A 123,071-nucleotide genomic window follows, 5' to 3' on the forward strand; every position below is an offset into this window, starting at 1 on the left:
AGCAGGAGACATGGGTTCAGACCCTGGGTCGCGAAGGTCCCCTGGAGAAGGAGATGGCAACGCACTCCAGTATTCTCGCCTGGAAACCCCGTGGACAGAGAAGCCTGGCCGGCTGCTGTCCGTGGGGTCACAAAGAGTCAGACAGGACTGAGCACTCTCAGACAGCGCTTAGTCTGTTTTAGCAGGGAACATCTGTGATGGGTCAATTAGTCCTGGATTTGCCCAGAAGAACTAACTGTATTTTGAAGGAAATTTTAAAACATAACTTGCGTGTAGCTTAGAGAAAATGAGCCCATCCTGCAGAGGGAGCCAGAAAAACAGACTTTTCATGAAAAAGAACCTGCAAGATTCTCCAGGTACTGGGGGACAAAGAGAGAAGATTGACGGTGAGCCAGGAAAGAATCTGTGGTTTTGCGTTTCAGGCTTTTGAATGAATTGGCAGAATAGGCAAAAGACCGAAAGACGCGGAATGAGAAAGAGAAGAAAGGGGCGCTGACGGAGAGAAATAAAACGTTTAGAGGCTGCTCAAGGAGCCAGCTCGCTGCTCTGGGGAGCCCAGAGCTGTGAGCTGAGGATGCGGTCGGAGGCCCAGTGCACAGGAAGCGCCCTCCTAAATCCGGGCCCTGGGCCTCGAGGACAGCCTCCCGCAGCAGCTCCCCGAGGAGGTCCATCCATGGAGCTGGCACCCTGCAGTGAGAGCTTCATCAAGAGCCTACTGCTCAGCCCGAACTTTCCTTGAAAATTGGCTAATACAATCTCTGGCTTTTAAGCCCTTTAAAAATGAAAATAGTAAACTAGAAACAAAGTTCTCTTTTGAAAAGCACCAACTATTGTTAATAACTGCAAGTGTTGTTGAAAATATAAATTTCGTGCCAGGAGACAAAATTTAATGACATACCTAGTCAAAACTTTTATGGGTTTTCACCAAGCTTTGAAATGTCAAAATGTTAAGCACACACCATCAGCTTGTTCCTGTAGCCTATCTAATCCCTCGGAAAGAACTGGTGGCGGCGTCCCCTGTGTCTATTTCTCTTTGTTCTCATAATTGCTTCATTGGTTTTGAAATCATGCAAGCGTTGTTTGGGATTGCATGCTATTTATACATTAATTGACTATTTGTAGCCATTTAAATTATATATTTTCTCCTAATTGAAGTAATACAACTGTTGAAGTAAGTTTTAGACGTAAGGCTCATTTAAAATGAATTTTATTTTCATGTTCATGTGTTTAGTGCTTATGAAAGCTTCCTGTGAGACTCACAGCAGTTGAAGAAGGACGATGGTGCTTAACTAACATCTGGTTCTGGTGCTAAAGTTTACTCCAGTGGTGTTTTCTGAAGAGGATGAAATAAATTGAACCTCCAGTTTCTAAAGAAAAAAATCCGACCTCATCCTCAACTCCCACTCATTACCCGCAAGTCACAAGTTCTCATTAAATGGTTGGTGATAACATTCAAAGCAATATGTAATACGTTGCACCAATCAGTCAGTGCCGGGCTCTCTCCTATACCCAGCTTTCAAAAAGTAGAGTCGGAAGGGCACAGGGAATCCTAGGCAACAGAGACTCTCAACTAAGCGACTTGATGTGTGAAAGATATACTCAACAAATTATAATCCAATCCTAAGGAATATTGCACCGAAAGGATTTAAGAGCACGTGCTTGTCTGACACTGCAATCCAGTGGACTGTAGCCCATCAGGCTCCTCTGTCCCTGTGAGGAAGTTATGATGCCCTTGCCTTCCACACAGAGCCTTTGCTATCGCTGCTGCTGTGCTGTGCTCAGTCACATCCGACTCTGAGACCCCAGGGACTGCAGCCCGCCAGGCTCCGCTGCCCACGAGATTCTCCAGGCAAGAGTACTGGAGTGGGTTGCCATTTCCTTCTCCAGGGGATCTTCCCTACCCAGGGGTCGAATTTGTGTCTCCCAAATCTTCTGCATTGGCAGGCAGATTCTTTGCCACTGAGTCACCTGGGAAGCCGTTGAAACAATATAAGGAATTAAGCCAAATCAAAAGCTCAATAAAATTATCATTTAGGGAAAATTCATTTCCCTCTTACATGAATGATACTGGTGAACAACACAGAAAAATAATACAAATTTTTCTATTCTCTTCTATTGTCAGTCTTTAGTATACGTCACTAAAGGAAAGAGAGTAACACAAAAAATTAGGGGTGTCGCCAAAAGTGATGCCCTGGTGAGCCCTACAATTCTATGACCTCCTCTTTAGATTAAGAATAAGAAGATATAACCAAAAGACATATTTAACAGATAAAAATGAGGAATTTGCTGCATTTGGGATGGGTTTTTTTAAATAGCTGCAATTTTGTTGTTTTTCAACTTTTCCTTCTTTTTAAAGCCCCCCCCCCCCCATTGGGGTTAATTTTCTCTAGAATGAACTCATGCCTGAAACATCAGTTTGAAGGTGTTCATCTTCTTGACTTCCAGTTTCCCAAGGTGCAGGGTCTGTGTTTCTAAGGAGGACTAGAATGGGGCTCTTTTGAGTCAATTTCACATACACAGTGGAGTGTGGCGCCAACAGTGCAAAACTGCTCTCTGAGCTTTCTTTCCATAAAACCAATAATTAAGAACCGTCAAGTAGGATGCCTCTGTGTGAAATTTAGAGATGAGAAGATCGTTCCTGCCACCCCTGGCAGACTATGTTTCACTATCACAACACACACACACACACACACACACACACACTCACACATTTAAAAAAAATTATAATTCAGACAAGTCAGCAAGAAATTCTTAATTACTTTAAATATTTTACCTCCACTATAGTAGTGAGTCATTCCTGTTAATCTGCACAGCTCTACATTTAGCACTGAAAAAGAGTATTTCATTTTTGTAGAATTTCGATAATTACAAAAAGAAGATAAATGTTAAAATACAGCAATAAATTGCCAGTAAGAGCTCTGCTGTCAAATAAAAGCACAAATCTTTCTTTTTTTTTTTTAATAGTAATGAGTCAAAGAAGCCAACAGCCAACTGTGAGTGAAGTTTTAGTGCATAAATCAAAGAAGATAAAGTGAGTTTTTCCATAATATTTTAAATGTTTTGCCCAAAAGGATTCTGCATTTTTAAGTTGACAAATTGTATCCAAAGCCTTTAGAAAAAAATGATGATTAGAAATAGGTTTAGTTACATGGGAAAAAAATTTACAATATATTAATATTTCTGGGTGGGAAAAAAGATAAAAATGAAACCCTATATTGTGTGATCTCATTTGTAAAACTCACTAATGAGATAAATTCCTGTGGTGTGGAATGAAGCCTCCAGCCAAAAATCAAACAGCAAGGAACCAAGGCCCGCTGACAGCTATGTGATGGAGCTGGGAACAGATTCTGCACCCCCAGCTGAGCCTCGAGATGACTGCAGCCCCACATGACAGCTTGATGCCACCTTGGGAAAGCTTGGCTCTGAAAGTGGACTTCCAAGTTCAAGTCCTCTTAACACCACTCCCCAGCACTGTGACCTTAGGAAAGTTACCTAGCCTGTCTGTGCTCCCAGCTTTATCCATGAATTTGAAATGACAGCATCACAAATGTCATAAGGTTGCTGTGAATAACTTCATTCATGTAAAGCACTTAGAACGATTACCTAGAACTTTATAATTGCTCATAAGTAAGTGAAGTCGCTCAGTCGTGTCCGACTCTTTGCAATCCCATGGACTGTAGCCTACCAGGCTCCTCTGTCCATGGGATTTTCCAGGCAAGAGTACTGGACTGGGTTGCCATTTCCTTCTCCAGGGGATCTTCTTGACCCAGGGATCAAAACAGGTTTCATCAAAGGCAGACTCTTCACCTCTGAGCCACAAGGGGAGCCCCATAGTAATTACATAGTTCACTAAAAACTAGCCTAAATAAGTGGCTTTAAGGGACTTCGTTTATCTCTTGTTTCATGAGACATCTGCAAATTTTTCTGCCTTCAAACAACAAAGTCAAGAGGAGAAGCATCCGCTGACTCTCAGGACCAAGGCTCTCCCAGCATGCCTACCACGCCGGGCCATTAGAGAATGCCTGTCCGACCACGCACGGTTGGTCGGCTCCTCCGGCAGTCAACTCCCTCCAGTAGGAAGTTCTCAAGGTGCAGTTCTCACGGCTGCCACAGGTAGTCAAGTATCAAGACAGTTATTATGAAAAGAAAGCCATATTTCAAAAGCTAAACTACTCTGAAATGAGCTTTTTAACAAAACTCAAAACTTGTTTGTTTTTTTTTTAATGTGCATTTATTTAGCTTTAGCTGTGCTGAGGGGGCTTTTCTCTAGCTGCGGCGAGCGGAGGCTCCTCTCCAGCTGTGGGGCACGAGCTTGTCTTTGCAGTGTCTTCATCTTCGGGGCGCGCGGGCTCAGTCACGCGGCTCCTGGGTTCTTAGAGCTCAGGCTCAGTAGTGGAAGCCCTCGGGCTTGACTGCCCGCAGCATGTGGGATCTTCCCGCGTTAGGGACAGAACCCGTGTCTCCCGCACTGGTGGGCAGATTCCCCACCACTGAAGCCCCAAATCAAAATGTTTATTCCAAGAAAGTTTGCACAGTTTTCATAAACATTTCAAAAGCCAGTGACCTAGACGCTGATTCGTAACTTGAATAAATCCAAATTTCTTATCTATTTACTGAAACATGCTCTGGATTTCCCCGCTGCAATATTTAATTCAAACCAGACTCTACAAAAAAGTCAACAGGGACAAGAACCTTGGTATTTTATTGGCCTGTGCTTTTAAGGCATTTCCACAACGTGATACTTCTCTAATATCTGTTATTCCCACATAAGCCTCTCTCACCAGGGAAATAGCTTTCTCATCTTTGGAAACTGACAACTGTATCCTTGGCAATGCATTTCTCTCCAACTGTTATTCTGTGACTAATTTTCTCTCTCCAACATTTTGTGGAAACCTGCTGCGGATTGAAATCGGAGGTCACCGATTCCTTGCAAACGTCAGTCTCAGAACCAGGACACAACCTTACCTCCGAGAGGAGCCCATGGTCATGCTGAAGCCACCTGTGAAAGCTTTCAAGACCTGAGCTCTTCACGCTGTCATCCACGCCTCTGGCATCCAAATTTGTCAGGTGCCAATTGCCTTCAGGAATAGCAGAGAATGTCTAAATCCAGACTCATTCCTCCACTATGTGAAGTTTATTTCTGAAATGTTATTTTGTTTCATTTTGTCCTTTTTAAGACACTACTTCTTGGTTTATTTTCTGCAGTTTCCATATATATCCTGGGTGCTTTTATGAAGTAGCAAATTTTTGATGACTGAAGGGAAAGTGCTTAGGTTATTAAAGTTATCATTAGTTGGTCACTATATGTTTGTGCCCTTAAAAATACTGAATATATAAGCATCTGTTGGAAAAATAGCTGAGATGAGAAGTCTGATAAATATTCAGACGTTGAAAGTGTTCCCTGGTTTGATGTTTTCACCCTGGTTCTTCTCACACTTGATCCTAACCATTACCAACAGCTCTCAAATTTCAATATGCATAAAAATAACTCAAGGAGCTAGTTAAAAATGAAAATTCAGAACACTTTTTCCAAAATTTCAGATTCACTGAGCCTGGGGAAAAGCCCCCAAATCTGCATTTTGAACAAATCAGTGCAAGGTGGTCTATAAACCCCAGTTTGAAAATATTGTTTTAGACATTGAAAACTAAAAGTCATTAAAATTTAAACCAAAGAATCATAACTATATTCAGTACTATTATCATGAATGGCAAAACTGACCACCTGAACAGCGAGCTCATGGACACCACCCTAGTGCCATCACCTCCAGGGAAACCGGATGTTAGGCAGCCTCCACCACGGCCAGGAGAAGGAGAGAGAAAGGAAGAGAGGGGCCAGGGCAAGCGCTCGGTGGCTTGGACAGCAGGAGCGCGATCGGTAAAGAGTTGCTTTACCAACCTTCCTGTTAAAAGTTTAGTGTTGTTCTCTTCCAACTTCAGAGATAATACATGCTGAGTGTAACACTTTTGAAACCACGAAAAGAAAGCTGACCTTTAAAAAGAACTTTGGTTTATGGATGTCAATAAATGTCATTATTTTTCATTTTTATTTATCATTATTCCCTAAACATATTATGGTATATATTGATATAATGTAACATTTTTTTCCATCTATCAGTATCTTTATTTCCTATGTAGAAAATTATCTAAATGATTATTTTAAATGACTAACCAGCATTCCCTCATATAGCTATCCCACAATTAAATATTCCTTTGTCATTGAATATTTAGTCCCACGGAGTGGTGGATGTGGGATGTCTTTCAACATAGATGTTTCACTTTATTTATTTTTGATATTGACTGATTAATTTGACTGCATCGTCTCAGTTGCAGGATGCAAGGTCTTCGCTACATCATGTGGAACTTTTGTTTGGATGCATGAACTCTCTAGTTGTGGTGTGTGAGCTTAGCTGCTGCTGGATCTTAGTTCCCCGACCAGGGATCGAACCTGCATCCCCTGCATGGCAAAGCAAATTCTTAACCACTGTACCACCAGCGAAATCCCAACACGTAGATATTTTAAATATTCGTGTTGAAGTCTTTTAAGCTTTTCCCTGTATTGTTTCTGCTTTTTGCATTGTACTCAGAAAGGACTCCCAAATTGGATACACTCTGATGTAGAAAAGCACTGTGAAATCAGCCTTTGAACTTTTAATCAGTTTCTCCTTTTCTACCCATCACATAGATTGGAGATCACCAAAGCAAACTGTATGTCAGGGTTCAGGAGTTGTTAGACCTGGCTCTCACTGCTTTAGAAGTGAAGTAGGGGGAAGTTGTGGCCTCATTCTCCTCGGGGAAATCCCAATTCACCAGACTGTTTATAACTTCCTATCTCTTGTGACTTTGCAACTTGCCATTCTCCTCATTGACCCTATTTACCACTCTGCTGCTGCTGCTGCTGCTGCTGCTGCTGCTGCTGCTGCTGCTGCTAAGTCGCTTCAGTCGTGTCCGACTCTGTTCAACCCCATAGACGGCAGTCCACCAGGCTCCCCCTTCCCTGGGATTCTCCAGGCAAGAACACTGGAGTGGGTTGCCATTTCCTTCTTCAATGCATGAAAGTGAAAAGTGAAAGTCAAGTTGCTCAGTCATGTCCGGCTCTTCATGACCCCATGGGCTGCAGCCTACCAGGCTCCCCCGCCCATGGGATTTTCCAGGCAAGAGTACTGGAGTGGGGTGCCATTGCCTTCTCCAATTTACCACTCTAGACCTGTGAAATCCTGTATTGTGTGTTATTCAGTAGCCTGCCATCTAGTGGTGGAAATCGGGAAGTGAAGGTTTTTCCCCCTTAGAGAATAATCCTATTTCACAATACAGCTCTAAGGTCACTCACTCTGGTAATAACTTACTATTTGTATAAAACTGTGAATAGTTTTGGAGAAGGCAATGGCACCCCACTCCAGTACTCCTGCCTGGAAAATCCCATGGACGGAGGAGCCTGGTGGGCTGCAGTCCATGGGGTCCTGAAGAGTCGGACACGACTGAGCGACTTCCCTTTCACTTTTCACTTTCATGCATTGGAGAAGGAAATGGCAACCCACTCCAGTGTTCTTGCCTGGAGAATCCCGGGGATGGAGGAGTCTGGCTACAATCCATGGGGTCGCAAAGACTCAGACATGACAGCGACTAAACAAGAAACAACAATGTGAATAGTTTATGAATCACTTTTTAAATAGTAGAATGAATCATAAACCTAGAGTCAGAATATCTTTATCTCCAGATTTGCAATTATTGATTTGTAATATCTGCTTTTTTTTAATCCTTAACTTTTCTGAAGCTGGGCCTCCCTTTCTTTGAGGTAAGAAGGTCGGGTTTGTGTGTGTGTGTGTTTTAATATTTATTTCTTTGTTTTTTGGCTACGCTGGGTCTTGGTGGTTGTGCACAGGCTTTCTCTAGTTCTCCAGCTGTAGAGGGCTTCCCTGGCGGCTCAGATGGTAAAGCGTCTGCCCGCAATGCGGGAGACCTGGGTTCGATCCCTAGGTCGGGAAGATCCCCTGGAGAAAGAAATGGCAACCCACTCCAGTATTCTTGTCTGAGAAATTCCATGGACTGAAGAGCGGGCTACAGTCCATGGGGTCGCAAAGAGCTGGACATGACTGAGCAACTTCACTCTCCCTTTCACGAGCTGCAGAGGGTGGGACAGCGGCGGCTCAGGGCCTCCACGGTGCAGCCTCAGTAGTTGTGGTCCTTGGGCTAAGTTGTCCCTTGACATGTGGGAGCTTCCTGGACGGGAGATCCAACCAGTGTCCCCTGCGTCACAGGGCAGATTCTTAACCACTGGACCAGCAGGGAAGGCCAAGAAGACTGTTTTTGATGTTCCTAAGTTCCTTATAATTTCCAGTACATTTTACAATCTTATGAAATGTGGCACTGGAATAACTCAAATCAATAAATTTCTTTTCCAGATTCTTTAAAGAATTAACCACAAAAAAGCCATGAGTGTCTCCATGTTTCTTCAGTTGGTATGACATCCTATCAAATTTTCTATGATAACATCCTTTCCTATGCTAAGATTATAAGCTTTGTATGTATAAAACTATTTCTGATTACAAATCTTTCTTCTGCAACATTTTAAAAAATGTAAATATAATGTGTAAGAATGACCTCTATAATAATAATGTAAAATAATGACCTTTCTACCTAATAATTCATTTTTTCTTAGTTCATATTTTTTCATAGAAATAATGTTCTCAGCATAACAATGCCATTTATTCTTCCCACTGGTGAATTTTCCATCATTAGTTCCTATAATTACCATAAAAGCTTACTGTTGTAGCAAGACAGGTCCTGGGATCTCTGCCATCAAGATAGAAAAAAATGAAAAATCAGAAATATTTGGAGTGGAGAAGATAAACACTGTAAGGCTATTACATTTTAAAATGTGCATGAATTCAAAAGTAGATAATTTCTTCAAGTAAAAACATGAATATTTATACAATTGTGTGATATATGAGTTTTATAAATTTTTAAAATAATTAATGTTATAATCAGAATTTCTCAAATACTATTCAAAAGAATACTACTTCTTTAAGTCACTAAAGACACTAGTTGCCCAAACAAAGGGAGCCATTGTCCAATCTATTGTTTGGAAAATGCTATCTTAAAGTTCAAAGGTTCTAATCACCAAAGGACTTCCCAGAGACTTCAGTATGTTAGCATGCATTTTGATTGTCCAAGTTCGGGGGTACTATCTAACCTGTTTGTTCACAGAGCTTCTCCTTCCACCATAGAACATCTCTCAAGGAAATAGCAACTGAAAATAAAAAGTAGAAAACCAAAATCACAATTTAAAAGCAGTGAGATTCAGTTTTATCTAGGATCACTACTGAGGACGGTAGCCCAGGAGAGTCTCTCAGATAGCTCTGAAGAATGGCTCTGAAGAGGCAGAAGAGCCGCCAATATGTATGTGAATTTGGGGCTGGAAAATACGTGTAGTCAAGCATACATCTTGATAAAAGATTATTGCTAATCACACACACGCACAAAAACCAGATATGTGAAGTCAATGAGTTTAGAGCTTTTCTATTTATGGGAAGGTGCAAGAATCTGGAGTCATCAAAATTCTTCCTTAGACATGCATCTTAACTATCTTGGGACCAAAATCCAAAGCACAGAACGCTCATCCTGTTTTTTCCATCCTGAGTTCCCTGAATTCAGGACTTACTGTTGGAGGCTGACTGCAGTCCGTTGCGACTTAACCCTTTGTGTAACTGGATGGTGAGCAACATTCTGGTTTTTTCTGTTTAAGGATCCTTAAAACAAGGTAAGTTGCAGTGAATATGTAAGGTAAATGCAACCAGATTGTGGAATAACAGAGGAAAACGTTTTTAAAAAATGCTATTTAGGATGAAGAGAAGAGCTTGCATTATGGGGGAAGCCAGTGATGGCTTTGTTGCAGGAAGGGGGATGCCTACCGGGGCCCCAGAGTGGGCTCTTGTGTAACACTGGGAAACAGGTCCTCTGAGGAGACACACGTGCTGACAGAACCAGAGGCTTCTCTGGGAAGGAGCACCTGGATGGAGAGCAGGAGGGTAAGAGGACCCAGCCCTGCCACAGGGCTCTCAGTCTCCAGCGTCATGGCGAGGGGATTCGCTTCCAGGTTGTCTCCGGCCAGTCATTCTGGCTCAGGGTCTTTCTTGGTGGCACACACATCGCTCAGCCAAGATGGATTCCAGTGAAGAGGATTCTGGGAGGTTGGTAGGTCACACAGACTGGTGTTTCCTTTCGACCTTTCCCGAATTCTTCTGGTTGGTGGTGGCTTGTCAGCTCCTTGCTCCTTATCAGGCCTCCTGTCATAAAATAACCGTAAAATGACTCATGCAAATGGCTACTGTGGTGCCTGGCCAGGGTGGACGGTTTCAGGCAGCGTTTCCCCTAACAGTTTGGTCAGCAGAGGGAGACAGGAAGTGGGAGAACGCCTTGATGTTTGTTGATGTACATTAAAGAGAAGAACCACAGGCCACATGTATTGCCACTTGCACCAAAGCCCCTGATTCCACCTGGATTTAATCTAATTGTACTTTCAACCTTCCTCAGAAATGCAACTTTATTTTTATCAAGCAGCTGGAATTTTCTGGGCATAAGTCCTCTTGGAGGAGGTCGCCGTTAACCCCACCATAGAGCTGCCAGAACTTACACAGGACTGGGAAACAGACTCTGGGACGGCACCAGCAGAACCTTGTGCACCAGGACCCCGATTCAGACTTGCCCAGGAGGGTCCAGGAGTTTCTGGAGGAGGCGTGGGTCAGCAGAGGCCTGCGGCAGGGTAGGGAGCACTGGGTGCCTGCATGGACCTTTTGAAGGAGGTCACCATTATCTTTGTTATATATAGTATACAATGAAGTCACTTAGGCGTGTCCCACGCTTTGCAACCCCATGGACTGTAGCCTACCAGGTTCCTCCATTGGTGGGATTTTCCAGGCAAGAGCACTGGAATGGGTTGCCATTGCCTTCTCCAGGATCCCGACCCAGGGATCAAACCCAGGTCTCCAGCACTGCAGGCAGAGGCTTTACCTCTGAGCCACCAGGGAAGCCCCTTTTCCCTTCATTATCTCCACCATAGTTTGGCCCCAGGCAAATAGCAGGGAGGGAACACAGCATGGCCCATCAATAGAAAATTGGATTAAAGATTTACTGAGTATGGCGCTGCCCATCAGAACAAGACCCAGTTTCCCCCTCAGTCAGTCTCTCCCATCAGGAAGCTTTCATAGGCCTCTTATCCTTCTCCATCAGAGGGCAGAGTGACTAAAAACCACAATCACAGAAAACTAACAATCTGATCACATGGACCACAGCTTTGTCTAACTCAATGAAACTATGAGCCATGCCCTGTAGGGCCACCCAAGACAGATGGGTCAAGGTGGAGTGTGGTCCACTGGAGAAGGGAATGGCAAACCACTGCAGTATTCTTGCCTTGAGAACCCCATGAATAGCATGAAAAGGCAAAAGGATAAGACACTGAAAGAGGAACTCCCCAGGTGGGTGGGTGCCCAATATGCTACTGGAGATCAGTGGAGAAATAACTCCAGAAAGAATGAAGGGGTGGAGCCAAAGCAAAAACAATACCCAGTTGTGGATGTGACTGGTGATGGAAGCAAGGTCCGATGCTGTAAAGAGCAATATTGCATAGGAACCTGGAATGTCAGGTCCATGAATCAAAGGAAATTGGAAGTGGTCAAACAGGAGATAGCAAGACTGAACATCGACATTTTAGGAATCACTGAACTAAACGGGACTGGAATAGGTGAATTTAACTCAGGTGACCATTATATCTACTACTGTGGACAAGAATCCCTTAGAAGAAATGGAGTGGCCATCATAGTCAACAAAAGAGTCCAAATTGCAGTACTTGGGTGCAATCTCAAAAACGACAGAATGATCTCTGTTCATTTCCAAGGCAAACCATTCAATATCACAGTAATCCAAGTCTATGCCCCGACCAATAACGCTGAAGAAGCTGAAGTTGAACGGTTTTATGAAGACCTACAAGACCTCGTAGAACTAACACCCAAAAAAGATGTCTTTTTCATTCTAGGGGACTGGAATGCAAAAGTAGGAAATCAAGAGATATCTGGAGTAACAGGCAAGTTTGGCCTTGGAATACAGAATGAAGCAGGGCAAAGGCTAAAAGAGTTTTGCCAAGAGAACACACTGGTCATAGCAAACACCCTTTTCCAACAACACAAGAGAAGACTCTACACATGGACATCACCAGATTGTCAATACCGAAAGAAGACTGATTATATTCTTTGCAGCCAAAGATGGAGAAGCTCTATACAGTCAGCAAAAACAAGATTGGGAGCTGACTGTGGCTCAGACCATGAACTCCTTATTGCCAAATTCAGACTGAAATTGAAGAAAGTAGGGAAAACCACTAGACCATTCAGGTATGACCTAAATCAAATCCCATACGATTATACAGTGGAAGTGAGAAATAGATTCAAGGGATTAGATCTGATAGAGTGCCTGAAGAGCTATGGATGGAGGTTTGTGACATTGTACAGGAGGAAGTGATCAAGAACGTCCCCAAGGAAAAAAAAAAATGCAAAAAAGTTGTCTGAGGAGGCCTTACAAATAGCTGAGTAAAGAAGACAAGCCAAAGGCAAAGGAGAAAAGGAAAGATATACCCATTTGAATGCAGAGTTCCAAAGAACTGCAAGAAGAGATAAGAAAGCCTTTCTCAGCGATCAATGCAAAGAAATAGAGGAAAACAACAGATTGGGAAAGACTAGAGATCTCTTCAAGAAAATTAGAGATACCAAGGGAACATTTCATGCAAAGATGGGCTTGATAAAGGGCAGAAATGGTATGGACTGAACAGAATAAGAAGATATTAAGAAGAGGTGGTAAGAATACACAAAAGAACTATACGAAAAAGATCTTAATGACCCAGATAATCATGATGGTGTGATCACTCACTTAGAGCCAGACATCCTGGAATGTGAAGTCAAGTCGGCCATCACTACGAACAAAGCTAGTGGAGGTGATGGAATCCCATTTGATCTATTTCAAATCCTAAAAGATGATGCTATGAAAGTGCTACACTTAATATGCCAGCAAATTTGGAAAACTCAGCAGTGGCCACAGGACTGGAAAAGGTCAGTTTTCATTCCAATCCCAAAGAAAGGCAATGCCAAAGAATGCTCAAACTACCACACAATTGCACTCATCTCACACGCTAGCAAAGTAGTGCTAAAAATTCTCCAAGCCAGGCTTCAATAGTATGTGAATTGTGAACTTCCAGATGTTAAAGCTGGTTTTAGAAAAGGCAGAGGAACCAGAGATCAAATTGCCAATATCCCTTGTATCATCAAAAAAGCCAAGTTCCAAAAAAAAAAAAAAAAAAACCTACTTCTGCTTTATTGACTATGCCAAAGCCTTTGACTGTATGGGATCACAACAAACTGGAGAATTCTAAAAGAGATGGAAATATCAGACCACCTTACCTTCTGCTTGAGAAATCTGTATGTAGGTCAAGAAGCAACAGTTAGAACTGGACATGGAACAACAGACTGCTTCCAAATCAGGAAAAGAGTACACCAAGGCTGTGTATTGTCACCCTGCTTATTTAACTTCTATGCAACTTATATGCATATATGTTATGCATCATGAGAAATACCGGGCTGGGTGAAGCACAAGCTGGAATCAAGATTGCAGGGAGAAATACCAATAACCTCAGACATGCAGATGATATCACTTTTAAAAAAGAAAGTGAAGACGAACTAAAGAGCCTCTTGATGAAAGTGAAAGTGAAAGAGGAGAGAGAAAAAGCTGGCTTAAACTCAACATTAAAAAAACTAAGATTATGGCGTCCAGTTCCATCACCTCATGGCAAATAGATGGGGAAACAATGGAAACAGTGAGAGACTTTATCTTTTGGGGTTCCAAAAACACTGCAGATGGTGACTGCAGTTATGCAATTAAAAGACACTTGCTCCTTGGAAGTAAAGCTATGACCGACCTAGACAGCATGCTAAAAAGCAGAGACATTACTTTGCCAACAAAGTCTAGTGAAAGCTATGGTTTTCCCAGTAGTCATGTATGGATGTGAGAGCTGGACTATCAAGAAAGCTGAGCACTGAAGAATTGATACTTTTGAACTTGGTGTTGGAGAAGACTCTTAAGAGTCCCTTGGACTGCAAGGAGATCCAACCAGTCCATCCTAAAGGAAATCAGTCCTGAATATTCATTGGAAGAACTGATGTTGAAGTTGAAACTCCAATACTTTGGCCACCTGATGCCAATAGCTGACTCATTTGAAAAGACCCTGATGCTGGGGAAGACTGAAGTCGGGAGGAGAAGGGGGCGACAGAGGATGAGACGGTTGGATGGCATTACTGACTCAATGGACATGAGTTTGAGCTCCGGGAATTGGTGATGGACCGGGAGGCCTGGCGTGCTGGAGTCCATGGGGTCGCAAAGAGTCAGACACGACTGAGCGACTGAACCGACGGCACTGAGGCAGCTCATGGGCCTTCTTCCTGTTACCACACCAGAGGAAGAAGAGGGAATCACATGATAAAACCCTTGGGTCTCTTCTTCCCAAAAAAAAGTTATCCTGGCCCCAAATAATCCTTTCTTTTCTTCTACTAATGACTTCCTCACCCCACCCTGCTTTCTATAAAAGCCTTCTGCTTTGCACTGCTCCTGGCCTCTGGTGTGCCCTTCTAGTACCAGATGGAATGCTTCCCGGTTCATGACTTGTTGAATAAAGCTAATTACACCTTCAGAGATACTCAGTTGACTTGGTTTTTGACGGGTAAATAAAATGAAAAGATGCTTGCTATAATGTTATGATGACCCCTTGTAGTTCAAAGTGAAAATGGTCCTTTGAAAAGTTAATCCTGGCACCATGAGCAGCAAGTGTCTTAGAGTTTAGGTAACTCCTTTCACTGTTTCCCCACACTATTGTCAGTGATTATCTCTTCAGAGTGGTATTAGAGGGACTTTCATCTCATATATTTCTGTAACAGTCAAAAGTTTTGCAAAAAGTATGCATTGCTCTGGTGATCAGAGAAAAACACAATGAAGACTAAACAAAATACAAAGGAAACAATCACCCTTCTTAGGAAGGTATTCATTTATCTGCAAAGAAAGAATCCAGATTAAAGTACATTAATGCTCTTAATCTTTCTAAATAAACAGGATTTGGGGCCTTTCACCTTTGCTTTAAAGTAATATAAGTATTTTATCTAAATATTATGAGTGATGATTTGTTTTTTGTACTTTTCTAATCAGATTAAAAATTTTTCCCTAGAACAGATTTAGTACTAAAACATTAAATAGGGTCACTGAAGAACAATAAGATATTATGAAGGAAGACGCATATTATATCAGGTCCAGCCTTAATTAAGGTTTAAAGAACATCATTTTGATAAAGTATGAAAGATAAATATTAGGGCAAATAGCACCTTACAAACCCCTGACAAAACAGATTTTATCACCAGCCAACACATGAAGTCCTTTTAGTCTTCTCTTCAGCAAGAAGAAAAATATTAAAACATCCTTAAAACTTTAAATTAGCCAAAGCCAACAAAGCAAAAACAGGCCCATTTTTAACCTTAAACAAGCGATTCTCCTGACTGGCGTGGCCCAGAAAGGCAATGATGCTGATGGCAAACCCTCCTGCTCTTAAGAGAGCAAAACCAGGAGCACAGCCGGATTGAGCACCGTGATAGCTGTTCTGTATCAGTGTCAAGGGAGCATCCTGCTTTGCCTGCGGAGTTCTTGTACTGAATTCAGTCACATGCTCTCTGGGGTTTCTCACTGTAACCCCCTTTAACCCAGCTGGGATTCTTGAAGAACATACACGGATGTTCATGTGGCTTCAAAACTCAATTTTTCATCATGATGGGGATTTTTGGACTGATACGGGAAGTCTGCGTTTGTGTTCACATGTTCTAACTGGAGAGCTTGAGCACTGGAGAAAGCAGTTAAGCAGAGGTCACCGCAAACTCATCGATGCAAGCACTGACTCTACTGGGTCCACGTGCTCTTAGAAATCCCCCGCCTGCATGGACTAACCTTAGCTTTCAGTGGGCAGTGCGGGGCTCTCACACCGCTGAGCACACTGTCCACCCCACCTCAGAGAATGTGCTTTTTTCCTGAACAGTCTTTTCTGAACTGCAGTGTTAAACCAGACCTCCTTGGAGAAATAGCTGATTCTAAGTCTGGGTGAAAATGGAACAAAATAATCATGAACCAGCCTGTCATTACAGAAAGCAAGGAAGTTGTCAAAGACGACTAGGGTTAAATCAAAAGAGCATGATGGGGACTTCCCTGGTAACCCAGTGGCAAAGACTCTGGGCTGTCAATGCAGAGAGCCAAGGTTCGATCCCTGGTCAGGGAACTAGATCCCACGTGCTGCAACCAGGCACTGGTACAGCCAAATGAATCAATAAATATTTAAAAAGGAGAAGATGACTATGTTTAAGTCTATGTGTTAATAATATTTTTATCAAAAAGAAAATTCCCAGAGATAAATCCACGCACCGATAGACACCTTATCTTTAACAAAGGAGTCAAGAATATACAAAGGAGAAAAGACAATCTCTTTGACAAGTGGTGCTGGGAAAACTGGTCAACCACTTGTGAAAGAATGAAACTGGAACACTTTGTAACACCATGCACAAAAATAAACTCAAAATAGATTAAAGATCTAAATGTAAAACCAGACACTATAACACTCCTAGAGATTTGAAAACATAGGCAAAACACTCTCTGACATAAATCACAGCAGGATCCTCTATGACCCACTTCCCAAAGTAATGGAAATAAAAGCAAAAATAAACAAGTGGGACCTGATTAAACTTAAAAGCTTTTGCACAACGAAGGAAACTATAAGCAAGGTGAAGAGACAGCCTTTGGAATGGGAGAAAATAACAACTGATGAAGAATTAATCTCAAAAATATACAAGCAACTTATGCAGCTCAATTCCAGAAAAATAAACGACCCAATCAAAAAATGGGCCAAAGAACTAAATAGACATTTATCCAAAGAAGACAAACAGATGGCTAACAAACACATGAAAAGATGCTCAACAACACTCATTATCAGAGACATGCAAATCAAAGCCACAATGAGGTACCATTTCACGCCAGTCAGAATGGCTGTGATCCGAAAGTCTACAAGCAGTAAATGCTGGAGAGAGTGTGGAGAAAAGGGAACCCTCTTACACCTGTTGGTGGGAATGCATACTAGTACAGCCACTATGGAGAACAGCATGAAGATTCCTTAAAAAAACTGGAAATAGAACTGCCTTATGATCCAGCAATCCCACTGCTGGGCATACACACTGAGGAAGCCAGAACTGAAAGAGACACATGTACCCCAATGTTCATCGCAGCACTGTTTATAATAGCCAGGACATGGAAGCAACCTAGATGTCCATCAGCAGACAATGGATAAGAAAGCTGTGGTACATATACACAATGGAGTATTACTCAGCCATTAAAAAGAATACATTTGAATCAGCTCTAATGAGGTGGATGAAACTGGAGCCAATTATACAGAGTGAAGTAAGTCAGAAAGAAAAACACCAATACAGTATACTGACACATATATATGGAATTTAGAAAGATGGTAACGATAACCCTGTATGTGAGACAGCAAAAGAGACACAGATGTGAAGAGCAGACTTTTGGACTCTGGGAGAAGGCTCTGAAGGGAGGGTGGGATGATTTGAGAGAATGGCATTGAAACATGTATATTTCCATGTGTAAAATAGATGACCAGTCCAGGTGTGATGCATGAGACAGGGTGCTTGGGGCTGGTGCACTGGGATGACCCAGAGGGATGGGATGGGGAGGGAGGTGAGAGGGAGGTTCAGGAAGGGGAACTATACACCCGTGGTGGATTCATGTCAATGTATGGCAAAAACCACTATAATATTGTAGAGTAATTAGCCTCCAATTAAAATAATTAAATAAAAAGAAAAACCTTTATTGGTCACTTTTGGAGGATTCTAGGGAACCAACACATTGTTTGGAAAGCTGGCAAATGGAATGAGCTAAGCGTTTATCCAGCCTTTTTTTTTTTTTTGGCGGTGCTGGATCTTCGCCGCGGCACACTGGCTTTCCCTAGCTGCGGCGCACAGGCTTATCCGAGCACGGGCTCTCGAGTGTGCAGGCTCGGTAGCTGCTGCAGGCAGGCTTCTCTCATTGGAGCACACAGGCTTAGCTCTCTTGCACACGTGCGGCTGAGTTCTCCAACCAGGGATCGAACCCACGTCCCCCCCACTGGAAGGCAGATTCTTGACCCACCAGCAAAGTCCTCTATCCTATCTTTCTTGAATGAAATGTAAGCTAAGGTAACCAACAGTTGATGCTGAAAAGTCTCTTTCTATATAAGTTCTCCAGCTAATAAATGAAGAAGGAATGATAGTCTAAAATATAATCATTTTGTGACAATGAAACAGTGGATCTAAGTAGTAATCATAAATGGCCGGTGAAATTAAATTAAAAAAAAAAGACATGTTACATGCATCCTGATAGAAGTAGGCAATACCACTATGAAGTGTTCTTACAAAAACTTTAACATGGAAGTGATCAAGCCGCCAGATTGAACTACCAGTTTATAGGAATAACAGGAGATAGAGCAAGTTCAATGACACATCAGGATGTAATCAACAAATTCCAAACTGTGCAAAACTCTCTAGAGTCTGTGACCAGGTTTTTTAAACAAAACGCAAAGCTAATGGAGAGAAGGTGTACCTACAAGGAAATCAAGATACATAAAATCCAATTGTAATGTCTCCTCATTAAAGCAAACCAAGTGTAAAAAATCATTACCTTGAGAAAATCTGGACATTGACTGGATATTTAATACTAAAGAATAACTTCAAGTATAATACAATTATGATTATATTATAATATATAGTATTTGTTGTTCAATCACTAAGCCATGTCCAACTCTTTGCAACCCCATGGATTGTAGCGCTCCGGGCTTCCCTGTCCTTTACCATCTCCCAGAGTTTGCTTAAACTGAGGTACAGTGATGCCATCCAACCATCTCATCCTCTGTTGACCCCTTCTCCTCTTTCCCTCAATCTTTCCCACTATCAGGGTCTTTTCAAATGAGTCAGTTCTTCACATCAGGTGGCCAAAGTACTGGGGCTTCAGCTTCACCATTAATCCTTCCAATGAATATTCAGGACTGATTTCCTTTAGGATTGACTGGTTGGATCTCCTTGCTGTCCAAAGGACTCTCAAGCGTCTTCTCCAACACCACAGTTCAAAAGCATCAATTCATTGGCACTCAGCCTTCTTTATGGTCCAACTCTCACATGCATACATGACTACTGGAAAAATCATGGCTTCGATTATACAAAATTTTGTCAGCTGAGAGTTGTATCTGCTTCTTAGTATGCTGTCTAGGTTGGTCATAGTTTTCTTTCAAGAGCAAGCATTTTTTAATTTCATGGCTGCAGTCCACCTTCCGCAGTGACTGTGGAGCCCAGGAAAATAAAGATTGTCTCTGTTTCCATTGTTGCTCCGTCTATTTGCCATGAAGTGATGGGACCAGATGCCATGAGCTTAGCTTTTTGAATGTTGAGTTTTAAGCCAGCTTTTTCACTCTCCTCTTTCACCTTCATTTAGAGGCTCTTTAGTTCCTCTTCACTTTCTGCAGTTAGAGTGGTATCATCTGTATATCTGAGGTTATTGATATTTCTCCCAGCAATCTTGATTTCAGCTTGTGCTTCATCCAGCCTTGCATTTCTCATGATGTAGTCTGTATAGAAATTAAATAAGCAGGGTGACAATATATGGTCTTGATGTACTTCTTTCCCAATTTGGAACCAGTCCATGGTTCCATGTCCAGTTCTAACTGTTGCTTCTTGACCTGCATTCAAGTTTCTCAAGAGACAGGTAAGGTGGTCTGGTATTCCCATCTCTTTAAGAATTGTGAACAGTTTGTTGTGATCCGCACAGTTCAGAGGCTTTAGCATAGTCAATGAAGCAAAAGGAGATGTTTCTCTGGAATTCCCTTGCTTTTTATGATCCAACTGATTTTGGCCATTTGATCTCTGATTCCTCTGCCTTTTCTACAACCAAGTTGTACATCTGGAAGTTCTTGGTTCACATACTATTGAAGTCTAGCTTAAAGGATTTTGAGCATTACCTTGCTAGCATGTGAAATGAGTGCTGTTATGCAATAGTTTAAACATTCTTTGGAAGTACCTTTCTTTGGGGCTGGAATGAAAACTGACATTTTCCAGTCCTGTGGCCACTGCTGAGTGTTCCAAATTTTCTGGCATATTGAGTGCAGCACTTTAACAGCATCATCTTCTAGGATTTGAAACAGCTCAACTGAAATTCCATCACCTCCACTAGCTTTTTTTGTAGTAATTCTTCCTAAGCCCCACTTGACTTCACACTCCAGGATGTTAAGTTCTAGGTGAGCAACCACACCATCGTGGTTATCCAGGTCATTAAGATATAATATAGTATATAAATCAGTGGACTTCCTTGGTGGCTTAGATGGTAAAGAATCTGACTGCAATGCAGGAGACCCAGGTTTGATCCCTTGTTTGGGAAGATCCCAAGGAGAAGCAAACATTAACCCACTCCAGTCTTCTTGTCTGAAAAATTCCATGGACAGAGGAGCCTGATGGGCTATATACAGTTCATGGTATCACAAAAAGTTGGACACAACTGAGTGACTAACACACACACTCACATAACAATAGTATATTATTACTAAAGGATTTTTGTCTTTTAGAGATACTGACATATTTATGGACAAGACATAGGATATCTTGGGTTTCCTTGACAGTCAAGTCAGGGAAGGGAGGAGATGGGTGATGCTATAGAGCAGACCCAGCAACTGTGATCCAGAGGCCAAATCTGGCTCACCACATGTTTTTGGTGAAGTTTTAATGGGAAACAGTCAAGTTCATTTGTTTATCTGATCTAGGACTGCTTGCTGCAAAGGCAGAGGTGAATAGTTGCAACAGAGACTGTTTGTTTAAAGTGCTGAGAGCTTTAAGAACGGAGAAGGCAATGGCAACTCACTCCAGTGTCCTTGCCTGGAGAATCCCAGGGACGGGGGAGCCTGGTGGGCTGCCGTCTAAGGGGTCGCACAGAGTCAGACACGACGGAAGCGACTTAGCAGCAGCAGCAACAGCAGCAGCTTTAAGAAAGGCCTTTGACTTGGCCTTTGACTTTGTCATTGAGGATGGCACCCTGGGCCCACCCCAGGATGAACTCTACACAGCACGGCCTTTGAAGACACTCTGAGGGACTGTCTGAGGGTGGGTGTGGCTGTCCACAGCCACCTCAGAGTTTAGCCCTGGCTTGCTTTAGTCAACTGAATGGCAACATCCAGGCCCGTGGGAAGGAGTCTAGATCTTCTTTGCTTCCTCCCTGTCCTCTCGAGAGCCTGCTACATCTAAAAAAAAAGACAACCATTTTCTGCTTAGGAGAATAGGCATTGTATCTCTCTAAAAAATGGCTCCATTCTTTATAGAATAAGTTGACCTTCTAATGGCTGCAAAACTAATGACTCTTGGGAGCTCCTAAAATTATCAGAGAGTTGTAAGAAGTCCTATATATCCTATATAGATAGGCATACCTACACATATACACAGATGTATAGCATGCTAGAAAACCACAAAATACCTTCATTCTTCAAATACAATTGCCAAACATAAGGTTTCCTGGAGACACCTGGAGCTAAAGATTCTGTTAAGCCTAATTTTATCCAGCGGACAGCTATCGAGTATCTGCTTTCCTCAAAGTAGGCGCTTGAGAGACAGAAAGATGAGTAAGATACTGATCCTAGCTTTCAGGAATGCAGGCTAGTTGAGGAACTGAAATCGCAGTGTTTCACAGTAACGAGAGGAAGAGGAGACGCCGTTGCAGTTGCTTCTTAGCACATATACCCACACTTGCTAAGTATATTTAGGGTTGTATCTCATTTAATATTTGCAACAAACCGAGGTGTTGTTATCCTCATTTTACACATGAAAACACTGGCACTTAGAGAAAAGAAGTCACTGAAGCTCATGCTCTGTCGCACGCTGAAGCCCACTCTCCTAAACATCGCTGGTAGTTTAAACACTGAAGTGAACCTTTTTATTATGCATGTTTCCACCAGAAGGAGCCATGTAAGAAGCAGCTCTTGATTACTGTCACTGTTCTGGGTTTCCTCTCATATTCTGTGAGTTTGATCTCATTTTTCACAAGCATCTTTAGCAAGAATAAGACATGTTTGCTCATTCAAGAAAAAGGGAAATACTTTGCTTACCTCATCCACCAGTTTCATAAAAGTAGCAAAAGCAGATGTATATACGTTTTAAAGAATCATTGGAACTCATCTGCTTATGAATATAAAATATGAGAAACAAGTTTTTGCACACACCCAAAATCCATTCTTTTTTGAGCGTGTTGACATTAAGGGCTAGTTCACAGCAAAACTATGAAGATTTTGTGTTGCGCTGTAAATGCTTAAAAACTGGCTCTCCCTCCAAAACAGGTACATTTGTTTATCATAAATTTTATGATATAATGGATGTGTATCCCCCAAATTACAAATAGCAATAAAATAATATTTTTTCATATAAATTCCATTTACCCTATTTATTTTCACAGTATGCTTTCACTGATTTTTGTTCAGCTCTAGTTTCTGTTGCAAACATTTGGTTGCAACTGAGAAAGGAGTGTAGTTCCAATGGTGGTTGGCTGGTATTTTTATTTACATTAATGAGTAGGACAAAAATGAAACAATGAAGACATATGCAACATGACTGGCTTCTTTGTTGAAAAAAAAGAAGTAGTCAGTGGTTTTTGAATACTGAAAGACTATTTCTTCAAATTTTTTGCAATTCATAATGTAACTGTTACCGGAAGGGGGACCCCTCTCAGAGCCCAAGAGTGGGCTCTTGTGTGACACTGGGGAATACACTGTCCTAGGAGACGCATGTACTGACAAAGCAAAAGACTGGGAAGAGGCCGGAGGGCATCAGGGTAAGGGAACCCGAGAGCTGCCCTGCTCCACAGCGCGCAGTCTTAGAAATACTGAAAAAGACTTAGAAATACTGGAGAATCTCTGACACTTTAACTTCAGTTAAGAATTTGACATAATGTACATGACAGTGAAATACAACACGTGTAAAAGCATGTTCAGGATGCCTGGCACAATGTTCGAGCTAGGTATAATGGAGAACCAGCGTTCCTCTGGGGGGCAGGAAACAACAGTTACATCCTGGCTCAATTTTGCTGTGCATTCTGAGCTGCCTCCCAACTTCTGAGAGTCAGTCCCTTATTTGTGATTTGGTAATAATACTATGGCTTCTGTGCATTCGATCCCTGGGGTCACAAAGAGTCCAGGAGGACTTAGCCACTAAACCAGCACCCCCACACCAACACTGGGTCCCAGGTGGCGCAGTGGTAAGGAACCCGCCTGCCAACGCGGGAGGCACCAGAGACTAGGTTGGAGGCCTGGGTGGGTAAGGTCCCCTGGAGAGGTGGTGGTGGTGGAGCTGCTAATTCGGGTCCAATTCTTGTGACCGCATGGACTGTACCCCACCAGGCTCCTCTGTCCATGGGCTTCTCCAGGCAAGAATCCTGGAGTGGGTAGCCATTCCCTTCTCCAGGGGATCTTCCCCACCCAGGGATTGAACCCGGGTCTCCTGCATTGCAGGCGGATTCTTTACTGAGGTGCCAGGGAAGCCCCAGGAGTAGGGCTACATCGCCTGGAGTGGAAAATGGCAACCCAGCCCAGCGTTCTTGCCTGGAAAATTCCCTAGACGGAGGAGCCTGGAGGGGCTAAAGAGCAGGACAGGCCTGACCTCAGGAATAGAATATGTCCAGACACTCCTCTGAGTAAATCCTGAGATTTAAAAGGGAAAAAGAGAATGAAGAGGACCTCCTAAAGACTCAGAGTTTGCAAAGACAGCGGCTTATTATCACAGAATCACAGCCAGCGCTGTGTGCCTGCTCCTGGACTCCCTTCTGGTCTCTGCCCCAGGACGGGGGCGAGAGGGAAGCAGCTAGGAGACTTGGAGCAGGGTAAGCCATTACTGCGGCTTCCCTGTGGCCGGCTCAGACGGTAAAGAATCAGCCCGCAATGCGGGAGACCTGGGTTCGAATCTTGGGTCGGGAAAGTCCCCTGGAGCAGGGCATGGCAACCCACTCCAGTATTCTTGCCTGGAGAATCCCATGGACAGAGGAGCCTGGCGGGCTGCAGTCCATGGGGTCGCAAAGAGTCGCAGACGACTTGAGCGGCTAAGCCCAAGGCATTACTAGAGTTTTGTTTTACAAACACCGTGCTTCCAAATGAGCTTCTCGGGGTTCTCCAAACCGTCTGCTCACATTCGATCTATTCACATAAGGTGTGTGGTGTGTGTGTGTGTGTGTGTGTGTGTGTTAAACCCCTCTCTTCTTAGTAGCCCTCAATACGTTTAAGAGGAATGTAATTTACAATTGAAAGCACAGAAGCTCGGACGGGGGAGGACTGTTTGCACAACATCCAGGTGTAGCAAGGTTGCAATAGCAGAGCGGGGCGGGGACCGGGCGTCTGACCCTCCGTCCCTCCCACGACCCCCCTCCCTCGGCAGGGCTTTGCTCCCGGGTCCCCCTCGGGTTATCTGGCTGATCCACTGTGGATGGAAAAACAGGGCTGGGCCGGCTGTGTGGAAAGCCTTTGAAAGCGGAGGAAACCGGTCACCACAGCGTGACTATCAGCTGAGAGATCGCCGCCTGGCCACTCGGGAGAACCGCGCGCACCTGCAGACCCGCGCGCCCCTCCAGACCCGAGGGCCCCTGCAGACCCGCGCGCCCCTCCGGACCCGAGGGCCCCTGCAGACCCGCGCGCCCCTCCAGCCCCGCGCGCCCCTCCGGACCCGCGCGCCCCTCCGGACCCGAGGGCCCCTGCAGACCCCCGCGCCCTTCCAGACCGGAGCGCCCCTCCAGGCCACCGCGCCCGTCCGGACCCGAGCGCCCCTGCAGCCACGGGCGGTCTTTCCCGCGATGCTCGAGAGCGCAGAGCTGAACTTCAACGCCGACCATGGCTACCTGGAGGGCCTGGTGCGCGGCTGCAAGGCCGGCCTCCTGACCCGGCGGGACTACGTCAACCTGGTCCAGTGTGAGAACCTGGAAGGTAAGCGCCGCTCTTCGAAAAGGGAAAAAGGGGGCTGACGCGCCGGCTGGAAGGAAGCGCGGGCCAGGGGCTGTGTCCCCGTTGCCTAGTCCAGGGCGGTGTCTTCAGCCCAAGATCCAGACATCAGGGGTCCTGAATTTTGACTAGGGGGAAAAAATTGCATCTCTATTTTCGATAGTCTGCCTTTCATTATGAATATAGGCAACAAATCCCAGCTGGTTAGCACTTTGAACGGAAATCCAGTGTTTTCATATCCTCTTGCTGTTCTTGCAGATGCCTTGAAATACCGTTTCTGCTTTCACTGTTTCAGTGCGCCTGATACTGGATTCATGCTTGACGTTTACTGTCTTAATAAAGAAGCACGCTGTCACTCATTTTACAATCTTTTAGTAACGATATTTTGATATATTTTGTTTCCTCTGTGATTCTATATATTTTTATTCTACATGTTTATAAATATTTGGAGAAGGGTGTTTGGAGAAGGGTGTCACTAAACTGTCCAGGGATCTACAGCCTTAATTCTCCCTCCTCCCCCGCCCCTCAAACTTTGGTATAGGGAATTTTATTCTATCTGCTTTCTCGGTGTCTATTAATATGAGCGCATGTGTATTTGAGATTTGTCTTCATTGGAGCTTAAGAAAAAAAATCAAGAGACAGGCATGTGGTGAGGCCACCCTGGATTCAAAAGCCCTGAGTTTGACCTCTACTGGAGAAGGAAATGGCAACCCACTCCAGTATTCCTGCCTGGAGAATCCCAGGGACGGAGGAGCCTGGTAGGCTACAGTCCATGGGGTCACAAAGAGTCGGGCACAACTGAGCGACTTCACTTCACTTCACTTCATTTGACCTCTACAGAGGGTCGGACCTGAAGGTCAAAACCTCCCAGGCTGATTCCTTCTTTGTAAAACTGGGTGGTAATGCTGCCTGCTCTGCCGAGTGGTTTGGAGAAATAAATAAGGCAATACACAAGAGAATGTGTGAAGAGCTCTGAAGCACTCTTGTTCTTTAGTCGCCAAGATGTGTCCGACTCTTTGCGACCCCATGGACTGCAGCACGCCAGGCTTCCCTGTTCTTCACCACTTCCCAGAGTTTGCTCGAACTCATGTCCATTGAGTCAGTGATGCCATCCAACCATCTGTCATCCCCTTCTCCTCCTGCCTTCAATCTTTCCCAGCATCAGCGTCTTTTTCTTCCAATTAACCAGCTCTTCGCATCAGGTGGCCAAAGTATTGGAGCTTCAGCTTCAGCATCAGTCCTTCCAGTGAATGTTCAAGGTTGATTTTCTTTAGGACTCTACAAAGCCAATTATCTTCTTTTTTTAACCATTTTACTGAGATATGATTGACATACAAAAGCTGTACATATTTAATGTATACAACTTGATGAGCTTAGGGATGAGTATACACCTGGGAAATCACCACAGTGTGCCATGATCCCATCTGACCCCTCTAAAGGTTTTCTCCTGCCCTCTATTGTTTGTGTGTGTGCATGTGTGTGTGAGGACTACAGCTCCAGGCTCTACAGCAGATCTCTAGGACCCCTTTGTCTTGTGTAACCAACACTGCATACCCTTTGACCAGTGCCTCCTGGTTTCCCCTTCCTCTCTGGAAATTAAACTACGATGTTTTCAAAGCCTTACCAAAGATTTCACATCTATAATATAGTATTTTTATTATTAAAGGGGCTTCCCTGGTGGCTCAGACAGTAAAGTGTCTGCCTGCAATGTGGGAAACCCGGGTTCAATCCCTGGGTCAGGAAGATCCCCTGGAGAAGTAAATGGCAACCCACTCCAGTGCTCTTGCCTGGAAAATTCCATGGATGGAGGAGCCTGATGGGCAGTAGTCCATGGATGGGGTCGCAAAGAGTCGGACACGACTGAGCGACTTCACTCTCGTTTTATTATTAAATACGGCTACATTTAAAACTTTGAAACTTGCTTATAAAAGCATTATAATGTCAATAATAGGGTGCTTTAAAATGTCCAGATCATTCTAGAAAAAACAAGAAAGTAATAAACTGCCAGGAAGAGTATTAGAAAGCGAAAACAAGACAGAAACACAAGGTGACTTTGTAGGCTTCCCAGGCAGGGCTGAGGGTAAAGCCAAACAGAATTAAGGCAGAACTGCCTAAGTAAAGGGAGCTCCTCTCTTTTCATTAGCGATGGAAATGGCTAGACAAATCTTGTAGATGATAACTAATTCTGTTGGCTACAAATAGTTGCAATTTAATTCCAAATCCTAGGTCATTTCAGCATATTTAATTTGGAATTTGGTGCCTGGAGAATACATATAGAAAATAAGCATAAATTGAGGAGAAAGAAATTAATGAGCACAAGGCAGAATGAATGCTTCCGAGAGAAACCATTTGAACGAATTCAGTAGTTCTCGGCAGGCTTTTAAATGAGTTGAGGAATGCAAATTTAAACACAAACCATACATAAATGTCTTCGTGATACAAAGCAAGGTTTAAGCCTGCTCACTAAAGAATTCAGAGAGAAACCACCCTCAGCTTCAATTTGGGGGAGAAGGAAAGGTTTCAGACTCTTGAAGGCCTGAAGAGTGAATTTCTTAGAAAAATACACACAGGTGCACACATACAGAATTTTCCATGTAATATCAAGGAGTCACCGACCAGCTGAAGTCATCCTGAGCCCCGAATAAGAAACCGTCCTACGTACACCGTTCGTTATTTTCCTGATATCTCATGGTTTCTACCTTTCTTTTCTCCCAGTACTGTTTCTTTGTCAACCATTCATTTCACAACTGTGTTTGAATCTGTTCCCAATCTTTTTGGAGACTCTTGTGAATATCAAAGATGCCCTCAAACTGCAGGTTATAATGACTGCTGAGAAAATCAATCTAAATAAAGGTTTCATGTCTTCAGTTGAGGACTCTGAGGCTTGGCGTGGCTATGACCAATCTAACCACCTCACCAAGGGTGAGGTATGCAGACATCTGCATCTATTATACTTTTTCCACTAAAAGTCTGCCTCCTGAGCATGAATGGAAGATCCATGAATAGGTTGATGTTGCTCTCAGCTCCATTTTGATATAGAAAATAATAAGGTCTGCCTTGCCTGTTTATCTTATAGGATGTTGGGAAATAAGGCACTTGTGAAAATCAGCTCAGCTATTGCATCTGTGAATTCACTGAGAGAAACCCAGCCACCTGCAGCTGGCTTAAAACACACGGGGAGCAATCATGGATATTCCTTGGGACAGAAGTTATGGACTTTAGGATTTCTGTTTATTTTTGCACGTAATATACACCATACACATGACGGGGAAAGAAGGGCAGGGGAAGCACTGTCGGGATAGTACTGTGTGTTGAAGCAGGCACTTACAGTAAAGGAAAGCTAATTTGGCAAAGATTAAACTTGCCTTTAGTCTTTTAAATTTCTCTAGTCTTTAAAAGAAAAGTATCCTGGCACCAACGAATTGTTTTAGAACCACTTACCAGGAACACAGGTTTCAGGTCATTTTGGAAGAAAGAAATATGAAGACTGTCCACAAAGGCTTTGAAAAATCCTGACATTTATGATTGCGCAAGTTAGCGTGGTCAGAAATACTCACTTGCTCCAGGATCTGACCCTGACTAACAGCCGCCTGAACCAGTCACTAGGACCCTCTATTTCAGGCCCTCCATGGCTCAGTCCTTCCCAGGAATAGGGAGGAAGCCAGTTCACATAGCCAGTTCACTGGTACTGCACACAGAAAATTCCTAACAAGTGACTTCTAAAAAAAGTTATTTACAATTAACTTGAACCAAAATAATAATGTGAAAGGGCCATAAAATTGTCTTTTTTAATTAATTTTTTTTAGAGCAGCTATAGGTTCACAGCAAAATTTAGGAGAAAGTACAGAGAATTTTTATATAACCCCTGCTCCCACACATGCACAGCCTCCCCGTTATCAGCGTCCTCCACTAGAGAGGTGCATTTTTTATAATCCGTGAACCTACGCTAGATACGTCATAATCACGCGGAGTCCAGAGTTTACATTGCAACTACTCATACATTCTATGTTGTTCATTGACTCAGTCGTGTCCGACTCTTTGAGACCCCTTGGACTGCAGCACACCAGGCTTCCCTGTCCTTCACCATCTCCCAGAACTTACTCAAACTCATGTCCATTGAGTCAGTGAGGCCATCCAACCATCTTGCCCTCTGTCGTCCCCTTCTCCTCCCGCCTTCAATCTTTCCAAGCACCAGGGTCTTTTCTAATGAGTCTGCGCTGCCAAGCAGGTGGCCAAAATATTGGAGCTTCAGCTTCAGCATCAGTCCTTCCAATGAATATTCAGGACTGATCTTTAGGATTGACTGGTTTGATCTCCTTATAGTCCCAGGGACTCTCAAGAGTCTTCTCCAACACCACAGTTCAGAAGCATCAATTCTTCAGTGTTCAGCCTTCTTTATGGTCCAATTCTCACATCCATACATGACTATCGGTAAAACCGTAGCTTTGATTATATGGACATTTGTTGACAAAGTAATGTCTCTGCTTTTTATATACTGCATAGCTTTTCTCCCAAGGAGCAAGTGTCTTCTAATTTCAGGGTTGCAGTCACTATCTGCAGTGATTTTGGCGCCCAAGAAATTAAAGTTTGTCACTGTTTCCCCATCTATTTGCCATGAAGTGATGGGACAGACGCCATGATCTTAGTTTTTTGACTATTGAGTATTAAGCCAGATTTTTCACTCTCCTCTTTCATATTCTATGGGAATGGACAAATGTACAACATGTGTCCACGACTGTTACATTATGCAGAGTATTTTCACAGCCCTGAAATTATTCTGTGCTCTAACTACTCTCCGTATCCGTGACCCCCTGCAGGAACCACTGGTCATTGTGCTGTTTCCCTAGTCTGGCCTTTTCCAGAATGTCACACAGTTGGGATCATTAAGTATGTAACCTTTCCAGACTGGTTTCTTTCACTTAGTAACATACATTTGACGCTCATGTCTTTTCATGGCAACAATGCTATTTTCATTAGATTTTTAAATTACAAATCAGACCGTTTGTAAGTATTCTTTCCTCTTCAAAAAAAAAAAAAAAAAAGACAAAGTGGTAAGATGAACACTTCAGAGCTCAAAAATTGAGTAAGAAATAGCCTTCCCTGGTGGCTCAGAGGTAAAGAATCCACCTGCAATGCTGGAGACGCAGGTTGGATCCCTGGGTGGTGAAGGTCCCCTGGAGAAGGAAGTGGCCACCCACTGCAGTATTCCTGCCTGGAGAATTCCATGGACAGAGGAGCGGGGTGGGGGGTGGTGGTGGGGGTGGGGGTGGCAGCCGGGGCTGCAGTCCATGGGACTGCAACTCAACAACAAGCAGCAGCAAGCTTTCTCTAAAGTCCGTGGTGAACGTGACCCCTGGCTCTCAGGTATGGTGAGAGGTCTGGACCCAGCCTTTCCCTTGTCTCTGCCGTCATTTTTGGGAAGCGAATGAGAGGAGCTGATTACAGCTTATGCACAATCATTAATGCTTCCTTTTCAAGGGACATGACCTCCATTCCTTTCCAACCGTGGCTTCATGTGGGAATTAATGCGTGTACTCAGCACTTTCTAGTTAGAGCCAGGGAAGGAAAGATGAAAAAGATAATACCCAGCCCTAAAAGGGCTCCCACTCTAAAGAATAAAAACACTGAAAGAGTAAGAACCCCTTAATGAGAGCGGTTGGGCCTCAAAATTCTAAATGCATGTACACTTGGCCTGGGACTTCGTGTAGCGTTGTTGGGACTGGCAGAAAATGGAAAACAAATGTCCACTGTAATGGAGATGGTTAAATAAATTATGAAACAGTTATATAATGTAATATCCTATAACTACAAAAAAAAGAAAAGGCTTAATAAACTGTGAAAGGATTCATGTGGAATTAAAAATAGTAGTTATTGGGACTAGTAATGAGTGGCAGGCGTGTGGATACGTAGTAGTACTTTGACAAGTAGGAGACCTTATCTATCCTATGCTATGCTAAGTCGCTTCAGTCGTGTCCGACTCTATGTAACCCCATAGATGGCAGCCCACCAGGCTCCCCCATCCCTGGGATTCTCCAGGCAAGAACACTGGAGTGGGTTGCCATTTCCTTCTCCAATGCATGAAAGTGAAAATACCTACTATCTATTAAAAGGTAGTCTAACTTTTAAAAAAACTCTTATATAAGGAACACTCTTATTTCAAAGGGATTTCACCAATTTCCTTTACATATTATTTGTACCTCTAATTATGTGAAAGTGAAAGTATTAGTCACTCAGGCGTGTCCAACTCTTTGGGACCCCATGGACTGGGGCCCACCAGGCTCCTCTGTCCACGGTTTCTCCAGACAAGGATACTGGAGTGGGTTGCCATGCCCTCCTCCAGGGGATCGTCCCGACCCAGGGATGGAACCCAGGTCTCCCGCATTGCAGGCAGATTCTTCACTATCTGAGCTACCCAGGAAGCCCTAATTATAGTATTTATTTTCTCTGCCTTGTATAAAAAATGCGTATACAATATTATCAGTGTTCAAAAATACTTTTATCAGGCAGGATAAATTTAACTCAGTTTAAAAGCTAGACAGCTTGGCCTATGAGGATTAAACCAGTGACCTTGGCATTGTTAGCACCACACTCTAACCAATGGGGCTTCCCTGGTGGCTCAGACGGTAAAGAATCTTCCTGAAAGGCAGGAGACCTCAGTCTGATCCCTGGGTTGGGAAGATCCCCTGGAGGACAGCATGACAACCCACTCCAGTATTCTGGCCTGGAAAATCCCTTGGACAAAGGAGTCTGGCGGGCTATAGTCCACAGGGTCACACAGAGTCGGACACGACTGAAGCTGCTGAGCAGCAGCAGTTAAGCAGTTGAGCTAACTGGCCAATTTCCATCCCATCTCTACCTGGTAAGAGTTTCCTCAGAGCTCTTCTGACTTTCTCTACAGTTATTCCTTCAGCCACAAATTCCATTCTGCATCTTGCTTGCCTGGAGAATGCGCATTCCTCTTTAAAGTCTCCATTCGAGGTCACTTTCTCTATAAACCCCTTTCTACTCACTCCTGTTGAGACAGAATAGACAGGCCTCAACTTTGTGCTTTACTGTGCTGTGTAATGTACCTGATTCTGTACAGCATCTGTGATATTTGCGTAAGAATGTCACTCTGGGGCAGGACGTTTGTCTCGTTTATCTATCTAGTCCCCTGAGTCATCACAGTTCAGTTCAGTTCAGAGGTCTTGTCCAACTCTTTGTGACCCCGTGAATCGCAGCACGTCAGGCCTCCCTGTCCATCACCAACTCCCGGAGTTCACTCAGACTCACGTCCATTGAGTCCGTGATGCCATCCAGCCATCTCATCCTCGGTGGTCCCCTCCTCCTCCTGCCCCCAATCCCTCCCAGCATCAGAGTCTTTTCCAGTGAGTCAACTCTTCGCATGAGGTGGCCAAAGTATTGGAGTTTCAGCTTCAGCATCAGTCCTTCCAAAGAACACTCAGGGCTGATCTCCTTTAGAATGGACTGGTTGGATCTCCTTGCAGTCCAAGGGACTCTCAAGAGTCTTCCCCAACACCACAGTTCAAAAGCATCAATTCTTCGGCGCTCAGCTTTGTTCACAGTCCAACTCTCACATCCATACATGACTACTGGAAAAACCATAGCCTTGACTAGATGGACCTTTGTAGGCAAAGTGATGTCTCTGCTTTTGAATATGCTATCTAGGTTGGTCATAACTTTTCTTCCAAGGAGTAAGCGTCTTTTAATTTCATGGCTGCAGTCACCCTCTGCAGTGATTTTGGAGCCCCCCAAAAATAAAGACTGACACTGTTTCCACTGTTTCCCCATCTATTTCCCATGAAGTGATGAAACCGGATGCCATGATCTTCGTTTTCTGAATGTTGAGCTTTAAGCCAACTTTTTCACTCTCCTCTTTCACTTTCATCAAGAGGCTTTTTAGCTCCTCTTCACTTTCTGCTATAAGGGTGGTGTCATCTGCATATCTGAGATTATTGATATTTCTCCCAGCAATCTTGATTCCAGCTTGTGCTTCTTCCAACCCAGCGTTTCTCATGATGTACTCTGTATAGAAGTTAAATAAGCAGGGTGACAATATACAGCCTTGACGTACTCCTTTTCCTATTTGGAACCAGTCTTCTGTTCCATGTCCAGTTCTAACTGTTGCTTCCTGACCTGCATACAGGTTTCTCAAGAGGCAGGTCAGGTGCTCTGGTATTCCCATCTCTTTCAGAATTTTCCACAGTTTCTTGTGATCCAGTCGGAGGCTTTGGAATAGTCAATAAAGCAGAAATAAATGTTTTTCTGAAACTTTCTTGCTTTTTCCATGATCCAGCAGATGTTGGCAATTTGATCTCTGGTTCCTCTGCCTTTTCTAAAACCAGCTTGAACATCAGGAAGTTCATGGTTCACGTATTGCTGAAGCCTGGCTTGGAGAATTTTGAGCATTACTTTACTAGCATGTGAGATGAGTACAATTGTGCGGTAGTTTGAGCATTCTTTGGCATTGCCTTTCTTTGGGACTGGAGTTAAAACTGACCTTTTCCAGTCCTGTGGCCACTGCTGAGTTTTCCAGATTTGCTGGCATATTGAGTGCAGCACTTTGACAGCATCATCTTTCAGGATTTGAAATAGCTCAACTGGAATGCCATCACCTCCACTAGCTTTGTTTGTAGTGATGCTTTCAAAGGCCCACTTGACTTCACATTCCAGGAAGTCTGGCTCTAGGTAAGTGATCACACCATCGTGATTATCTGGGTCATGAAGGTCTTTTTTGTACAGTTCTTCTGTGTATTCTTGCCACCTCTTTTTAATATCTTCTGCATCTGTTAGGTCCATACCATTTCTGTCCTTTATCGAGCCCATCTTTGCATGAAATGTTCCCTTGATATCTTTAATTTTCTTGAAGAGATCTCTAGTCTTTCCCATTCTGTTGTTTTCCTCTATTTCTTTGCATTGATCGCTGAGGAAGGCTTTTTTATCTCTTCTTGCTATTCTTTGGAACTCTGCATTCAGATGCTTATATCTTTCCTTTTCTCCTTTGCGTTTCATTTCTCTTCTTTTCAGAGCTATTTGTAAAGATATACTTAACTCCTGAATGAATAAATGAATCTATCCCCTCCTAAATTATAAGCTTCTCAAGGGCAGAAACTGTAAATAGGTCTGCTTATAGAGGTGTTAGTTAAGGAGGTGGGAGAATCCTTTCACAGTGCATCAGAGTGTATCAGATCACCACCATCTATACTTTAAATGCCTTAGAACTTGATTTGTTGGTTATAGGTCAGTAAAACTGAACTTTAAAAAAAAAAAAACAGACTTTTTTTAAAGGATAGAAACCACACCATATCCTTTTTTGTCTCCTAGCTTCCCTAGCCTAAGGCTGTGTTTTGCACGTGGTAAGAATTTGAAAATATGCAACAGACATGTCTGCCTGTTTAAGTCCTGACTTTGCTTTCTGGGCCTGGGGTATAAGCCAGCTGCTTAACTTTTAGCCATGGTGCTTTCCTTTCTGATTGATGGTATCTCCTTGGCCTAACTCCCAGTTTCTAAGTAATCAGACATTTCTGAAAATGTTTTGTAAACTGTAAATCATGAGAATTCCCAGGAAGTCATAAGAACACCGCCTGAATTACCATGTATGTACAACAAGAATTAATTTACCCTCTTCTTCTAGACTTTTAAATCCCTAAAAACTCCTTCCCATTTCCTGGTTGTGGTTAATAGTGTTTGGTGTATGACTCTTATGTTGTCGATTCTGCTTTCCTTCAAAGAGCACTGGTTTGTTTTGGAAACAATCATTCTACGAATAAATAAAAACTATTAAAATTTAAGAAGAGTTTATAGCTATAGGATATATTCAAAAGTAAAGTGAATCTTGAAGGACAGTGGGTTGGGAAAATGCCAATGAAATGGGGAACTGGAGGTGGGGTCAGGGGAGTTGAGCTGACAAGCCATTCTCGGCTCTTGGGGAGAATTAATGGACTATTAGTAGAAAAACATAAAAGCATACTGGTGAGGGGTAAAGCGGTTGCCTGCAATACTAGAGTATTACAATAATGCAGGAGTTTGTGCTGGGAAAATTTTCGAGGGGCCACTGAAGGTCTGATTATGGAACTTCAGAATATTGAGTGAGGAGAGTCATGTCAGAATCTTCAGTCAAATACCTGTATACATGGAAAGATGTACAAGTTATTTCTCTGAGTCTCAGCTTCTTCATCTATGGAATGGGAATTATTGTTAAGGCTTATATTGTATGTTAAAATCATCTGTCAGTGGTAAAATACAAATAATTTGCAAGTTGCTTTTAATCGGCCTAAAATTCAGTAGCTCCACGCTACTTAGAGGGTCATTCTAAGATCCGAGTGTTTCTTAGGAAAGATGAAAGTTTGAGGCATGGAGTACAGAAAGGAAACAAACCTGGGAGAATCTGTGAAGAGATTGCCATGGGATCTAGGTTTACGACATCGTCGTCACTCTAAACTGGGGTATAAGCAGAGGAACTCTGGGAAGATATCCAGAAACGATGCAGGGGATTTGGAGTTAATAAATCTTCAAAGAGGACTTGAAGAAAACTCTTCAAAGTTTCATCACCATGAAAATGGCAGTACCGTAGCAAAAATGGAGGAAGAAGCATCTGGCTTTAAAAATACTGACAGATTTATTCAAATTTAAGTAACTGTAAAGTATGATGGTAATATATTATTTAAGAAAATTCTGATTTAGGGAATAAAAATCGAAGTCTTAGCCAATCGAATCAAATTATTTTGGGAGGATATAGGTGCAAGTAAGGGGGCAAAAAAGGTCTTCATCTACGTTATCTTTTTTAAAGCCGCACAGTAACCCAAAAAGCATACATTCTAACCCATTTTGAAGGTGAGAAAACTGAGTTTGGAAAGGTCAGGTAATTTCCATAAGTTCAGCATCAAGCAGAGTGTGGGGAAGAGGTAGGGGGCTGCTCAAAGATAGCATCTTTCGCAAGTACAGGTGCTGCCTTGGCATAAACCTACCTGGAGTGTGACAGTCTGGACATTCATTTTTAAAGAGTTCCAACAGGAAGCTGCACAGGAAAAGAAATGAACCACCGAACAAAACAACAGAGAAAAGATAGCAACCAGCGAGTTTTCCTGCCTCACTAGTCAAGAGATCTCAGCTAATTCCCTGAGCCCAATGACTGCAACCCACAGAAGAAGCATTTTTACATTATGACTCTTTGTACGCGCATGCAGGCACATACGCATATATGCTATTATACTCTGTGTGATATACTCAGACATTTGTTTTAATGGCTGAAACTGTTCCCATTGTGCTACCGTGTTTGGGACCTATAAAATGGATTTAGTTGGCAGTGATCTCATCTGAATAAAAAAGAGAGAGTGCCACTTGCCACACGACTCTGGATGAAAAAAGTAATTTTCCAAAGTGTGCTCTGTGGGAGGCTGCATTGTTTTCCAGTGGCTTGGGAAGTTCTGTACCAAATTCTTTCCAAATAAATCATTCAAATTAATGTATTAAAGGCTTTCAGTTCCTGCAGTTAAGACGCTTATTTACTCCGAATGTATCCGACCACAAAGCTCTGTTTATCACATACCTATTAAGATAGGCATGGCTTCCCAGTGACTCAGCAAGAATCGCCCTGCCCGTGTAGGAGATGGAGGAGACTCAAGCTCTACCCCCCGGGTCGGCAAGATCCCCTGGAGCAGGAGATGGCAGCCCACTCCAGAATTCTTGCCTGGGAAAGTCCCATGGACGGAGGAGCCTGATGGACTGCAGTCCATGGGATCGCAAAGAGTTGGACGTGACTGAGCGCGTAGGCACGCACGTTTACATAAGCACTTGGGGAAATGCGAGGAAAAACATCTGACCCCAAAAGTATCAGCATGATCGTTATCATCGAAAGATAACGATATTCACTCAGAGCCGATATTTCAAGCTAAGATTTTCTTCAGATCTGATTTCAAGGGTCCCTTGGATCACCTTGGGGTGGGGAGGCAAGGCTCCTTCTAACTTAACTGTCCACCAACCACAGGTTTACAAGATTGCTTAAGCAGGGTCTGAAACACTTGAGACATTTAATTTCAGCATCTCACTGGCAGCTGAAAGAGAAACATATGTCACATGAGCCATATATCATGGTTTTGGAAGCAATACCATTGGTGTCACTCCTGTTGGCAAACATTTCTCCGTGCTGAGACTGCACACTGTCAAACTGTATAAAAGTCTCAGCTGTCAAAATAGCAGCCAAACAAGGCATGGCGCAAGAGTATGCTTTTTTTTAAGGTAAGCTAATTAAATAGGTAATTGAGCAAATAAATGCTGCGGTCAGTCAGATGAAGAGCACTTCTGATGCATGATCTACTCCAGACCCTGAAGAATGCCTGTCTGCTGAGACTCGAGAACCACTTGAGTGCACGTGCCCCCTCGCGCATCAGCTCCCGGAGCGATTAGCTCATCTCCCACGGGGGCTCCCTGCTATCCTCAGGATCAAGAATGTCACACCAAGGCTTCCTGGGGACAGCCCCTGCGTATTTCTCTGGCTTCATTTCTTACGCCTCCTTCTCTCCCACTCAGCTCTTCAACAGCACTGAACTGCTTTGAATCTCTCGCCCCTCCCCACCGGTACGAATTCATGGCGTGCCTTCCTCGCACTCTTGCACAGAACTTGAAGGCTTAACCTTCTTCTGGAAACTCTCCTAGGTTTGTTTTGCTTTCATCCCTCCGAGTCTTGCTCTCATCTTCTCAGTTCAGTTCAGTGGCTCCGTCGTGGCTGACTCTTTGCGGCCCCATGGATTGCCGCACGCCACGCCTCCCTATCCATCATCAACTCCCGGAGTTTACCCAAACTCATATCCGTCGAGTCATTGTCTATGTTCCCATGAATCAAGGTTCTTATCTTTATCCCTGAACTCAGCTGGGTGCATCATCTGTTTTTTCCTGCCTCTACCTCCACCAGATTATGAGTTTCCTTGAAGATGAGGAATATGTCTTGTCTCCTGTGGTAACAGCACATAATAGATAATAAATGTTTCAGTGAAAATTACAATAAAGTCTAGGATGCTCTACTGACTTCAGTCATGTGTGACATGGTGCCAAAGACATTTCTGATGTTCAGATATTTGAGACACTTATGTGTTGGGTACCACCCAAGGAACCAAAAGATGAAAGATACTACTAAGAAACTGGAACTGCCTCTTTGGAGTTAACATATTAAGACTTTGTAATAGTTCAGAACAGGAGGTGTGCCAGAAGTATTATCCAGGTATTTTTGAAATTCAGATGAATGAGGTTAAATAATTACCGATCAATTAAATCATTTTATCAATTATTCTGTTACTTAATTCTGTAACAGAATAATTTATAATCTGATTTAATTGATTGGTAATAAAATACAGATATTTTTAAAAGTATGATACTGGCTTTCAATCAATTTCACAACATGATCTTGATTAAGTGATGGTACCGGATGTCATGATCTTCGTTTTTTGAATGTTAAAACCCATTTAGATCCACTGAGACTCAATTTCTTCATCTGTAGGGTAAATATTAGTAATAAACTTTTCTTTGCCATCAAGCAGGGATGGAGGCTTATTATCCTCAAACAGTTTTCCTAGCACCATTTCCAAATAGTGGCTCAGTTAAAACCAGTTTGCAATCTCCGGACGAGGTGGTTTCTAATGTTCTTTTCAACTGTGCTCAATGATTCTAAGTTCTTATGTAATTAAAAGTCGTTTTTTATTATCTGCTTTAACATTGAATCTTTTATTGCTTTAGAGATTAACATTCAAGTCTAAATCATATGTAGACCTTATATTAAGGGAACTGTGGTGTTGGAGAAGACTCTTGAGAGTCCCTTGGACTGCAAGGAGATCCAGCCAGTCCATTCTAAAGGAGATCAGTCCTGGGTGTTCTTTGGAAGGAATGACGCTAAAGCTGAAATTCCAGTGCTTTGGCCATCTCATGCGAAGAGTTGACTCATTGGAAAAGACTCTGATGCTGGCAGGGATTGGGGGCAGGAGGAGAAGGGGACAACAGAGGATGAGATGGCTGGATGGCATCACCGACTCAATGGATGTGAGTTTGAGTGAACTCTGGGAGTTTGTGATGGACAGGGAGGCCTGGCGTGCTGCGATTCATGGAGTCGCAGAGTAAGACATGACTGAGCGACTGAACTGAACTGAATAAGGTAGTAATAATTAAATATGCATTTATCGGACTTCCCTGGTGGAAGAGTGGATAAGAATTTACCTGCCAGCGCAGGAAACCAGAGTTCCGTCCCTGATCTGGGAAGATTCCACATGCTGCGGAGCAGCTGAGCCCCTGAGTCGCAGCTGCTGAAGGCTGGGCGCCGCGGGCCCTGTGAGCCACAGCTGAGCCCAGGGGCTGGAGCTGCTGAAGGCTGGGTACCGCGGGCCCTGTGAGCCACAGCTGAGCCCAGGGGCTGGAGCTACTGAAGCCCGTGCACAGGAGCCTGTGCTCGGCAGCAGGAAACGTCACCGCAACTAGAGAGTCCACAGGCAGCAGCAAAGGCCCAGTGCAATCAAATAAATAACAAACAGTAAATAAATATGCATTTATCATAAAGTTACTGCAAGTTCAGTCAGTGTTGTAAAGCTTTTTCATGCATGTTCCAAATTTAACCTGATCTGGTGCTTTGTTTAATTTCAGATCTGAAAATTCATCTCCAGACCACGGATTATGGCAACTTCTTGGCCAATCAAGCCACTCCTCTTACTGTTTCCGTTATTGACACCGAGATGAGGAAAAAGCTCTGCAGAGAGTTTGAGTATTTCCGGAATCACTCCCTGGAGCCGCTAAGCACCTTTTTCACATACATGACGTAAGTGACAGCAGGGGCCCCTGCTCCCCCCCAGGGTGACTGCAAACGACCCCTAAGAGTTCCAGGTGGGGTTAGGCTGGCCCACAGTTCAAGACCACTTCTGTTGTTTGTAAGTTTGAATGGATTCAAATCTGAGAACTGATAAGAGCCTGTCTTATCTTAGCATTAGTCACTCCATCCCCAGACTCTTTGTGACCCCATGGACTGTAGCCCACCAGGCTCCTCCAACCGTGGGATTCTCCAGGCAAGAACACTGGAGTGGGTGGCCATTCCCTTCTCCAGGGGATCCTCCCGACCCAGGGATCAAACCCAGATCTCCCATATTGCTGGCAGATTCTTTACCGTCTGAGCGACCAGGGAAGAGCATAGAGCCACATTTTCACTGTTAGAAAATAGATTTCATTTACTTATAAACATGATTAGGTCATTCATTCTAAGCAGTGATAAGTGCTGCTGATATTTGAAACATTCCAGCTGTTGGAACTGAAGGTAGGTACTACGCCGCATTTTCAGATCGATTGTCAAGGTGGGGTTGAAATATCACAGATCTTTCTTAAAGTCACACCTACCCCTTCAACAGAGTAAGGAGTTCCCATCATAGTTGCTGCTGCTGCTGCTGCTGCTAAGTCACTTCAGTCATGTCCGACTCTGTGAGACCCCAAAGACGGCAGCCCACTAGGCTCCCCCATTCCTGGGATTCTCCAGGCAAGAATACTGGAGTGAGTTGCCATTTCCTTCTCCAACGCATGAAAGTGAAAAGTGAAAGGGAAGTCGCTCAGTCGTGCCCGACTCTTAGCGACCCCATGGACTGCAGCCTACCAGGCTCCTCCGTCCATGGAATTTTCCAGGCAAGAGTACTGGAGTAGGGTGCCATTGCCTTCTCCGCCCATCATAGTTAGACGTGTCTTATTTTTATCCCTCTCCGTCACCAGTGGTTCCAGTCTTTTGGTGTGAAGGCCCTTCTTTCTAAAAAGTGTTTGAATTTCTACACAATAATAAATTGTATTTCTTAATCTAGTTAATAAACTATATCCAGTGCTCAAAACTTTGGGCCCCTTTAGTTTTCTTAGCTGATAAGCTGAGAACAAACGCCCACAAAGGATGAGCTAACTATCATGTGTGTATAATTTAGATTAATATACAGCTATGGTTACTACATCCAGGCCATAGACGGGTGCAGAAAGGCTTATAATAAAAATATCCCTCTATTCCACCTATCCCCTTCCTCCCCACACAGTTCTTCCTAAAAGTAAGCACTTCTCAGTTACTTCTTATTTTTCTAAAAAAAATTGCACTCTGTATGTATATTGATACATACTCAACCCACCCTACTCCCACCTTTCAATCCACACAGATGACATCAGTTTTTCCCCACTTAATATCTGTTAGAAATATCCTCATCCATGTCATGCATTTTTAATAACTGTGTAGAAGTCCATGTTTGGCATACATTATAACTCAATTTATCAGGCATTATTATGAGTTTGAGTAAACTCCGGGAGTCGGTGATGGACAGGGAGGCCTGGCGTGCTGTAGTCCACGGGGTCGCAGAGAGTCGGACACGACTGAGCGGCTGAACCGAAGAAGCGAAGTGAAGTGAAGTGAAGTTGCTCAGCGGCGTCCTGCTCTTTTTTTTTTCTATTACAAAAAGTTTTGCAACTAGCTCTAACTCATTATAGTGTAGGTCTTCAATTTATTTCTAAGCTAAATTTCTAGCAGTGCAAGGACTGAGTCAAAGGAATGTCCCTTTGTTTATTTTAGAAAATTTGCTAGGTTGAACGCAACAGAAGTAGCACCAATTTGTACCCCAAAACTGCGTGAGAAGGCCTGTGCCCCTACACCACTACCAACATCAGATATTATCTTTTTAATTTTTACCCTAACAATAGGTTAAAAACTATCTCTTTGCTTTAATTTATATTTCTTTATGGGCTTCCCTGGTAACTCAGCTGGTAAAAAAAAAATCTGCCTATAAAGCAGGAGACCCTGGTTCAATTCCTGGGTCAGGAAGATCCCCTGGAGAAGGGATAGGCTACCCCCTCCCGTATTCTTGGGTTTCCCTGGTAGCTCAGGTGCTAAAGACTCGACCTGCAATGTGGGAGACCTGGGTTTGGGAAGATCCACTGGAGAGGGGAATGAAGGGAACAGCTACCCGCTCCAGTATTCTTGCCTGGAGAATTCTTTGGACAGAGGAGCCTGGCAGGTTACAGTCCATGGGGTGGCAAAGAGTTGGACATGACTGACTTTCACTTTTCATATTTCTTTATTAGCAAAAAGGAACACTTACTAGTCATGTATATTTGCTACCTGACCAAATTCTTTGTCTATTTTTCCTATTATCATATGCAGCATTTTTTGTTGCTATACAAGGACTCTTTATAAATTAAGCAAGTTAGCCCTTCATCCATTTGATAAAACTTAACTTTTAATTTTTTTTGCTGTAAGAATATTGAAATTTTTAATTTAGTTATCACCAGTCTTTTTATTGTACAATCTTTTGATTATTGTGTCCTGCTTAGAAAAGCCTTCACTCCAAAGCATCAGTAAATTCACCTGTCTTTTCTTCCTTTCTTTTGTTGTTGTTTACATTTAAAATTTTGATTCATGTAAAATGTATTTTGGTGTAAAGAATGAGAGTAGGAATCCAGCTCAAATTGTCTTTCCCAAATAACGATCCAGTAAGTAGTTAGAAGGAATGATCATAGTTCAAAGCAGGAAGTAATCATTGATGTACTTGAGACATGTTGTTAGCACCTGTGTTCCTTGTTTATGCAATCTAGCCTTCTAACAGCGCTGTAGTCTGGGGTTTTGTTTATAGACAAGATATAGATGCTGACGTTTTAAAAGAATCCACCAAGAAACAACTAGTGAGAATGAAGATCAGATATGAACCCGGGTCTGACTCAGTCCAAAGCCCGAGCATTTTCTTTGAGGAAGATTCTGGAAAGGCTTCCTAGAAGGGCCGACATTGTTGCCAAGGTTGGAAATGGAGTCGAAATTGGAGATTCTGGAGAAGGCTGGGGTTGAAGCATGCCGATGGGAAGGACGCTGAGTGAATGATAATTGGTCAGTTTTGGCTGGAGCAGGCTGTGCAGAAAGAGGAGAGAAATGGGGAAGGGAGGCTAGGGAAGAAAATTCCAGATTATGGAGTCTTCAGAGACAAGTCTTACTCAGTTCTGGTCATCACCATTTTAAGGAAGAGGAAATGAAAACTTAAGAGCAGGAACTTGCCCAAACCACTAAAAAGTGATTTGAAATAAATGTTAGCAGTAGGCTTTGCACAAATATTTTGCTCAGACTTTAGATGAGTATGGAAATGCTGACCTGTGATGAAGACAGAGAGCAAGTCCAGTTTTAATTAAATCTGAAAGCTGCCAGCTTTTGTACTTTTTAAGTTGAGAGACGATCTCACATGATGGAAATTTTCCCCAAATATGTTAAGAAATGCTCTAAGAATGACTCTGAGTCATTTGGTCAGTGGTTCCTCTTATGTGATGATTCTGTGATTGATTGTTTTCTAACTATAGAATCTTAAACCTGGAAGGAACCTTAGATTAATTAAGCAAGCCTTCTTATTTCACAACAAACTATCATATCGATCTAGTTAAAATATACTGTTTCTAAAAATAATTACTTAAAATTCCAAATATTTCAGTCATTACTGATATTTAAAAACTGTGTATAAGTATGTATAGATAGTCACAGATACCTGGGTAGAATGTTAATGCAAAAATGGACACAGGAGCCTAGTTTTGGTAGTATTAGTATTGTTAGTAATGGACGTGTTTTAATTCATCTTCTTCCTCTCTCTCTTGATGGTAAACCCTTTGAACTAGTCCTTTTAAGCATCTCTATCTGGACTCATTAGTAAATAATGAACACTGAATATTTGTTGAATCAATATATAATCCTGTATTTAGCAGCACCCTACACCTGCATATAGAAACATCCTTTCAGACAATTCAGGATTTTGTATCTTGTATTTAATTTATATATGGTACTTGAGGATTGCTTATTTATTGAACGGTATGTTAGGGCTAAAAACCAGATGTCATTCCTATAGATCTGTTTTATGTGACCAGGGTAGTCTTTACAGTAGTCTTAAAAAATGTGTTTCATTAAGGCTTGCATTCCCCAATTGGCCACAGTCTCCAACGCTCCCTTCTGCCTTATGATCTGCAGGTATTTAAGTTACTTATCAGACCCCAGATGTTGAGGTTTCTTATCAGGCATCAGACCTAGATGTTTTACCTACATCTTTGCATCAGAACCATGCAAAGAAGGGTTTATATCTCCAGTTTTCAAATTAGAGAAGCAGAGGCTCAATGAATCAATGTGTATTTCAAAGTCAGAGCATTATTAAGAGATTTGGAAAGCATCTGGTGTGGGTCCATCATTCTAGAAAGCTGATGGTCTTGCACTCACTCCAAAGTTTGTCAAAAGGCAAGTACATCAGCCTTTAGAATGTAAGTATATTCCTGATCCCTATCCCAGGAGACTCTGACCTAGCTGACCTGGGAGTGGGGCCCACCTGTATTTTGGAAGGCACCCGGGTTATTCAGATGGGCACCCCTAATTGAAAATGTCCCATTATGGTGCCCCAACCTTATGACTTGGAAGTCACTTTCACAATTATTCCTGTGAGTCTTTGGCCAGAGTTAATTACAATGAATAGTGTTATCTCCTTGTCGGAGACCAAAGGAATCACACTGAAGCCTAGGTCTTCTGAATCACAGTCTGTGGTTTGTCCCACCATTCATGTGACGGGCCAGCATCCAGCAGTGCCTGGAGTTCAGCTCAGTGTCTCAGTCATGTCCGACTCTTTGCGATCCCATGAACTGCAGCATACCAGGCCTCCCTGTCCATCAACTCCGAGTCCACCCAAACCCATGTCCATTGAGTCTGTGATGCCATCGAGCCATCTCATCCTCTGTCATCCCCTTCTCCTCCCACCTTCAATCTTTCCCAGCATCAGGGTCTTTTCCAATGAGTCAACTCTTCGCATCAGGTGGCCAAAGGACTGGAGTTTCAGCTTCAACATCAGTCCTTCCAATGAACACCCAGGACTGATTTCCTTTAGTGCCTGGAGATACATTACCAAAATGAAAGGTGTATGTGTGCAGGACAGGTGTCCAGTAGTTCTGAAACTGTTTTTCTTACTTCTCTTTTAGAACATATTGCAAAGTCAAGTGTCTGTCCAGCTCCTTGAACTGCCATCAAATAGGCTTACTTCCTGCCCTACTAGGAAATTCCCAGGGTATCATTTTGAAAATGATTAAGCCAACCCTATTAGAAACGGTCTATATTTAAAGTGGTATGATAAATACAATATGAATGTACAAGAACTGTACATTCGTGTGATATAATTACCATATATGTGAAACTCGCTTTGAAAATCTGGAATGGATATTTTTGAGTGCCTAATCACTGGAAGATCTGGAGGTTTTGTGTACTATAATTATACACAGTGCTGGGAAACAAAGGAGTGAATCCTATAGCATTTTAATGAAGAGACTGTGTAATGTAGGCTTGGATTCTTTTGTTTTTCTTCCCTCCTACTTAACACTTCCCCGCAGCATTTCAACTTCTATCTTTTGAAATTAGCTGTCTGATTAAAATATTTTAATATTCAAAATATTAATTTAATTTTTTAAGCTTTAAGTTTCATTAATCTTTTAAAATAAATTTTCTCAACGTAGGATAATCAAGGATATATGATCTTCAATACTTCACAGTAACATCAACCAAGAATCATAGGTTAAGATCCACACAGTGAAGAAAGCTTTAGAGATTCATTTATAAAAGCTAATCAAAAGTTCTTGACTATCTCAGGGACACTGTATAACCCTCTACAGGTTTTGCATTGTGTTGTACTTTAGGGGGCTGAACAGCTTAGTTTGCCCTACAAGTTTTCTCAGAATCAGGTCTTTTGGTGCTAAAATGAAGAAGTGAAAGTTGCTCAGTAGCATCTGACTCTTTGCGACCCCATGCACCATACAGTCCATGGAATACTTCAGGCAATAATACTAGGTAGCCTATCCCTTCTCCAGCAGATCTTCCCGACCCAGAAATTGAACTGGGGTCTCCTGCATTGCAGGAAAATTCTTTACCAGAGTCCTCCACAAACTGGATCAGAAACTTGGTCACCCCATCACTTGTTAGTCAAAATGTAAATAACATGATTCTGAGTCAGTGAGAACTCACATTCTAATGGAGCAGGTAGACGTGTCCACGAAGGGTGAAAAGCTGACAGAATTACACAACAGCTGTAATAGAGACTTGAGCATTCAACTGGAGGACGCTGGAGGGTGAAATGACTAATCCTGATTTTGAAAGATCTTGCAGAGAAGGTAGAATTTGAACCAGTATTTCAAGTGGGCACCAGATTGAAAGAATACACTGCATAAGTGAGACATGAAAAGACTGTGTACCTGGGGGTGATGGGTCATCTCAGGCGTGGCTGGAGCCCAATAAGAGCAGGCACGTGACTGGGGATGAGACGAGAGGCTGGCCTGACGCAGGGCTTCACCTATCTCCATCAGCAATAGCCCGTGGAGGGACGCTTTTCAGGAAGGGTGCTGCTGCTCCATGCTTCAAACACCCACGTCCTTTTTGTTAGTAAGAAATAGAGACCCTAAGATGTGACATTGTGTATGTGTGTGTGTTAGCTGCTTAGTCGTGTCCGTCTCTTTGCAACCCCACAGACTGCAGCCCTCCAGGCCCCTGCATCCATGGGATTCTCCAGGCAAGAACATTGGAGTGGGTTGCCATTTCCCTCTCCAAAAGGATCTGTAGAAAGAAAGAAAGTGAAGTCGCTCAGCCATGTCCGACTCTTTGCGACCCCATGGATTGTAGCCTACCAGGCTCCTCCGTCCATGGAATTTTCCAGGCAAGAGTTGCCATTTCCTTCTCCGATGTGACACTGGGTTTTCCAAACAGCGTTTCAAAGATGCTACTTTTTCTTGTTTGTTTCTACTTTTCAGCTGAGGGGGAATGATCTGCTACATATTTTAGGAAGAGGATTCTGCTGGTATTATGAAAGACGCATTGAAGAAATGGGACGTGAAGCGGAGAAACTATAGAGGAAGCTACTTTAAACGTTCACACTGAAAATGTTGATAGTAGAGATAGGAAGGAGAAGACAGTGGTTAGATGCATTTGCTAGGTAGACCTGACAGAATTTAGCATCTTGACCCATGATGCAACGAGTGAGAGAAAGCAATCAGTGATTCCTGGGATCCTAAGCTAAGGGAGAAAAGCATTTGCAGATAAGATAAAGAGTTTTGTTTTATTTCTAATCAAAAAGAATAAGAAGCCTATTTAAGTTACATTAAATTAATAAATTATCCTTAGTCTCACCATGATTTGACATATTTTTATACTCATACATTTACAAGAATTAAGATTACTCTGTAAAATAATTTAATCATTGATATCTATTACCAGAATTTTTTCATGCCAAAGGCTTCTTTCTAGCATTTTTAAATGACTGTTTAGGCTTCCATCTGGTCATGAGCATTCTAGGTGTGTTTTGTTTCTTCCTGACCTCCAAGTCTGCAAAGTATTTAATTTGTTAAATTCTGATTTTAAGAATCAAATTCCCAGGAAAAAGTATCAGGTTGAATAATATCCAGTTGACAACACTGTGTATTTGTGATTTTGACTCTTTGGCCAGAAAAGGTCTTCTGAAACCTTACAGATTGCACCATCTTAAAGGTTTTATATCCAGAGATTCTATGTGAATGATCAATGGGAAGCAAAAAGGTCCATAGTCCAGCTGCTGACGAGACCTTCTTTGTGTAAAATTCTCCAAGTGCTGGAATTGAAAACACTGGTGCTCTTCTACAAAAGCAATACTTGGTCTTTCTGTAACTGAATGATACTTAATCAGCATGAGTGAGTGAATAAAAGTCACTCCATGGTGTCCAACTCTTTGAGAATCCTCCAGGCCAGAATCCTGGAGTGGGTAGCCTTTCCCTTCTCCAGGGGATCTTCCCAACCCAGGGACAGAACCCGGGTCTCCCGAGTTGCAGGTGGATTCTTTACCAGCTGTGTCACAATGGAAGCCTAATTAATCAGCATGACCTTTATTAAGTGACTGCTATGAGTGAAGCCCTATGCTAGGTTCTAAGACAGGAGATGAATTGAATACGGACTTGCCTCTCTAAGCCAGTGGAAGAGTTACTTAAGGTGCAGATTCCAAGACCATGCCTCTAAAAATCAGGTTTTAGTAAGTCCTGGACTGCAGTTTAGGAATCTACACTTTTAGAAGGCCCTCTAGTGACCCTGATGCACGAGAAATTCTTACAGCCAGTAGGCAGGCTCTGAGTCTACAATACAACAGCTGCGGGGCCCTGAAAAAGTTCCTTAGTAAATCAAAGCCTTTTCCTCATCTAGAATAATAATTATATACAATAGAGTTGCAAGTTTAACTGAAAACACATATACAATATAGAGTCATAAGTGTTAACTGAAAGTTATGTGTTGCATGAGGCCCAGTGAAATGAAAATACATGGCCTCGTTAAAAAACAGTAATTTCAAGAGACCAACAGCAGAGAATTAAACCAAGCATGGTGATGGTTTAGTAGCTAAGTTGTGCCCAGCTCTTGCGACCCCATGGATTGCAGCCTGCCAGGCTCCTCTGTCCATGGGATTTTCCAGGCAAGAATGCTGGAGGGGGTTGCTGTGGCCTCCTCCAGGGGATCTCCCCAACCCAAGGATGGAACCCGTGTCTCTTGCGTCTCCTGCATTGACAGGTGGATTCTTTACCACTAGCACCATCGGGGAAGCTCACTGAAAAATATACTCATATATAAAATATAAAAAAACCCACACACACAGTATATCCACATACATTTGCTCAATACAGCTAACTTTACTCATTAGGGTCTTATCACCTGTGAAAGTGAGAAAAGGTTGCATAAAGGAGGTAATGCCGAGACTGAGGTTGGAAGGATGGGACCCTGTTTGTACGCGGCCAGGAGGGAAAAACCTAGCGGAGAGAGCAGAAACATAGGCTTAACCAGTCCTGCTGCTGGATTGTCCCTGCCACTTAACTGGTAACAGCAAAAGTAGCGTCTGCGGATTAAGGATGCTAAGGTCATGGGCGTAAAAGACCTTAGGATGCTACAACAGTTCTCCCCAGAGTGAGAAAGCAAGGTAGAAACATTGCTCCCTTTGTTTTAGCCACATTCTGGCTAGGCGGCAGTCAACCACCAGGGGGCGCGATTGATCCCCGTAACCCCCGAATCTCTGCTCCTTCCCCAGCAATTGTTGAGTAAGACTTGAGACTGTCCCATAACCCTGGTATTAATTCATATAACCACTGCCCTAGTTGTATTTTATCTTGTTTTATTTTTTAAATTTAAAATGAAATTTAAATTTTTAAAATTTTTAAAAATAGTTTTTACTTAAAAATGTATTTAGCGCTTTCTGCAAACCAGCAATTTTACAGTCCCTTTGTTGTTGTCCAGTTGCTAAGTCACATCTGACTCTGAGAGCCCATGGAATAGCCTGCCAGGCTCCTGTCCGTGCGATTTTCCGGCACGAAGACTGGAACGTGTTGCCATTTCCTTCTCCAGGGCATCTTCCCCACCCAGGAGTCGAACCCAAGTTTCCTGCATTGGCAGGCGGATTCTTTACCACTGAACCCCTGGGAAGCCCACAGTCACTATTCATGCATGAAATTTAATCCTCACAACAATCCTACGAGGTGGCTTTTTAGAAACACAGAACAGAGGTTTCATAAGTTAAGTCTGTACTTCAGTACCTACTTCCCAAAGCCCAGAAGGAACATTCGTAAATTTCATGCATGCCTTTTCAAATTTCTTTCAACGTGAAAAAAGTTTATATGTATGCATATATTTATATCTAAACCAACATGTAAAATATACATAGCTGGTTTTAATTATTTTAGAACAGTTAGATTATATGATGCATTGTTTACAATTTTTTTTTTTAGTGTAATGTACTGATATTAAGAATTTTCTACAGAAGTGCATAATGTTGTTGTTTAGGGGCTAAGTCATATCTGACTCTTTTGTGACCCCACGGACTGTAGCCCCCCAGGCTCCTCTGTCCATGGGACTTTCCAGTCAAGAATACTTTGGTGGGTTGCCATTTCCTTCTCCAGGGGATCTTCTTGACCCAGAAATTGAACCTGTGTCTCCAGCACTGGCAGGCAAATTCCTTACCACTGAGCCACCTGGAAAGCCCATAAATGCACAAAGATCTACCTTATTTTAAAGCATACATTGTACTCCGTTCCCTTTTTTGTCCATATAGTTTATTTCTTTGCTATTTCAAGTAATGCTACAATAGAAATCATTGTACCAATTATGTTTGCTTTCTCTTGCTGGCATTTCTTTACGAGGGATTTCCAGAAGTGAAACTGCTCTGTCCGTAACTGCAGGTTCTAGATTTTGACAGTTATCGGCAAACTGCTCTCTCATACTCCAACTATTTTGAAATGTTTTGTTCCTCTCCTTATCTTCTCAGCTGTTTCTTTTTTTTTTTTTCTTTCCTTATTGGAAGAAATGAGATTCTCCAAAACCTGTTGTGACTGGTGTTTTGAATATAATAAACATGAGATTCACCAGTCACTACTCTTGTCCAGATGGAGAACAGCCTATAATATACAGTCACAGCACGTTTACCTGTCTAATGGACAAGAAGAATCGCCACCCCATTGGAGTTTTCCTGTCAATTTCTGTAATATTTACATACACTGCTACAGAAGAGGCAGCATTGAAGCCATCTTGCTAATGTTATTCTTCTCAATAGAAAAGTATAGGAAACGCAAGGAATAAGCAGCTATGATCCCTAGAAAAAGTACCAGGTATCTCCTTCATCCTTTTCACCCAGGGACTATCAGAGTTAACATACTTGTCTGAACATAGGAAGAAACGTACTCATCCATTGAGAGAAATCATCACTGTGCTATTGTCCTGGGAAAGTATGGTTCAGGCCTCTTGGAGGCCGCAAAAAAACAAACAGTCTGCAAGGATATTGTAAGGAATAAAGACAAGGAGGAATGATCTGTAAATAATTACACTTGAAATGAACATGTGAAATCACTTGTCCAAGATTACACAGTTGAATGGCGACAGAATTAATGCTGAATCCGGGTCTCAGCTCCTCAGATATATAATAAATATTTGTGAATGAATGAGCTGACTCCTCCCCATGTTCACCATGGCTGCTGCCAATGTATACTGAAAATTAACTTTACACCAAGATAAATATAAATACAGAGTTTTAGAGACAGAAGAAAGATATCACTTCTAGCTAGAGATATTTTAAAAGCTTAAAATAAATATTTGAATATTGGCCTTAAAAGATGGGAAGGATTTCAGCATTTAGCAATTGGTGGGCCATGGATACTTTTTCCATCTAAAGAGGAGTAGGAACAAAGACACTGAGATAGAAAAGGACGAATGAGTTTGAAGAATTTTTAATCCAAACAAATGGGTTAGACCACGATTGTTGAGAATCTTAAGTACTAGGGAAGAGTACTAAAGATTCCAGAGCTACCACGGGTTTGAGAAATGCATAGTGACCAGCATTCTTGTTCGAAATGTGCTGTTCCAGCAATGCTGACTTCAGAATAGTTTTCCAATATTTTATTTTCCTGGAAGGAAAAAAAAAATGCACGTGACAGCAAAATGAATTGCTTTAAAAAATTGCTTTAATTTTCACTTCCTCTATTTAAAAAGTAGGAAACTTCAGGGGAGTAAGACATGTTGCCCCGAATGTCCAGTTTCAAGAAGGAGCAGAATATTAATGGGGAGATTCTAAATCTCAACAGCCTGTTCAGCAAATCAGACTAAATGCAGGGCTGCCCCACCCGAATATGTAGGATTAGCATTGGACTGAGTACCTCTGGGGTAACACAGAAATGTTTATCAGTGCAGTCAGGAAAAGCTTTCATTTGAAAATTACCACATTGGAAATACTTCCTACCTGGCCCTGTCGTCTGCTTTTGTGCTAAGTCGCTTCAGTTGTGTCCGACTCCTTGTGACCCCATGGACTGTAGCCCGCCAGGCTCCTCTGACCACGGGATTCTCCAGGCAAGAACAGTGGCGTGTCGCCATGCCCTCCTCCAGGGGATCGAACCCGCGTCTCTTACGTCTCCTGCGCGGGCAGGCAGATTCTTCCGCCTGAGAAGCCCAGCCCCACCGTCTGTGTCACAGCAAAGAACCGGCGGGGTTGTTAAGGCGGACCAGGCCCTTTCACCGAGGAGTGTTGCTGAGCATGAAATAAGCGCAGCTAACGCATTTCACACGTCCTCCCCGCACACCTTCCATGAGTTGTGCGTTTTATGTCCCTCTCCCTGTGTTTTCCGTACGTACAAGCGTGACCCGGAAACATATCGCAGTCCTGCTCACCCGGAAACATATCTCAGTCCTGCTCACCCGGAAACATATCGCAGTCCTGCTCACCCAGAACAGAACTGCGGACGCTGAGAGCACGGCATGACGTTGCCGATGAAAGGATGCTGACCCGGCCGCTTAGGTAGAAGGAACCAGTCCTGCTATCAGGGTGTGCCTCCCGTGATGAAGCCAGACCTTAGTCACAGTGCTTTGAGATGGTGAATCTATTGCCCATCTCCAAGTTCACCAAGTTATTTCCTATCCAGCCGTGCCTGGAGGGGGGAGTTCAGTCTGAGTCATGAAGAGCTTCCATCTTCACTAAGGGGCTCAAGCTTTTTTTATACATAAAAGCAGCCATCATTTATGATGAGTTAACCAGCATGTTCTGAAACTAGTGATTACATTTCCAAAGAGAAAACATTAACCATTTTCAAGTTCAGATATCTTAACGGAGACATCGTACGAAACGGTGACCCCGCAAGGATAATTCTAGGGCTATAAGATGCAGAACAGGTTGGTAACAGATTTTGTAAAATATATAAATCAAACCTGAGGGCCAGTATCCCAACAGGTATCGTGGTTTATGTCCTGTGGATGTTCTGTCTCCCAGATGACTGTAGCCCTCAGCCTCATATCACCATGCCATACCAGGGGTTAATCCCTTGTCTTGTAAGAGCAATAGGTAACTTTAGAAAGGATTCTATTAACTAGAACTAAGTGTGAAAGTACAGAGATATAGAAATCTCAGGCTTGATGAAAGAGTATAAACATTGCAAAATTTTTACACTAAATATTATATATGCAGCTTCTAATCTTTTCTTCCTCTTCCTCCAAGGTCCAGTTTACAGGGAATTAGCTTCCTCTAAGGGTATGTGACTCTCCTTTACTGGAGGCACTGTACTAGTGTTTTCATATGTAAGACTAATCCTGGTGCCAGCAATTCAAGTCGAAAAAATATTTCCATTTGAGACTGAGGAAATGGAGCTCTTTTTAAACTGGTTTTTAAGTAATAGAGCTGGGCTGAGAATTAGGCTTATCTGTTTTGAAGCTTGGCCTCCTTTTACTATTATGATTGATTTACAGACTGTTTTCATATGTGTGGTTTGATTTAATTTGCACAGCAATCGTGTGAAGACAATGGTATTCTGCCCTTCCCCACCCCTTGATGCCAAGCTTCTTAAAAAAGGGTGGTCTCTACTCCTATCTTCTCACTTATTTTCTCAATCCACCTCAGTCTTATTTCCAGCCCAACCATGCCCTCAAAATCACTCCGGTTGCTAAGTCTAATGGGTATATTTTCAGCCCTTTTGTTAGATCTTGATTTCTAAAACCATTCCCCCATAAAGGGAACCGACATTCCTTGCAAAAACAGCTATTCTAGGACTGGAGCGAGAAATATGCAAGATGAACTTGAACTATCTTGTAACATCAGAATATGAGGATGTGAGAAATGAATCAGAAGAACCTGCAGTGGTTTGGGGTGTGTTAAAGGAGCTCACAGGAACGGACTGCAAGAGCCCCCAGGGGCCAAAACTGGAGCAATTTGAGCAGCCAATTAAGGGAAGTTGTACTGAATTATCATCCAAAATATAAAATAGATATTCTTTAAGACCATCCAGGTCTAAATAAATGATTGGCTAACTTAATAAATGAGGGGGAAGAGACACGTCTCCCTTGCAGAATGATTTGTATAGACTCTCCACCCTCAAGGGGGGTACCATATTTCCTACCTCCCTTATGCTTGACTTCCAAAAAGGACAGTATGGAAAGAGGAGGCAGGGCCTTTTTGGTGGAGGAGTCTGGCAAACACTGCCTCAGCCGGGTGCCCATGATGGCACAGGCGGTCATGAACTATGCTGCCAGGAGGCTCCTTTGATAGAATGCGATGGCAGTGTCTCTTCAGGCTTCTGCTTTGCAGGTGGACGTGCAGTCACTCATCTGCAAGGGTGGCTGGGGGTGTGTAGGGGCAGAGCCCTTCTCCAAGCTTCTGGATTTCAAGCTTCCAACTTTTCCCTCTGCACTCTTTAAGATTAAGACTCCCCCGGCTCCACTGTCCATCACACCAGGGACTCAATGCAAAGCAGCAGTGAGTCCCAAAGCAGAGGAGAAGAGAGGAAAAGGTGAAAGACTGTTCAAGGAAACAATGACTGAAAACCCTCAGAATTTGGCAAAAGACACAAACCTGATTCAAGAACTAAACGAACCCCAAATAACAGAAACCCAATGAAATCCAAGCCAAGATGTGTCAGAGTCAAACTTGTGAAAGACAAACACAAAAATGCCTGAAAGCTGTGATACTCGTGGGGAAAAAGCAATGTGAACAATGGTGAATTTCTCATTATAAACCATGGTGTTCAGAAGGAGGGGTTATAACGTTGTTTAATGCTAACGGGAAAGAAATGTTAACCCAGAATTCTGTATACAATGAAGGCATCTTTCAAGAATGAAGGGTGACTCAAAACAGCCTCAGAAAACTAAGAATCTGTGGCCCATCAGTTCAGTTCAGTCGCTCAGTCATGTCTGACTCTTTGTGACCCCATGAATCGCAGCACGCCAGCTCTCCCTGTCCATCACCAACTCCCGGAGTTCACTCAGACTCACGTCCATCGAGTCCCGTGATGCCATCCAGCCATCTCATCCTCTGTCGTCCCCTTCTCCTCCTGCCCCCAATCCCTCCCAGCATCAGAGTTTTTTCCAAGGAGTCAACTCTTCGCATGAGGTGGCCAAAGTACTGGAGCTTCAGCTTTAGCATCATTCCTTCCAAAGAAATCCCAGGGCTGATCTCCTTTAGGATGGACTGGTTGGATCTCCTTGCAGTCCAAGGGACTCTCAAGAGTCTTCTCCAACACCACAGTTCAAAAGCATCAATTCTTCGGCACTCAGCCTTCTTCACAGTCCAACTCTCACATCCATACATGACCATTGGAAAAACCATAGCCTTGACTAGACGGACCTTTGTTGGCAAAGTAATATCTCTGCTTTTGAATATGCTATCTAGGTTGGTCATAACTTTCCTTCCAAGGGGTAAGCGTCTTTTAATTTCATGGCTGCAGTCACCATCTGCAGTGATTTTGGAGCCCCCAAAAATAAAGTCTGACACTGTTTCCACTGTTTCCCCATCTATTTCCCATGAAGTGATGGGACCAGATGCCATGATCTTCGTTTTCTGAACGTTGAGCTTTAAGCCAACTTTTTTACTCTCCTCTTTCACTTTCATCAAGAGGCTTTTTAGTTCCTCTTCCTACCCTAAAAGAATGGCTGAACAAAATTATTGAAACAGAAAGAAAATGACAAAAGAAGGAATCTGGAACTATCAGGAAAAGAACAACAAAGTAGGAGGCAAATGTGAGTAAATGCAGCAGACTCCCTCCTCTTGATTTTCTGTTTTATCTTGATTTTCTGTTTTATCTTGATTTTCTGTTTTATCTTGATTTTCTGTATTATCTTGATTTTCTATATTATAGTTGACAGTTGAAGCAAAAATTAATATTTTTCCAATGTGGTCTTTACTGTATATGGTGGAAATATTTAGACAGTTCTATTATAAGTAGGGAAGATTAGGAGAAATTTTAAGAGATAAGATTTATGTAGTTTCTAAAAAAACTAAACATACTCTACCATACAACTCAAATTGTACTTCTAGGCATTATTCCAGATAAGTTGAAATTTATTTCTACATAAAAACTGACACACAAATGTCCATGTTTACATTATTTACAGGCAACAACGTGTATGTATTATGTGTATCTCAGGGGAATTAAGCTGAATTAAAATATCCAATCTCAAAATGTCACATCATATATAATTCTTGTCAAATATTATTCACAAAAATGGCAAAGCTATAGAAAGAACAAAGTAGTATTTGCCAGAGGTTCAGAGCTGGGCTTCCCAGGTAGCTCAGATGGTAAGGAATCCACCTGCAATGCAAGAGACTTGGGTTCAAACCCTGGGTTGGGAAGATCCCCTGGAGGAGGGCATGGCAGCCCACTGCAGTATCACTGACCTGGAGAATCCCCATGGACAGAGGAGCCTGGTGGGCTGCAGTCCACGGGGTCACAAAGAGTCATGACTGACTGCCTAAACTTTACAGCAGGAGACGGTTGATGGGAAAGGGGTCTGACGATGAAGGGGCGGCACGCTGGAGGCCTTTAGATGACAAGGGAGTTCCGCACCTCGACTGTGGCGGTGCCTGCACCAATCTACACGCGGGGTAAAGTAACACAGGACCACACACATGCAGAGGATCGATGTCAATTGTCTAATGCCAGCATTACAGCGATGAAGATGCAACCCCTGGTGGAACCTGGGTGAAGAGGACGTAGGACCTCTCTGTACAATTTTTGCAACTTCCCAGAGAATCTATACTTACTTCAAGATTAAAAGCTTTAAAAATTTATTCCATATTGTTGTATCCACATGGTAGTAACAGTAATAATAACTCGTAAAATCTCTTCTAACATCTGAAGCCTATGATCACAGGAAATGGAAAATTAGTGTTTAATTATATGTCTAGAGAGTTAGAGAGAGACATAAAAGACTTTCAACATAAAGACATAAATGCTATATTAGTGTAAAATTTCATCAGAGAATTGGAGTAGAAATGACATTTCCAGAGAAAAAAAAAGCACAACATAATTTCTTTCTGTTTATGTATTTGTAATTGAATAGTGGTGGTGTCTTAGTGAGCTTGAGTTTCTATAACAAAATGGCACGGACTTGGTGACTTGAATAATTGGACTTCATTTCTTACCGTTTTGGAGGCACGGAAGTCCAAAATTACGGTGCCATCCAGTTTGGCCCCCTGGTGAAGGCTCCCTTCCTCACTGTGCCCTCACACAGCAGGAGAGAGAGCAAGATGCCGGGTGTCTGTCCTTAGAAGGGCACTAATCCCATCATGCAGGCCGCACCGTCGGGACCTCACCTGAACCTAATCAACAGCTCCGTGGCCCCAACTCCACACAACATCACACTGGGGCTAGGGCTTCAACATGAATTCTTTGTTGTTTAGTCTCCCAGTCGTGTCTGACTCCTTGCAACCCCATAGACTGCAGCACAGCTGGCCTCCCTGTCCCTCACCATCTCCCAGAGTTTGCCCAAGCTCATGCTCATTGCATCAGTGATGCCGTCCAGCCATCTCACCCTCTGATGCGCTCTTCTCCTTCTGTGCTCAATCTTGCCCAGAATCAAGGACTTTTCCAATGAGTCGTCTGTTTGCATCAGATGACCGAACTTCCGGAGCTTCAGCTTCAGCATCAGTCTTCCCGGTGAATATTCAGGGTTGATCTTCCTTGAGGTTGACTGGTTGGATCTCCTTGCAGGGACTCCAAGGGACTTTCAGGAGTCTTCCCCAGCATCACAGTTCAAAGATATCAATTCTTTGGTGCTCAGCCTTCTTTACAGTCCAGCTCTCACAACCATACCTGACCACTGGGAAGACCATAGCCCTGAAGATATGGACCTTTGTAGGCAGAGTGATGTCTCTGCTTTTCAACATACTGTCTAGGCTTGTCATCGCTTTTCTGCCAAGAAGCTATCATCTTCTGCTTTCACGGCTGCAGTCACTGTCCACAGTGATTTTGGAGCCCAAGAAGAGGAAATCAGTCACCACTTCCACCTTTTCCTGCTCTATTTGCCATGCCAAAATGGGGTCAGATGCCATGATGTTAGTTTTTTTAGTTTTTAGTCTTAAGCCAGCTCTTCCACTCTCCTCCTTCACCCACATTAAGAGGCTCTTTAGTTCCTCTTCACTTTCTGCCATTAGAGTGGTATCATCTGCATGTCTGAGATTGTTGATATTTCCCCCACCTGTCTTGATTCCAGCTTGTAACTCATCCAGCCCAGCATTTCTCATGATGTGCTCAGCATATAGGTTAAACAAACAGGGTGATAGCAGACAGCCCTGTCATACTCCTTTCTCAGTCTTGAACCAATCGGTTGTTCCATACAGGGTTCTAACTGTTGCTTCTTGACCCACATACAGGTATTCTCATCTTGCTGAGAGCTTTCCAAATTTGTCATGATCCACACAGTCAAAGGCTTTAGTGTAGTCTATGATACAGAGATAGATGTTTTTCTGAGATTACATTGCTTTCTCTATGATCCAGCGAATGTTGGCAGTTTGATCTCTAGTTCCTCTTCCTTTTCTAAACCCAGCCTGGACATCTGGAAGTTCTTGGTTCAAATAATGGTGAAGCCTAGCATGCAAGATGTTAAGCATGACCTTACTAGCCTGGAAGATGAGTGCAATTGTCCAGTGGTTAGCACATTCGTTAGTACTACCCTTCTTGGGAATTGGGACGAGGACTGACCTTTTCCAGTCTGTGGCCACTGCCGAGTCTTCCAGATTTGCTGACATAATGAAAGCAAAACCTTGATGGCATTATCCTTTAAGGATTTGCATAGTTCTGCTAGAATTTCATTCAACATGAATTTTAGGAGGACAAGAATCAGCCTATAGCAGGTGAGTATCCAGACATGTCACTGAATAATTTAATTTGACTGATTTAACAGGTTCACTTTAAATACTGACATCTATGATATACCAGAAATATCTTTGCAGTATTTAAGTTTGCAATGAAAGGTTTTACGTATCAGCTTAGAGTAAATGAGCTAGCCCATCCTTTCCAGCAATTGTTTCCTGTGGTTCCACGGCAACGCTCTTAAGCCTTGCTGCCTTACCCCACCTGGGAGGTCACGCCTCTGGGAGATTATTGTAGTTAACTGCCCGGGCCCCTTGCCTTACAGCCTTGAACCAGCTGGCGCTGTTCCTGAACCAGTCCAGGCCTGACACCTTTCACAGCAACGTCCCAACTCTGCAGCTGCTTCATCACGTGTACCTTCTGATCAGGGACTTCTTTTGCTCTAAAGCCATCAATAAAACTCTACTTGTCTGAGATCTTCTAGAAATTTATTGAAATCTTTTTCCCCTCATTTCACTCTATTGATGAATGTTTTCCTTTTCATATACCTTGAATATTAATGTGGTTTGGGCAGCGGGGTCCAATGGTGCGTGATATGCTCAGACCAAAATCCGACCAGAGAAGCCTGAAGGATTTGTAAAATCCCCTGGCTTTTCCCTGGGCCTACCATCTTAGCAGATGAGTCTTCAGAAAGGACGTGACCACTTTCTTCCGAACCTCTCCTAACTATATTCTTAAAAGAGCTCTCTCTCTTTGCCTAACTGTCTCACGCCAGAGTGCTTAGGGAATGATGGTCATTTCTCAGCTGCTGCTAATGACACTTAAGTACTTAAAATTTTTATTCATAGAACAGTTCCACTAACACTGAATTATGGCTCTCTCTAGTGTCTGACCATTTAGAACTGTTATATTAGCCCAGAATTCGATAGTTATATCACAGGGAAGTTAATTTAGTTAGCTTCAAGATCCTTAAATAAGTTGGGGGGCAGAAGGAAAAAGAACAGCGCTAAGGCGAAGCTGCTTTGTCTGAATGGAGCCGGGCTCTGGTGGGGGGGTCCCAATCCTGCCCCTCTCCAGCAGCGTGACCTTGGACAAGGTGTGGAACCCCCACAGCCTGATTGCTCTGTGTAAAGTGGCCCTTAAGCACTGACTGGTGGGGAGTCTTGAGTAGAACCATGTGTGTATTGCATGTAATGCCTGACACATGTTGACAACCTCAAGAAAGGCTGGCATTTTAAAAAATTAGTCTTTTTAAAACCTAAACATTTTCAAATCGTGTCATTTACTCTCACAATTTTAGGTTCATTCACGTGCTTCCCTGGTGGCTCAGCTGGTAAAGAATCTGCCTGCAATGTGGGAGACCTGGGTTTGATCCCTGGGTTGGGAAGATCCCCTGGAGAAGGGAAAGGCTACCCACTCCAGTATTCTGGCCTGGAGAATTCCATGGACTGTATAGTCCATGGGGTTGCAAAGAGTCGGACATGATTGAGTGACCTTGACTTCACTTCATGATTTTCACAGGTGCCAATGTCAGAGTTATAGAAGAAAACATTTAGAAGGGGCTCAATGAGAATGGTTGTCTAGACCATGAGTGGGAGAAACATTGGCCCAACTGAAGGGACACGGGTCTCGGCTCTGTTACTGCTTATAAGCACAGGTATTTGAAACATGAGAAGTTTGAACTAGGTAAGCACCCAGTTCAGTTCAGTTCAGTTCAGTGGCTCAGTAGTGTCTGACTCCTCGTGACCCCAGGAATCGCAGCATGCCAGGCCTCCCTCTCTATCACCAACTCCCAGAGTTCATCCAAACTCACGTCCATTGAGTCCATGATGCTATCCAGCATCTCATCCTCGGTCGTCCCCTTCTCCTCCTGCCCCCAATCCCTCCCAGCATCAGAGTTTTTTCCAAGGAGTCAACTCTTCGCATGAGGTGGCCAAAGTACTGGAGCTTCAGCTTTAGCATCATTCCTTCCAAAGAAATCCCAGGGTTGATCTCCTTTAGGATGGACTGGTTGGATCTCCTTGCAGTCCAAGGGACTCTCCAGAGTCTTCTCCAACACCACAGTTCAAAAGCATCAATTCTTCAGTGCTCAGCTTTCTTCACAGTCCAACTCTCACATCCATACATGACCACAGGGAAAACCATAGCCTTGACTAGACGGATCTTTGTTGGCAAAGTAATGTCTCTGCTTTTTAATATGCTATCTAGGTTGGTCATAACTTTCCTTCCAAGGAGTAAGCGTCTTTTAATTTCATGGCTGCAGTCACCATCTGCAGTGATTTTGGAGCCCAGAAAAATAAAGTCTGATACTGTTTCCATAGTTTCCCCATCTATTTCCCATGACAGCCATTTTTCTTTTTTGCATTTTTTTTCTATGGGGATGGTCTTGATCCCTGTCTCCTGTACAATGTCACGAACCTCAGTCCATAGTTCATCAGGCACTCTATCTATCAGATCTAGGCCCTTAAATCTATTTCTCACTTCCACTGTATAATCACAAGGGATTTGATTTAGGTCATACCTGAATGGTCTAGTGGTTTTCCCTACTTTCTTCAATTTAAATCTGAATTTGGCAATAAGGAGCTCATGATCTGAGCCACAGTCAGCTCCTGGTCTTGTTTTTGTTGACTGTATAGAGCTTCTCCATCTTTGGCTGCAAAGAATATAATCACTCATGTGGCTTTAAACTCAAACATGACTCAAGTGACCCATTAGAGATTTCATTCCTAACCACTGGAGGCATGGCCCTGAAGGTTATCAGGATCAGTCTGGAGAGAACAAGTTATCTTCTGGGCATATCATCCCCATCCACCCCAAATCGCCGCTCATTATGCACCTGGTGCCTGCGTGCTGGAGGTGAGGAAAGAGATGCCTCTCCCCTGCCGTGGTCCAATCTTGAGTTCTCGCTTTGTTTTCTGAACAAAACTATGAGAACTGCCATTATTATCCCATCTTGAAAACAAGGCCACTTAAATGAATTGAAATAAAGCAACTCAATCTCTGTATGCCTTTCTCTTTGCAATGTAGGACCTAGCCTCTGTTAACTTAAAAAAAAGCACCTGATACACACATGTGCACACACACACACATGTGCACACACACACATGTGCACACACACACGTGCACACACACGTGCACGCACCCACGTGTGCACACACCCACATGCGCTGCACAGGCGTGCGCTTGAGTTTTGTTACCTGTGGGCTGACTTCTCACTGACTGTTCGCCCCTGTCAGCGTCGGTCTAATAGTCCTCTGCAAATTGGGAATGTTGGCGGCTCCCCTGCTTCTACATCACAGGGGTGCTGTGGGGAACAGTTAAACATCTGGAGTCTGCTAAGATTATTAAGTGCTGGCAATTCCCCTCTCAGGTAATAGCTTCTGAGCCATAAAGGGACAGTTAAATAAGCACTTCCATTTTAATATCCTTTTCAGGAGATAAAAAGGATTCTCCAATTCTATAATGTCTAAATCTGGCACTGCTGTTTGGAGGAGGTGAAGAAACTTCATAGTTACACAATTTCATGAAGGGATACGTGCCTTCTTCTAAACTTCTTTAGGTAAAAGTTTTCTTGGGATAACTTTTAGAAGCTCAGGTGCTGTGCAGGAGACTGTTTTCCTGCTGGAAATGCATTCTTGCCCAGGAAGTCCGTAACCCAGGCAGCCAGACTCCAGTGACTGTGCTTCTGAGTGGACAGGCTTATTTTCATCCAGTGAACGGTGGGTTTGTCTTTTTTCACACTCATTTATCCCGTTTGGCTGTGTCTGGTCTTAGTGGCGACCTGCGGGATCTTCTGCTGCGGGGCATGGGCCTCTCTGGCTGCAGCGGGACTCCGCTCAGCGTGGGTCTAGCTTCCAGCACGCGGCTCTAGCTGAGGCACGTGACCTTAGTTGCCCTGTCGCATGTGGGATCTTGGTTCTCTGACCAGGGAAGAAGCTCGCATCCTGTGCATTGCAAGGCAGCTTCTTAACACTGGACCACCAGGGAAGTCCTGAAAGGTGTTTTATTTTCAAGCTTAAACTACGCAGAGGTTGAGTCCCATCGCTGCCAAACCTGAGGACTGTGTCTCATCGCTTAGCTGTCCCTTCTATCTCTTCCACCTCAGCCTCTCGCTGCCTCTTTCCCCTCAGCTCTTAATCATGTTCTGTTCGCTCCCATCTTTAGGGGAAAAAACACCAAAACTGGAAGTCCAAAGCTCCTTCAGCCGCTAGGTCTCCATATAGTTACCCTCCGCTGCCCTGCAGCGTGAACTCTTTTAAAAAGCAAAATGAACAAAACCTCTTTACTTCCCACTCGTTTTAAACACACAGTGGCCAGGTTCCTGCCTTCTCCCCTTTCCCTTCCACAAGCAAATCCCCCTGAACATGTGCTCGCTCTGGCGTTAGAGGGCTTCTTAGTGGCTGCATCCCGAAAACACTTGGCTTTAGTGTCCACCTTGATTTTCCCTAGTGGTTCAGAGGGTGAAGCGTCTGCCTACAACGTGGGAGACCTGGGTTCAATCCCTGGGTTGGGAAGATCTCCTGGAAAAGGAACTGGCAACTCACTCCGGTACTCTTGCCTGGAAAATCCCATGGACAGAGGAGCCTGATGGGCTATATTCCATGGGGTCGCAAAGAGTCAGACACGACTGAGCAACTTCACTTCACCTTGATTTTCCTGTGGCCTTTGACTTCTTTCTGAAATGTCCTAGAACTCCCTCCTGTGGCTTTCTTGCTCCCGTCTGGTCATTACTGCTGAGGTTCTGTCCAGGGCCTTGAATGTTGGGGTTCCCCAGAGTTCTCAGGATGGAACTCTTGAGGTGCACTCAAAGGTGTGATCTCAAGCACACCCAAACACCTGCTTCTACGTTTAAACTGCCCCCCACCCGCCCCACCCTGCACCCGGTCCCCTGACCGTCTCTGCCCCACCACTGTCTTCAGGACTCAGATGTCTGAAGCCTGCCTGGGGTCTCCTCCTAGGCATCTGAGCTCACTCTGCCCAAAACCTGCTCCTATTATAACCTGCTCTTCCTCCAATGCTTGCATCTCAACAAATAGCTCCAGCTTCTAACTGTTAAAACCAGAAACCGATGCGTCATCCTTGACAACTAAACACAACATAACCTGAGCGTTCAGAGAAGGTTTCCAGGAGCAGACCGAGTTTGACGCATGGCTCTCTCATCTGTTAGCTGTGTCATCATGGCTGAGATTTTTTACCTGTCTGGGCCTCTAGTTGCTCGTCTGTAAAATTTCACTAATAATAGAACCTATTATCATCACAGTGTGATTATCATAATTAAATAAAAATGCAGTATAACTTTTGAAAAGCATTTTACTGAAGTGTGCCTCCCTCTTCTGTTTTAATGCCTGTCCTGTCTATGTAGATCATAATTCTCTCCTGTCCTTAAAGGCACTCAGCATCTCCCAGGGCCCTCGATCTAAATTCCTCATCTTGTCCTTCAGGACCCCGCCTGTTCAGTCTGGGCCCCACCTTCAGCACTCAGCCTCAGGCAAAAGGATGTCCTTGTTCCTGGCTGTCTGCCTCTGGGGCCTTCCACGTGTTCTCCCTTCTGCCTGGAAGCACTCTTTCAACCCCTTCCCAGCCGCTTTTGCTTGGACAGCTCTTGCTCATTCTGCAAGCTGCAGCCTGAAGCCACTCCCTAGGAAGTCTGATCCCAGTTCAGTTCAGTTCAGTCGCTCAGTCGTGTCTGACTCTCCCCCATGGACTGCAGCACGCCAGGCCTCCCTGTCCATCACCAGCTCCCAGAGTTTACCCAAACTCATGTCCATGGAGTCAGTGATGCCATCCAACCATGTCATCAGTCTGATCCCAGACGGGTTTAAACGCTCGGCTCTGAAGCTGCACACCACCCCACAATCTCTACGCAGCCGGTGTGCTGAACAGGGCATCCCAGTGGGTTCTTATCCAGTACCTCCCTTAAGCTATGTTCGCTACAAAGGAGGCGACTGTGTCTCTCTTACTTCTCAACCTCATTGTTTGGAACATCCTTGGAATATAGGGCTTTGTATTGAAGGAAGAAATCACATTAAGTGTGAATCTACGGACGCTTGGAGTTCTGGGAGGGGGAAGAAGCTAGAAAGTTCACTCTCTCATAAGAGAAAAAGACCGGAACAGTCTAATTTTTAATAAATAAAGCATTTTAATTTTAAAATGAATATTTTAATTTTATTCCTTTTTATTTTAAATACTTAAAACTTTGAATCCTCAGAGATGGGGCTTCATCACAGATTTCAAAAGTCAGTTTTTAAAGTAGAAAGAAACCCTTCAGTTCTGTTTCTCAGCTTTGTCGATCCGTAGTCCACCATGAGAAATCAAGCAATTTTACACCCTCGTGGCTCTCTGCCCCCATCCCCACCCTCCACATATAACAATTAGTGTGTAGGGTCATCTTTTAGGTGGTTCCACCGGTCAATTATTATAACTATGAATATGGTTTTTCAAACTACAGTTCCCTCTGGGAGTCGTGTATTTTACCCCAGCCACATCGCTCATACACCAGAGTTTAAAATAAAAGGAGATCTAACTTCCTTCGTGAACGAGTATGTGGCTGAGCGGTGTGTGTTGCTTTCATCTAAGCTGCGGGAAGCTTCTTATCCTCATCGTTTTCCTAACGACCGAGTCTTCCTTCCACACCAGGTGCAGTTACATGATAGACAATGTGATTCTCCTGATGAACGGCGCGCTGCACAACAAACCCGTGAAGGACATTCTGGTGAAGTGCCACCCCCTGGGCCATTTCACGGAAATGGAAGCAGTCAACATTGCGGAGACACCTTCTGACCTCTTCAATGCCATTCTGGTCGAGACACCGTTGGGTACGATGCATAAGTAATCGTGCAGCTGCTTGTGTGTGTTATCACACTATTAGAAAATGCAGTTGCGAGTCACAGCTGTCTCCATGAACACAGCGCCATACTGTACAGATTCCTCGAAGGGGAGGGGACATTGCAGGATCATCTGGTCCAGCTCCCTCCTTTTTCAGATCAAGATGAGTGGTGTAATACCGCCCCAGATCCCATGCATTGGTAGCCGAGAAGGGCCAGGCCTCATCTTCCAGCCTCCAAACCCATGGGCTTCACTCCTGATCACAGCAAAGAATGATAAAACTTGTAATTAAAAAAAAAATTTTTCCAGCTGGGTTTTAGGTGATTTGTTCCTTACCTTTTCACTTTAAATTTCTGTCTGCATAAGGGTGTGTCTGGAAAACACTTTGTTTTAAGAAGTTTGGGAATGCCATTTTTTCTGAGATGCTCAGGAATGCCTGTCAAATGACCTGAAGCAGTAATAAAATAAATGTTAATGTCATCATACTTTGGCACTGACAATAGTTGCAGCATTTAAAATGCTGAAGGAATCATTTTATATCTTCATTGTCAGGAAACCTAGATAATAGCAGTTCACTGTTGATCATTCATCATAATAGTTGCCATTTAGAACAAACTTTAAAAAGAAAAGTAATTGCATCATTATTAAGTGTCGGTTGCTCCAGGAGCATAGCATGGCTGAAAGACGGTGAGTCTGAAAACCCAGGTCCACAGGCATGAAACCAGGTCCTGTCGCCCCCAACCAAGGGACTTGGGACAATTCATTTCACTCCAGTTTCCTCATTCTGAAAACAATACTCTCTTCCTATCAAAGAGTTTTAAAAACTAGGACAGTTTTAATACAGCTCCATACTTGTACATAGTAAGGTTGCAAATGGTGAATACGGCTGGCTGATGTGGGGAGGGGCTTCAAAAACGGAAACCATAAAGTGAGTAGTTCAAGGTTGTGAGGACTGAATATGTTTAAGTGTATCCAGTATTTACTGACGGCTGGCACAGAGCAAGCGCTTCCTCAGTAATCACTCCCCCGTCACCGTCATTGTTAGCTTCACTGAGGCTATCAAGTGCCCATCACTGTACAGTCTCCTAGTTAGGGGTGAGCAGAGGGTGGTACATTCACGAAACATTTTCTACAATTTAAAAATCCTATTTTGATTTACTTTGTATGATAATTTCTGCTTTCAGCTCCATTCTTTCAAGACTGTACATCTGAAAATGCTCTAGATGAACTGAATATTGAAATCCTGCGTAATAAACTATACAAGGTAACTGCTTCCCCAAATGTGATGTTCTTTGTTACATAATACATTGTAACCAGAGTTCTTCATTAGATGTCACTTACTTGCTAGCAGCTCAGCAGGTAGAGAATTCGCCTGCAAAGCAGGAGACCCAGGTTCCATCCCTGGGTCAGGAAGATCCCGTGGAGAAGTAAATGGCAACCCACTCCATTATTCTTGCCTGGGTTGCAAAGAATAGGACACGACTGGGTGACTAATACTTTTACTCTATTGACCAACGATCGGCTCGGCTGTTTGGTATTGGCTTCCCAGGTGGTGCTGGTGGTCAAGAACCCACCTGCCAATGCAGTACACATAAGAGACGTGGGTTCGATTCCTGGGTCGGGAAGATCCCCTGGAGAAGGAAATGGCAACCCACTCCGGTATTCTTGCCTGGAGAATCCCATGAACAGAGGAGCCTGGCGGGCTACAGTCCATGGGGTCGCACAGAGTCAGACATGACTGAAAGCAACTTAACGCTAGCACTAGCTCTTGCTAGCCAACTTCTGAATTATGAGGTTAGGCATAATGGGAACAAATCTCTTTTTAGTCCTGACTTGTCCTCTAGTTGAATACACGTATGTCAAGTTCTCCCATCCAGCAAGATTCTTGAGATGATCCCATTCCTCTCTGTATCCTTAGCTCTTACATGGCACCTGGCACATAAAAGGTGTCACCTGGATGGACGGATGGACGGATAGGTAGATAAACGAGTGGGGTGAACAACGCCAATCCATTTCCAGAGCAGCAGTGCGCACAGCGACCCCTGTGTTATGTAGGTTTCATTCTGTCCTCAGCCCTGTTAGAGTCCGTGAATTTCACAGTGAACCTGCCCACACAGTTTTAATTTACTGACAGTGTGCAGCACCCCAGGATGGCCAACCTGTGGACACGACCCCACAGGCACCACCTTGTGCAGTGTGGCCCTCTGTCTGGACCGTGCTGCCACCCTCTGAGACGCCCTGTGTGATAGGGGCTGAGTCAAAGGGGCTATCCATTTTCACCCATGCAACCCCAGCATCTTTAGACACTCTCACAGAGCAACTGAATGGATATGCCCTCTGTCTAGCTTCTTATGCTGAGGCATATGAAACCCCTCCAAGGCACTGCATTGTGGCAGTTTCCTTTTTATAAAGAGACTTATGGGCTTAGAGGAGGCATCCCTGAGATACAGCTAACAGAAGCCACTGTTTTAAGCATTTCTAGGCATTAGCTCATTTAATCCACTCAACAAAACTACGTGCTGTCCCGGCTCCCAGATGAGAAAACAGAAGCATGGAGAGGTAAATTTAGCTGGTAGAAGTCAGCGAGCCAGTGGGAAATAGAGCTGAGACTCAGACGCAGACTGCCTGACTCTACAGCCTAGACTCGGCCTTCCCCGTGCGTCGTCCACGCTCAGCGCCATCCCAAATGTGTCTCCCGAGCACTAGGACTTTCGCTTTTCATAGGGCCCATTCTGGACTTATTTGCTGAGCTCATAAGAGAGTTTCATAGTCTTGTTAGAATGGTGAGAATTGACTGTGAAATAATCCAAGAGCCATGCAAAAAAGTGCTTGGGAAGTTATTTCAAGCTATGATAAGTTCAATTTTGTTCTTTTACAGAGTTTTGCTTTTTAGGCTGTGCATTGTACTGCATGGTGAAAGTTTCCATCAAGTATATTATAAAATATCTCCCTATGGGAGAAGTAATTCAATTTTCATTAAAGAGTTTAATAAGTCTTGAAAAGCTGATCTAGAAATTTCCAAAAGGAAAATATGTTCATTTTATTGTTTTGTGTTTTTCTTTTTAAGTCCTACATCGAGGCATTCTATAAATTCTGTAAGAATCACGGTGATGTCACAGCGGAAGTCATGTGTCCCATTCTGGAGGTAAGAAAGAGACCTTGACTTTTTTATGCCAAAGGCTTACACGCTTTTTATTTATATAATCCTGCCTTTTTTTTTAATTCTCAGAAGTTCTTTTATCTAGAAATAAAATAGCAGTATATTTTATTAAATGTATCATTTGATGTCTTCAAATAACAGTGGTATTTTCCTAGTTTTCTACAGAGAAGAGCTATTTGGGAATTAAAAAAGAATAATGTGTATAGAAGTTTGATCATGATTTACTTGGATATAGTATGAAGGAAGCAGATTATAATTCGTTAAAAATTTAGTATGGTTTGGACAACTGGTGGACTATAGGTACCCATAACAAGTTCCCTCCCAATATCGGGCCTGTTGGGAACCCCCACAACTTGTCAGCAAAACCCACTGTGGGTGGCGCTTCTCATGTAAGTCCTAAAATAAAAGCCTCCACGAGCAACCCTAGAGCACCACTGCAGAAAGACCAGCGGTGGTGATTCACAGTTGGCATGCTCACTTACTCCTCACAGCATGGCAGATGCCACCGTCGGCGCCCACCTCTCTAACTGATGTTAATTCCTCTTCATCATCACAGCTTTCATCTGTGCCCAGAGGCCCTCTTGCTTGCAAATGTCAGTCTGCAAACACACGGGAGACTCAGGCCAGAGATAAGGGATGGGAGGGGAATTCTGGGCGGTTTGCACTGTTTTACCTGGAGCTCTCTTGCTGACTTACTATTTCACTCGGATCTTTAAAAAAAAAAAGTATTCCCCAGTGGTCCAGTGCAAGGATTCTTCGCTTTCACTGCCGAGAGCACAGGTTCAATCCCTGGTTGGGGAACTAAGAATCCTTGAAGCCACATGGCACGGCCAAAAAACAAAACAAAATAAAACTTACTGGGCTTAGAAAGCTCTTGCTTTGCCCTATGCAAAGAAGTTTTGTCTAAAGAATATCCTTAATCATTAGATTATCAGTTATACTGGCTTCATTGATGGGTTCAGTTCAGTCTCTCAGTCGTGTCTGACTCTTTGCAACCAGCATGCCAGGCATCCCTGTCCATCACCAACTCCTGGAGTTTACTCAAACTCATGTCCATCGAGTCGGTGATGCCATCCAACCATCTCATCCTCTGTCGTCCCCTTCTCCTCCCACTTTCAACCTTTCCTACTATCAGGGTCTTTTCAAATGAGTCAGTTCTTCGCATCAGGTGGCCAAAGTATTGGAGTTTCAGCTTCAGCATCAGTCCTTCCAATGAACCCTCAGGACTGGGTGGGTATTAACATTTACATATTTGAATGACTTCTGATTTCAAGAAAAGCCTGATAAGAACTACTCATTGCAGAAGAAGAGAAAAAGCCGAAATAGCTTCATCTGCACGCATTCTAACCTAATGTTCTGACACTGCATTTGATAAAAGTGTGTGTGCTCATAGTTGCTCCAGTCCTGTCCAACTCTGCGACCCCGTGGACGGAGCCCACCAGGCTCCTCTGTGCATGCAGTTCTCCAGGCGAGGATACTGGAGTGGGTTATCGTGCCCTCCTCCAGGGGATCTTCCTGACCCAGGAATCAAAGCACATCCCTTACATCTCCTGCACTAGCAGTTCACATTCTTTACCACTAGAACCACCTGGGAAGCCCCCTGATAAGAGTAACTCCCCTCAAAGATCTAATTATTAAACCTTTACAGTTAAAGAGACTGTTGAAAATTTAAAGTCAAAGCAGTCCTCAAAGTGAGAACTCTTTGGAGGACTCCAAAAATATTTTTTATCTCTATCTGTATTACATAGGCAGTGGGCATCAAAAGATATTTTTTCAAGACATGCCAGTTGTCAGAAAGTGAGTTCCAGACATGCTGAGCACATAATACAAGCAGCCTAGTGACCCTCTGAAGCACCTCACTTTCTTTTCATAAATTTACCTACTAGCCACTTTATAAAAAGCCACATTATCTATGGCTCAAAGTATAGATTCTACCTGGCATAATTCCTGTGGCTTAGCAATGATTCACATACTTTGTACCTACCAAATAATATGTGGGAAAGAGTTATGTTAAGATTAATAACCTTCACATCTGTCAAAATGACTATCACCAAAAAGAATATAAACAACAAATATTGGCAGGGATGTGAAGAAAAGGAAATCGTCGCCACTGTAATTAGGAACATAAATAGGTGCAGCCGCTGTGGAAAATGGTCTGCTGCTGCTGCTGCTGAGGCTGCTGCTGCTAAGCCACTTCAGTCGTGTCCGACTCTGTGCGACCCCATAGACGGCAGCCCACCAGGCTCCGCCGTCCCTGGGATTCTCCAGGCAAGAACACTGGAGTGGGTTGCCATTTCCTTCTCCAATGCAGGAGAGTGAAAAGTGAAAGTGAAGTCGCTCAGTCGTGCCCGACTCTTAGCGACCCCATGGACTGCAGCCCACCAGGTGTCTCCGTCCATGGGATTTTCCAGGCAAGAGTACTGGAGTGGGTGCCATTGCCTTCTCCATGTGGAAAATGGTATGGGGTTTCTCAAAAAAAAAAAAAAAATGAAACTAGAACTACCACGTGACCCAGCAGTTCCACTCCTGGATACACATCTAAAAAAAGCAAAGATACTAATTTGGAAAGATACATACACACCAGTGTGGATAGTCGCATTATTTACAATTTCCAGGGAATGGACGCAACCTAAATGTCCATCAACAGATGAAAAGGTAAAGAAGGTGTAGTAGATATATACAACGGAATACTACTCAGCCATGAAAAAGGATGAAATCTCGCCATTTGCAGCAATTTGGATGAATCTGGAGGGCATTAAGTTAAGTGATGGAGAAGGAAATGGCAACCCACCCCAGCGTTCTTGCCTGGAGAATCCCAGGAACAGGGGAGCCTGGTGGACTGCTGTCTGTGGGGTCACACAGAGTCGGATACGACTGAAGCAAATTAGCAGCAGCAGCAGCAGCAGCAGCATGTTAAGTGAAATAAGACAAAGTACTGTGTGTTATCTTATATGTGGAATCTAAAAAATAAAACAAACCAGTGAATAAAACAAGAAAAGAAGCAGACTGGTGGATAAAGAGGACAAATTAGTGGGAGGGGCAGAATGGGGGAAAGGAAGGGTTATTATGGGATTTTATGAAATGTGACACAAAAATCGTAAAGTGCTATAGAATAATCTTTCATTTAATAAAAAAGAAAAAAAATAGCCTTACAGAGGTATACAATGGCAGTATTAATAGCTAACATTTATTGTATACCAGCTACTGTCCTAGGTGCTTTATATATACGAATTCACTAGGACTTCAAAAGAGCACATTGAGATGTGTAGCTTAGGACCTCTCTTTCAGAGGGGACACTGAGGCGCAGAGAAGGCTAGTAAGTTGCCTGACGTCAAACAGCTGCCAGGATTTGAACACGGCTTATCTGGCTCCAGTTCTGATGTGTTTATCTGCCGCGCTAGATCACCTTTACATCAAATTCACCTGCAGCCCTTCCATATGACGCTAAGTGCTCATTCTTAAGCAAGATCACACTCCCCATGCTCTAAAAACCAGAAGCAAATAAGAATTTCGTCTTTGTCATCCTTGGTAACGTGAAAAGGACAGTACAGTATTAGAAGAATACTTATCGCCAGGAGGATTTGGTCAAAATACTATATACCCTGTGTTCTCTTTGTCCTTTCCCGATACCCAAGATACTACCTTATTGGATTTTTTTTCAAGCAGTGTTAAACATAAAAATCCATTTAACTTTATATGCTTAAGTAAAAATATCAGTTACACATGGTGTGCAATTATTACATGTCTAATGATATGATCAGAAAAGGTGTGTCAGTTTTTTGTCAATATCCCAGGTCATGTAATTACTTCCCGTTTTGTTTGCACAACCATAGAGCCCTTAGAATTTTGAAGTTCTTCCGTATATATTCTCATCTGATCTTATTTGATAAGAGACTTCAAAAGATTGAATATAGTGGAAGAGGGAATAAACCTAGGATTGCAGGTGAAAATGTGACCTAATTACAAGATTGTGGCTTCATATTTAAAAAAAGAAATTGACTTACGTCCCAGGCAAATGTGCTGCAGTGGACTGTTTGCCTCGTTCCTGCTTTTCCGATGATCTGCACGGTTAATGAGGCCGTGAAAATAAGCACAGAGTATGTTTGTTTCACCTCCCTGGGCCAGGACACATGCTGATAAGGAGGGGCTGGTTCACTTCACTCTCTTCCTCTGCCATCGACCCCTCTATCCGCTGCTCCCACTAGGGAGACCCTTCCTCCTGTAAGGAACTGGCAAGAATTTTCAACTGATCAGCCCAACTCTGTCATAAGCAACGAACACGGGTTTTGAATCTGTCAACAGTGCACAGCTATCTTTGGCAACAGCAATGGAAAATACGTTATGGGTTTACAATGCCTGAGTATCTGCAGGGAAAGGAAAGACAGGATGTTTAGGGTACGCTGGGCCACACAGGCTGGTTGCCCTGGCAGGTGATATAGGGCTTCCGGGAAACCAACACCACCCCAGCTACACGCCTCCGTCATCAGGTGTCATGGCAAAGTGTCTGCTTAGGGACGGTCAGAGACAGGGTGGCCTCTTTACGATTCAAAAATTATAGCTCTTTTCACGAAGGGAATACACACACAAACACACACACGGCCTCTAGGCTAGAAGAAAGCGGTAGATAGACACTTATAATAAAAGGGAAATTAAAATATAATAAGGCGCCAAAGGAAATCGTATCCGGTTAGAGAGAAGAAAGGCTTCAGACGAAAAAGATTGTATTTGAGGAGATCCTTAAAGGCAGGTAGAATTTCAACCTGGAGCATTATGAGATGGCGTGTGTGCTCCGTAGGACAAGCGCTAACAAGGACCAGAAGGTGGAAAGTGAGCGGCGTGTGCAGATAAGTAGTGGCGTCTGTCGAAGTCCTCTCTTCTTGCCGAGGCTTGGGAAGCCTCTCCGTTCCCTCCCAGCCACCCGTCCCTGCCGCCTCTGCGGCTGCGTCTGGGACCTGGAGCTTTGGCCGCTCCCCCGCGACCTCATGCTCTGCCCGCGCGACTTCTTCCTCCGCCTTGGTGCCTGCACTGCTCCCCACCCCGGCCCATTTCTCTCCTTGTGATTCTAACATTTTGGCGCTAGAAAGGACACTGAAGAGCATCTGGGACGATGAACTCCACTGTCTCTCCGCCTGCCCTGTTGGTTATTTTCAGGGTTTCTTATTGCCATGAAATCTCCCTCTTGCGTTTCTTTTCTTGTCCCTGGAAGGCCTAAGATTACTGACAGGTTTGGTTATATTCAGTAGCCAGAGGCAGCTGCCTTTGCTTCCATATAAGGCTTCTCCTTGCTTCTGACGCACCCATAATTTCCATGAGAGCAATCAAAAGAAACAGAAGAAACCAACTCTCGCTCTACTGATAGGAAACACCTGTTCTAACAAAACAGTTCCAGTAAGATCTGTTATAAGTCTGGATTTGCTATTGGTTAATTAGTAAAAATAAATAATACTGTAGAGCAATTCATTTCAGCTCTGATGCATAGGAGCATGCTTGGGATCTCATTTCAAAAGCGGAGTCTAGTTCACTAGGTCTGGACTGCAGTCTAAGACTCTAAACTTCTAACCAGCTTCCCAGTGAGATCAAAGCTATGAATCCTTGAAACACACCTAGGGTAGCAACATGGTAGAGAATATTAGAGAATTTTAGAGTGGTAGGACTGTGGACCATTCTGTTGGAGTTGGTAAACATTTAAGATCCTCCTGTGTCAGGCACTAGATATTAAAAAATGAACAAGACAGACATGACCCCTCAAAGATTTTAGAGTGCAGTGGGATGAAAGGCGCATGCAGAGATTTTAAAATAATGTGGTAAGCACAGGTTGCTTTCGGTAGATGGAGAAGGTCTTCTTAGCCCAAGGTCATCATGGCAGATTCCCCTGGTGGGCAGAGGAGGTAGCTGTGGGGGACAGACTGAGATGGAACGGTCAGCATGGGTAGAAGCAGAACCATCAGGAGTATGGAGAAATAGAAGGCGATTTCAAGAAGGATTTGGTGGTTAGATGAAACAGAGAGGCGGGACGTGGGGCTGGGAGCTCAGTGTCTAGTAGGGCTCAGACAGAGGAGACAGGTTGGGGTAGACTGACCCCTCCTGAGAGAGCGTGTGGTCAGACCTCACCATTTACAAATAAGGAAACAGGTCCGGAGAGCAAAGTCACTTGTGCCAAGTCCCATGATCCTTAGCAACAGGCTTAGATTTATTGATATCTACCCTAGGACTTGAAAGAAGAAAACCAATACCAGGGAAGTACAAACAAATGGTAAGTAGCTCGGTTTGTTTTAAGTTATGACCAACCTAGACAGCATATTAAAAAGCAGAGACAGTCCTTTGTTAACAAAGGTCTGGCTAGTCAAGGCTATGGTTTTCTAGTGGTCATGTATGGATGTGAGAGTTGGACTCTAAAGAAAGCTGAGCACAGAAGAATTGATGCTTTTGAACTGTGGTGTTGGAGAAGACTCTTGAGAGTCCCTTGGACTGCAAGGAGATCCAACCAGTCCATCCTAAAGGAGATCAGTCCTGGGTGTTCATTGGAAGGACTGATGATGAAGCTGAAACTCCAACACTTTGGCCACCTCATGCGAAGAGCTGACTCATTGGAAAAACCCTGATTCTGGGAAAGATTGAGGGCAGGAGGAGAAGGGGACGACAGAGGATGAGATGGTTGGATGGCATCACCAACTTGATGGACGTGGGTTTGGGTAAACTCCGGGAGTTGGTGATGGACAGGAAGGCCTGGCGTGCTGCAGTCCATGGGGTCACAAAGAGTCGGACATGCCTGAGTGACTGAACTGAACTCATGTCAGCATTCAGAAAGGGATGTTAACTGGTATGACATGCACTTTTTTGTTCTAAACACTTTGCCAGGACCTTCTGTGTACATTAGCTTGTCCTATCTCTGAATGGATCCCAGCAAGTAGGTCTTATTCTGATTTTTATGGAAGGGGCATTTGGGACTCTAGGAGCCTACAGGAGAGGAACGCGTGAGTAACTGATGACAGGGAGCCTGGGAGCTGCAGTGAGTGGGATGCCCTGGCTGCCTGGGCTGTGAGCAGCTCCTTCTCTGGCCAGCATTGCTGCTCTGTGGCAGGAAGAGACTGTGCGAGCGTTAATAACACATGTCCGTATTATAATTAGCCATAGATTGGAAAGAAAGCAGATCGTTTTGAAAATGAATTTGTCTAGAGCATTTAGTAGGTGGTTCAATGTCGTTGACTCTGATGTCTTGCAAATTCAGTTTGAGGCTGACCGGCGTGCGTTTATCATCACTCTGAACTCCTTTGGCACCGAGCTGAGCAAAGAGGACCGGGAGACCCTCTACCCGACCTGCGGCAAGCTCCACCCCGAGGGGCTGCGCCTGCTGGCCCAGGCCGAGGACTTCGAGCAGATGAAGAGGGTGGCGGACAGTTACGGAGTGCGTGCTTATCCTGGAATGTCTTGCGTGCTTTCCTCTCGCATGCTTTGGAAGTCCACACATCACATTTACACTTTATCTAACGCGGTTATAATGTTTATAGGCTAGAAGGCAGTATCTCTTGCTATGATGTCTCTCCCAAAGAAATACATCGAGTTTCTAACCCAAGCTAGTGTGTTTTTTAAGATTCCTGCCAAGCAAGTACTTGTTTAAATCTCCAGGGGATGGTCATTTGAGCCTTTTTTTTTTTTTTAAGTGCTTGATAGAGCAAATTCCCCAAGGGACTGGTACAGTGGAAATGTGAGCTCATGTCAGAGTTATGTGAGAGAGCCTGCCCCAGCCGCCCTTTCAAGTGCCCACTGGACAACCAGTGCTAGGTACAGAATGTCCCCAGAAGGACAGGGGAGGAATGGTCACACTGTTTATAGTGCTCCCTCTGCTGGTGGCCAGGATTCGGGAAAGAGGGCTGCCACCCCCTCTCTTACTGCGGCACCCAGCTGCTCTTGGACAGCCTGAAGCTTCTCAGCTCAAGGTTATAACCACATCCCCTGGCACCCTCCCTTCTGACGTGCAGACAGTAACACACAGACCCTCCAGGGAGCTTTTCCAGAACCAGAATGACACCCCTCTCATCTTTGCCTATGGATTTTTGCCCCCAGGGAAAGATAAGCCAACCAACAATGCATGAACCTTTGTAACGTCTCTTGAGCATAATCCTAAAATGTGAGCTTCTCCGCGGTTTTCACCCCTTCCATATGAGTTTTATCAGTTGTCATCTCAAAACCCGTGAAGCCATATTGATTAACCCACGAGCACTCATTTAGCCTCTATAATGTGTCTAACCAGCCCTAAGAGACAAATGTGGAAATTAGCTCAAACCGTGTGCAGAGTGTAGAATTGCGTTTCCTCCCGCCTTGTAGGCCTGAATAAGCCAACAGAATGGAATTCCATCCCTCCTCTCCTTGTTTGGATTTTTTTGTTATTTCCTCAAGAGACCAAAGAGCCTACAAAAAACATTCAGGCCTTCTGGATAGATTTTCTAAAATAGATGCGCAATTCTTATGTTGCTGGAAAGATATATTTTTTATGCTTATAAAACGTGAAAACTTGTTTAAAAAATAATGTCTTGCCTTTGCTTTTCAGGTATACAAGCCTTTGTTTGAGGCTGTAAGTGACAGCAGTGGGGGAAAGACTTTGGAGGATGTGTTTTATGAGCGTGAGGTATGGTGGAAATGGAAGTGTTCCTAGCGTTTACACCCTTTTTCTCATACTCTGGGTTTTAGTTTTTGGTTTTTTTTAATGCCTTGGGTTTTCTTTATAGTTGACCAGGCCAACTGACTAGGCACATCCGTAGCTTGGACAGGTCTTAGTTAGTGTCCCTGCCTTGGAGCGTCAAGGCCCTGAGGTTCACAGATGATGGCTTCCTGTGGGATTGTCCCATCCAGACAGATGTGCTCATCGTGAAGTTCCGGGAGTGAGCCAGCTGTGCTGTGCTAAGTCGCTTCAGTCGTGCCCAATTCTGTGCAGCCCCTTGGGCTGTAGCCCACCAGCAGTCTCCCTCCAGGCAAGAATATGAAAGTGAGGTAGCTCGTCCATAATTACCCAGAGAAACAAAGTTAGGATGCCCTCACGATTGTGTGTTGACAGCCGTCATGGAGCACACTCTGTTAAGGGCACACCCTCTAACCCATCCCTTCTTCAAGGAGGGTTGATCACTCCTGTGTAGTTACAACACTTAGGAACTATTTGCGTGGAAATCCATCCAGTCTAGATTATTCTGTTTCCCTGAAAAGGCAGAAGAGTACTTTAATCTTGTAGCCAGTTGATGGGCTACTAAAACGGACAACAAGAGGACTTTGGGCAGGTAGCCCAATGGGGGGGCCCCCCACATCTGGAGAATTTTTTACGATGTGTTATATTCATTTCCCTAAAACCACTGGTTTTAGAGAGAAGCCTGAAATTTACCCACACTTTAGGGTCAGACTGGCTCCAGAAAGCAGTATGAGAGTCTTCCCATAAGTCCTACTCTAGGCATTTTCTAACAGCTCTCTAGAAGGAAGTGAAAACAATGCAAGTTGTTACATATATTGGGGATGTTTTAAAAGCCCACACTCTTGCCCTTCTGCTGCAAAAACCGCTGTTAAAGGGCCCCCCCTTGGCAGGAAAAATGCCTGCCTGCTCCTGACAGCGGGGAGCCTCCCCTTCCTGACAGCTTTGCTTGAGGTTTTTCAGAACAGAGTAAGGAACTTGGTACCTCTTTTTTTCCCTAAATGGAAAAGAATAAAGGGATTGTTCCATTTCAGACTGTACCCTAGTTTAAAATAATTTTTTTTTTTAATTTTCTTTAAACAGTTTAACTATATGTCAAGTTTCTAAGGAAACTCATAGTGTCACCTGGTCCAGATTCCAGAGTCCTGTATGACATTGCCCTGAAAAGGAGTTCAACAGCCTAAAAATGACTTGAAAATTGTAAACCATTGTGGCCAAGGAAAGGTCTTATGTAAATGAGAGAAGCCCACTAGCTAGAAGCCAAATCAGTACCACTACCAAGTTACTCACACACACACACACACACACACACACACACACACACACACACGACGTCCTCCTAGGAATCGGTGAGTCAGCGCTAGCAGTGCTACTGAGATTTGGAGCTTCTCTTATAATTTTCCAAACTTAACTTCTTAAACTGCTGGTTGCCTGCCTTTCTCTGCAAAGTGACACTCTCCCTCTAGACTTGCTAAATTTCCTGCTGCTTTCCTTTCTTTGACCCAATTTGGAAACTGTCTATTTAAATACAGATAAGCACCAAACAAGCACTAGCTGATCTGTAGCTTCATATTATTTCATTAACGTAGAATGTTCCACATAAGTTGATGGTCCACGTTTTTTTTCCTTCCTCAGGTACAGATGAACGTGCTGGCATTTAACCGGCAGTTCCACTATGGCGTGTTTTATGCATATACCAAGCTGAAGGAACAAGAAATGAGAAATATTGTGTGGATAGCCGAATGCATTTCACAGAGACAACGAACTAAAATTAACAGTTACATTCCAATCTTATAGCCTAGTGAGGGGCCTCAAATGCAGAAAATCATAAATGTTAAGAGGAAGTTATGAGGGAAATAAAAGAGTTCTGTTGTGTTATCTAGATCACACAAAAGTAAGAGACACTGCACTTCATGAAACACAGGGAAGCAACCCTGAGACAAAGCATATCTTTTTCCAGGAGCCTTAAATCTTGTTATGTCTCATTCTTCACTGGGCCTTAGACATTAGTTTTAATTAACCTGTGGTACTTTCCCTATTCTTGTTTTCTTCTTATAAAATCAAATCTATTAAAAAGTGTTTTGCTTTCTCCTGTTTCTCCACAGGCCCAAACACTGAGTGCCTCCTTTACTTGTTAACTGTCCATTCCTTAGCTATGTCCGCAAAAATCCAGAGTGGTACATAGGCATCAAGGACCACACATGGTGGAAAACACTGTATTTTTTTTCTAATACACTTTGATCTGGTAGGCTTGGGAAAGCTACACAGTTCCAAATCATATTCCATAGGTGCAGCTAGTGTTAAATTTCTTATTAAGGCTACCAATTATAACTTATTGTCTCACAACTTTCATTAAACAAAAGGTATACCTCTCTTTCTTACAGTTTCTTCATATTAATACTTTTGAGAAGAAAAAGTTGTTATATTTTATTCATTCAGAAACATGATTTATAGGTTCACAGGATATGAATTCTCTATAAAACTCCAGTTTACCAGAGAAAGAAAAATCAACAAACACTGTGCTTTCTTTAAAAATAAAAAATTCCTAAATAGAAAAATCTGGGGTTTTTGTTATATTTTAAAAGGTAAACATATATTTGAAAGTTCTTCAAGTAAGAATATTTATTTACAGAGAGTATAGAAACTGAAGTCACTCAGTCCTGTCTGACTCTTTGCAACCCCATGGACTGTAGTCCAGCAGGCTCCTCCATTCATGGGATTTTCCAGGCGAGAGTTCTAGAGTGGGTTGCCACTTCCTTCTCCAGAGGATCGAATCTTCCCGGCCCAGGGATCGAACGCAGGTCTCCCGCACTGTAGGCAGACGCTTTACCATCTGAGCCACCACTGAAGTCCAGGAATACACAGAGAGTATATCTATACTGAATTAGGCACAAAGACCAAGAAGTAAATCCATTTGGGGGGAAAAATAAAAATTAAACTTCTCATAAAATATTTTCTAATTTCAGTGATGGGAATTTTTAAGCAGGAGGAAAAACAGTGGCTCAGAGAGTCAGAAGGCAGGCAGGTGCCTCTCCGCTCAGCTGTGCAGGGGGCCCGGGCCGTGTGCCTACGTGGAGGCCGTGCTGTGAGGGCTCCAGCGCGGATTCAGCAGCCGGAACCAGGAGCTGCTCCAGGGGCAGCCTCTGGCGCGGAAGGCATCCTCCCCGGCTCTCCCCTGCCCCTACCTGCGGCTGCCGTCTTCCCCTCCGAAGCCCGGGGCCAGCAGATGCCCGTAAACTGCATTTCTGCAGTCTGCAGCGGGGGAGACTGGTAAGACTGGGCGTCCGTAAGGGTCGAGAGCAAAGATGCTGGTTGCAAAGCGGCCCCTTAGAGAAAGTCCAGTGCTTTCTCAGACCAAGCCCTTCCCACCAGCCTCTCCATGACCCGTGTGGGCCCTTCACGTGCCCAGGGCTGCAGGCTGAGGTTACCTCTCTCATCACCTCTGTGCGAGTAATGAAGCCGCCAGCCCCCCGAACCCCTCCCTAGCCACCGAGTCTAACCATCGTGTGGGCAGAAGAGAAAGGAATTTCCTGTCACCTCATGCGGCACGCGCTGCAGGACCTGCCCTGTTAGAGAAGGGGTGCACCCTCTGCCATTGGAAAAACTTGGCTTCAAAGTTACAGCCTCTAAGTGTGACTGGGATCCGACTTCTCTGTCATACCTCGGGGACCTTTTGGAAACCAGGCCAGCAAATCAGGTACAGAGAGCAACACAAAAAACCACGAGGCAAAAATGCATTTCGTTTCCTAAGTGGTGGAAGCAGAGGCTCCTTGTCATCCCTTTAGCACCCACCTCCCAGCAGTATTCCATCAGTCTCAGAGTTCCACCTCTATAATCGGCTGAGGTTGGTCTTGGCACACGGTAGTCCAGTGGATTCTACACCCAGAATTGCTCAGTCTGTACCCGGTCCAGCCCGCGCCACAGGCAGACTTCCGGCCACCCCTACCCCTTCATTCCCACCCCCTTCTCGAAGGTTCCAAAGTCATTTATCAGTCTATCTGTGGGCAGGAACCTGTTAAATCTCTAAGAAAGTTTTGCAGTCGAAATTTGGGGTGCTTGGGGATTCAAAATCAGCAATTGCAGTTCTCAGGAAATTTGGAGGATATCTGAGGCAGGAAAAAAAAAAATTGCAGTCCTTTTATTTGTTGCAATGCTTTAGGAATGCTGAGAGCAAATAAAAGGGACCATTCTGAATCTGGGTGAATTTCGTCTAAGGCTGTCTTGCTGAATATTGGACAAGTTGAATTAACCCTTCCCCTCAGCATGACAGCAACTTAATAAGACATTAAGAAAGATAAATAAAACTTTGTAGAGTGAAGAAAGACTTGGTGATCAGATTTGAGAGGTTTCATCAGTAATAAATTTTAACCTACAACTTGAAACATGCTGGTAATGTCAGATCTCACAGGTAAGATGTAGATATATGTGCAAGTGAAAGTGTTAGTCATTCAGTCCCGTCCGATTCTTTGCGATCCTATGGACTGTAGCCCGCCAGGCTCTGCTGTCCATCGAATTCTCCAGGCAAGAATACAAGGGATCTTCCCAACCCAGGGATCCAACCCACGTCTCCTGCATTGTGGCAAGACCTGATATTGGGAGTTTTTATGTCAGTTTGGATTGCTGCATAGTTACAAAATGTACGAGCTTTATAAATAAGAGAATAGGCTGCAGAAACTATCATAAGGGCCAAACCACCCGCCCTGAGCAATTTCCTATGCTCATTTTCCTCTTTTACATCTTCATTACTCTGTCTGGCCTCCCATCAATCACTTCCCCGCTTTCTCCTCAGTCACTTTCTGCTGCAGTTTCCAGCTTCAACAACCAACTTGATCACTAAGTGAAATATGATTGGTCAGAGCACTGCTCAATGAGAACATCTGGCTGCTTATCCAAGGGAAGGCAAGTTGGAATTCTCTTTGAAAAGAAAAGAGAATGCACTAAGAAGACGCACCTAGAAACAAGTGGCAAGCAATATACTGGAAATTGTCCCTAGAAAATTATCATTCTGTCCAGATCCACCAAATGTCGTTTAAAGACTGGGATCACTGAGAAGCTATAAAAGTACATTGGTAGCTCTGTGCAGACTTCTGATATCTGTAAGAATGTTGTCAACATTCCAGTTAGTGTGGATCTCTAATTGACAAAGTTGGAAGCAAGTTTTATAGATAAATACATAAGAAATTATTAGATCTCCATGTCAGGAAGCAAGTACCAGACTCCCTTTCAATAGAGCAGGCTGTCATTAAGACTGGTTGCAGTGCCTCACTGCAAGGTTGCATGTCTTCACATTCTTTAAAACTCCTCCACCTAGAGATGGGGGTCTTTGTCCCTTCTCCTTGTACATAAGCTACCTTTAGGGACTTACTCATAACCAGCAAAATCCAGAAAAGCAGTGCTGTATGCCTTCCAAGGTTATTCAGTTCCCTTTGCTCACTGGATTTTAAGTCCTGAGCTACCATGTAAGTAGTCCAGCTCCCCTGAGCCTCCCATACTGTGAGGAAGCCAAGCCACATACAGCAGCCAAGTTTAGACACTCAGACAATGTGGAGGAGCAAGGTATATTCCAGACAATCCCAGTTGAACTCCAACCAACAGTGTCACGTCTAGACGGCCATGTCTAGCCCAGGCCAGTCTTCAGATACTAAAGCTCAATGCAATACCTGACCACAACTGCATGAGAGATCCCAGGCGAGAATTACCTAGACAAGTCCTGTCCTAAATTGCTGACCTGCAGTATCCTTGAGCTTAATAAAGAGTTGTTGCTTTGGACCGCTAAATCGAGGGTACTTCTATGCAGTAGTACAAACGGAACGATGGCGCTCAGTAGTCATCCACTGACATGGCCTACAGTGCCTGTGGCCGCTCTGAAGTCCTTTCTTAGGCCTGCCTAAGTCATCCACTCTCCAAGCATCTTTGCAGGTGGTTGGGGTAGGCATGGTTTTCTACGTATATCACCTGCAAATGAGTCTTGACTCTGACCTGGAGGGACTACTTCTGTGCCATTTGAAGACAGAAATGTCATGCCCAAGGCCAGATAGGAGCGCAGCTCCAGGCGACAGTGTGGCACCTTGCTTTCCAATAAGGTCTGGCAGCACCAGATTCAGTGACACCGAGTCTCGCTCTTCAGAGGTGATAGTCATTATTACCTTTGTCATTTTTTGAACAAACAGCAATTTTAGATTTTAAACTGTTTAAACATTTTCAGATTCTTCATTTGTAAGTTTTTAAAAATTAAAGCAATTCATTCTGTATTCAGCTCTTCATGCTGATGAGATACATATTTTGTTGTATAAGATGTTCACTGTTTTTAATTTTTTGGTTTGATTTAGTGTTTTATTTTTCTGCTTTTTAAAAAAATGAGTGAAATGCATTTTTAAAAAATGAGAGAAATATTACAGTTCATTTCTGCAACATCAGGAAGTTTTTTAATTAACAGATTTTCATTTATTTTCAGTTTTTTGAAGAATAATTGACAAAATTGTAAGATATTTTAGTGCACAATATGATTTGATATGCATGGACACAGACACTGTGAAAGGAGTCCTCCCATCACGTCAACAGCTTTATTCTTGTATGTGAGAGAATATTTAAGTTCTATTCTCTTAGCAAATTTCAAATATGCAATACAGTGTTATCAACTATAGTCATCAAGTAACACTTTAGAGTCTATTAATAAGACCTTATTCATCTTATAACCAAAGGTTTGGACCTTTCTACAAACTTCTCCCTATTTGTACCAGCCCCTCCCCCTGTTAGTCACTTTTCTACTCTGTTTCTATGAGACTGACTTCTTTTTTCCCCAAATGTAAGTGAAAATTTAGAGGAAATCTATGGGTAAGATTTTAGTGATCATGATTGTTGGCTGTAGCGGTTATGTTAGGTGCTCAGTCATGTCTGACTCTTTGCCACCCTATGGGCTGTGGCCTACCAGGCTCTTCTATCCACAGGATTCTCCAGGCAAGAATACTGGTATGCTTTGCCATGCCCTTCTCCAGGGAATCTTCCCAACCCAGGAGTTGAACCCAGGTCTCCTACATTGTAGACTGATTCTTTACTGTCTGAGCTATCAGGGAAGCCCCTTAGTGATCATGATTAGATATATTTTAACTCAATTTATTTCTTAAGATATGTGGAAACATGGAAGCTTGGGTGACCATCAATTCTAGCTCCGGGTGTCTAGATCACATGGTTGTGTGCAAGGATTCACCCTGGTGCTGTGATGAGAGGTTTGTATTGAACAAATCTTTCAGAATCCGAAAGGCTTTCAGCAGAAAGACTGGAAGAAAGTTATGCAAGAACCACGCATGCAAATAAATAAACATAAACCATATCATAGGGAATTATCAGTTCATAGTTCAACTGTTCCCTGTGCTAGAGGTAATTCTGTGAAATACCAGGATTACCTGAGCCACCAACTTTAACATGAGTCATTAACCGTGGCTCTAATCATTTCAGTTCAAATAATCCTTTAAGATTATTATAAGTTAGAACTGGACATGGAACAACAGACTGGTTCCGAATAGGAAAAGGAGTACGTCAAAGCTGTATATTGTCACCCTGCTTATTTAACTTATATGCAGAGTACATCATGAGAAACGCTGGGCTGGAAGAAGCACAGGCTGGAATCAAGATTGCCAGGAGAAATATCAGTAACCTCCAATATGCAGATGACACCACCCTTATGGCAGAAACTGAAAAGGAACTAAAAACCTCTTGATGAAAGTGAAAGAGGAGAGTGAAAAAGTTGGCTTAAAGCTCAACATTCAGAAAACGAAGATCATGGTATCTGGTCCCATCACTTCATGGGAAATAGATGGGGAGTGTCAGACTTTTTTGGGGGGGCTCCAAAATCACTACAGATGGTGACTGCAGACAGGAAATTAAAAGACGCTTATCCTTGGAAGGAAAGTTATGACCAACCTAGATAGCATATTGAAAAGCAGAGACATTAGTTTGCCAGCTAAGGTCTGTCTAGTCAAGGCTATGGTTTTTCCAGTGGTCATGTATGGATGTGAGAGTTGGACTATGAAGAAAGCTGAGAGCCAAAGAATTGATGCTTTTGAACTGTGGTGTTGGAGAAGACTCCTGAAAGTTACTTGGACTGCAAGGGGTTCCAACCAGTCCATCCTAAAGGAGATCAGTCCTGGGTGTTCATTGGAAGGACTGATGCTAAAGCTGAAACTCCAATACTTTGGCCACCTCATGCCAAGAGTTGACTCATTGGAGAAGACTTTGATGCTGGGAGGGATTGGGGGCAGGAGGAGAAGGGGACGACAGAGGATGAGATGGCTGGATGGCATCACTGACTCGATGGACATGAATTTGAGTGAACTCCGGGAGTTGGTGACGGACAGGGAGGCCTGGTGTGCTGTGATTCATGGGGTCGCAAAGAGTCGGACATGACTAAGCGACTGAACTGACTGAAACCTTAAAGAATCTGATGACCATGATGGACACCTTCCCTAAGATTGATAGACATTACACATTCACTTAAATCTACAAAAACCAGTATCAAGAAAATAACAAGACAAGCTACAGACTAGGATTAAATATTGGCAAAGACGTATCTGATAAAGCACTGTTACGCAAAACATACAAAGAACTCTTAGAACTCCACACTAAAAAAATAAACAACCCAATTTAAAAAAAGACCTTAAGAGGAATTGCACCAAGGAAGATGCATAGATGGCAAATAAGCATATGGGAAGATGCTGCATATCATAGATCATAAGGGAAATGCAAATTAAAGCAACAGTGAGATACTGCTACACACCTATTAGAATGGCCAAAGTCCAGGATTCACACACCAAATGCTGGTGGTGGGGTTGGGGGAGGGTGGCATTGGAGCAAAATTCATTGCTAGTGGGGATGCAAGATGGTATGGCCACTCTGGAAGACCGTTTAGTGGTTTCTTACAAAACTAACCAGCAATCACCTCCCTGCTCAGTATTTTGCCATGGGAGTTGGAAATGTATGTCCACACAAAAACCCATACACAGATGCTTGTAGCAGCTTTATTCATAACTGCCCAAACTTGGAAGCAATCAAGATGTCCTTCAGTAGTAAACAGATAAACAGTGGTGCATTCAGAAGGAGCGTTAGTCAACACTAAGCCATGAAAAGACATGGAGGAAACTTGAAAAGTGAAAGTGAACGTCGCTCAGTCGTGTCCAACTCTTTGCGACCCCATGGTGGTAGTTTAGTCACTAAGTCGTGTCCGACTCTCGTGACCCCGTGGACTGTAGCCCGCCAGGCTCCTCTGTTCATGGGATTCTCCAGGCAGAAATACTGGAGTGGGTTGCCATTTCCTTCTCCAGGGGATCTTCCCGACACAGGAATCGAACCCCAGGTCTCCTGCATGGCAGGCAGATTCTTCACCAACCGAGCTATGAGGGAAGCCCTTTGCGACCCCATGCTGCTACTGCTGCTAAGTCACTTCAGTCGTGTCCAACTCTGTGCGCCCCCGTAGACAGCAGCCCACCAGGTTCCCCCATCCCTGGGATTCTCCAGGCAAGAACACCGGAGTGGGTTGCCATGTCCTTCTCCAATGCATGAAAGTAAAAAGTGAAAGTGAAGTCACTCAGTCATGTCCGACTCTTGGCGACCCCATGGACTGCAGCCCACCAGGCTCCTTCATCCATGGGGTTTTCCAGGCAAGAATACTGGAGTGGGGTGCCATTGCCTTCTCCATGGGCTATCTTAAATGCATATTATTAAGTGACATAAGCCAATATAAAAGGACAACATGCTGAATGATCCCAACTATATGACATTCTGGAAAAAGCAAAATTATGAAGGTGATAAAAAGATTGGTGTTTGCCAGGGGTGGTGGGGGGAGAGATGAATAGGCCCAGCTCAGAGGATTTTTAGGTCAGTGACTCTCTAGGATATGCTGCTGATGGACACATGTCATCATACATTTGTGTAAACCCGGGCAATGCATAACACCAAGCATGTTACTAAGGTAAGCCGGGGGCTTGGAGAGATTATGATGTGTTAATGTAGGTTCATCCTTGATGAAAAATGTGCTGTTCTGCCGAGGGATGTTGATGATGGGGGAGACTCCGCACGCATGGGGCATAGAAAATCTCTGGAACTCTGTCTCAGTTTTGTTGGAAGCCTAAAACCGCTCTTAATTGTCTTAAAAACATAAATACAGCTGCCAAGCTGATATTTCCTGTAGCCTATTTGCAAGATGGAATGATCAAATGGGAAAAATTACTATTAAGGCAGCACCTTCAGTGTAAGAGACAAACATTGTGCCCTCACATTTTCTCATGGCACCTAGAAATGAATCATTTCTGTCTTCTTTAATTTATATAAAAGTCATCCTTTGTTGCTTAAAGCCAACTAAAATAAGTCAAGCGGAATAGTGAAGAGTGGGCAGGACAGATGCAGAACCTCTTTAGTAAATATATAAATCTAGGAGGAGCAGGTGGACATTTAAGTTGGTGTTTTCTAGAAGAAAACATGCATCCTTATGTTCAGGAAGTAGCCTGTGCTATCCTGCACCAATGGGACCATTTTCAGGCAAGACCGTGGAGAAATTATGTGTAAATCAAAAACAGCTGGACACACTGCCAGCCCGTGCTGAACCACATGGAGAGCGTCAGCTGACTTAAGACAGGAGCAGTTTTACAATACGGGAAAGCAGCAGCAAGGAGAAAAGGGATGCTTGTGTGAAAATGAAGCAGATATCTGCAGTCCGCAGAGAAAATGACTGTTCAATATCAGCTCTGGATTGAAGCTCTGAGAATAGTGAACTTCAAGAAATAACTTACCTGAAGCAAATGTGCAGCGCAATTTGGTTTGTATGCTCCAGAGAACTTGGTGTTCTCCACAGCCTCTGAAGGCAGGTCTGACAGCACAAATGAATATCAGCACAATGGCTCTGAAAACAAATTGACATATGTGTATGGTCCATTAACTTCCTACAGTAAATCTGTCTAATGGCCATATCTTGCTCTGACAATTTTTTTTAATTGGATTTCTCTGACAAATTTAGTACATCAGGCTAAATGTTCCTTATTCAGTATAGCCATCTAAGAAACATGTCTACATCTGTTATATCTAGCCTAAAAAAATAAAATAAAATGGATAATTTAAGCTGGATACGGAAAGATGGGCATAAAATGGGTATGTAGAATTTCAGAACTAGAATGGGCACTAGTTTTCCAGATAGGGAAACTGTAGTCAGAAGAGCTAAGATTAGGAGTCAAAACTAGGTCTCAAGTGTTCCATGTCTTCCATCTTAGATAGATAGATAGATAGACAGATAGATAGATTCTACTTTCTTAGAGGTGGTAGACAAATTTTTAATTTTCTCTTTAAGTTATCGCCTCCAGTTTAAGACTAAGATTCCTGTTTGTTCCAAATATGTCCTGTGAAAGAATGACAGACTTCCTATCAAACTTCATAAAATTATGAGAAGGAAACCGCCTCACGTCTTTGGGAATTTGCAGAGCTCATGGAACTGGATCCGGGGCTTCAGAGATTTCATTAATGATTATCTGTCTTCCCCCTGTCGTGGCAGAGATGACGAGCAGCAGCCCAGCCTAGTGGGAAGTGTTCCGCTAGCCCGATAGCAACAGATGCTCCCGATTCCATAGTGACTGACCTGCCTCGGCATTTCATGTAAGTCTTTGCAGTTATAATTTTTATCATTCTGTTACTATTTGAGAATTGAGGAATCATTTTTAAACAATTGTTAATTTATTTTTATAAATTATTAGAATAGTAGAAACACTACTTATTTTATCGAATCATTTTAATCATTTAAACCCTGAGCCCTTACTGAGTACCAGGCCATATCATGCGCAGTATAACTTTGAAAATGATTTTGCCATTTCATCCAACACTAAGTACCAAATTTTGAACATGAGTTTGAACAAGCTCCAGGAGTTGGCGATGGACAGGGAGGCCTGGCGTCCTGCAGTTCATGGAGTCGCAAAGAGTTGGACACGACTGAGCGACTGAACTGAACTGAATGTAAAATTATTTGCAATGCTAGTTACCAAAACTTTGGCTTGTTAACATTAAAATTTAAAATGTTAATAGCTAAGTTATACCATGACTCTTTAATCTCCCTTACCCATAGTATACAACCTGTAAGTAAATTCTTCCAATTCTGCTAACAAAAATATTTCTTTAATTCACCATGTAAGTCCAATACTTCATCATCTTTTGTGAAGGTTAGGTCCATAAACCTCTAACTGCCTAACTGTCATCCCCACTACAACTGAGAGAGCTTTTAAAAATCTAAGACCTTATCACCCTTTAAAGCAACAACAAAAGCTCTCCCATCATTTCCCCTTTCATTTGAAATAAAATCAGAACTTTACCATGATCTACAAGGCCTGGAAAGGTCAGGCCTTTGCTACCTTTCCACTGACATCCTCTGTCCACTACCAAGCTCACTGGCCTTCTTTCGTATTTTCAGGACTCCAAATTTTGTTCCCATTTACAGCTATCATGTTCCTCTCTCTACACAGATTTTTTTCCCACTGGATTCTCTCAAGGCTGGCTCCTTTCCTTCAGGTTTTAACATGATTTTGTCACGTTGCCCAGTTCCAATGGGCACTTTTCATATCTTTGAAGTTGTGCAAAACACCAGTACACGATGTTCCTATATATTCAGCTTCTCAAAGCCTTTTTTTCAGTTTCAAAGAGGTACCTCGTATTGTCTCTCTCAAAGCATCCTGTTCCTTACCTTTCATATCTTACCACAATTTGTAACCATAATGGATTTGTTTGTCTGTTTTGTAATGTTGGCCTTCCCCACCCAACGATTGTCTGTGAGAGCAGGAAATTTATTTTTTTGATCATCGTTATATTAATATATTCAGTATTTGGCACAGAGCCTGGCATATGACAGAATTTAATAGGTATTTGTTTAATGAATGAATGCGCAAATTCTTCCACCTGCAAAATACATAGATTCAAATCAAGAACTGCTAAAAGATGAACTGAGGCGTGTTAAAAATTTTAAGAGTTTATTTAAACAAAATCGATTCCACTGGGGCAGCTCCACTCTGGAAGTAGTGAGGCATGCTCCACTGACAGCAGCTAAGGGGAAAGATTTACAGAGAAAAGGCTGAAGACAAGCAAGGAAATTGTTTGAATGGCTATAGCTTAAGCATCTGCCTTGTTTGGGGAAGCCTAGTTGACTGTTTATTAATGGATTGTCCTCGGGTTTTTATTTCCTAACCTTGAGGAAATGGCAACCCACTCCAGTGTTCTTGCCTGGAGAATCCCAGGAATGGGGGAGCCTGGTGGGCTGCTGTCTAAGGGGTCGCACAGAGTCAGACACGACTGAAGCGACTTAGCAGTAGCAGAGACATTTGTAGGTCTAAGTTTTGGTTTGCTTACAAAGACTGCTAAGGTCTTAAGACCATCCCAGTCTAATGTCCTCCTTGTTTAGTTAATTTAATAGAAAGAAAAGCCAAAATATAACTCAGGGACCCATAAATTTCCTTTGGAGTACAGATATTTTCAGTGCCCAGTGAGAATGACTCAGTTGTGTCCAGCTCTTTGCGAACCCATGGACTATGAAATCCATAGAATTCCCCAGGCCAGAATACCGGAGTGGGTAGTCTTTCCCTCCTCCAGGGGATCCTCCCAACCGAGGGATTGAACCCAGGTCTCCTGCTTTGCAGGTGGATTCTTTACCATCTAAGCCACAAGAGAAGACCAAGAAGATTTTTTTTTTAAGCCCAAACAACTGAGTCTGATAGAATGTCACCTCCTCAGTTCGCGAAAACAGAAACACATTCAAACACATCCAAAGATGGGGTCCCAGGGGGCTCCTCTGGATCACAGTGAGATCTTCAGCACATAGTAGGCATCCAACACGGATTTGTCAAGTAAATAAACCCATATGCAGAGCAAGTATCACATCACCACCCACCCCTGACCTTTGTAACCAAAGAGGGGAAAGTGCCCCGGAATCCATCCCAAGTGCATCATTCGCTGGGAGTGAGAGCAGCTAGACTGCAGTTCTTTGTCTGCACTCAGAGTTGGCACAGCGGCCACAGTCAGAAGCCAAGCCAATTCAATCACAGAACTGCACCTCAGCCAAGAACTGCTTAACCAAGTGGAGCCTATTTCCCGTCAACTACAAACACAGGTGTCTACAGAGGACAAACCCGAAGAACAGGTAAATGAACCAAGATTGCTCCGTGGTGTTCTCCGCACACCAAGATAAAAGTGAGTAATGACTCTGAATCCAATGTGCCTGCCTGCTCAAACTCTTTTAACATCTAACTTGAAACTCACAGGACTCTACAATACGTAAAAAACTGGTTATTTCCCTCACTGATACGGCGTTTGAAAAGAATTATCAAACATGGTTTACTCTGCCATGCACCGTTTATTCAACTAATTATGTTATCTCTCTCTTTCAAAGAGTTCTAGGCATGCAGATAAAGCGAAAGTGCAGAACATTCCACTTCAGTGATGAAAATTAATGGGAATATTAAGAGGGGAAAAGATGAATGATATTTAGAAAAAGGGAAGGAATGGAAATTATTTTAAATAACCGCAGGTGGAATGGAAGGTTAATTGCAAAGTTCAGATGTTACTGATACTAGTGTCTCTCTGTTCACCAGGCACCAAACCACACCCCATTCATTCCATCAGGAACGGAAAGGCACTCAGAGAAGGCTACTTTCAACTAAAGGAGTGGCTGAGATTTGGGGAAATAACTGTTTTGAGGGTTTCACATTTATTACATACTCTTAGTATGGTCTCCTGGTAAGATGGCATTTAAGCACCTGTTTCAATCTTCTCTACTTAAATGAGTAAGCCTTGGCGAGAGAGGCTGGCCATTTCCACAGTGGTCGTCTCCAGGGGTAGGTAAGACAAGTAAATCACACCCAAAGACAGACTAAAAGCTGCGTGAAGACATGAGGCCTCTGTCCCCTTGAACTTCTTTTTCGAGGTGAGGAGAGAGCTGAAAAGGCTCTCACTGAGGAATAGCTCTGGGCTTCCTCCTTGACATCTGCTCCTCCGAGCTACTTAAGCAATTAATCTGATCTGCCAAATGGGTCTCAAATGAGTCATTCCAAAGGAGACACTCCCCAAATAAACCAGCTCAATAGTCCTAATACTTGAACTTAGTGAAACTTAGCAAGACATGAGATACAACCCTAGGTAAAGGAAAGTAGCCATCATGAAGGTATTTTGGTCATTCTGGCCATTATTCTGGTTGCTTTTCTGACCATCTGTTTTAAGTTCTTTCTCCAGAACTTACTTCACAGTTATGGAGAACTATTTTAAGGCAGAGATACCTCAAAGACTATTATTTGCTTTGATACTATGTGGGAGTGGGTTTCTTTTGTCAAAACAAACAGCTTTTTATTGATTTATATATTTGATTTATATCTGATTTTAGAGTTGATTTACAACATTGTGTTAGTTTTAGGTGTACAGTAAAGTGATTCCATTGTAAGTATATATATATCTTTTTTTTTGCAGGTTCTTTTCCCTAATAGGTTAGTACAAAACATTAAGTATAGTTCTCTACTGTATGGGAGGTTCTTGTCGGCTGTCTATTTTATATACGGTAGTGTGTATGTGTTAATCCCAAATTCTTAACTTTTCCCTCCCCACATCTTCCCCTTTGATAACCGTAAGTTAGTTTTCTATGAGTCTGTTTCTGTTTTATAAATATTAATAAGTTGATATGTAACATTTTTATATGATAAGTGATATCATATGATATTTGTCTTTGTCTGACTTACTTAGCACGATAATCTTTAGGTCCAACAGTGTTGCTGCAAATGACATTATTTCACCTCTCTGACCGAGTAATTTTCCATTGTATATATGTACCATGTCTTCTTTATCTGTTCCTTCGTTGATGGACATTTAAGTTGCTTCCATGTCTTAGCTATTGTAAACAGCACTCTAATGAACTTTGGGGTACATGTATCTTTTTGAATTATGATTTTCTCCAGATGTATGCCAAGAAGTAGGATTTGGGGATCATAATGGTAGTTCTATGTTTCATTTTTTAAGGAACCTTCATACCGTTCTTCATAGCAGCTGTATCAGTTTATATTCCTACCAACAATGCACGAGGGTTCCTTTTTCTCCACACCCTCTCCAGCATTTGTTACTTGTAGACTTTTTAATGAGGGCCATTCGGACCAGTGTGAGGTGATACCTCCATGTAATTTTGATTTGTAATTTTGATAATTAGCAACATTGAGCACCTCTTAGTGTGCTTTTTGGCCATTTGTATGTCTTCTTTGAAGAAATGTCTATTTGAATTTTCTGCCCATTTTTTGATTGTGTTGTTCGGTTTTTTATATTAAGCAGTATGAGCTATTTGTATATTTTGGAGACTAATCTCGTGTCAGTAGCATCATTTGAAAATATTTTCTCCCAGCCCTTAGGTTGTCTTTTTGATTTGTTCATGGTTTCCTTTGTTATGCAAAAGCTTCAAGTTTAATTAGGTCAATTGTTTATTTTATTTTTGCTTTTATTTCCATTACTGTAGGAGATGGATTCAAGAAAATATTGTCATGATTTTTGTCAAAAAGTATTCTATTTTTTTCTCCAGGAGTTTTATAGTGTTCTGTCTTACAAGTAAGTCTTTAATCCCTTTTTACTTTATTTTTGTACTTTGTGTTAGACAAGGTTTTAATTTAATTCTTTTATATGTAGCTGTCCAACCCAGTACCACTCATTGAAGGAGTTGTCTGTTCTCCACCATATAGTCTTGCCTCCTTTGTCACAGATTAATTAACCGTATGTGTGTGGGCTTATTTCTGGGCGCTCTGCTCTGCTCCTTTGACCTAGGTGTCTCTTTTTGTGTCATTACCATACCATTTTGATTACTATATCCTTGTAGTATAGTCTGAAGTCAGGGAGCATGATTTCTCCAGCTCCATTCTTTTTCTCTCAAGATTGTTTTGGCTATTCATGATCTTTTGCATTCCATACAAGCTTTAAAATTATTTGTTCTGGTTTTGTGAAAAATATCATTGGCATTTTTTTAAGAACAATACTTTTTTTTTTTTTTTAAGAAATCTGTAAATTGACAAAGGAACCCACCAAAATGCAGTGCAATGATTTTTGGAGCATTGGGGGAATTTTCTGGAGGAGGCCATGTTCAGGCTGAGTCTTGCGTAACAGATCAGCATTGAAGAGAGAATCCAAGCAGAGAAGGCCCTGCGTGGAGATGCAGACCAGAACATGTGTGTGTGCGTGGGATGGCACGGATGGTTTGTGGGAAGCTAGAGGGAATGGTTGACACCAGGCGACAAGGGCTTTTACAGACTCTGCCAAGCAGTGTGGCCTTCACCCTGTGGCCACTGAAAGGCCAGCTAGTGTTTTTACATTAGAGGAGACGTGCTCAGATCTGTTTACAGGACTGGCCAGTACAGGAGAGGCCAGTGCACAGATGCTGGCCGTGAGCCAGCTGCAGTGAGTCAGGAGGAGATGGGAGCGCGTCAGTGATGACAGCGGCAGTCGGCTTGGACAAGTGGGCGCAGAGGCCCGAGATCCGTAGGAGGCAGAATCTGCAGGGTCTCACAGCCACTGATATGGGGAGTGAGAAGGCAGCCAGGGACCACAGGGATGCTTAGCTTGGGAAAACTGAACGGGAGGGAACACTGCTGCTCTGCTCACAGTTTTCAGAAGGGACGGGAGGGTAAGGAGGGGGTGAGGTCAGCAGGAGGTACATTAAGGCTGAGACCCACAGGACAACGAGGAGCAAGGAGCCAACAGACAGCTCATCTCTTCTGTTCCCCGTGGTCCTGGGGTCCATTCATCTGTTCCGAGGCAAAACTTGCTCTGTTCAGTTCAGTTCAGTGGCTTAGTCATATCCGACTCTTTGCGACCCCATGAATCGCAGCATGCCAGGCCTCCCTGTCCATCACCATCTCCTGGAGTTCACTCAGACTCACATCCGTCGGGTCCATGATGCCATCCAGCCATCTCATCCTGGGTCGTCCCCTCTTCCTCCTGCCCCCAATCCCTCCCAGCATCAGAGTCTTTTCCAATGAGTCAACTCTTGGCATGAGATGGCCAAAGTACTGGAGCTTCAGCTTTAGCATCATTCCTTCCAAAGAAATCCCAGGGCTGATCTCCTTCAGAATGCACTGATTGGATCTCCTTGCACTCCAAGTGACCCTCAAAAGTCTTCTCTAACACCACAGTTCAGGAGCATCAATTCTTCGGCGTTCAGCCTTCTTCACAGTCCAACTCTCACATCCATACATGACCACAGGAAAAACCATAGCCTTGACTAGACAGACCTTAGTTGGCAAAGTAATGTCTCTGCTTTTGAATATACTATCTAGGTTGGTCATAACTTTTCTTCCAAGGAGTAAGCGTCTTTTAATTTCATGGCTGCAATCACCATCTGCAGTGATTTTGGAGCCGCAAAAAATAAAGTCTGACACTGTTTCCACTGTTTCCCCATCTATTTCCCATGAAGTGATGGGACCAGATACCATGATCTTCGTTTTCTGAATGTTGAGCTTTAAGCCAAATTTTTTACTCTCCTCTTCCACTTTCATCAAGAGGGTTTTTTAGCTCCTCTTCACTTTCTGCCAGAAGGGTGGTGTCATCTGCATATCTGAGGTTATTGATATTTCTCCCAGCAATCTTAATTCCAGCTTGTGCTTCTTCCAGCCCAGCGTATCTCATGATGTACTCTGCAGAGAAGTTAAATAAGCAGGGTGACAATATACAGCCTTGATGTACTCCTTTTCCTATTTGGAACCAGTCTGTTGTTCCATGTCCAGTTCTAACTGTTGCTTCCTGACCTGCATATAGATTTCTCAAGAGGCAGGTTAGGTGGTCTGGTATTCCCATCTCTTTCAGAATTTTCCACAGTTTCTTGTGATCCACACAGTCAAAGGCTTTGGCATAGTCAATAAAGCAGAAATAGATGTTTTTCTGGAACTCTCTTTCTTTTTCCATGATCCAGCAGATGTTGGCAATTTGATCTCTGGTTCCTCTGCCTTGAACATCAGGGAGTTCATGGTTCACATATTGCTGAAGCCTGGCTTGGAGAATTTTGAGCATTACTTTACTAGCATGTGAGATGAGTGCAATTGTGCAGTAGTTTGAGCATTCTTTGGCATTTCCTTTCTTTGGAATTGGAATGAAAACTGACCTTTTCCAGTCCTGTGGCCACTGCTGAGTTTTCCAAACTTGCTGGCGTATTGAGTGCAGCCCTTTCACAGCATCATCTTTCAGGATTTGAAATAGCTCTACTGGAATTCCATCACCTCCACTAGCTTTGTTTGTAGTGATGCTTTCTAAGGCCCACTTGACTTCACATCCTAGATTTCTGGCTCTAGATTAGTGATCACATCATCATGATTATCTGGGTCTTGAAGATCTTTTTTGTACAGTTCTTCTGTGTATTCTTGCCACCTCTTCTTAATATCTTCTGCATCTGTTAGGTCCATACCATTTCTGTCCTTTATCGAGCCCATCTTTGCATGAAATATTCCCTTGGTATCTCTAATTTTCTTGAAGAGATCTCTAGTCTTTCCCATTCTGTTCTTTTCCTCTATTTCTTTGCATTGATCACCGAAGAAGGCTTTCTTATCTCTTCTTGCTATTCTTTGGAACTCTGCATTCAGATGCTTATATCTTTCCTTTTCTCCTTGGCTTTTCACCTCTCTTCTTTTCACAGCTATTTGTAAGGCCTCCCCAGACAGCCATTTTGCTTTTTTGCATTTCTTTTCCATGGGGATGGTCTTGATCCCTGTCTCCTGTACAATGTCACGAATCTCATTCCATAGTTCATCAGGCACTCTATCTATCAGATCTAGACCCTTAAATCTATTTCTCACTTCCACTGTATAATCATAAGGGATTTGATTTAGGTCATACCTGAATGGTCTAGCAGTTTTCCCTACTTTCTTCAATTTGAGTCTGAATTTGGTAATAAGGAGTTCATGATCTGAGCCACAGTCAGCTCCTGGTCTTGTTTTTGTTGACTGTATAGAGCTTCCCCATCTTTGGCTGCAAAGAATATAATCAATCTGATTTCAGTGTTGACCATCTAGTGATGTCCATGTGTAGAGTCTTCTCTTGTGTTGTTGGAAGAGGGTGTGTGTTTGCTATGACCAGTGCATTTTCTTGGCAAAACTCTATTAGTCTTTGCCCTGCTTCATTCCGCATTCCAAGGCCAAATTTGCCTGTTACCCCAGGTGTTTCTTGACTTCCTACTTTTGCATTCCAGTCCCCTATAATGAAAAGGACATCTTTTTTTGGGTGTTAGTTCTAAAAGATCTTGTAGGTCTTCATAAAACCGTTCAACTTCAGTTTCTTCAGCGTTACTGGTTGGGGCATAGACTTGGATAACTGTGATATTGAATGGTTTGCCTTGGAGATGAACAGAGATCATTCTGTCGTTTTTGAGATTTCATCCAAGTACTGCATTTCGGACTCTTTTGTTGACCATGATGGCTACTCCATTTCTTCTGAGGGATTCCTGCCCGCAGTAGTAGATATAATGGTCATCTGAGTTGAATTCACCCATTCCAGTCCATTTTAGTTCACTGATTCCTAGAATGTCGACATTCACTCTTGCCATCTCCTGTTTGACCACTTCCACTTTGCCTTGATTCATGGACCTGACATTCCAGGTTCCTACGCAATATTGCTCTTTACAGCATCAGATCTTGCTTCTATCAGCAGTCGCATCCACAACTGGGTATTGTTTTTGCTTTTGGCTCCATCCCTTCATTCTTTCTAAAACTGGTTCTAGAGCCCCTGGATTAAGACCCGCTGGATCTGACCTTCTACCAGGGACACTTTCTCCTGCTCATACCCATCCTGAAAAAGAGTTCTTTTCCAGGCTTTTTTGACCACCTCACTTTTGAGGTTTTGTGGCTTTTTCCAACTCTGTTAGTTCAGGAACTGCCTTTCAGATTACCTAGCACCCACCTCAGCCCTGCTGATTTCCCTTCTCACATCTGTTCCTGATTTGAAATACCACAGAATAGACCAAAATTAGTAAGCCTGAATGAAAGCTAATACAACCTTCAGTCCAGGGTATTGCTTTACAAGTGTAAACAATAATTTATGTCCAGAAAGAGTGGCCTAAAGTCCATGTCCTGGGATTTCTTTGGAAGGAATGATGCTAAAGCTGAAACTCCAGTACTTTGGCCACTTCATGCAAAGAGTTGACTCATTGGAAAAGACTCTGATGCTGGGAGGGGTTGGGGGCAGGAGGAGAAGGGGACGACCGAGATGAGATGGCTGGATGGCATCACTGACTCGATGGACATGAGTCTGAGTGAACTCCGGGAGTTGGTGATGGACAGGGAGGCCTGGCGTGCTGCGATTCATGGGGTCTCAAAAAGTCGGACACGACTGAGCAACTGAACTGAACTGAACTGAAAGTCCATGTCACCTACTATGTCCAAATCCCCCTTCTCTTGCCTTGCCTTCCATTCATTTGTCCTACAAATTCTTGTCCCCTTTCCTTCCTGCCCCCAGAGTCTCACTGGTACCCCCTGGTTCTTAGAGGCACTATGAGCTCCTAGCCTGACAGGCACACAGTCGTGAATGCTCCTGAGTGCTATTCTACCTTCCTTTTCCCCTTCCTGGAATTCACATTGAGGTCATCTCCACACTGAAACCTTCATTAGCACCCCAGGGTCTATGTCAGAGAATCCAAACTCTTCCATCTCTAAGATCTGAACCCAGCAGTCAGGTGCATCTACACTACTGTGTCTTTCCCATCCTCCTCTGGGCCCGTCTGCCAACCAGACTCAGCCACCTCTGTTCTCTGTGTGTGTTTTTATACTATTTCCTTGACTTGAGCACTGTGAAGTTTCTTTTTTTTTTAACCTTTAAATGTCTTAGCCATCGATCCAGGTCTATCTCAATTATCACCTCCTTTGAGAAACCATTCTTTTACTTTTCTGGTAAAGTTTTATGATAGTCCAGTCTACTTACTTTTCATCCTCCCCTCCTGTGTTCTTTGTTTTTTAAACTTTTTAATTTTTATTGGGGTATAGTCCATTGACAATGTTATGATTGTTTCAGGTGGACAGCAAAGGAACTCAGCCATGTATATGCATGTATCCATTCTTCCCCAAACTCCCCTCCCATCCAGGCTGCCACACAACATTGAACAGAGTTCCCTGTGCTATACAGCAAGTCCTGGTCAATTTGAAATGTCCATTCGAAATACAGCAGTATGTACATGTCCGTCCTAAACTCCCTGACATTACTTCCCTCCATTCCTCTCCCCCAGAAACCATAAATTCATTCTCTAAGTCTGTGAGTCTCTTTCTGTTTTGTAAATAAGTCCATTTTTATCATTTCCTTCTCGATTCTGCATATAATGGATGTTATACAATATTGCTCCTTCTCTGTCTGACTTATTTCACTCAGTATGACAATGTCTAGGTCCATCCGTTTTGCTACAAATGGCATTTTCCATTCTTTTTAATGGATGAATAATATCCTGTTGTATTTATGTACCATATCTTCTTTGTCCATTCATCTGTCAATGGATAATTAGGTTGCTTCCACGTCTTGGCTATTATAAACAGTAAGAACATTATGGTGCCAATATCCTTTTGGATCATGTTTTTCTCTAGATCTATGTCCAGAGTGAGATTGCAGGGTCATATAGTAGCTCTACTGTTAATTTTCTAAGGAACTGCCATATTGTTCTTCATAGTGACTGTACCAATTTACATTCCCACAAACAGTGTAGGGCAGTTCCCTTCTCTCCACATTTTCTCCAGCATTCATTGTTTGTGAAGTTTTTGATGATAGCCATTCTGACTGATGTGAGGTGATATTTCACTGTTTTTATTTGCATTTCTCTAATAATTACTGATGTTGAATATAGTTTCATGTGCCCCTTAGGCATCTGTACATCTTCTTTGGAGAAATGGCTATTTAGGTCTTCCGCCCATTTTTTGATTGTTTTGTTTGCTTTGCTGATGTTAAGCCTCAAGAGCTGTTGGTCTGTTTTGGAGACTAATCCCTTTTTAGGACTTCCCTGATAGCTCAGTTGGTAAAGAATTTGCCTGCATTGTGGGGGACCCAGCTTTGATAACTGGGTTGGGAAGATGCTCTGGAGAAGGGATAGGCTACCCACTCTGGTATTCTTGGGCTTCCCTTGTGGCTCAGCTGGTAAAGAATCAGCCTGCAATGCAGGAGACCTGGGTTTGAACCTGGGCTGGGAAGATCCCTGGAGAAGGGAAAGGCTACCCACCCCAGTATTCTGGCCTGAGAATTTCATGGACTGTATAGTCCATGGGGTCGCAGAGTCAGATACAACTGAGTGACTGTCTCTAATCCCTTATTAGTCACATTTGCAAATATTCTTCCCCAACTGGTGGGTTGTTTTTTCATTTTGTTTATTATTTCCTTTGCTGTTTAAAAGCTTTTGAGTTTAAGTAGGTCTCATTTGTTTGTTTTTATTTGCATTATTCCGGGAGATGGGTCAGAAAGGATATTGCTGAATTTATGTCAGAGAGTGTTCTGCCTATGTTTTCCTCTAGGAGTTTTAAAGTGTCCAGCCTCCCATATAGGTCTTTAATCCATTTTGAGCTTATTTTTGTGTATGATGTTAAAGAATGATCTAATTTAATTTTCCCCCCCATGTATATCTGTCCTGTTTTCCCAGCACCATTTGCTGAAGAGACTCTTTCCAACATTATGTAGCCCTTCCTACTTTGTCAGACATTAATTGACCATAGGTGCATGGGGTTATTTCTGGGCTTTCTATTTTGTTCCATTGGTCTCTATTTCTCTTTTTGTGCCAGTACCACACTGTTTTGATTATTGTAGCTTTGTAGTATAGTCTGAGGTCAGGGATTCTTCCAGTTCCATTTCTCTTTCTCAAGATTGCTTTGGCTATTTGGGATCTTCTGTGTCTCCATACAAGTTTTAATGTTTTTTGTTCCAGTTCTTCATTGAATCTGTAGGTTGCCTTGGATAGTCATTTTGATAATATTGATTTTTCCAATCCATGAACACCATGTATCTTTCCATTTGTTTGTGTCTTCTTCAATTTCTTTCATTGGGGTCTTATAGTTTTCAAAGTGCAGGTCTTTTGTCTCCTTAAGTAGATTTATCCCTAGGTATTTTATTCTTTTTGATGCAGTGGTAAATGGAATTGTTTCTTGAATTTCTCTATCTGATCTTTCACTGTTCGTGTATAGAAATGCAACAGATTTCTATGTATTATCATTGATGAGGTCTAGTAGTTTTCTGGTAGCAGGGAGTGGGGGTTAAAAACCAAAATGTGAAATGATTTTGAAGATTAACCTCATCCTCCATAGTCACCCTTCAGGATAGCAGAGAGGAGCCTGTCTTCCATGGAGGTCCTTCCCTCTTAATATCATTGCTCCAACTTTCAAAACAAAGGCCTTTACTCTCTTTTAGCAGATAAGGGCTTCATAAATACATGTCTCAGTCTTGTTAGGCATCAAACAAACACACTGAGACCCTAAGGAATTAACTGATTAGAGCAGGAAAGCCTTTGAGAAAATGAGTATGAGTCAGGAATGTGGATCTATTTTCCTCAGTTTCCAGAACTTTGTAGCCTTAGGCAAATTACTCAGCTTTTAAGTTTGAGCTTCTGAGACTTCTCTGGTGGTACAATGGATAGGAATCTGCCTGCTAATGTAGGGAACACGGGTTTGACCCCTGATCTAGAAAGATTCCACGTGCTGCAGAGCAGCTAAAGCCTATGAACCACAACCACGGAGCCCATGCTCTGGAGCCCACAAGCCACAACCACTGAGCCCGCTTGCTGCAACTGCTGAAGTTCACGAGCCTGGAGCCTGTGCTCCACAGCAAGAGAAGCTCCCACAGTGAGAAGCCCATACACTGCAACAAGGAGCAGCCCCTGCTCACTGCAACTAGAGAAGGCCTCACAGCAACAAAGAGCCAGTGCAAGCAAACGTAAGTACATATATAAAGATTGAACTTCCCTATCTGTATGAGGGACAGAATTCCAACTACTTCTTAAGATTGCTACAAAATTTAGATTAAGCCATATGTTTAAATGCTTAGTACACAGCCTGGCACAAAGTAGGAGCTCAATAAATGTCCTGTTATACCTCCTTTGGACAGACTTGCAACTGAATAATTTGTGCATGCTGCTCTTCCAGTCGGGGAAGGCAATGGCAACCCACTCCAGTACTCTTGCCTGGAAAATCCCATGGACGGAGGAGCCTGGTGGGCTGCAGTCCATGGGGTCGCTGAGAGTCGGACATGACTGAACAACTTCACTTTCACTTTTCACTTTCATGCATTGGAGAAGGAAATGGCAACCCACTCCAGTATTCTTGCCTGGCGAATCCCAGGGATGGGGGAGCCTGGTGGGCTGCCATTTATGAGGTCGCACAGAGTTGGACACGACTGATGCGACTTAGCAGCAGCAGCAGCAGCAGCAGCAGCTATTCCAGTCACTAGGTTGAAAGTATCTGGAAAGTGAAGACCATCTGTTAATTGCTTTTGTGTCTCCATTAGTTCAAATCATATGTGCTTTTCAAATTGAATCAAAATTTGCTACTGGATATTGATATAATATAGATATATGACCAAAATAATTCTACTGAATTCCCAGGTTGGCTGCAGATTAATTAATTAATTCTGATTAACAAGGACTGTCGTCGTCCATATAAACCTGCACAACAATGCACGGTCTCTTTTGTACAACGATTTCTTCCATTTCCAGGCCATGGCTGCCCTTCCCGAAACTCCTAGAGCAGTTCGTGTTCTGGTCCTACAGTCCTACTCACTGCTCCCAGCTCGCTTTGCCCTTCCCTCTCTAAGTCCTTCACTGCAGGTCTGCTGCACTCCCGCTGAGCCTGGGTCGTGTCCCTGTGATTTTGGGGGGGACTCTTCGCTCCTCTTTTTTCAGCCTCCTCCCCTCCCCAAGCCTCATCTGAGTCTTACAGTCAACTCTAATAGAAAGTTGGATAAATATGTCCCTATCTTCTTAACCAGAAGCCTCCACACTGGATGGAAACTTTTCTTGGTGGCTTGAGATCCTTTCTACCACCACTCACTTCTCCAGTTTTCATTGTTTTGTCTTCATAATTTATAATTTAATAATTTGCCTTCTTTTTAGAAAGTGTCTATGGGATCACAAAGTCTGAGATGAACAGTGGTCCTGGGGGACTTGGACAGTTGGAGTCCTGCCTTTGCCTAATTTTCAAGGACAGAGGGCACCTCCTACACCAGGAGGGGTGAGGGCATCCAGAGAGCAGCCAGCATTTGCAGTGTGCCCTGAGGTACCCTGATGCTCTCACCTGACTCAGGGCATCCCCAAACCAGCACCCACCAAAGCAACTGACCTCTCCATAGCCCTCCCTTTGAGGGTGTTACTTTTTTTTTTTTTTTTTTCAGTGCCCAGTACATACTTGTGTCCAGGAGTTAAATTTATAGCTGCCATTCTAAAATTATTACTGTTAGAAAATATTTTTCCTTATAATTTCAGAATATAAAGAGGGGTAGAAAAGACCAAAAATAATAACAACACAGAGTTTCCTCAAGGGCTACTAAACTGAATAAGCTCATTTGCCTGTCTTTGAAATGACTCCAGACAAGTACATGTTTTATAGTTTTATGATTGCTTTTTCTACAATTTTCTTGCCCCTTCTATAACTGTCAGTGTAATAGAAGTTATTTTTTATTAGTTTTCTCTGGCTTCTTTCTATTACATCTGATTTGCTGGCCACCAAAGGAGAGCAATAAAACCATACTTTTATACCACTTAGAACTGGGTCCAAAAGATACGTAAATAGGACTCAGGATAAACTTGAGTACCTGGATATTGTGAGGCAGCTCTGAATTCCCAGTAAACTCTTTGGCCTGATGGATTATTCTCTATTTCCTGAGAGCTAGATTGCTTTGTTAAATAACCACTGAGTACGTGAGAAGAGTTTTTTATAATATTAGTGTTCTTGTTGACAGGAAATGGTGGAGCTGAATCAGCAGACCGACATGTCCTCTAAAGCAGTGTCAAATCATGTCTTGCAACAAAATTCAGAGGCCTTGGGTACTGGAGATGCCAATGGCCAAACTGCATCACAGACCAAGCCTGATTATTAAGTATTCCACTGAGTATGTGTACGATAACAGGTCAGGAGAGGTTATTTTCTTACCAGTGTTCTGCCAACTCTCAGCTTGAGTCTAACACTTTGGCTGAGCACATTTCCCCTTTCTGTTTCATCCGAATAAATTTTGCTGTTTTGGTTTCCTGTCATATAAGGTTATGTTTACAAAAAAGGCCATATCTTCTAACCTCTGGTCTTTGGGTAAAGGGAATTTCAGACTGTACCATGAGACTAATTAGTAAGCAAAGCTGCTTAGTGCCAGCTGCTATGGAAACGTCAGATACTCCATTCCATCAGACTATGTCATTTTAATTGGCATTGAGGGAAAGGAGACCTACTTTCTAGGAACAACTTAAGCCAAAATTCTTTACCAACTTGATGAAGCATTTTGAATTTGAAGTGAAAAGTCAACCTCTTGAAGGGGAAAAATATATTTTTATGAAAAACTTGAGAACAGGACACCTGAAAAGGAAAAAATGATTTAAATTATGTCTGTGGAAAAGATTATTGTGTATTTGACCATTTTTGTTTCTCTTAAGTCTAATCTATTAGAAGGCTATTAGATCAGTGTGCTCCAAGAGCTTAACCCTGTGGGTTTATAAGAAGCTAATGACTAACCCACGGAACAAAGACCTGCCAATCATGTTAGCCATCCTGTAGTGCTTTTATAATTGGCACTTTGATTAAGATTCTTTAGTTTTCAGGCTAAAAAAACTGACTCTGGCTAATCCAAATGAATTAGGAGAGTGTGTTAAAGGGTTGCTCACAAAATCAAAGGAAGGGCAGCACAGACCTTGCAGAGGACAGAAATCAGAGCAGATCCAGAGACATCACTGGGGTTGGTTGCTCACGAACATTCTCTCCGCTGCTGCTGCTGCTAAGTCGCTTCAGTTGTGTCCGACTCTGTGAGACCCCATAGATGGCAGCCCACCAGGCTCCCCCGTCCCTGGGATTCTCCAGGCAAGAACACTGGAGTGGGTTGCCATTTCCTTCTCCAATGCATGAAAGTGAAAAGTGAAAGTGAAGTCGCTCTGTCATGTCTGACTCTTTGCGACCCCATGGACTGCAGCCCACCAGGCTCCTCCATCCATGGGATTTTCCAGGGAAGAGTACTGGAGCGGGGTGCCATTGCCTTCTCCAAACATTCTCTCTAGGACACTCATATCAGGTGACTCGGTTCTGAGAAGCTTCAGTTTCTGCAGATCTCCATTCATTGTCAAATGTCTGGGGAAGAAATATCCTCTTGGCCCAGGCAACGTTAGCATCTCTGTGGGTCCCTGAGTTCAGTCCCTCAGTTGTATTTGACTCTTCTGTAACCCCATGGACTATAGCCTGTCAGGCTCCTCTGTCCATGGAGTTTTCCAGGCAAGAATACTGGAGCAGTTGCCATTTCCTACTCCAGGAAAACTTCCTGACCTGGGGTTGAACCCTCGTCTCTTGCATCTCCTGCATTAACAGGCAGATTCTTCACCACTGCGCCACCTGGGAAGCATATCTACCCTTGGGTTAACAGCCACTGCCAAGGATAAAGGGTATAGAGTGAAAGGGAAAGGAAAATTATCAAGGCCACTCAGAGAATCATTGCGTACTGAGCAGGAACCCCAATTCTATCTACTGTTATCGCTGAAGTCATAATGAGGCTCTAGGTTCATGGAGTTACCAATAGAACATTGGTTTTCCTGAATAATTTCAACACTTTATTAAGTACCTATAGTGTGCCAGGCAGAAGACAAAACTCCAGGTATAAAAAAGTTCTCAATCAAGTAAGAGCTGCAGATGTTTAAACAATGAGTAGCATCAAAACAGACATAATTCAGGCTTGTGCATATTTAGGAAGCTATTAGAAGCTTTAAGAATCTGCCTACAATGCAGGAGGCCTGTGTTCGATCCCTGGGTTGGGAAGATCCCCTGCAGAAGGAAAAGGTTACCCACTCCAGTATGCTGGCCTGGAGAATTCCATGGACTATCCATGGAGTCACAAAGAGTCAGACTTTCACTTCACTAGAAGCTTTAGAAAATATCATTTGACGTACACCTGAGATGTCAGGGAAATCTTTTCAGAGGAAAGAATATTTGTCTTTTTTTTTTGGGTCTTATTTATTTTTGTCTTTTTTTTAAATTGAAGTATACTTGATGTACAATATTGTGCTGGTTTTAAGTGTATAGCAAAATAATTCATTTATGCATTTTTTTCAGATTATTTTCTATTATAGGTTATGAGCTGAGTCTTGAAGGATATGTGGGAATTTCTTATGAAATGAAGATGAGAGGCATGCCCTCTAGAGCGAAGCACAAAATACCTACGAAGAGTAGAAGTAAGAGGCAGTGTGGCTGTCTGCAGAGCTTTGAGTAGTTCAGTGTCGTTGGGGTTTGGGGATCTGAAGCGGAAGCTGCTGAAAATAAGTCTGGAGGAAGAGGCACACCCTAGAAGTTCCTATTATATAACGTGAAGGTCTATGGATCCGATGCTTTAGGCAACAGAGAGACGGTAAAGGATTTTTGATTTGGGTGAGTGACATGTTGAATGTTGTTTTTAGAAAGACCACTTTGGCAGCAATGGAAAAGAGTGTGAACATGGGAAGAAGACCGGCTACACGGAACTTGCCATAGAGTAGAAAGGGAAGGTCCAGGGAAATCCAGACTTCTTTCTCACATAGCAAACTAGATGGTGGGGTTGCTAGCTGAGAAGAGGGGCTGAAGAAGAGGCTGCCGAAGCCAATCAGAGGCCAAGTGCACACACAGGGCTGCCGTCAGAAGAGAGGCGTTTCTGAGTTAACAGGACAAGATAGCCATTCAAAATGTGGATATTGACGAGTTTCATATGTAGAATATTTTGAGTAAACACAGACCTGAGAATGCAGTCTTGGAGACTATAATTAATGGATGGATCAAGGGAAAGAACTGAGTTGGAAATTCAAGAATAATAAGAAGAGCAGTAAAAAGCAGATATAACCGTAAGTGGACAGAGGAAAGGGAAGGAAATTCAAGAAAGAGTATGCATGGGTTAGGAAGAGACTTCGCTGCCGTTTACCCTTCTTTCTCTTATACTGGATGTGGAGCTAGGCCGCTGGAGCTAGTATGGGGCTTCAATATCATCCAGTTCCTTCTACATTTTACCTGGAATCTTGATAATCCAACTGGGTTCCTCAAGATTCATCTCAGGGGAAGGAGGACATGTTGAAGAAGGGAGAGTCCTCCCTGTAAGGACACTTCTCTCCACTTTACCCAGCGCTTCTGTCCATTGGCAGAATTTAGCCATATGAACACACCTCCCTTTAAAGGAGGCTGGGAAATGCATATCAAATTTGCGGCAACCAGAAGTCCAGCTGAAAATAGAGCTCTGTTTTACTAAGAAGGGGTAAACGTATCCTGAAAGCAAACTGGAAATTTCTGCCACACAAGAGTTGGTGAACAGTGACACGAACTGAAGAGAGTTCTCGTGAGATGAGGATTGAAAGGCATTCACTGAATCAATGACAACCTTGGCAAAAGTAGTTTCTCGGAGCGATGAAAGGTTAAGTCAAATTGCAAATAGATAGAAAACTGATCTTAAGGGACATGAAATCATATATGGATTTTGCTTTCAACAAACGGGGCTGTGAAAAGGGAGGTGAGAGGTGAGAGCAGTGAGCTTGCCCTGTCACGGGATGGAGCTCGTGAAGAGTCGGGGCTTGGACTTGAATGGGCCCTGCTGCAGAGGGCGGCAGCCTTGGGAACCAGGACAAGGGAGTGACTGTCTGTCCCTGGAAACAGCTTCAAGGGTAAACCTAAATCCAATCTGACCCAAAGAACTCGGCCCTACAGATCCTTTGCATGAATCAGGAGTGGTTGATTTACTAAAGTGAGCCAGAGGATTCCGACAGTGGAAGTTTGAGGTTTCGTACTAGAAAAAAAAGCTTATCAATTTTATTCCAGTGTTTGAAGCTGTAAATTATGAAAGTAAGTTGGCAGGCATGGTTTTCATCATGTGTCAGAAAGACAAATGAAGTCAGGAGTAAGAGGAAGATAGAGATTAAAGGCAGAAAGAAAGGGAAAGTCAGGGTCTTAGCAGCATTTAGATTCTCGCTTCTTATTGTTCCTGAGACTCAACAATCTTTCCCTGGAGAAGTGTGAGATCAAGATCCTTATAATAAAAATCTCCTTCCTGCTTAAGTAAATTCATGACTTAGTTACTAAGTCGTGTCCGACTCTTGCGACCCACGGACTATAGCTCTCCAGACTCCTCTGTCCTTGTGATTTCCCAGGCAAGAATACTGGAGTGGGTTGCCATTTCCTTCTCCAGGGGATCTTCCTCGCCCAGGTATTGAATTCTGGTCTCCTGCATTGCAGGCGGATTCTTTACCGACTGAGTTACCAGGCTCAGAGTAGATGTTCCATAAACAGCCACTGAATAAACACCTCCTATCATGGGGAACTTTTGTCTCAAAACAATGTGATGCCTATGAGAATGCCTCAAAAATGATAAAAATAACATATCAATATGACAGATTAAAATATGTTTCACTTCTTGAACAAATGTATTTCTTTCTATTTTTATTAGGTTTTCCACTCAGGATAGTATTGCAATTCATTTTCAAAATGATGAATTTTTATTCCAATAAAAGAATCATAACTGAACTGTGATCTTAATGTTATTTAACTTGAATTAGATATGACTTTTATGATCATTATAAAATATCAGAACAGATAAGGATGATATTTATAATGAATTCTTTGAAATTTCTTCTTTCCTATTTTAAAATTTAGCTTTCCAGAAACACATAATCTTCCTCTTTATACAATGGAGTAGTTAAAACATAATGTTAATCTATTTCCTCTCAAAAGAAATTTGTTTAAATGACCAGAACTCTCTTGGAAAACACTTCCAGTAACTTCTAATGAAGTTAAAATCTCATCATCATTATAATTATTAAGATTATATCCACTGGTAGAATTTTCCATTAATATAGAAAAGAAGTATTAATATGTTCATGGCTATTTTTTTATCAGTACTTTTAACCATACATTTTTCATGCTTCTCTTCCTCTCTGTATTTTCTTTTGTCCCAAAGTGTTCATGAAAATCTTATTTAATTTAGAATGTGAACTTATTAGCCAAGGCAATATTTTACAAAAGTCAGTTTTTCTTGACATCTATTTCTTCTACACAATTGCCTCTTAATTTAGTGAGACCAAGATACTCCATCATGATGTAAAATGGGAAAACAGTTTAATATATAAGATTAATATGGGTTGCAAATCCTCCAGTTAAAAAATTTTTTTAAATAAATTATATGGGTAAATAGCCACTCTTTACCATGATGACTGGTTGTTTTTTAAAATTTTGACACTAGATGTGATTAAGTAGATATGTTCTAGATTAACATCCAGGATCTAGTCAATCCCCTTTGTTTCCAAGTACAAATTATCTACCTGTTAGATATAACAAAAACAAAAACATGTATAAAGTAATCATCTCAAGCTCACATGGAACATTCACCAAGATAGACCACATTCCTGGTCATAAAACACATCTTGAATTTAAAAGAATAGAAGTCATACAACGTCTGTTCTCAGACCACAGTGGAATTAAACGAGAATAATCAGGTGTGCTCAGGTTTTAATCAATGAGTCGGTCACTGGTTTTCCTGACCTTGTTTCTGATGCCATACAGCAGTGCAGTGTCCCTTGGTTGCAAGTCTGCATGATGGTGGCTTGCTCTACTAAAGTCGCTTGTGTGTCTACCATTCTGAAAGGGGTTCCTGTTCTCCCACGCGGCACTGTTCTCGTTTGATGCCAGCTTCTCTGTTAGCACACACTATGAGTTGTAATTAGTCTCTGGGCCTAAGTCTGTACACAAGGAACAGAAAGTGGCAGAGTCTGTCAATGCATGTGATCACCGTAGACAACAAGCCAAAAACATGGATGAAAATTAGCTTCATTCTCTGCCTTAATAAGAGGAGGATTTGTAGTTTTAGGCTAGATTTTCTACGTACCCCAGGGGTCCTCTTCTGATTGCCCATATAGATTTATGTTACAAAAACGTTTCGCTCTGTCTTTTCTTTTTAAGCTCAGCGTTGTAATTTAAATACTAATAATGTTTTCTGTTCAGAATTTAGAATTTTTCCTTTTTTATATGACATAGCTTGTGCAACTTACTATACACTATGTTTTGATAATTCGTCTTAACTCAGTATCTTAGAAGATGCTAAATAGTTTTCATTTTATTTCATTGCTTTACTTGACTCTTCTATATACAAGGCATTTATAATTTCTCCCTCAAGTCCAAAGACCACATCAGGAAGAAAAATTCCTGCAGAAAAATATTTGGGTTATAGCCTTCAAAACCTGGCTCTAAGTAAAATTACTATTTTTAAATATTCAAGGACTTTGTTCACTTCATTCTTGTTCTTTCTTGAATCTCCCCTGACCCCTCACACTGTGGGATCTCCTTATCATATGCTCTGATCAGATCAGATCAGATCAATTGCTCAGTCGTGTCCGACCCTTTGCAACCCCATGAATTGCAGCACACCAGGCCTCGCTGTCCATCACCATCTCCCGGAGTTCACTCAGACTCACGTCCATCGAGTCTGTGATGCCATCCAGCCATCTCATCCTCGGTCGTCCCCTTCTCCTCCTGCCCCCAATCCCTCCCAGCATCAGAGTCTTTTCCAATGAGTCAGCTCTTCCCATGAGGTGACCAAAGTACTAGAGCTTCAGCTTTAGCATCATTCCTTCCAAAGAAATCCCAGGGCTGATCTCCTTCAGAATGGACTGGTTGGATCTCCTTGCAGTCCAAGAGACTCTCAAGAGTCTTCTCCAACACCACAGTTCAAAAGCATCAATTCTTCGACGCTCAGCTTTCTTCACAGTCCAACTCTCACATCCATATATGACCACAGGAAAAACCATAGCCTTGACTAGACAGAACTTAGTCGGCAAAGTAATGTCTCTGCTTTTGAATATGCTATCTAGGTTGGTCATCACTTTTCTTCCAAGGAGTAAGCGTCTTTTAATTTCATGGCTGCAGTCACCATCTGCAGTGATTTTGGAGCCCCAAAAAATAAAGTCTGACACTGTTTCCACTATTTCCCCGTCTATTTCCCAAGAAGTGATGGGACCAGATGCCATGATCTTCATTTTCTGAATGTTGAGCTTTAAGCCAACTTTTTCACTCTCCTCTTCCACTTTCATCAAGAGGCTTTTTAGCTCCTCTTCACTTTCTGCCATAAGGGTGGTGTCATCTGCATATCTGAGGTTATTGAGATTTCTCCCGGTAATCTTGATTCCAGCTTGTGTTTCTTCCAGTTCAGTGTTTCTCATGATGTACTCTGCATATAAGTTAAATAAGCAGGGTGACAATATACAGCCTTGACGTACTCCTTTTCCTATTTGGAACCAGTCTGTTGTTCCATGTCCAGTTCTAACTGTTGCTTCCTGACCTGCATACAGGTTTCTCAAGAGGCAGGTCAGGAGGTCTGGTATTCTGATCTCTTGAAGAGTTTTCCACAGTTTATTGTGATCCACACAATCAAAGGCTTTGGCCTAGTCAATAAAACAGAAATAGATGTTTTTCTGGAACTCTCTTGCTTTTTCCATGATCCAGCAGATGTTGGCAATTTGGCCTCAGGTTCCTCTGCCTTTTCTAAAACCAACTTGAACATCAGGGAGTTCACGGTTCACATATTGCTGAAGCACAATGCTCACATATTGAGCATTACTTTACTAGCATGTGAGATGAGTGCAATTGTGTGGTAGTTAGAGCATTCTTTGGCATTGCCTTTCTTTGGGATTGGAATGAAAACTGACCTTTTCCAGTCCTGTGGCCACTGCGGAGTTTTCCATACTCTGATAGTACTACTCTGATATGCTCTGATAGTACTACTTTTTTATCTTTCATAACTTCTCTCTCAATTTATAAGAATATGCTTATTTTGAGATTACTTGATTAATGTCTAAATTATCTTGTAGTTTGTAAACTCCATGAAGGCAGAAAAAGTGAAAATGAAAGCCACTCAGTCGCGTCTGATTCTTTGTGACCCCATGGACTGTAGCCTGCCAGGCTCCTTTGTCTATGGAATTCTCCAGGCCAGAATATTGGAGTGGGTAGCCTTTCCCTTCTCCAGGAGATCTTCCCAGCCCACGGATCAAACCCAGATCTCCCACATTGCAGGCAGATTCTTTACCATCTGAGCCACCAGGGAAACCCAAGAACACTGGAGTGGGGGCCTATTCCTTCTCCAGGGGAATCTTCCCAACCCAGGGATTGAACCAAGGTCTTCTGCAGTGCTGCTGAATTCTTAACCAACTGAGCTATCAGAGACTGTGTTAATGAAGAAACAGACTAAAATGTTTTAATAAAGAAAACCACAAATAATGCAGCTTATACAGGCTGCAAGGGTATTTCTCTTTCATGTAACATTCCAGGTGAGGGCAATCCAGGGCTGGTGGGATGGCCGCTCTCCTCAGCACAGGCCTCCGTCCTGACTGAAGAGGGCGGCCAGTGCCTAACTGTCTCTCTGTCAGTTAGAAGAGGAACGGACCACAGCAGCATGTGTTCAGTAGTCCTTTAAAAGGTCAGGGTCCCTGAAGAAGAAAGGTTGCTTCTATCCTCAACCTATCAGCCACAACTTACTCACTTGGTCATTAATAATTGCAACAGAAAAAAATCTGGGAAATGTTGGAGTTAGCTCGCAACCACGTATACTAGGAAAGACGAGGAGATTGAACCTGGGGAGCAACTAGCAGCAAGCCACAGCATCTGTGTTTGCTGTTACTGAACGTTACGTCTTCAGAGCCCACTCCAGAGCGAAGGGCTTAACAGCTATTCAAAGGGTAAATGGATGAATGGATTTTAGATTCCCAGCATCACTGACCTTCCCCTACATTTGACCCTTTCCTCTTCCCCCACCTGAGAAAGCTGTGAATCCAGAAGAAGAGGCCTAGGAGAGTTACAGGAGTGAGAGAGTCGCTATACGTGCACCACGGGTCACAGCTTTTTTTTTTTTTTTTTTTGCAAGGGTGAAGTTGACAAAATTAGCTGATACTTATGATGTAAGATTCATTAATCCTTAAGATGAAATGAAAATATTTTGGAATATGCCCAGGTCACTGGGGTCTGTCAGGTCTAGTCACCCTTTATGTTATCACCCATCACTCTTAAGTTGAAGGTGTGGTGGTTTCTTCTTCCAGTTGAACACAGAGGACTGTTGAAGAGAACACAAATACTTCTCGAAAACCCAAATGTAAGTTCTAAGAGACAGTGCAGTATGAATATATAATAAGGAAAAAAGAAAAGGTTCCCTCACAAATGAATTACTACTTCGCATTATCAAAATAAATGAGAAATAGGACCATGACTCTCCAAGGAAAATTTAACTGTAACTTTTCCATGTCCGCTTAGCACCTTTTAAGACGCTTTCCACATGGTATTACACCTAATCTGTGAGCTGTTTGTGGACTGAAAGCATGTCTTGTTTATGTTTATACAATATTTCCCCCCAAGAACCGAGTGGCACACAACAGATGTCTGTTGAATGAATCAATGAGGAATTAACAAATCTCCTGAGTTATTGTGCTAAAAATGTAACTGGAAAAAAAGATAACTTGAAGCATAAAACCTTCTCTACCCTCAGGAAAACCTGAAGGCATGTCTAAGCTTCCATAGGATCTTTGTGAAGAAAAGGCATTAATCATTAAAAGGAAACAATGAAAGAAAGGAAATACATTTTTGGTATTAGACTAAAAAATGTGAAGTTTGGTTATGAAGGAGAAAAATATTTCTCTATTCGATTGTAGGATTGTAATCCACCATGTATCAGAATTGAGATGTGCTCTGGGAGTGTATGTGCATGTATGTGTGCGTGCACATGTGTGTGGGCTTTAAATATTCCTCACTGCACAAAGCTGCCCTTCGTGGACTCCCAGTGCGCTCTCAGGTTGAGAGGGGGCTGGAGGACTTATGTCCATCCTGGCTGTTGCCAAGCTACTTAGGAAACGTCATTGAAGATCACTGACCCTCTCCCTAACCTACGAAGTATGTTACTTTGATGTGAATGTCTCAGATTTGGAAAAAAAAAAAAAAAAAGTACTTCTGTGGATGAGAAGCATGGATCGTGGAAGGAGATCAACCTCTGTGGTTAAGAGGCACGTTTTCCAAAAGGGAGGGGATAGATTTGCAAAGCAGAAGTCAGAAAAATGAAGCATGGAATGGGAGGAGCCAGATTAGGCACATGGACATGTCCAGGAGTGGTTCCCTCGGGAAGACTTTAGCCTCTCGGGGCGCTGTCTCTCTGGACCTTGGGAAAGTCATATTTGTTGTATATTTAGCAGATCTTGGTAGCTTCCCCGGTGGCTCAGATGGTAAAGCATCTGCCTGCAGTGTGGGAGACCGGGGTTCGATCCCTGGGTTGGGAAGATTCCCTGGAGCAGGAAATGGCAACTCACCCCAGTATTCTTGCCTGAAAAAGCTCACGGACACAGGAGCCTGGTAGGTTACAGTCCATGGGGTCTCAATGAGTCGAACACAACTGAGCGACTTCACTTTCCTTTACCAACTCTTACATTGCACTGAGCTGTATAACAAGGTTCGAGAAAACTCTTCTGGGTATTGAGTGGTGGGCAGCAGGAAGGAAGCGTGAGCCTGTGCCGGGGTCCAGCCCCGGTGGATCCAGAGAATTCGAAGGGTGGACGGCGTTGGCGTGGAAAGACTTTTTTATTTATTAATGTAAGATCAGATTAAGAAACTATAGCGTAGTAGGAAGATTAAGTGGAGGAAGAGGGCTGAATAGCTTGGTTTACGCGGAAGGCCAATAAAATTCCAGACAAGGAATTTGCACCATCTACGTTGGGCCACCGGCGCCCGCTTGAATATCTAAGGGTGCCTCGCCTTAAGCTCCCTTTCGTGCGGGTCTTAACAGCCAGGGCAAGTAAGTAGACCTGGCGAGCCTCCGCGCCCCAGGTGGAGATTCAGCCTGAAGTTAAAGTAAAGAGCAGAGGGAGGAAAAGGGAGAGAAGAAGAAAGAGAGAGAAAGACACGGGGGGAGCCAGAGTCCCAAGAAACCAGGCCAAGAGACTAGTTCGATAAACTGGCCCAAGAAACTGGTCCGAGAAACTGGCCCCCATCCTTTATTGTTCAGAAGGCCTTTTATACTTTTGATAAAACACGGAGATCAATGGGTAACACAAAATAATGTAGCGTTCGCAGCCCAGACTCTTTCTATACATCATTTTGTATACAAAAGGTCTCAGGTGATTTACATTATCTTCTGGCCAAGAGGCTTGTTAACACTTTTTGGCTCTCTTCCTTAATGAATGTTAATTTTGTTTCCCCTGAAGTGTTTTTCTTTAATCTGCATCTCCTTAAAGCATTAAAGTTACATCTCTATAGAACAAAGGTGCAGTGGGATATAACAAAGAAGGTACTTAACTCAAAGATCTAATGTTGCTAATACCAGGTCTACTACTCGTTTTTCTATATACCAACTATATCTAAAAATAAAGGATATGAAAATTTGGCAGCAAGCATTGACTCAACAAATGAAACCTTTAATCAGTCCTATTCTAAAGATTTTGACTCCTCGGAAGCTCCTACGTTCCTAGGATGTTTTAAGCTTCCTGTGCCTCCTGCGGTCAGGAGGCCTCAAACAATCACAAGCGCAGCTGTAGTCCTGCAGGCAGGCTAGAAAGCCATCAGGGGGGTTTTTGGATTGAAACACTCTTTCAAATGCAGAAGACTAAAGCCCTGAATTGACTTTTACCAGAAAATGTCAGAAGAGTGGAAAAGCAGAGCACAAAAGCCGGCAGATTTTTGTTGGGGTACATGCTTAGGAATTTCCAGAGGGGTCCCTGAAGTCTGAGCACGCCTTGCGTATGTCAGCTTCCTTCCTCATGACCTTGCCACGGGCGGGATTCCTCACACTGGCTCCCGGCAAGCCTGCCCTTAGGTAAACTTGCTCACCTTGGTGACCAGGGACAGAGGCCCACGGCTTCTAATCAGGCCTGGGATAGAGCCAGAGCAGGGAAGAGCTGCTGTGAGAGGACCACTCCCCAACAGAAGGGAGGTAGGACTTCAAATAAAGAGAGCATCTCTCCTTCCCCAAAAGATAGTTTTCCTCTAACCCCCTCCTCATTTGAATCTGATCTAACTTACCTAGAAGTTTAGAGGTCCAGAATTCTGAGGGGACCATAACTGTGCTTCACTTTGTCCTTAATATTTCCATTTCCGAAGAGATATGTTAGAGGCCAGAGAGCTTACAGATATTAAGAAACAATGCTTATCTTGGTTATCTGATTGGTCCCAGAAATTCATGGGATTACTGATGCGAAGGAAATGTCCCAATAATGCTCTGGATTTAAAGACCATAGTACTCTGAGGACCTAAAATAGCTTCACAACTTATCTTTATTAAGTAGCACTTATTTTTTAAGCTTAATGTGTTAGTAGTTCATTCAGTAACTATTGAAAAAGACTGCTAAATGCTTCTAAAATATTATATTGCTTTAACTATATACTTATGATCACCTGTTCTTAATTGGAACATGTCATTTCCAATCTGGAGATTAATACGAAGCCAAAATAGCCATTTGGCTATCAATATTCATTCATTTTACACAGATGTGTGTATTTACCTATAATTTTTGTGCTTAATATACGACTACTCATTTCTCTGTTAAATCTCCTAAAAATTCTCCATTGCTTTTCCATGGTTTATAAGAGCTGCATATTCCCTAGCTAAAGGGCGTGTACCCAGTTACTCAGTTGCTAAGTCGTGTCCAGCTCTTTGAGACCCCATGGCCTGCAGCACGCCAGGCCTCCCTGTCCTTCACTGTCACCCAGTGGCACCCAGTAATTACACGTTGATGATGACCACGCTAATGGTAGCGGAGGACATAAGATGAGTTAAATTCACTATTTTCTTCTCATCCAGCAGAAATGAATTGTACCCCCACGGTAGAATTCCAGAGGCAGTGATGAGATCTCAAGGCTTCCAGAGTCAGATTTGTCTCTCAAAAGCCTGGACTTTTCTCCCTTTTGCTCCAAGCCTTCTCCTAGGGCTTCCTCCAATCAGCATAAGGGTCTGTACGGAGGACCCTGGCTGCAGCTCCTCAGCTGCTGTTTGGAAGTGGATTAGCCAGCAGGGCTGGGCCGTGGACAACCCCACCATCAACATCAGTTAGGAACAGTTCCCAAGACTCAGACTTGTGAAGGTAACATATGGGCACATCTCCTTGAAAAGCCCTCTGGCCCATAAAATGGTTCGATAGATAAATCAGTGCCGTGCCCTCACTGATAACTTTCAGGAAAATGCAAGCCAAGTTGCACAAAAGAAACACCACTTTTGTATTTGATTGGGTCTGCATATTTATTAACAATTTGGCAGGAAGCTGGCTGTGAAAAGTTTCTTAATCTGAAACCAGTTAATCTGAGTTCTCCTCCTAAAGTCAATAACCTTGGATTATCTTTTTATAAATATATTAAGTAAATCCACTGGTTGAAGTGAAGTGAAGTGAAGTGAAAGTCGATCAGTTGTGTCTGACTCTTTACGACTCCATGGACTATACAGTCCATGGAATTCTCCAGGCCAGAATACTGGACTGGGTAGCCTTTCCCTTCTCCAGGGGACTTTCCCAATCCAGGGATCGAACCCAGGTCTCCCACATTGCAGGTGGATTCTTTACCAGCTGAGCCTCAAGGGAAGCCCAAGAATATTGGAGTGGGTAGCCTATCCCTTCTCCAGCAGATCTTCCCAACTTAGGAGTCGAAGCGGGGTCTCCTGCCTTCAAAAGCAGAAATATTTTGCCAACAAAGGTCGGTCTAGTCAAGGCTATGGTTTTTCCAGTGGTCATGTATGGATGTGAGAGTTGGACTGTGAAGAAAGTTGAGCGCCAAAGAATTGCTGCTTAAGAGTCCCTTAGACTGCAAGGAGATCCAACCAGTCCATTCTAAGGGAGATCAGTCTGGGGTGTTCATTGGAAGGACTGATGCTAAAGCTGAAACTCCAGTACTTTGGCCAACTGATGCAAAGAGTTGACTCATTGGAAAAGACCCTGACGCTTGGAAGGATTGGGGGCAGGAGGAAAAGGGGACGACAGAGGATGAGATGGCTGGATGGCATCACTGACTCAATGGACATTAATTTGAGTGAACTCTGGGAGTTTGTGATGGACAGTGAGGCCTGGCGTGCTGCAGTCCATGGGGTCACAAAGAGTCGGACACGAATGAGCGACTGAACTGAACTGAACTGAACTGAGGTACAAAGCTGACTTGTTTTCTCTGGTAATTCTGTCTTTAAACTCAACTGAAATTGTACCAGGTAAAGCCTACACTGGCCTTTCCTCTGGGTACTGGGAAAGTGATGAACGGGCTCTGATGCTGTAGCCTCCTATTTATCAGATTATCTCCCATTTCCATCCTTAGATTACATTTGAAGTCTTGAAAAGTTTTTGCCTGGCAAATAGTGGCTGTATAAACATTCCTTGAATATAAAAATCATCTCTTTTTTACTTTGTAAGATAATTTATTTTCATTTGTGTGTAGGGTTTCCAAATTCTATACCACTTGTTTTAAAACAAAGTACAATTGAAAGGATTTCTGTGGTTAAAATTTTGGGGAAGCTTGGAGTAAGATCAAGTTTATTTACTGAATCATTTGAGAGAACTAGCTTGTTTAAGGTCAAAACAATCAAAATAACATATTTTGGCAATGCCCAGAGCATGATTTACTTTATTCCCTAAAAACTGGTGTTAATTTCCATTGACCATCATAATTCACTGTCTTGAATAAGCTAATTAAAACCAGATGATCTTAGTTTGCCTATTTCAGAGACTTAAAAGAATTTTCAGATAAGTCTGCCAAAGAAAGTTAAAGCCATATAAACTTAGAATTCAATATATGACCTAGATTTAGTAGACCATATAATAAACACATTTTTAGGGGTTATCTAATTATAGGGTTTTTTTTTCAGATCTCTAAGTTATTTTATAATTTCTAAATGGCAGTAATAGTACATATACATGATATAATAATACATATTGAATGGTATATCATTTTCCAGTCTGATATTCACAAGGTTGGTGATGGACAAGGAAGCCTGGCCTGCTGTAGTTCATGCGGTTGCAAAGAGTCGGACACGACTGAGCAACTGAACTGATTTACAAGGTGCCGGTTCCTGGCATTTTATGTGAAATGAAGATAGATAATACGTGGAAAATTTGTCTGGGTGCCCTCTCAGGGGGGTCATGAATGTTAGCAGGAAGATCCAGAAAACCCACAAAATCCACAAGATCATTTCCACTTCAGATTCCAACTGCAAACCTCGGTCTCTCATACTTCTGACCAACAGGCTATTAATTAGAGTTTCCCACAATCCCTTCCGCAGGTTCAGTTAGCTGCTAGCATGACTCACAGAACTCAGGAACACACTTCACTTACGTTTATTGGTTTATTAGAAAAGGTATTATAACGATAGAAATGAACAGCCAGACGAAGAGGCACCCAGGGCACGATTCAAAGGGTCGTGAGTGCGGGAGCTTCCGTCTCCTTAGAGGTGGGGTGTGCCCCCTTCTGGCATACAGATGTGTTCACCAGCCCAGATGCTCTCCAAACCCCATCACTTAAAAGTCTCATAACATAAACATGATTGATTAAATAACAGGAGGTCATTATAATAACCTAAATAATAGGTGGTTAACTTAATCTCCAGACCCACCCCTTCTGGAAGACTGGGATATCAGAGCTAAAGTTTCTAAGCTTCTAATCAAGGCTTGGGTTTCTGATGACATAACACCATCCCGAAGGTATCTAGGGATCCCTAAGAGTCACCTCATTAGAACAAAAGAAGCTTTTTTTTTTTTCCACCCTTATCACTCAGGAAAATCCAAGGGTTTTAGGAGCTCTGTGCCAGGGATATGAGCCAAAGACCAAACATCTGCCTAGGATACCACAAGAAGGTATGGCAGCAACTACTTTAAAAAAAAAAAAAAGAGAATTGATTGTTGATATTGGCAAACACTCTAGAATTGGTGGTCAGAAGTTAAGGACTTGTACTAAGAAGGTAGCTATGGCAATGGAAAAGAGAGAAGCGATGTGAGAAACCCTGTCAAGATAGAATCAATAGGACTTTAGATAGCCTGTTGAATATTGGGGAGGGAGGGGGAGGAGGGCTCAAAGATAGCTCTTAAGTGTGAGTGTACATTGCTGGGAAGATATTGATGCCACTTACTGAGAGGTAAAACTAGAGAAGGCTTGCTTGGGAAGAAGTTCAATCTTGTACATGAGGAGTTTCAAATACCAGTAAAAAAAATCCATGTACCACATCTTCCCATTTCTGCAGATGGGTTCTTATCTTCCTGAGCTCCTCGATGCAACTTCAAAAGACTTTCTTTTCTTTCTGTTTTACTCTGTTCTGTCTGAAATATTCCTCTTCAAATTTTGAAAATAGTAAGTAGCTTAGCCACATCCTTTAATGTGCTCAATTTTTCTCAAGTAGCCAACCATCTCTAGCCTTTGTTGGAAATTTTGAAAGAAGTCAATAGAATGTTGGCCATCTGTAATGGGGAGGAGAAGAGTAGAAGGGAGAGTTTTTGAGATAGACTTGGCCACCAGGTAACTTCTGTACGATCTCAGACACACTGTGTGTCAATGAACTCTTAGTCTCATGATCAGCACTGGCTTCCACTTTGCTGGACATTTTCTAGTGCTTTTAAAGGAGTCTTGATAGTTGTGGAATGAAAGATGATTCTCTCTCTCCATGTCAGAAATTCTTTTATCCATTCTCTCTTGCTATAAAACTCAGAATCAGTAAATCACGGATGTCTGAGATAGAATGGTTGGCCTGCTCCTATCATAGCTGTCTGGTTTAGAGTAGTGTCTGAAGACAGTCTAAATAATTGCCTCTGCTTGATAGCGACTCTTGCCTCACATATAATGACGAGTATTGTCTTTGTCACAGGCACAATTTCATTTAAGCAACAATTTTAGGAGGATGAGGGATTGTCATGCACACCTCCATCCTCAGTGTCAAACATACAGAGTCTCCATCTCAGGACAGAGAGTGACAGTGTCATTCTCAAACACTTTGCATACCCTGCTTTATAGACTTTTCACTGAATCCTGTCTCTCACTGGAGCTTCAGCCCTCCATTCACTGGTTTTACCACAGCTGACAATTTCCTCAATGCAGTCAGGTTCCACCTGCCAACCACACTCTCCCTTCTGTCATCACTGATTCACAAATCTGTGAACAGACATTCCGTATCAGACCACAAGATGAGTCTTCCAGTGACTGGGGTTTGAAGACTCGGCAAGGGTCGTCTTTCAGCTCATCTACAAGGTGAAGAAACCGTATGGCACTGTCCCGTTAGTGGCTTTCCCCCTTAACCTCGGATACCATCCCCAGACTCTTTCAGCGTCTTTCCAGAAGAGTAACCAAAGAAACGATACCATTAATTCTTCAAGGACTTTGGTTTTTCAGAGCTGTTTCTCTCAGATTCTAAATTACTTCTTTCTCGAGGACATTACACACAAGTTTGATCATTGGTTTAAGTCATTTCCTTTACACTGACCTGAGGTACCTTGGATCCTGTGGAACCAGCATCAAAAGCAGTTTGAGCTCTTGCTTTTAAAATCATGATTTCTGCAGAACTTGCAATCAAACTTTCAAAAAATTCCAAAACAAGAATGGGCTTTGAGATCAAGTTGTGATGTCAAGGGTTGTGTGAGCCAGAATTTTTCAGTGAAAAACACAATGCTTGTTTCCTGTGAGCAAACGAAAAGAATATTATCTTTCAGTTTTATGTATTTCCTTTAAAAATGCAAACTGTTGTGATAAGATTGGGACCAGCAGATGATGATATTGGATTTGGAGCTCTGCTCGGTGCCCAGAATGAACCATCCGTTCAGAAAAAGAAGAGAATTACAGAGGCCCTGGGCTTTTACAAGGAACACCTTGTTCTGTAGAAACCTCTCTGGTACATTCCATTTGTTTTAATGAGTTCTGCTTATGGCAAAATGCTAAATGTGTATTCTATAAAGTGAAATTTAATGCTGCATAAGCCTGTAAGATTCTAAAATAAAATTCCAGATAGGGTAAGAGATAAGCTCTGTCCTAACACAGTTCAAAGAGATTTCGCTTGCGCAGCTCCGGGATACTTCCCCAGGATGCGGTGGACCGCTTTATCCTAAGGGACACGGCGCAACGTTCAGCATAGAGCTCACGTTGCCATCCCATCCCACCTTCTCTCGAGGCACTCTGCCAAATTTTTCACAGAACTTGCTTGGATACTACGTCACCTTTCCTTCTAACAATTTAGGGTAATCAATAGACCCTGCAGACAATTCACGCTGATTCACTCACTCACCCTTTTATTCATTAACTTAATAAAAAGGCATTGCATGCCTACTATGTTCATTATGTTTCATAAATTTTATGGAACATTTATCCTGTGCCTCATACTGGACATGAAAAGATACACATAAGGTTGGGCTTGCTTCCCAAGTGTATATAGTCTCATTAGGCCAAAAAATGAGTGTTATTAAGACAATTATTAAAATGAAAGAAGCTAGATGTCTTAATTAATTTAAGATAAGGTTTACTATTATTTATTTAGAGATTACCAGCTACCAGACACTGAGAAAAGCATCTTATTTTACTTTATAAAATGTCATTATTA

At 42.9% G+C, this 123,071-nt stretch overlaps 1 protein-coding gene and 1 long non-coding RNA gene across 2 annotated transcripts; one reads left to right on the top strand and one right to left on the bottom strand.

Annotated features, from left to right (window-relative positions):
- On the top strand, positions 24,597 to 79,910 carry ATP6V0D2 (ATPase H+ transporting V0 subunit d2). Its single transcript, XM_005689266.3, has 8 exons — positions 24,597 to 25,093; positions 39,731 to 39,902; positions 65,330 to 65,508; positions 66,703 to 66,782; positions 68,586 to 68,663; positions 75,907 to 76,083; positions 77,227 to 77,304; positions 78,988 to 79,910. The coding sequence occupies exons 1-8, from the start codon at positions 24,964 to 24,966 to the stop codon at positions 79,147 to 79,149; spliced, it is 1,056 nt and encodes a 351-aa protein (XP_005689323.1). The 5' UTR covers positions 24,597 to 24,963; the 3' UTR covers positions 79,150 to 79,910.
- Positions 65,521 to 74,053, bottom strand: LOC108637508. The gene is made up of 3 exons (XR_001919117.1): positions 72,683 to 74,053; positions 65,855 to 65,966; positions 65,521 to 65,774 (listed from the first exon to the last, which is right to left on the bottom strand). It is a non-coding gene; the product is annotated as an uncharacterized LOC108637508 (long non-coding RNA).

This window comes from Capra hircus, chromosome 14 (assembly GCF_001704415.2).
Source record: "Capra hircus breed San Clemente chromosome 14, ASM170441v1, whole genome shotgun sequence".
NCBI lineage: Eukaryota > Metazoa > Chordata > Mammalia > Artiodactyla > Bovidae > Capra > Capra hircus.

Excerpts from the sequence above, each read along its gene's own strand:
- ATP6V0D2 (XM_005689266.3), top strand. The coding sequence starts at position 24,964 with ATGCTCGAGAGCGCAGAGCTGAACTTCAACGCCGACCATGGCTACCTG. Across the intron at positions 39,903-65,329 it reads ACCTTTTTCACATACATGAC|GTGCAGTTACATGATAGACA; the intron begins GTAAGTGACAGC and ends CTTCCACACCAG. Across the intron at positions 77,305-78,987 it reads ATGTGTTTTATGAGCGTGAG|GTACAGATGAACGTGCTGGC; the intron begins GTATGGTGGAAA and ends TTCCTTCCTCAG.